This window comes from Cheilinus undulatus, linkage group 13 (assembly GCF_018320785.1).
Source record: "Cheilinus undulatus linkage group 13, ASM1832078v1, whole genome shotgun sequence".
NCBI classification, from domain to species: Eukaryota; Metazoa; Chordata; class Actinopteri; order Labriformes; family Labridae; genus Cheilinus; species Cheilinus undulatus.
In genome coordinates this window covers 33,596,783-33,718,319 of record NC_054877.1, presented here as the reverse complement: position 1 = coordinate 33,718,319, position 121,537 = coordinate 33,596,783, and the positions used below count along the sequence as shown (strand labels likewise).

The following is a 121,537-nucleotide window of genomic DNA, read 5'->3' as shown; positions in this document are numbered from 1 at the left end:
TTATGGTTGGCCCACCCTGACATTAAAGAACTTACAAATTCAAGGATAAATATTTTTTAACGATTTAACTAACTTTAGATTGACACATTTTTAAACATTTGTTCATTTCAAAGATTTTACTCCAAAAATCATGCCAAAGCATTCTAAATTGAAGTTTATCCCAATTAAAATGACATTTTTGATTATGTCAGTAATCTGTTTATTCACTCGGACAGTTGCGTCACCTGAAATTTTTAGGCTTTGAGATACCAAAATATGAAATTAATTATATTACCAAAAATGTACACAAAGAAGGTTCTGTAGAACCAACTGATATGAGCCATGAACTGATCAATTTATTTAAATGGAAATAATAGATTCAGACACAAAACATGCATGCATGTCATTGACCCAAGTTTTGTTATCACTGTTACTGACAAATGTGGATAGAGCAAAACAAAACATCTCTGTCCCATCGAGACAGATGTCTTAGGTTTCTTCAGATTGCTTAAAACAACTGTCTGTGACATGATGGAAACATTTTTAAAAAACAGCTTTCAAATATTTTGGTAATTCAAGGAGTTAGAAATGTCTTGTTCCATTATAAGCACTTGTAGACCACTTCTTTAAGTTTTCCCATTTGGTTGTATATAATGTAGCGTAATGATGCTTAGTTTCCCCAAAAAAGGTTTTGTGTGCTTGTAATTGTAAAAACACAGGCTTTATTTTAATAGAGTTAACAGATTAGACTTTTCTCACTCATCATTTATGAATTTAAACACAATTCTTGTTTCCTTTTGTCCTTTGTTGTCTTGTTCATTATGGTTTGTGTATATTTTGTCATAAAGAGTTCACCAGTCCTCAGATCACCATAATTTAACAATTGAAACACAGAGGGTTTTTTTTGTCTCATTTATTGTTTGTTTGTTTGTTTGTTTGTTTGTTTTTTTGTCTTAAAGTCTGTAGAATCCCCTGAAAAAATACCCAAAAAAGTCTTCAAGTATTCCCCAGATGTTTCAGAGAAACTTTTTCATACAGCATATACATTCCAATAAAAAACTACATGCAAATTCCTCAACATTTTCTAGAAAATCTTCCCTAAAATTTCTTATTATATCCCCAAAATGTAAAAATACATTCCCCAAATTCAATGAAAATGATGGAAAGTTTTTCTAAACATCCAAATTCCCCAAAATTCATAGAGAAAAAATCAAAGGAAATTTCTGTGAAAATAACAACAAAAAAGAACCAAACTCCCCCTATAAATTCAAATGAAATTCCCCTGAAATATAGTACATTTCCTTAATTTTTAAAGTGCCTGAAAATGTCCAAATAAATCCCCAAAAAATCAATTCAAATTTCCCTCAAAACTTTCAATGAAACTTTTTAGAATATGGAAACATATCCCCAGAATTTTTATGAAAATACCATAACATCCAAACATATTCACAAACATTTCTGAGGGACATTCCTGAAAATTTCACAGCAAATTCTCCTAACATTTCAAGCAAATCCTTTAAACTTTAGTTGACATTTTGAACAATTATCAAAAATACTTTACTAGCAAAAATTATTGCTGTGTTGCAGAAAGGCCAAAACATAATAAAGTCTTCATATGTACATGCAGGGTCTTATGAGGTTAGGATTGAGACATCAGTTTAACATTGCAGTCACCATGGATTGGCCTCAAAGCCCCCTTCAGTAACCAAATGTCCACTGTCCTTCATACTTTGCCCAGTTCTTTTAGAGTCTAAGGTTACAGATGAAATATGGACACACAGGTGTGAATTCTGCACAACAGCATAACAACAGAGCAAATGCAGCGTCCATGACACACTGAAGATGAGGGGCCTCTTCATATTTCATTGTTTTGTTTTGACTTTTTTGTCCGACTTTACCTGCCTTTATCCCTCAGGACCAGACATTCTTTGAGGAGCAGATGTATTGTTGTTTATAGCCACACCTTCTGTAGAAGCAGGGACAGAACAAAAGTAGCCAGAGCCTCAGATGAAGCACAGGAGGAATTTTCTGTCCACAGATTTCTTTTTTCCTTTATAAAATTTGGAATAAATCTTCAACATGCTGCTGCTGATCCTGTTTGCTGGATATCTGAGCCTATGTTCTACACAGTTAAGTAAGTAAACCCCTACAGAAGACCCTTTAGAATATGTTTTCTGTCATTTAGCTCTTATTTAAGTTTTTAAAACAAGATTTCCTTTATTTATAATGTTTCTGCAGCATCTTTTCTCTCTGACCCAGAGACGTCAGCCATGCCTCCTTTTGAGCATTCAGCCCAGGAAATATCATCCCTGTTCACACCTGATTCAGCAGACAATGGTAGGTGCTTTTACTGTGTAATAATTGTCAAATAAAATAAGAATTTTATCCTTACATAGCTGAGATGATTGTTTTAATTGTATTTTGTTTGTTTGACAGTTATAGTAATTCTAAGAACGACTGTCAGGTCCACTGTGGAGCTAAATAAAAGAACTATTGCTCTGCTCTTAAACCAGGTCAGTCACTAACTTAGTTCACACATTTACATTCATGTGCTCAGACAGTTTAATATCACATCTGTATAACTGATGACTCTATGAAAGTTGCACAGTGGACACTGGCATATGATGACCATTATTTTGTATCTTACAGCTAAAGGGAATTATCCAGAAGATACAACCAGGTCTTGACTTCCAGCTGACCTTTAAGAAAATTGGAAAGAAAATTGAAAAGAGGATCCTACCTTAGCTTTTACCTTAAGAAGCTCCTGAAAATGCTAAATGGGTTACTTCAGATTGTTTCATAATCTATGAAGCTGAATGGTCATTATTAACCATCATGAAGGGCTTATTGTGTGTCTGAATGGATGTTCAAAGTCAAATTCATCATTAAGAAGGCCTGATTTGATAACAATGATATAGATATAGAAAGTTCATCTCCCTTGGTGTAAAGATATGTTAATAAAAACCTTCTCAACTCCTGGTTCAGGACTCAAAAGTGGGCCATAAAGCCACTTTCAGTAGGCCATGGATGTATGCATGGAAAAAATATGGCAAAAGTCAATGACATGCTTTTATTTTGAAGGATGTGTCTCCATTTTTCTTTGAATACATTTGGTTATGACTGAACATTTTAAGAAATTTGGGTTGCTATTTGTCATTAAGGAGATGGTGCTGGGTCTTGATGCTTGACGAGTTGAGGGTCACTGCGTTATTTAAATATCAGAATTTAGGCCTCCTTTGGGAAACAAAAAACAATTGTTTCTGTTAATGAACACAGTATAGTCCAAATGAGGCAAAGGTGTTTCTTTATACACAATATTCCTATATTTCATATGGATTAATGTACTATACAGTGGTTCTCAAAGTGGGGCCCAAAATTTTGAGAGGTCTTGCCAAGTAGGGCTAACTTTCGCCTCATTTTACTAGTTGGGTTTTTCTGCTGTTTGCTAAATCAGGCAAATGAAAGATTAAAGTTCAATATATGTTTGTGTGTGCATCAGTGCACAACCACACATGCCAAGAGAGGTCTGCTTTTTGATGCCCTCCATGCATCAAAAAGCATGGTGGGCCATCCAAAAATATATGATAAAAAATTAAGAAAGAAACCATTAGCCCTTAAAATAGGTCTGAAAATACAACCCTTACTGTCCTATTTCTTTCATGAGTTAAATTCAGATTTGTGAAACCCCAACTGATAACAAGGACCTTGGCTTTGTAACTCAAAAATTTAGTTTATCCTTCAGTCAGAGCGGCTATTTGTGCAAAGCTGAAAGCATATCCCTCAAAGCAAATATGGAATATCTTGCTCACAAACAAGGGTCCATAATGAAGCAAACTGACCTCGAATTCTGACCTCCAAAATTTAACCAGTTCATTCTCCATTCGTTCATTGAGATATTACCTTCATAACCGTGGCCCAGATGGACATGAACATGGACAAACGATACAAAAGCATGATGCCCCAGCCTTAGAGTCTAAAAAACAAAATGAAATCAGTTTTATTCCAATCAAAAATATTCACCCAAAAAAGACTGAATAACATTTGTCATCAATTGTTAATCATGTGATAGTCACTTGAAGGGAATGGCCTACAGCCTTCGTAAAACACTGATCACAGGCTTCACAGCCAACTTATTTCACAGATTACACAGACAGACTGATCCTCACTCATCTTTGTTTCTGTTTTCACTTTAAGATTTTAACATTTCTACTTAAAGTAGCTATATATATAGTTATTGTAGATGAAGTAATACAGGTGGATGTTAAATAGTGTTCAACAGTAGTAGTGTTCACTGTAGTTCAACCTTTGATCAGTAGAGGGCAGCACAAGCCCACAAGGTAAATCCTCTCTTTCTGATTCAGCCTGCTGAAATGATTCCTTTTTTATCATCCTGTAACTAAAATAAAAAAATAGTGTTTATCACACTTTATTTTATGTTGATGCGCTCACAAAACTTGTCTATGCCTCAAGAACAAAGAAATCTTTTTGTTGACACAGTCACATCACCATTTCATGTGCCGTTACAAATTCAGCTTAGCCAATTTCAAGGTTTAGAAACATCAAATATTTTGTGGACAGTGAGAAGCAATCCTCTCTACAGTTTATTATTGATCTTCATTATCACCTCCCAAAGCTTTAGGAAGGATTCAGATTTACACGTCACACACTTCAGTTTTTGTTTGTTCTTAACAGTGGCAGAGGAAGTTTAAAAATGCTGTTGAACTGTTCCACTTAGTTTTGTTTACTCTCCTATTTGATTACACCAAACTTTGCTTGAAGCCATGAATATTTATTTCACCTAGGAAGGAGAAGTCCTGACATCAGTGAAAATTTGGCCATTGAGATCTAAATAAGGTTGAATGAATGGAAGAAAGATTAGAGGAATCACAGGATAAAAAGTTGGAGATAGTAAAAAATCAGAGTACCAGTAGCTGAGAGATTCCAACACTGAGTCCTACATTTCCCAAGATGCCTTTTTTCATAAGACCTTTATCACCAGGGTAATGACTGCTTCAGTTATTTACATGTTCACAGTTGACCCACTGATGTTGTGGCTTCAGTTCAGCACTTGTAGCTTCCACCAAGTTGGGTTTTCTCAGTCAGAAGTGACTGTCTTTGAGGAAGATGTGGAGAGAAGTGAGGAGAGTTGCAATGTTTATCAGCCTACACCTATGGCTTAATCTTTACCACAAAGTTTCTGGAATAAGATGATTCTAGCTGTGATGATTCCAGTTAGAGTTGTTTATCAGTCTTAAGAAAGCTCAGTTGCCATGAAAGAGCTGTTAATGTAACAAGAAAAATGTAACAAAAACTCCTAATGTAATGGACAGTTTTAAGCCTCATAATGTAACAAGAAACACAAAATATAACAGCAGCATTTTGTCACATTATTGACCTGTTATTACATTATGAGTTGTTATATTTTACTTGTTACATTACACAAAGTCATTACATCAGTTCTTTGATGTTTTTATCCTCAGAGAAAGAGAGACTAGTGGGTCACTCAAACCTAGAAAAACATGACTCACTAAGACCTGGAGGTTTCAGATTCCTCTGGTTCCCAGGCTCCACACACACACACGTAGGCTGTAGAAATTGACACACATGAACATTTTTATACACATTATTCATGCTTTCATTTTAGTTCATGGTTGAACTCTTCTTTTTTTTTTCTTAATACAAGCAACAGACATCCAACTTATCAACCCATAACAGTCAGTAAATCTGACAATGTTTAGGAAAGTTGATGAAGATGATGATTTTTGGGTTGTTATTCAAATTAACCTAATATAACTAAGTAAAAAAAAATTATTTTTGTCTTGGATAACTCTTAATGTTTGGAAATTAAAACAACATAATCACATTTTTGTTCTGAAAAAGCGCTTTTAACTCTAAATGTTACTATCAGTATTTGGTGTTACATCCTTTGAGCTCTACAGCAGCTACATTGTTCAGATCCTTGTTGTGATTTTATTCATATCACTTTACTGTTTTGGTTTAGCTGTTGACATCCAGCTGTTTCCAGAAAAAAGCCACTGTAGAGAACCAGATAAAAGACAAAGTAAGCAGCTAGCAAAAGAGCCATTTGGAGGTAGAGATCAAATCAGAAGAAACAGGGAACAGAGACTATGCTGCTCTTTATTTAAATGTATTCTTCATTATATTAGCTTAAATAGAAAGCAATTAAAGGTTCTTTGAGTCTTGTTTGATGCTTTAGCATAGTGTCCATTATACCACAAATGGACAACGTTCTGTATGAAATAAAGAATAAAAATAACAAAGATTTTCATGATGGGAAAGATGTTTTTGTTCTTCTGCCCATTTGCTTCAGTACGAGCTCATGAGAGTTACGGGGGAAAGGGTGAGTTGTTGTGTGTCTGGTTGTATACAATGGCTGCTAGTGGAGTGATTAGCTGGGACATAGCCACAGCATCAGTTTTGTCAGAACTGGACAACATGTCTTTATGAATAAAAGGGCAAAGAGCAACACCAAAAGTATTTCATGACGGAAAAGATGTGTTCGCTCTTCTCCTTGTCATCTTCGGCGTGGGTTTGCTATCATTACTGGTGGGGTTTGCCGGTGTACCCAATGGCTGCTGCCGCAGTAGCTGTTAGCTTGGATGTAGCCAAAAGCAGCAGTTTAATTAAAACTGGATCACATTTGCCTTTAAAACAAGAGCACAGAGCTACACTGAAAGCTTGTCTCTGCAGAGAAGATGTTTTTGCATGTCCCCCAACCGGCCTTGGCATCAGTTTTATTCAAAGAGCTCTGCCATTAACAATCTACGGGGCAGCGTAACCTGTCATTTCATAAGAAGCGCATGCATGACAAGTTTGAGTTAAAAAGAGCTGATGAAATAGCGTTGGCTATATGAGTGTTTATAATTCAGATGCAAGTATGTCCAAGTTCTCTGGCTTGTCTACCTGAATAAAGATGCTTCCTAAAAGTATATTCCCTTTCTATGGTTGCTTTTAGATGGGGAACAGGCCTCATATTAATCTTTGCCTGGAGCTCTATCCTGTACATTTTTAACCAACAAATCTCATACTGCCATCTCCTAACATTCAAGTTAATCACTCCTAAAGAGGCGCTGTAGTCAAGGGAATCATAGTCTGCAGGGTGGAGTTCATACATTTTTTTTTTTCTTTTAAGATTTATTTTTGTGCCTTTATTAGATAGAGAAGAGGAGGACAGTGTACAGACTCAGAAACAGGGATGAGAGACAAGTGGTGTAGGGCCACAGACCGGATTCAAACCCAGGCCGCCCGCGTATGTGGTCGACCATCTGCACGCCCCAGTTCATTACTTTGTTATGCCTGCAGAAGCGGCAGCTTTAAGGCCTAAAAATGTTTTAAAAAGATCTACTATGTCAGGGATTTTGTCTCACTTTTACAGCTCATAAAGAGGCCTCAATATTGATTTCAGTCTTCTTCATATCCACCTAAAATCCTCACAGGACCTTGAAGTGATAGAAGTGAATCGGCCAATCTTGGTTTAGTCTGACTTTAAAAATCTCTGTATGTAAGATGATCTATCTTTAGCTTTAGTCCCTCCGTCCTCCTGCCTTCATCCGTACAAATCAATGTTGCACCGTCCACATGATCACATGACGTTTGGATGTTTTAAGCCCTTGGGACAGATCAAGCTGCGTTCAGACGACGTCCACACACGGACCACATACAGAACACATGCAGGCCTGATCTGTTCTCCTTCATCATGGACCTGAGACTCCTGTTTGTAGTTTCTGCTGTTCTCCTGGGGGCCACGCTCACCATCTCACTGGCAGACCGAGGCTCACAATGCAAAGTCAAATGGTAATTGTTTTTTTCTTTACTCTTTTTTTATTCAAATAACTTCCTTAAGGAAAGTTGGAGCTTTAATTTATGTGATGTCTTCACCTTTGGGGATTTTTTCAATAAATTCTCTGTAGTTTTGAGCAATTAAAAAAGCTTTCTTTGATTAAAAAGTCCATGCAGCAGATGTTTCTAAATGTTCACAAAGCAGATGCTGCATCATGAGACCAGCTTGTAGACAGAGATAACTCTTTGTGTGTGTGTTTTAGTTGCATGAAATCCATTTCTGTCACAGCGTAAAAGGGTCAGATCCATGTTAGACAAGGAACTTATGCAGTCAAAGCTTTCATTTTTCACGCATGTTATCGAGGATATGTGAAGGCTAAAGGGCTCATAAGACTCACATAATTCATACCAGTGCAGAGAAATACAGACATTTGACTGTTGTTGACAGAATATACTGCTTGTGAGGTTTATGTTTTTATTAATTGTGATTTTGTTTTTTCTGTTCGTGGGGGCTGTACAGGTTGTTTGACATCTCATGTAGTCTGGTCCAGGGAAGGCTGGTGAACCAGATCAAGGCCTGGCAGATCAGGCAGAGCTGTCTGTTTGCAGCTTTAGGAGAGAGGTGCTCTTATGAGGTCAGAGACATCGTCTTTAACTAATATAATGTTGAAATATGATCATTTGAAAAATCTTAAGTTTATAAAAATGATTTCTAAGCACGAATGGGAAGCATGCAGACAGATGTAAACATCTTCTTTGTGAGATATCCCATTGATTTCCATCATATGACAATTAAATAATCAGCCTATATACTTGTTGTTAAAATGTCTGCAAGCAGTACCACATGGTAGGTGTCAAGCATGATGATGTTATTTTCTTTTGTTATTCAGATCTGTGATCTGATAAAATCGTCATGCTCTTAGACCGTGCACACCAAGTCTGATGCATTTATTTTTCTCTCCATTGCAGTCTCGTACTAAAAAATTAACTGTGTCCATTAATCCAATAGAGTCCTTCACATATTTTAGTTTGTTGAGAGAGGAAAACTCTCATCATACATTAAACCATTTTATTGCTAAATGGATATACGGTTTTACGTGGCTAAGAAGGCTCTGCTTTGACTTTCCAAAGACCACATTGCTAGATACCCCCATTTGGATAGATACATTTATGACAATGCATACTGAATACAACAGAATTAGTGTGAAGCAACAAATCCATAGTAGCATGAATCTGAATATGAGGGTGCAACAAGCTTAATGCTATAATGGAGGAAACGGGTGTATCCATCTGCTTTGCAAGAGTAATGCAGCACAGGGTTTCACAAAATCAGAGACAGGAATGGATGACAAAAGATAAGATTATAAAAGATTAAAAAAAGAAAAAAGGTGTTCAAATCATCTTAAAAATGAAAAAAGAAGCATCAAAATCTGCAGGACTGATAGTATCCTTTTTCCATTGATAACAAACTGAGCTTGAAATATGCAGTTGTCAAATGTTCCTGACTATTTCTGAACTGTTTTCCAGCTTGTGACGTCTGTTCCATACGTGATCACCGCCACGCACACGTCTCCTTCCACCAAGAAAGTGAGCGACCTTCAATTTCTCCTGGAGCAGTCTACCATCTGCAAAGTGACCGTAAGAGTGGATTTTTTTTTCTTGTACACACTTTCTTGAAATACACAGAACTTGAAATCTAACTACCAGCATCATGAATCCATTTTACCATTTTACTTAGTATAAGGGGGGTTTCCCATGAGGCACGATTGTTCCTGCTTTCACTTTAATGACATTGTTTGATGCCTTTCTAATTATATTTTATACAGTCTAACCAAGCAGGAGCATTTCAACCACTCCCATCAACATTGATTATTGCTCTGTACCCTACCCTTTTATTCTAAAGAGAATTGGGTCACCCTACCTCTAGACATGAACATGCAAAATGTTGTGGTATGGCTGAGTGGTGGGGGGAAAAGGGCTGTGGAACTGGTCCTCAGTGTGTCATTGTGAAGATGAACATTGATTTTTTTTCTAACTGTTGATGAAAAGTCAAAGATGAAGAGGGTTCTAAATGCTTATCAGATGCTGTTTCTGGTGTTGCCCATTCAACTAAATGTTTCTCTTCTCATTCTTCATTAACCCTGTTTTGTGAATGTTTGTGATCAGGGTGAGGCCGTGTCTGAGTTCTCCAAAGATCCGGCTGATAACAGCACAAATTACTGCAGCCTGCAAAACCTGATGGATGGTAAATATTTGATCTGTTTACTTGGCAACATTAGCATGAGAACATATTTTATAGCTTATTTTTATGGTTAATCATCCCTTCTTAATGAGGCTCTTCCTCCATGTTCAGGCAGTAACCTGATCAACGCTGAGGGATACAAGCAGTTCAGCAACAAGTGGATCTGTTCCGGCTATGAATATGCAAACTGCACTTTTTAACTGGAAACAAATGTCTTTATGAGTACTGCCCCTCTATTATTTTTACTATTGCCAATATTTACTGTCCCAGTTAAAAAAAACTGCATTGTAATTAAATCTGAACATTTATACCTGAAACAAATTCAATAATCTTAAAATAATATGACAGTTGATGTCTATTAGAAGAACAAAAGACCTATATTACATTTTTTACACAAAAAAGAAATAAATCAATGAAATAAAAAGCCTACAGCAGCTCTTTGTGAGATTCTTCATGATGATCATGGGGTACTTACATTTTCTTGTGTTTGTGTTGGTAAAACTTTTCTTTTTACATGTGGATTGTGCTTGTTTCATCTGTTTTTAATTATTGATTTCATTGGAGAGGCAGACAGAGGTGTGTAGCATTTGGAGCCAATGGACAATTCCCCTAATGGGGATAATTAGGTGTAGCTCATTGTATTATATAAAAATGTAGTTTAAATAATATAACCTAACACAACGTAATGTAACACAACATAACGTAACACGACATGATGCAGCACAGCGTGACATAGCACAGTATGACATAGCACAGTGTGACATAGCACAGCTTGACATAGCACAGCGTGACATAACACGGCGTGACGTAGCACGACGTGATGTAACCTAATGTTACTTAACACAACTTCCTGTAACACAACCTCACTTAACACAATATGATGTACCACAATATGACGTTACACAAAATGATGTCACACAACATGACGTAACCCACTGTGACTAAACACAATGTCAGTTAACACAGCATGACTTAACCAAACATGACTTAACCCCATGTGACTCAAGGAAACATGACTTAACAAATGTAACACAACGTAATGCAACACAACGTAACACAACACAACCTAACGTAACACAACCTAACAGAACACAACCTAACGTAACACAACCTAACGTAACACAACGCAATGTCACACAACGTAATGTAACACAACATAATGTAACACAACATAACGTAACACAATGTAACGTAACACAACGTAACGTAACACAACCTAACGTAACACAACCTAACGTAACACAACCTAACGTAACACAACGCAATGTCACACAACCTAACCCACACAACGTAACGTCACACAACGTAGCGTCACACAACGTAGCGTCACACAACGTAGCGTCACACAACGTAACGTCACACAACGTAGCGTCACACAACATAACGTCACACAACGAAATATAACAACATAACGTAACACAACGTAACACAACGTAACATAACACAATGCACCGTAACACAACGTAAGATAACGTGACACAGTGTGAATTATCCAAACATGAATTAACCAAGTGACTGAACACAACATGACTTCACAGAACATAATGTGTCACAACGTAAAAACATAAAGTAACATATGTTGTTATAGTATAGTGTGGTGCTGTATTATATCATACAATAGTGTATTGTATTGTACAATCTAGTTGTATTGTTGTGTTACATCTTAACACATCTTATCGTATTGAAACAATTGTATTATTGTCATATATCATTCTGTATTGTATCAGTTACATAGTATCATATCATATTGTATCATATTGTATCATATCAGATATAATATATCTTTTGATATATGATATAATGTTTATGTCATATGTCATAACACGATATGTGACATACAAATATCATATAAATTATAAAACAACATACAGTGCTTAACAAATTTATTAGACCATGACCCAAAGTAAGGTTTATGCCACAGCTGCATCATTAAGTGCTTTAATGCAGACTCTTTCATTTTCAGTGAGCTCTCCACATTTTACCATTTTGAACAGGAATGAGGAATTTCAAACAGAATTCACCTTTGAATTCAATGGAAAAAAAAAAAAAAAACAGAAAAAAAATCCCATTTGTAATCATTTTAATGACCAGGCTGCATCTCTGCAGTTTACATTTATTGGTCTGTATCCAGTAATGTGCAATAAACACATTTTAATTACTAAATGAGACTAAACCTGGCAAAACTTGAGAAAACCTTGAGAAACATTGTAATGCACACAAAATCCCTGGGGTTTTCTGCCCTCTACAGTCAAATTTGGGATATAACTGTCCTGTGTGCTGTCCATTTCAGACTTTATGTAAAAACGTATTTAGAACAAACAGTTAGTCTCAGTGTGCCTTGCTTCCTGTCTTAACAATTGTGGGCCGCCAGAAATGTTTCTGTGGGCCGCCATTGGCTCATGGGCTGCACTTTGAGAACCCATGATCTAAACAGTTAATGCATGATTTGCTGGTAGCTCACAGCGTAAACCAGGTTTATGTTAGCTAGCACACTAGCTTGCCAACAGTACCATATCCACCATGTCACTAATATGGCATTCATTGAGGATGTGAAGTGTCCATTGTTCCACGTTCAGTTCTCCAGTGTTTTTAAGTATTCCAGTAGTTTACTGCATTTGAGTATACTACTCAGTGTGAATGCACTTTGCGCACTTATGCAGTCAAAGTGTTTAGTATTTAAGTATGCAATTTAGGACAAACTTTAAGTATTGTTTACACAGACCTTAAAGAGAATAGAAAGGGTGTAAACATTTTTTTATTTTTCATGCAAACTCAAACAAACTGGTAAAAAGTATGAATCTATCCACCTTTGATTGAGAGAAAAATTTAACTTCTTTTTCAGATTATACCGTTCTATCTCACGATAAACATGAAACATCACCATCCTTCCTGCATGTCACAAATGATACCAAACATGTTGGTCCATCAATATTAGACTGTTAAATTTGACATTATTTGTGAAGCAGTACTGAACCTGCAGTTATAGTCAAACATGCTCCACCTTTAAGAAAGACAAGTAACAGCAGCAGCAGCTTTGTGACTATTGTGGAGGGGTTCATGCGACAGTCCGCTCGTCATAAGTGAGTCTGTGACTGAGTACAAACATACCATGACAGGGCCTGCAGGTTACTCTCACATCACTCAGAACAGTCACAAAAAGAGCTGTAGTGTGTTGAATGAAAAAGGTCAAAATAAATCTCCACCTAAGAGAAATACATTGAAGTTTTTTTTTTTTCATTATTTCAACACTTTTTCCATATCATGTATCTTAAAATGACATGATGTGTTATTTTATTGATTGATAGCATCAAAATGTACCAAAACTGTGAAAAACTTCTTGTATTTCCGAAGACAAGTGAGTAGGAGAGGAATGAACCCATCAAGAATGGGAGTCAAACTCCTACACACAGTCTGAATTGCACAAAATCACCAGCAATATTTTAGTAGTGCATTTGAAATCTTGCTACAATGACAATCCTATTGAAGATGATATGTGAACCCACAACAAACATTCAAAGTAAATAAAATACCTTAAAGAACTAAACTGGATCTATCTCACAATAGACTGTTAATAAACCTGATACATGTTTAACTTTTGAATCCTGACTCAAAACCACATAGAACAAACAAATAAGTACATTAAAGGGCTGTGACCAGAGGCCTTTTTTGTGCTGGAAGTGCTTATTTTCAATGCAAACCCAAGCAGTCCAGTGCTTTTCAGCGCTCATGATCCCCTTGACGTCAGATGTTTTTTGTTGCTGCACCTACAGCGATCATGGTTTAAAAAAAAAAAAGTTAAACTTTAGAAACAGGGCAGTGCCCACCAATGTTACTTCTCCCTCACCGACCAATCAGAATGAAGAAGGGGCGGGATTTATGATGTCAGCATTGTCAAACACTATTGTGGAAAGAAAATAATCTGACTCATCTTCTAAAGGGTGTAATTTAACAGGTCTGCAGCTGCTGATTATGTCAGGAAAGAACTCCTTTACTTTGTTGTCGTAATTTTGTGTTGATATTTCCTTGAATAAAAGAAGACATTAAGCTATGAGGCTATTAAAAATAACTTTATAGATAGTACAGTTGAAGACAGAAGTCAATTTTTGTAACCTAACTAATCTAAAACAGGTTGGGGTTGCAGCCAGCACAACAAAAGTAGCTGTGGTAACAGGCCTTGAACAATAATATTGATTATCACAGGATTATATTCCAGCCACATCATCATTATCTGTGGTCTTTATCAGAAAAAGAATAATCACAAAGATCAAAAAAGTGGCTCTGAGCTATTATAGTGTAGGTTGTTCATAAATCCTCATAGATGATATTCCATCATATTTGTACAAAAATGTCCCATTTTCAGATAAAGGTGACAGTTTCACAAATGTTCCTGCTCCTTTTCTGTGGAATCGTTTTGAACTCTGAGTCTAATTTACATACGCTCCTTCACCATGCTGTTTGTGAAAAGCTTGTTCTTCTGAGTCTGAGGAGCGTGAATGTCAGCACACGTGGCCTCCAGGAGGAAGCGGAGTACCGAGAATTGAGGTTCGTCTCTCCCTCACTGTGTTTTACCACCTGCTTGTGTCTCTGTGTCAGTGTCAAATTCAGTCAGGCAGCAGTAGAGGAGCTTCTGTGTGAATCTGGTGACATTGGCTGCAGGAGGAGGAGAGGAACAGGAGAAAGAGGAGAGGTTATAGGGATCAACAGGAAAAAGGGGTCATAATTTAAGAGGAAAAAACAATAGTGAAAAACTGCTATAATGAATGACTACATGCTGGGTTTGCTTAGCCAATCTTATGATTATGATAATGTGGAGAAAAATAACTTTGCACAAAAAATAATTGAAGGCTGCCCTGGGCTTCCATGGCCTCAAACCCAAAACTTACTGTTAAGCCTGCGCATGAATTTGGGCCTCCTCTCCTCTGGTAGGTAAATCGCCACATAATAGACCGGCAACCCTGAGAGCGCGATGCCTATTCCTATGAGGGAATTGATGGTGTCTGCGTACAGAGGGACGATGACTAAGAACAGGCTGCACAGACAGTAGATGAAGGGGAAGAACAACGTCAACTATGGAGAGAGAAAGAGACAGAAATCTGATAAGATTATTAAAAAACACACTCAACTGTGTTAACATCTTTTGTTATAATGTTGCTTCAGACAGTAACTGTCTGTGAAACCACTCACTGCTCACCATATGGTGGTCCATAAAGGGTTTTTTCCATTTTTTAATGATTACCAAATTACAAATGAGCATTGACAGGCGCTGTCAGCAAGCATGTATGTGCAGTTTTTGAGCAGAGCCTCCATCCCTGGGATAAACTTTATAACCATTTAGTTAAATGTATAACAAGTGTCTGACTAAATTAAAGGGTTTTGGATGGAGTGACAGTTTTTCATTATGATACTCAAAGGCAGCAGATGGCCTGCTGAATGTACAAATAAATGAATTGTGGCACAAAAATGTGTTTTGTCATTTTTTACAAAATCAGTGTTATATATTTATTAATTATTACACTGAATTGGTTTGTGACAGTATTATATAGAGAATGTGAAGTTTACATCACATTGGAGGCACCTTCTTTGAAGCAGAGGTTCCCAAACTTTTCAGCCCACGATCCCCAGAACAACAGTGTCAGTGACTGGGGTCACCACTGTCGCTGGAGCTGATTCAACCGTAGTCCCACATAGCTGTACACGTTCAAGAACAGTTGTGTGCAACTAACTTTTTAAGGATTTTTAAAACATATCTTTTTTCAGCATAAATCTCAGCTTATGACTATGGCTTTCTTACAAATTTATCTTAAATTGAATTTATTTCATGAATATACACAGCAAAATCGCCAGTGTTAGATTTAACACTGAGAGTGTTAAATCTAACACTAGAAAAGTGTTTATATGTGTCCACTCTTTTGAGTGTTAATTTAACACTTTTCATAGTGTTACATTTTTTTTTACACTGAACAAGTGTTACTCCAACACTGTATGGTGTTAAACATTTACACTGGTGAACACTGAGTAGTGTTGATAGTACTCTACACTGGTGTCAGTGTTAAACAACTCTAACTCTACCCGACTACACTTGACTGGTGTGTTAACACTAAGGAGTGTATTACAATTAATTTCACTGGGTGTAAAATGCTGTGGCTTTTCAATGCCCCTCTTCCACAAACCCAATAATTAATAGAAACAAGACTTGTAAGTTTGACAAATTGTGTGTAGAATATCAGATACATGTGCTCTCATTGATTGCCTCCTCACATTATGAGGTAGGTCATAGCAATCATGGAGAAATAAAACTGATTCAGAGTCAGCACTTGTCCTCAGTTGAAAGACACTCTTTCCACAGATGTATGTGAGCCGTCACCACAGCCAAGACTTGACCAACCTGGAAGACAACTACACTCATGGTGCAAAAGCATTTAACATCAAAAACTTAAGAACTAAAGATATTTCAAGAAACATGTGCAAGTGAATCCCAGCAGTGATTCTTGTACAACAAGCAACATCTAAACACAGCTAAACATCTAAATGCATCTAAAAAATCTGAAACACAGTTAAACACCCTGCACAAAGGCATGATGGGAAAACCCTGCCCCCCAGCTTTGAAATTGCAGTAGGTGGGGCTTGGATCAACTGACTCTCTCCAGTGTTGGACTAACACTGATTGATCAACACTGTCAAATAACTCCAACACTGAAGACCATTTACAGTAAATGGAGTTAAAATAACACTTTGAGTGTTAAAATAAACACTAAAATGTTTAACACTGAGAATTCAACACTCCAGTTTTTGCTGTGTATTTGTAAACGAATGGGTAAAATATACAATTTCAAATATTTAAAAATGTTTTTTGTTTTTTTAAATGCATTTTGCACCCCCCCAATCTCTAGTCTAAATTTAACGGAAGATGCCGCAGCAAAAAGTAGACTTTTGAAATTATAAAAGGAAAAATATCCCTTTATACTATAAAATATCATGCCATCCCCATAGAAACTGCAGTATTATGTATGCCTTTACTGAGCATTTAAGCAAGCAGCACCTTCACAGGCCTGTGTCTGTCAGGCTGGGTGAAGCGCAGGTAGATGAGACCGGCCACAGACAGACCCACATAGAGCCAATAACTGAAGCTGAAATAATTGATGAGCTGAAACACGTCCTCCACACACAGGAAGATCAGACCCATCAGCCCCTGCAACACAACAATGAAGCACTCATTATTCAGAAGCATTCATGAGACTATTTTTAGTTGCAGGAGGTGTATTACTTAAGGGAATATGATTCATATTAAGAGTTAAGTGAAATAGTGCTAACATTGAACAGCAGTGCAGGTATGGGTGTGAATCGCTCCAGGTGGATTAGACTCAGACTGTCTGGAAGGTGGCCCTCTCTGGCCCCAACAAAAAACAGCCTGCATGGTAAACAACAACAAAAAGTTAAAGACAACAGACTCATATGATTGCAGCTTATGTCAGCTATTTTTTCAGTTTTCCCTGATTACCTAGATGCAGCAATGATGGAAGCATTGAGCCCTCCATAGCAAGACATGGCCACTGAGATAGGGATGATCCACTTGAATGGTCCTAGGACTGCATTTCCAAAAGTCTGGGAAGTCAGATCAGTCAGCATTATTAACAACCCTCTGGTGTGTGTGAAGACATTTTTAGAAGAACCTTTCAGTAGCTCAGACCATGTATTTTTAACCTTTCAGTGACATAATGAAACCAAATTCTACTGATGTCAGAGAGCAAAACCTTCGAGGTCGTCTGTTTCTGAGCAGAGCAGGATTATAATTAGCAGCAGGATGAATTATCGTCTTAGGTGTGCCTTACCACAGCGACGGCATCACTGGCCAGCAGAGAAGGCATGTCCAAAACAACATAATACGCCACATTAGTCAGCAGGTAGATGATGGTCACTATGGGCATGGAGATAGCGATGGCCAGAGGAAGATTCCTGCAAAAACATGAGCAACACAAAATGGTTACTGATTCACCCGACATCTGCAGTAAACACTACAGGACATTTACAAATTTATTTACTGACTTTCCAACCTTTACAGCTTGTGTCTTTTCACTCATGCAATTCTTCCATTTCAAAACAAATACAATAAATACACTGGCCAAGGCTGTTGTTAAAATTACCCCTGTAAAACAACATGTCAAATAAATATTTGTAATATATTTCCAAAAACATTCATCTGACCACTTAGGGGCAGCAGAAAAAAAGTTTTAAACACAAGGAGCAAATCATCACCTCACAATATAGCTAGCATCCCTGCAAAGAGGCATGGAATATACAATTATGTAGCTAACAGGAAAGCAGATGGATACATAGCATAAAATGCATGCCAGTAAACTAATACGGAGCATATGTTTATGTAGATAGCAGGCTAGCAAACTGGTACATGTCAACAAATTAATGGCTAACATAACATAAATAGTTTTAAAGCACAATGCATATTTAAAGCAAACTGGTAGGGAGTGCTAACATGCTTGTAAAATGTAAGGCCTATGGAGCATAAACATTATACTGCTAACATACAAGCAAACTGATGAAGCACAAAATTATAAAGTAAAGATGCTAAAAAACTGGTATTGGGGATAGATTCATACTGCTAAAATGCAAGCGAACTGATGGAGCATAAACTGATACATTAACATGATAGCAAACAACATAACATACTAGCAAACTGGTAATGCGTAAATCTAAACAGTCATGCTAGCAAACTGATGAAGCTTAAATCTATATAGTAAACATGCTAGCAAACTTATGCAGCATATCCTGATAGACATGCGAGCAAACTGATGAAGCAAGAATTTATACGGAAAAAATGTTAGCAAACTGATGAAGTGTAAATTTATATAGTAAACATGCTTGGAATTTCCCCTTGTGGGACTAATAAAGGAATATCTCATATTATCTTAGCAAATTTATTTAAAAAATGTATTCAATAAACATGCTAGCAAACTGATGTAACATAAATTTCTACAGTAAACATGCTAGCAAATAACCTTGCAAAGCAGATGGATACGCCCCACTGTCATTTTCTACCAGCAACAACTAATCCCTGCCTGTAGCTATCATAAAATCATGCCGAAGCAAGTTAGGGGGAAGCATGAAAACATCTTTTCAGCAAAGGAAAAGCTTTCCGTGTGGTTCTTTGCTCTTTATATAATAAAGAAATGTGGTCCAGTTTTGACAAAACTGTCACTATTTTATCACTTCACTGGCAGCAGCCATTGCTACCATCTTCCAGTACAACTAAACCCATCCATAGCTATTGCCTTGTTCTCCTCAAATGACACTGATTGGTCAGGTCAGACCTGGCACAGTTGTCTCAGATTGGAGCTTTGAAAGATAGATCTGCCTTATGGCCGACATTGAATCTGGCCAATCCATCTGCTTTTCAAAGTTAGATGATTGCTATCCAAGCTCAAGTCCACTCACCATTTGCCAACTATAAATGGTTGAAGTTAGGTCTAAGGCATTTAGACCTGATTTTATCCAGCTTTAAACCATATTTCGGTACTGAAATCACTGTATTTGTTGTGTGTTTGTGTGTATTACCTTTCAGGATTCTGAATCTCCTCAGTCACAAAGTTGAGAGTATCCCAGCCAGAGTAGGAGAACAGAGCTGAGTAAAGAGCCAGAGCAATGGCTCCTGGATCCGTTGAGGAGCCTTCAAATGGACTCTCGAAGCTTTTTGATTCTCCTGCACACAGACAGTCAAAACTTTAATAACATGCAGCCTACATACATAAGTTTATGTTTCCTCTGATGCATTAATACTGTATGTTATTGTACCTGTCGATGCTTTCAGGATTCCTACAATAATGATGAGGACGAGGGCCATGAGCTTGGTGTAAGTGAAAATGTCAGTGACCAAGGTCCCCCACTTCACGTAGGCACAGTTGATGAAGATGAGCATGCCTGGACAAACCAGAGGAATCATAAAAAACACTTATCTGCGTGACGGAGATTGTGTTGTAGCTGAGTCGTATGAAGCTGGAGGTAAAGAAAGACCCTTAGTATGTCTGATCTCTAACCTAAATACCACGTCTGCTCACAACGTTCCTCACAGCACAAAGCCAGACTGCAAACCATGATGGTATTTATACAGCGCTGTCTAACTATAGCTGAATGCAGTCTCACACGCACAGGGTTACTGAGTTTAAAACTAGGATGGGACAAATGGATAGCTAAATATATGCTTGTACTATATCATCAGTCCACCACTTTATTGGAAGAAAAAAATACTCCTTTTTAAAGAGTTTTTAACTCTAAAAACAACATGTCAGCCTCTATGAAGGACACCTGCAGTGACATTATACTTTCCAATAATTTTAAATGTTATAAACTTAAAGAAGACTTTCAGTTTTGACACTGGGAGACAGTAAATTTAATACACATGGACTAGCTAACAGGACTTCCTGTTAGTTAGCCCCCCCCCCCCGACCTTCTAATCGGCCCCTTATGGTGGAGCATAAATAGAAGAGAGTTTTTCCTGTCTGTATCTTCCCACAAACAAACACTCGTCATGAAATAAACATTTATGTTATGTGAAGAATAGGGAGCATTTTGGGGTGCTTGTTTAGCTTAGCAATAAAAAGTTAAAAAAAAAAAAAAGACTCAATAAAAAAAGAATGTGCTTCTTTATGACATGAAGAACAGATGCATGTCTCAACAAATAGGATTTTTTTCTGGATTGTGAACAATGGTGGTTAGTGCATTATTCTTCAGCGGGTGCAATTTCTCAAACATAAACTGTTATCTAAATCTAAAGGCTCATTTATGCTCCTTTTACGTACAAAAATACATCAGGATTTTTTAAAAGACAGAACCACCACTGCATACAGTCTCATACACAACTATCTTGGGGTGGATGTTAAAAAATGAATCCACTAGAGTTTTCTCTCTCACACGGACCTAAACTACGTCGTTGTTGCTGCTACATCTGTCGCTCACCCAGATGTGCTCATGGAGCTCAGCAGAAGTTTAAAGCACTAAGACTTTTTCCTACTCATTCATTCATCACCATCCCTTCATATCATTCTTATTTCCATTCTTTCTTTTCGCTCTGGTGATCAGCTGATTATCAGCATTCAGTCTCTTACGTACTCAGCTAATCGGACTCTGCCACAGCCTGGTTTGACCAGTCATCATGGACATGTCATATTTTATATCTGTAGTCCTCTCTTTCAGTCCTCTGACACTCTAGTACTGCACTGTTGTTTTTTTGGGCAAGATTGTTGTTTTTGTATGACCAATTTGCTCTCTGAATATCTGTTCTATTCTGTTCACTGTGAAAGAAAACATGTAATCTTGACAGCCGTGCCAGTTGTTCCATCACTTTAGAAGAAAATTGATGGCAATTCGCTGCCAGTTTAAGTGGGAAAACCCACTGGAACAACCTAAAAAATGTGAGATGAGCCAATCTATAGTCCTTTGTTTACATGTGTTGCTTGATTCATATTATATTTTGACAACAGCCTGGTACAGACACGCCATTCAGACCTCAGGGTACTGTGTTTAAAGGGGGAAAAGGAGATGATACGTCATCTTTAATGGCTGGCAGGTGCTGACAGATTACCAAGCATTACATACATTATTTATTTATGTTTATCCTACTAGATCAATCTTTCACCTCTCAAAGTTTGGAGTTAGAATACCCCAGTACCCATTATTAATAAGACCACCACTTGCTGAACCTTCTCCTCACACATTCAGACACAGTAAATGTTTCTTACAGATGCAGGCTGCTGCAATAAGTCGTACAGCTTGAAACGGCTGCTGGCAGGTGGGATAGAAAGCCTCCACCAAGTTGTTGGCCAGTGTCAGAGAAACCACCGCCTGGCTGGCGGGCCTAATCAGCAGGATGGATGTCCAAAGACGCGTGAAGGCCAAGAGGCCTCCAAAAGACTCAAAGATGTAGGCGTAGCTGGCTCCAGACTTGGTGATTGTGGTCCCAAGCTCAGCGTAGCACAAAGCTCCAAACACAGAGAAGATCCCCCCAAAAACCCAAATCACCAGCGACAGTCCATAAGATCCACTGTGCATGAGGACACCCTTAGGTGTGACAAAGATCCCAGAGCCGATCACGTTTCCTACAATGAGGCAGACTCCATTCATCAGAGAGAGCTCTCTCTTCATCCGCACTTTCTCTTCTTTTTTTGGTGCTTTTATAGTATCAGTCGTTGCCTTCACACTCTGGCAGATCTTCAGAAGAACGACCTTTATGGTCTGCTTCAGATCCCTCATGGTCCAGTCCTTATGTGGAGATGACAGGACAAAGTTAAATGGGAAACTACTGATGTGACAATTTAAACACACTGTTGTCCTATCACTTATGATTTTATTTTCTTCTTTTCACATAGTGTCTAACTCTAGATTTTAAGGCTAAGCTAAAAGAAACAAAGAGCTAGAATGTCTTCTGTTGATGCATCTGGAAAGGAACAGAGCATACTTAAAGTATTAATGTCAAAAAAGACACGAGATTTAAAGTATAAAAGTAAACTTACTTTATATGCTCCTTAAAATAAAATCAACAGGTGTGTTTGTTCCTCTGAGCATGTAGAGTCGTCCTTAGGTCACTGTTACATTGGTGAGTCAGGAAAAGCGACGGCTAACAGTTTAGTAACTTCATTTATCTGCAGCTCCTAACTTCTTTAACTCATGTTCATGCTGTTCAGCCCTGCACACCTTCTTCTTCTGTCTCCTGCTTACCTAAGCTGCATCACTTGCTCTGCACAGTTTCTCTGACACTAGGTCTAACTGCTTTCAAAGTCATCACTTCACATGACATTCACAGCATCCTGCATTTGTCAACTCAACAAATACGCTCCACCCAGTGGTCGCTGGAGTATCATTATTCAGGGGGCATAAGTCCTCAAACAGGAACTGCAATGTAAACTTGGGCTTACTACAGTAGACTCTTTCAAATCCTAACCAGTTTCAAAACTTGGAGGACTGTATAAGGACAGTTTCAAATAATCTTTAACATTAAATTTTTTTGACCTTACACTCTACAGGACTCAGCCAGACCATGAGGCCTCACTCAAGCTGTTTGTATCAACAACTTCACAGTGGAAACTCCAGAGACACGAAATTGCATAGAAACTTGTGTGATCTATTGAGACTTTAGAAGAAAAGCAAACATTAAGAAAAGTCGATTTCATCAGCGGGCTTTCTTGGTTTGGGCTCTGTTTAGCAGCAAAAATAGAAAGCTTGGCAACATCTGGCTGGCTATGCAACCTGGTCTGCTGGCTCCCATTGGCTATTGTGGTTATTTGTTGTGCTTTAACACCACACTCAACTCTGCCCTAAAATTCACCTTAAATGTTAGCACCATGCTAACAGCTTTAGCTTGTTAGCATGTATATATATATATATTTTTTTTTCTTTTTTTTTTTTTTTTACCTGAATAATAATCACACAAAAATGGCAAAAATAGGCTAACAGGTGGTACATTGGGATTTAAAATAATGCACAAATGGGTTAAAAGTGGAAAATGTGTTTAAAGTTGCAAAATTTGATTGAGATGCAAAAAAAAAAAAAGGCTCAAAGTGGCAAAAATGAGCGTAACAAATATTGAAATGCAGTTAAAATTGGTTAAAATATAGATTAAATGGGCAAACTGGCAAAATCGCTTGGAAAAAAGTGATAAAAGTGGGTTAAAATGTAGCAAAAGTTTGTTCAATTTGGCAAAAAATAGGCATAAACGGCTGTAAAAGGGGTTTTACATACTGCACAAATGGGTTAGAAGTGGCAAAACTGTGTCTAAAGTTGCAAAAAATTATTTAATAGAAGCAAAAAATAGGTGCAAAGTGGCAAAAATGGGTGTAAAAAGTGGTTAAAATGGTTAAATGTGCCAAAATAGGTCAACAGAGGTAATGATATGCAGGAAGTGGCAAAAACTGGTTATTACAAAGCAAATGTAGGTTTAATTTAAAAAATGGGTAAAAATGGCAAAAACTGTATAGCTGATGAAAAGTGGAAAATGGTCATCTCAAAAATGGGTGGAAAAGGTGGTTGAAAGGGCTTCCACTGTGGCACAGTTAAATAATCAACATCAGGACCTAATAGTAGTAGCCAGGATGGTAGCACCAATGTTACTGATCCAACCGGCCTTGATGCTATCAATAAGTTACAACTGTTGAGGACCCATTCTCTGGGGTCATCGGGGGCCCTACCAAATCTGCTAACACATAATAATTTCCATTTATAGGATACAGGGTTCCATCACAGCTGCTGTAATTTTGACTTGGAAAAATGATCTGTTTCACTTAAGCAAAAATTTAAATGTATTGGAATAAAAAAGATATACAAACATGCCAGCCAGCATCAGTTTTCCAATCACATTAGAAGAAAAAAATCACAAGACCAATTCACTGCCAGTGAAAGTGGGCACGTCAGTGGAAAATTATACACCAAAAAATAAGTTAATACCTTCAGGTCACCTGATTGGAAAAAGTTACAGCTTCATTTACTTTCTGTGTGCTTTTTGGCACCTATAAACCAGTAAAATGTAAATTAAGCTGACTTAGCCCTTAGTCTGCATTTATAGCTTAACTCATATTTTGACCAAAGTGCTTCATTAAAGGTGGAAAAGAGAGATGGCATGTCAATTTTTAAAGTTTAAGTAATATTTCTCTTCTCCAAGGTTGGAGTGATGGCACTGCAGTACCCTTAGTCAACAAACCCACTACATGCTGAACCTTATCTCACACATTCATTCAAACACAGTAAATGTTTCTTACAGATGCAGGCTGCTGCAATAAGTCGAACAGCATTGTACGATGGATGGCAGGCTGGGTAGAAAGCCTCCACCAAACAGCTGGCGAATGTGAGGGAAATCACTGCCTGGCTGGCCAGCCCAAAAAGCAGGATGGATGTCCACACATAAAGGAAAGCCAAGAGGCTCCCAAAAGACTCGAAGATGTAGGCGTAGCTGGATCCAGACTTGGTGATTGTGGTGCCCAGCTCAGCGTAGCACAAAGCTCCAAACACAGAGAAGATTCCCCCAAAAACCCAAATCAGCAGCGACAGTCCATAAGATCCACTGTGCATGAGGACGCCCTTAGGTGTGACAAAGATCCCAGAGCCGATCACGTTTCCTACAATGAGGCAGACTCCATTCATCAGAGAGAGCTCTCTCTTCATTCGCACTTTCTCTTCTTTTTTTGGTGCTTTTAAATTATCAGACGCAGCCTTTGCACTCTGGCAGATCTTTTGGAAAATTGCCCCTATTTTCTGCCCCAGATCTCCCATGGTCCAGTCCTTATGTGGAGATGATAAAACAGGAATTAAAAGACAAACTAACTCCAGGTCTCACGGCTGAGCTTAGAAACAAAGAGCTAACAACACCCGGTAATGAAGGTCAGCATTATGTCTGCATAGATGAATGAACAGCAGTTACATTTGTCCCGCAAAGCTCCCTTGATGCGTCCAAACAGGAAGAGAAAATACTTACTGTCTATGCTTATTAATAGAAAATCAACAGGTGTGTTTGTCCCTCTGAGCATGTAGAGTTGTCCTCAGGTCACTGTTACCTTGGTGAGTCAGGCAAGGTGACAACTACCAGTTTAGCTGCAGCTTTTGCTCATGTACGTGCCTCTCTCAGTCCTGCACACCTGTTTACCTCTTTGTATCACTTTCCTGTACCCCGTAGTTGAAAGTAGGTGTAACTGTCAGGCATCAGTTAACACGACATTCACAGCGTCTTGCATTTGTAAATACTACAAACACACTCCACCCAGTGGTCGTGGGAGCATCAGTCGTCAGGTGGTGCAAATCCTCAAAGTAAATCCACACAAAGTGCATGATCTATTAAAATCTGATCCGAAGTTTAAATGTGTGTGCCTGTAAGCAAACTTCAACTCATGCGTACGAATGTTTTAGAGGCAGAGGGAATTTGACGACAAATACACTGAGGTACTGCCATGCCTGCCCTGTGACAGACTGGTCCCCCCCCCCCTCGCCTCGAGTTGCTGTTTCTTAGCAGAATGGGCATGATTGATCCCCATCCACCTGGCATTTTAGGTTCTCGGGTGATTGTAAGACATTAGCTATAGGTAGCCTCTAACAAGAATTTGACTTGATAATCCTCCACACTTCAGAGATCCATCAAAATAAGCTTCCTTTCCTCAACACTTTCCCTATTCACCCACTGTCCCTGTTCAGTACTTCCACCTGTCTATGTACCTGCTCCACAACCAGCTTCCTTCTTTCCTTTGTTTGCCTGAGCACAGCCCCAAGCCTATGCGCAAATAGGCCTGCCGCAGCTGGCAGAGTGTTTTCCTGAGAGATCAGCTGTTCTGTACATTTCGACTGCCGAGTAGCGGCTCTGTTTGAGAGCACAGACAAAGGCATTAAAGCCATCTTCTGTTGGTGGTGTAAAATTAATGGGAGGCCTGGGTCTCAGGTGAAATAGCACTGCTTTTATCATTTTTTCCACCAACCACTGAAGTGTAGAAACGGGCCCCAAGTGGGCTCTCAATTCTGGTATCAAATACCTGGTCCAGCTGTGTCTGGTGGGGAGTTTCACCAGTGACTTGCTGCCACTGATGTGTCCAAGGGGCAGCAGTTTAGGTGTGTTATATGGCATGATGTGGTGCTTTGGTGCTGGTTTGTTTTGGCTATAAAGCACTGTGTTAAAAATAAACATTAGTTTGGGGACTTGGGTCTAAAGGGACGGATGATGTCAGATGGTACCAGTGGACCAGCTCTTTACCCTTGCAGTACTCCTTGAGAGTATGGGAGTTTGTTCATCCAGTCTGCATGTGTTTGTTGGACTTGCAGAAGGCTTACGATCATAGCCACGATCTCAAGGGGCAGCCAGGAGAAGGAAGGTTTCCTGTTTCGGGGACCTCAGAATTTGCTCTCTGTTTTTTACAGATGACATGGTTCTGTTGGCTTCCTCAGCGGGGGATCTCCAGTAAACACTTGGATGGTTAGCAGCTGAGTGCAAACGGTCAGGATGAGAGTCAGCTCCTCCAAGTCCTAGGCCATGGTTTTCTGCCTGAAAATGGTACATTGTGCTCTCCGGGTGGGTGGGTCTCTGCCTCAGGTGAAGGAGTTCAAGTATCTCAGGTTTTTGTTCAGGAGTGAGGGTAAAGTGAGTGTGAGGTTGACAGTTCAGTGTCAGCAGTACTGCAGGTGTTGTGATGGTCCATTGTGGTGAAGAGGGAGCTGAGCCAAAGGCAAAACTTTGGATTTACCAGTCAGTCAACCTCTCAGCACTCACCTATGGTCATGAATTCTGGTTAATGACTGAAAGAATGAGATCGCAGATACAAGTAGCCTGAAATTAGTTTTTCTCTAATCAGGATGCCGTCCGGACGTCTCCATTCGGAGGTCTTCCATTCTTGTCTGGCTGGGAGGAGACCTCAGGGAAGGCTCAGATTATGCTGGAGGGTTTGGTTACTCATTGGAATAATAACATGCAAACATGACAACGAGCAACAGCTGTCAAATCACATTAAAGGAAAAACTTAAGACCAATATCAATCAACTGCCAATCAAAGTGGGCGTGTTTAAACTGAAAATTTGAGAGAAAACAAAATTAGGTTAAGTAACTGGAAAAAACTGCACGGCCTCTTTCACTCGCAACTGGCATACTTCAACCAGAGAGTATTAAACGTTCACAGAAATGAGCTATGATTGTTAAACTTGAAGGGGGCACACTGCGTGGGTGTAGCAGACCTGCCCCTTTTGTCCCCTGCATTTTTCTGGCCTGTAATTCCAAGTTGGATAACGTTAAATTCATTTTAACAAGTTGGCGCTCATATTTCCGAGTTGCGTTGAACACACCATGGTATATAGGCTACAGTGCTGCATGTCTTTCCGTGAGCAGAGAGCACAGACAGTGAGACAAGTGCTCTGACTCTGGATGCCATGGGGAGGATGCAAGGTAGGTGAACTGTAAGCAGCGCTTAATTTGGGCCGGATCCCGACAGAACAAGACCCGGCACCTCTCAGATCGTGACCGGAACACCGGCACTTATTTGATTAGACCCAGCGCCGGGAGGCGGGTGCATAATACATTTCTGCCGGCGAGAGTGTAAACATAACATTGCGTGTTAGTTTTCTGGTGTGAAGAGGAGTACTGACTGTGTGTGACTGTATGTTGCAGCCTATGGGTAGGCAGGCTAAACAAAAAAAGCATGATATCAGCCTATCACATCCTGACTTGTGCGCAAAAGCATCATATCGGTAAACAACCGACCAATCACAGACAATCAAGCGCTATTTTCAAAGTTAACGTTAGCAGCAAGAGTTAATTTCAGCTAACAAAATGGACAAACAGACATTTTTGAAGGTAAAAGATAAAAACAGCAGTGGCCCAGAAGTCATCAGCAGCAGTCGCTGGAACAACATTTGATGTACCTGCAGACACTGAGTTACCGGTCACCTGTAGACAGCTGAGAGAGAGAGATGAGATGAAGAGTTAGCAACACCCGTTAGCAGGCTGCTATCACTGGGTACCTGAATCACAGTAAGACAAACGGGACAGCCCTGAGAGAAAAAGGCAGCGGTTCATCCATGTCACAGTGTCACATACTGCTATATTAAGGTAAGACCAAGTTTAATTATAAATTTGGCCACTGTGCCTAAACATGAGCTCTTTATTTTCGCTGACACTCATTATTTTTGGAATGCATTCATAGCTTTATTACGAGATAAAAACAAGCTGTCAGCAGATCATTCAGTGATGCCTGAAGTGTGTGAATTCTGACATGTGAGCAGTGCACGGCTGTAGTTTCAGCCTTTCTACTGTCTGTTTTGGCATATGATTAACGTTAGTCCCACACAGCTACTAACGTGGGCATGTGTGCTGTGAACTATGGAAGCAGTCCACAGATCTTTTAATGAAAAGGCATTAAGATGAGAGACAGAGGGTCATCCATGACCAGCTGATAGAAAAGTTTAGTTTTAGCAGACAAGCTCTGATTGGATAACAGAGTAATATCTGCTAAATACTAAATGAAGTGACAGGTACAATTTCATAAATAATTATTTCAACTGAATAAGCAGATTTTTGTGTTGTGAAAGTTTAGTCATGTTTATGCTGAGAGTGGCTAGATGAGCTGGTGGTGATTTGCGCCGTCCTTGGGATTTGACTGACAGCTGCCACGCAGAGAAAGTGTGAGGGACAGAGACGTTCTCTGTCGATGTGCAATTTTACCTGCTTCTCTGCAGCAGATTCTTTCTTTGAATCATTTAGGTCAATAGGTTGTTTGCAGTCACATGATCTTCTTGGCCCATTTTCCACAAGGCACTGATTTTTTCGTGTTTTGATGTATTCCGTGACTTTTTTGTTTCCCCCTTACCACCAGAACAACACCCAGTCTGCTTTCCGGGACCTGAACATTTACAAATGAAGCACTGACTGTATGGTTTGAACGAAAGCAACGTTAAAGATCCACTGAAGTGAAAGTAGCTGTTTTTGGCTAGCTTCATGTTTGGAATAGAAACACTCTCCACAAGTTGTGCTCTAAATTTCACTATTGCTTTGCACATAGCCTATTTATTTATTTTTAATCTGTATTATTGCAATAGAACGAGAAGGGAGATGGCAGTTCACAGTAAATTTGACATTAATTTCCACAGTTATTTCATCACTAATCTTCTTAATCTCTACTCTAAATTTAGATTTTCTTTGCATATATTTTTGTCTGTATTGCTATTGAACGAGCAGACAGAAGGCAGTTGTGAGGGATCAGGACAGGGACCAAGCAGTAGCAAAGACTGTCATGGAGAGGCTTCACAGGTGAGGAGAGATTATAAGGAAATGGTTGTTTGGTGCAACTGAATGGGAGAGGATCTTTCAACAAGTCATTTAATAAAAATCATCTTGCCCCTGAACAATCTGTCCCCCTCACTTCTGAAATGAAGGCTACACTCCTGGCACACTGTATCATAAAAACTCACTATTTAGTTTTTTCGAGCAAATATTTGGGCATTCAGACCAACACACACTATCAAAGTTTAGCCAACCTTTTCCTTTGTTTGCATTTGTCCTTTACCCTTGTGCTATTTGGACTAAAGCCTAGTACAGCCGTTTCATTTAGGTGAATAATAGGGTAAAATTTGTCTACTTTTAAGAAAAGGTACTCTTTTTCCTCTTGAAGCTAGGATTGACAGCACCCACCTTTCAATATTATGAACCCACATGATGCTGAACCGTATCTCACACACTCATTCAGACACACTCAGTGATTCTTACTGAGGCAGGCTGCTGCAAGAAGTCGAACAACTCCATACGGCGGATGACAGTTGGGGTAGAAAGCTTCCACCAAGTAGTTTGCCAATGTCAGGGAAATTACCGCCTTGCTGGCCGGCACAAAAAGCAGGATTGACGTCCACAAACGGATGAAGGCCAAGAGGCCTCCGAAGGACTCGAGGATGTAGGCGTAGCTGGCTCCAGACTTGGTGATTGTGGTCCCAAGCTCAGCGTAGCACAAAGCTCCAAACACGGAGAAGATGCCCCCAAAAGCCCAAATCAGCAGTGACAGTCCATAAGATCCACTGTGCATGAGGACACCCTTAGGTGAGACAAAGATCCCAGAGCAGATCATGTTTCCTACAATGAGGCAGATTCCATTCATCAGGGAGAGCTCTCTCTTCATCTGTATTTTACCCCCTTTATTTGGTATGATTAAGTCCTTTTCAGATGCAGCTGGTGCACCCCGACAGAGCTTCCCTGACATGACCCCCTTCTTCTGCCTCAGATCCCCCATGGTCCAGTCCTTACGCAGAGATAATAGAGCAGGAATTAACATTTAAAACACGCTTTAATCCATTTACCAAGAAGAGATTTTCTGACCAACTTTTATTTAAACTCCAAAGAGTTAAAAGCACCCGGGAATAAAGGTCAGCAAAAGCTGAACACGTGGATCATAGTTGAGTCATTCTATAATTAGGGGTACATTTCATGTCCACAGGTTGTATAGACAAATTTTATAAAAATATTCACCTCAAGCAATGAAGCAATTAAATATCTATTAGTGCAGTTTTTTTTTTCGTTATTTAATACAGGAAAAGCAACAGGCTCCAGAATTTATTTGGCTAAAAATTGAATGTTAGACTGGAATTACCTTTTTTTTTCTGTCCAGTTTGCTAAGGTTCAGGTTTTGTTCTTCAAAAAACACAAAGATACACATTTTAATAAACTATTTTCTTCATTTTTTTGTTCAAGAAGAGTCATTAAAACATAAGAAAGGTATTCTATTAACTTTATGACTCATTAATTTTAATTAATGAATTCACTTTTTGTGTCCAAGAAATCTATGTCAACTGTGTTACCAATAAACAAATATTACATAAGCATGTTGAAAGACTCCTAATTCAGTATACTGTGGATTTATGTTGAAAAAAATATTGATCCCTGATAATAGCAGCTGACAGAAAATCCATTGTCAAGCTTAAATCTTGTGTTTTTAAGTCAGTTAGAAAGAAAACTTCAAAATCCCTGGTGAATAGACACAAGACCTTTTGAACATATGTTTTATCAGATGTGTAGTATTTTGTTTGTTTTCTGTGAAACAACTTTTGTTCATAACACAGTTGACAAAATAACGTATTCTATGTATTTTTTTATTTAAATATTTAATAAATAGTTAGAGAATAAGCTTGGTAATTAATACATTTAGAACCTTATGGGGGTGTATTGTGGAAACAACAATAATATTTATCAAAAAAGTACACTGATTTCTTCACTTTTTCATTGATATGGAATGTACCCCTAATTATAGAATGACTCAGTTACATTTGTCCTACAGAGCTTTGATGATGCATTTAGGCATGAAAATAATGCACTTTATCTGTACTAATCACAACAAAATTTCACGAGTTTTAAAGTACAAAAGTGAACTTACTTTATATTTTCTCTATTAGAAAATCAACATGTGTGCTTGTTCCTCTGAGTATGTAGAGTTGTCTCTAGGTCGCTGTTCTTATGGCGGTGAGTCATGTACAGGAACCAGTTATGTAGATTTAATTATCCACCGCTCTCAGCTCATGTACATGTCACTATCAGTCCTAAATACCTCCCTTTTCTGTCTGGTGTCACCTTAGTTGTCACTTGCTCTGCACAGTTTCTCTGCACCATGTGGTGGACAGCAGGTGTAACTGCATTCAAAGTTATCACTTCACATGACATTCAGAGCATCATGCATTTGTAAATGTGTCTCCTCTCTCACCTAAGGAAAGATTTACTCAGTCAAACTAACATTAGAAAGTACTGTACAGGTAACAGAAACTTCTCCCCATAGAATTTACTCTTTAGCAGGTAACCAGTGTTTCAAAATAAGAACTTAATTTTACCAGCATCTGTGTAGCTTAATGCAACAGGTATAGCTATAGTTAGATGACTAAAGCAATAACCTTGATGTTCACCTTACTCTTAGGGTGTTTTCACATTTGGGGCCTGGTCCCGGATCTGAATGCACTTGAGCCTATATGTAAGGCAAAAATGTACATAAAACACTGTTGCCATGGCATGAAATATTTGTTTTCAATATTTCATCACCATGAAACAGGAACTTCTGCTGGCAGGAAAAATTTCTACAGCTACAAAACATGGCAGAAAAAAAATCCCAGAGTGTTAAAACAGCATATTAAACATAGAAACTTGAAGTTTGTTGTCCATGTACTTCATGCCAGGACCTACTAAAAAGCCTCTTGGAACTGTTTCATGAAATCAACAAGAAGTCTGCCATTTTGATATTTTGATAAAAAATGTAGGTCAAAGTGACCATTTCCAGAGGTCCTTCTTGGATTAACTCCTCCAAGGGGTTAATCAGAGCTGCTTGAAATTTGCTTTACTCCTAAAAGTGACCTTTGTGTGAAAAAGTTGTTTGGCTCCTGTATAAAACTCAAAGGGCGTGGCCGTGGCAGCTAGTCAAACTTTGATGTCACAAAATGGCACAGAAATTAACTTTATTCCAAGATAGCAGAAAGCAAAAATAACCTTATCCACATCAAAATTGGTTTGCAACATCCTAAAATTGTCCACATGCTCTCTTAACAAACTCACGTCTGCACCTACAGCTGTTTCCATGGTGACCAATTATTCGCCATGAAACAGGGAGTACTCCTTTCATGCACTGAATATTGGGGGACTAAGGCCATTGAAAATTCATTTTGTTACGGGACTTGTCAGTGGTTGTGGATAAACGGCTCAGTGGTGCCCCATACATTTTATTTTAGAAATCCAGTCCTTGCAGCAGGTTTGATTATGAAGGAGATTATGATATTTGGCATGCATATGCATGATGCCAAGGCTTACAAAAAGCCTCTTGGACTCATATTGCCAAATTTAAAAAATGTCTTTCATTTTTAATTTTTATGAAACAACACTGGTAGAAGTGGACATGCCCTGGCTTCATTCTACAATGTAAAAGTTAGCATGGAGCTAAAAAGACTTTGTGGGAAAAATGTGTTTAGCTCGTATACAAAACTTAAGAGGCGTGGCTCTGGAGGCGTGTCAAACTTTGATGTCTCGCCATATAACAGGAAGTTACAGTTATTAAAACATACAAGGTGAAAACTACTACAAGTTACCATTTGTCATTTGTCATGGCACCACATATTGATAAGAACTATTAAAACCTGCATGACATGACTCAGTAGGATACTGTGGTGGAGAAAGGGATATGATGTGCCACGCTTAATCAAAGCTGCATAACATGCATTATTTATTTATGTTTATCATGGTTAAGTAGTCTTTATTCTCTCTATGTCTGAAGGAGCTGCACCCCAGCACCCCTTATTAACAAAACTGCCACCAAATTTATCTCACACACTCATGCATACACACACAGTGTTTCTTACAGAGGCAGGCTGCTGCAAGCAGTCGTACAGCATCATATGGCGGCTGGCAGGTGGGGTAGAAAGCCTCCACCAAGTAGTTGGCGAATGTCAGGGAAATCACCGCCTGGCTCGCTGGCTCAATCAGTAAGATGGATGTCCACAAACGGATGAAAGCAAGGAGGCCTCCGAAGGACTCAAGGATGTAGGCGTAGCTGGCTCCAGACTTGGTGATTGTGGTCCCAAGCTCAGCGTAGCACAAAGCTCCAAACACAGAGAAGATCCCCCCAAAAGCCCAAATGAGCAGGGACAGTCCGTAAGAGCTGCTGTACATGAGGACACCCTTAGGTGAGACAAAGATCCCAGAGCCAATCATGTTTCCTACAATGAGGCAGATTCCATTCATCAGAGAAATTTCTCTCTTCATCTGCATTTTCTCTTCCTTTTTCTGTGCTTTAAAGTCCTCATCGGATGCAGCCAACGCACTTGGGCAGATCCGATGAGACACAACCCCCAACTTCTGCCTCAGATCCCCCATGGTCTGGTCCTAATGTGGAAATGAACAAGAATTAAAAGGGAAATTACTGACGGAACATTTGAAGCACAGTACTATTTTATCACTTGGGCATGATTTCCCGAAATTCTTTACTTTTTAAAGTCTAGCTAGGTCTCAAGGCTAGGCTATAGTTGACAAAGAGCTAACAATACCCAGGCCAGCAAATGGCCAAACACATGGATGATACAGCAGTTTCTTTTGTCCCACAGAGCTGTTTGTCGATTCAGACAGGAACTAAACATAGCTTCTGAAGTGTAATATTAATTCCAAAAAAACAGATAAATGTTAAAGTATAAAAGAAAACTTACTTTTTTATGCTCACTTGTAGAAAGTCAACAGGTTTGTTTGTTCCTCTGAGCATGTAGAGTCGTCCTCAGGTCACTGTGCTCCTCTGAACCAGGTACTTACACAGGCAGCTACAGGATGGTCGGTGTTGCAATCCCTGCAGCCCAGCATGACCACAACGAGTGTTTTTCCACCACCATTCACACCGCACTCTCATGTTCACCCCTTGTGCTATTTTCAGAGACTAGAAGACCTCGCTGGTGCCCCAAGGGAGCTCTTAGCAGTGAAGACAGAGGGAGTCAGGCTGCTTCTGGGTCAACATACAGTTTACACTCAGTTTATTGTATAATATATAACAGATTACTGTTTTAAACAATGCATGACACGATCCCTCAATGAAACGTATTTGGCCCAACAGATGCCACAACATCTGTCATTCAGAGAAGTTGATATCCCATTGGAGAGTTATGAGACATTGATACAAAGGAAGGCAGACCAACCCTCCAATATTAAGATGGCATATTTTTGAAGATGTTTTGCATCTCATCTGGCCTTTTAATCTAATATTGTTGGTGAAGCTGTGTCTCTGTGAGTTTTGTGGTTCAAATTGTGTGTCTTGATGTCTCAATTATTTTTGCTATTGTGTTATGTTTCTCTTTGTCTCTTCAAGCTTGCAGTTGTTCTTTGTATCTTTGTAGCTGTCCCGTTCCTCTTTGGAAAGCTTTTTCATCATTCTGTGGTTGTTTAGTATCATTTGAGTTTCTGCTATTTGATCTTTTATCTTTTAAGCTCCTTTAATGATTAGTTTATGTTCTTTCTGGCATGTCTTTGCATATCTTTGGTTGTTTTGTGTATCTTTCTTGAGTCAATTTATTTTATTGTGTCTTTAAAAGATTTTGAAGAGAATCTTCAAAAGATTGGAATTTTGAATTGCAATTAATTTCAGAATCTCTGTAGTTCATGTCAATAAATCACATCATTTTGTATGCTGTTTTAAAAATTCCTCTATTTTGCATTCAAAACTAGGTTTGTATCATTTTGGATTTTTCTACTGCCATAAACTATGAGTAATTGATTTTGTTGTTTTTATATTTAGACTGAAGATTTTACAACTTGACCATGGTAAAAGGAACTTGTTAAGGATTAAAAAGGAAGTACAGTGCCTTTTCAAGGTATTCATCCCCTTGGATAGTATACCCTTTGACTGATTTTATAAATCAGTCATGTTTAATATAATAAGGTTTTATGACAAATACACACACACACACAAAATGAGTGCTTTATTTTGAGATGATAACAGATTTCTACAAAGTACTGTCAATTAAATAAAAAATATGTAATGTAAAACAAGTGACTGTATAAATATTCACTCCATCAGGTCAATATTTAGAAGATGCACTACAAATTCTTGTCACTAGTTTTCATTATTAAAAAATATCATTGGGTCCCAAGGTCAGACAAGTTGAGAACCACTGATCTGGAGTACATAATTTTACCAAAGCATTCAGAGGATCTGGAAAGCCCGAAGGTCAACATTGGATGCTCATGATCTCAGGGTCCTCAGGTGGAAAGGCGTGAAAAACCGGCATGATTCTGCACTGAAAATCTGCATGGACTCAGGAACAGTTCCAGGAATCATTGTCTGGCAACACAGTTGGCCGTGCCATCCACAAATGCAAGTCAAAGCTGAACCATACAAAGAGGAAGCCAAATGTAAACAGGATCCAACAACGCCACTGTCTTCTCTGCTCATTTAAAGGGGACATATTTTGCCCTTCTAAGACAAGTTTATATTGTCCTCAAAATATGCCTGTGTAGTTTGTTGCTGAAAAAACTCCAGTATTGGATTTTTGCATGTCTAAAAAGCCCTTTTATTTCAGCCCTTCTCAGAACGAGCCATTTCTGTCTATGGCTTTAAATGTTAATGAGCTGTTTAACTCCACCCCTGACCACGCCCCTCTCAGGAAATGGATCTGGCATTCCTGATTTTACAGACATCAATCCAAATCAAAGTCAGCAGAGTAACCCACTGAGCTATCCAGCATCTCAACTAGCAACTGAGAGGAAGATCAGGAGAGGAGGGTGGAACTTTCTTCCAAGCGGGGAGGGCCAACCAGAACTGGGGGCAGGGCTAACTCCCCATGTGAGGTCATGAGCATAAAATCTGAGAACAGCTTGTTTCAGCACACATTTTCTGAAAGGTGGAGAATGAGAGGGTGGAAGGGAATGGATTTTTCTGGTACTTGGGGGGATTGTGGACAGGCCAGGAACACATTTTTATTAGAAAAAAGCCTAAAAAAGGGATTTTTGCATCATAATATCTCCTTTAAAATGGACTGACGCTAAATGGAAAACTGTTCTGTGGTCACATGAATCAAAATTTGAATTTATATTTGGAAACCATAGATACTGTGTCAAGCTAGGCAGATTTACACATGACTGACTGACTAACTTATAATTTTCAATAACCTTTTCTCTCAGTGGCTTGAAATGTGTTCTTTGTCTTCATGGTGTAATGGTAGCCAGGAATACAGATAAACTAGTGACTGGATCTGTCTTTATACTACACTTGGTAGTTGTCTTTTTCTTGTTTTTCTGTAAGATGTTTGGTCATTGCTAGATGTGTGGTCTTTCATATTACTTTATGTTCCTTTGCTTTTTTTTGTCTCTATTGCTTTTAGTCTCACTGATTCCTTTTTGTTGCCATTTGCCACCCTTTTGCAATCATTTTGTGTCTCGTTGAGGTATTTCTTGCACTGTTAGTCCCTGATAATTTCATTTAAATATCATGAATGACAGTTTGGGTTGTTATGCCATGTACAAATCAGGAGGAAAAAAGACAGAAGCAGTCAGGAGTAAAAACAAGGTACCTTTTTAATGAAGAGCTTGACATAGTATAAGAAAATCTTAGTTTCTATTGAAACCACTATAATACATCAAATGAACTTAATGTAACGAATAACATGGCTGTTTGATCAACAGACACTGATAAGAACATGGGCACTAAACCAGGCCAGTACTTTGCACAAGGCATTTCTATGAATATCAAATAATTACATAACAATGTTTAAGTTTTTGACAACAGATCACGGATGCAAATATACATAAAAAAGATGGAACTACAATATACTATAAAAATGTGTCAAAATGTCAAATTTGTCTCATTTCACTCAACACTCTCTGATATGCTTATAAAAAAGTTTGCACTTGACTGGTTGAGACTTCATGCTGAATATGAGGCACAGTTATCAGAGACAAGGCAATACAACATGATGGAAGCATAGACCTTGATTGGCCTTTCTGGATTTTTAAAATTCCCTCATAAGAGACTGTATGGTTTTGTTTACAAAGGTGTCTCACTAAGAACTCGTTTCTCCATGTTTAGTTCAGCCTTATTTAACTACGTGGATGAATGATGGGGAACCTGTGGATCCACATCATGAAAACATGAAGTGGACCTTTTCAGAGAAGCTGAAGCAAATGTAGGTCACCATGTGACAAATGAAGTGGTTACAGACTGTAACACACAGCTACATTTCTATTTTAAGCACCTATCATATGCAGTGAAGGCAGTGATGAAGGCAACAAAGCCATAATGGGGGAAATCTGTACAGGTCTGTACAAAAATGACATGAATCGAAGTAACTTAAATCAGAATCTAGCTTCTCAAATATGACTGAGCATCTTTGGATTTTAGATACCTGTTTGGGAGATGTCAGCTTGGGTTCTTAGACACAGTGAAGTGGTTTATATATATAATAGGTGACGCTTAAAGGAATATTTCACTTACATAAAAAACAAAAATGATTGTTAACATGGAGTAAAAGGTTTGTGTGTCTGCTAGAACTAAAATCAATTGTAGGCAAATAGCAAAAATCCTGCATACGTATGACTGAAAATAACTGTTACTTATACACTTAAACTTTCTGCTGCTGCACAGAGGTGTGTGTGGGTGCGGGGGGGTGTGTGTGTGTGTGTGTGTGTGTTTGAGCTGATCAGGAAGCACAGTTAAAGTAGAAAAGTATGTAAGACTACAGAGAGATAAAGTGTTTACACTGTTCTCAGAGCAGTTTTCATCAGTAGGGTTTACATTCAAACGTAATGTACAAATGTGTTTCTATCCACAGCTGTAATAGGAGTATTAGGAGTCAAAAGGTTGAGCTGTAGGTGGCGCTACTCATTTAAACAAAATTAAAACACTGCAGAAAAGGGGGCTCAGTTGCTCAATTTCTTTTTTCATCGATATGCCAACTTTTCCACCTGCTTGCAATAATGCTGGGTTTTTTATTCATGAATTTCAAACACTTTTGCTCCATTTCTAATGTGCATAAAAATATGAATAACATAAAAAGCTGGAGGACGGAAACCCCAATATTTACACTCAGCTGGAGAATAAATTAAACTTTTAATCTTACTCTGGAGTCTGAGGATAATCTTTAACTTTGGAGTATCCATGAGTCTGTAGTTTCTAAAGAGAATGTGACATGGATTACAGACAGGTGAGGTTTCTGCAGAGAGGACCGAAAGAAATCACAACACTTTGGTCCATTTTTAATCCAGACACAGATGTGTATAGAGACATGCATCCCTCTCACTCTGGGTGTAACATTACAGTCTATACTTCCTCTTTACGCCGTGTCCCAGTGCCTCTCTTAGCTCAGCAGCTTAGAAAAAACAGAAAGAGGTAGAGTCAGGGACAAAAACTTTCCATTCAGCAGCAGTCATCCACATGGTTCTATCGCTAACAGTAGCAACACTGTGACTGTGCAGTCTCTCGCTGATTCAATGTACGTCATACAGTTCAACACAAAGATGCCGATACTCTCACATCCTGTCTCAGGTGATGCATCTCAGGATATAAAACCATGATTACGTGATGTTAAATGGTTACTATGAGGGGAATAAACCTTTATAAAGCTGCAGGTTTACCAGCATGTTAACAGTCCTTCTGTCAGTTTTAGAGCAACTGAGCTTATCAAAGATGTTTGTATTCTAACGGACTGTATACTAAAATGGACAGAGCAACAGCCACCCAGAAGTGAAGCTATAATAGTTAAAGGATAACTAAATTCCAAATAAACCACTTTTGTGCCATATATGGTATTCAGTTGTGTTGTTGATCAGATAGAACAGTCTCGTTTGCGGCAGAAATATGTACAATGACTGCCCTCTACAGGTTGAAACAAAGCCGCTGCAACAGAATTTTTCTATTGGCTGATCTGGTGGCAGCTTTTGTCACCACAGAGTTCAACAGTTATAGCCCTCTTTTCCACAACTGTTACCTTCAGTAGTGGCAGCTGATTGACAAAATTAGGGGTAACGCCTACAGAGACACCATTTTGACACTCTAGGATTGTGGGTAGTGTAGTTCTTTTCCAAGAGACTGCAGATATACCATGCTATTCTTAAAACAAGGTTGATAATATACAGGCATGCGTCTTCTACGGGAGCATATGCCATTGGTTCACACTTGGGTAGCTCATGGCAAGTCTACCTTGGATGGTTATGACATTACGGCTAAAAATCAAATCTACAAAGCAGCGTGGACCGTATGATGTTAAGGCTGATGGGGTCAGGACTGAGTGGGTGTGTCTTATCCCTTCCCTCTCCCAGCACTGTCCATTTTAAGGCTTTTTTTTTTTTTAATTCCAGGGCAGGTGCACCATGGCCGAAACTCTGGGTTTTGGAAACTTTTGAGTAACTCTTGCTGAACCTTGCCTCCTCCATGTAAACAGATGGCACATGAGTCATCTAGAAAGTAAAATAAATGCAAAATGAATTTTTAAAAACCCACAGTCTGTTGTGATGATAATTAAAATGATTATTTAGGTCTAGGTGTAAATTTTTCTGGGTATTTTTGTTTGAAGTTGTTGTTTGACACAAAAAAAAGCACATCTGACATCATGATCGGCATGTCTGTTGACAAATGTGGCTCCTTGCAGTGCCATTAACCAGATTAGCAGAGTAGAGGATTAAAGCCAAGAGAAAATGAAACAAAAATCTGTTCTCCTGTTTACCTACGCAATCGTTGACATGTCATCAGTAACTATACTGTATGTCATCAGACAGCCAGCTCCTTTCTTCACATTTCTTGTCTCCAAATGACATCCCCATCTCAATATGTCAGTGCCTAATTTTGTCCTGAGGGTATTTTGGCTTCGCTTTTGTACAACAGAAGGAGAATGAGAGGCGTTGTACGTATCAATATACGATCAATGCTCTATAAATTAGCACACCGCACAAAAAACAACTGTGCTACATCATAATGCTTATACATAATAGTGACTGTTGGAAACGAACACACTAAGTACCTAAACAAACCTCTAACACATCAACTCAAAAAATAAAGACCTAAAATAAAATCTCCTCATCAGTCCACAAAACTGTTAAATAAAATCACTGATTCAGTCAAAATGGTTGATTCTGTTCATACAGAATTAGTACTTTTGTCTCTTGTTAATGAGCAGATATCACACTTCAGAGCCCGCTGCTTCTTTTTCTACCCGTGTCTTTCTTTAATCAGCCAGCTGTTCCTCAGGTCGTTTATTTAAGGAGGGGGAAAACTGGTGAAAAACATGTGGACTTTCTTGATGAACATTAAGAGCTCAGTGTAGTGTATATTCGGCACAGTCTTTCACTTTCTTGTCTGTGACTGCTGCTACATGTTCCTCGGTATATTATACGACATGGAGAGTTGAGGTGCCGTGGGATGGACGACAGTGGGAGAAGGGGAACCGATTTCAGGCGGGTAAGGCTGCAGACCCATCTGTTTGTTGTCACGCAGCTTTTGTACAACAATGCGGCAGAAGTCTTCGTTGTGTTTGGGACAGATGTCCAGCAGCTGGCGGACTTTCGCGGTGCGTGTGGTCTGATTCTTTACAAGTTCATAATCCTCTTGCATCAACAAAGTGCGAGCCAGCAGGGCATCCAGGGTCTGGTTCAGGCATGCCTCCGTCATCTGAGAGACAATCTTCTCACGGTGCGACGAGATCCAAGTAGCAAATTGGCCTTGAAAGGTAGGGAGAGGAGAGTGTTGCAGGGGAGGAGAGTAAGCTGCTGCAAGAGAGGAAGGAGAGGAGGGATACAGATTGAACGGCAAATTTTAGTGTCAGTTAAACAATTATAATGCTCTATAAGAGGGTATATACACGGTGCTTAACAAATTTATTAGACCACCCTAACCTAACCAAAGTAAGGTTTATGCCACAGCTGCCCTAAATTAACAGCATTGGTAATTACCAAAATCATTTTTTATGTTTCCGCAATGGTTAACACACCAATATGCAGAAGCTCTTTAACCCAAATGATATTTTTAATGCTAAAATATCATTATTATTGTTATCCATGAATTTTCAAATTTACTGCTTTACAAAAAACTGAAAAAAAAAGAGTTAAAGCACATTATTATTTCTTGATTAATATGTCAAATTATAGTTATTTACTTGCATTCCTGAACAGAAAAATTAGTTTTAGTAGTTGAATGTTATGCTTGATAAATTTCTGACTTCTTAGAAAAGCCCAGTGAGCCGGCTCAAATTTGGATGAATTCAGTTTGAAATTCCTCATTCCTGTTCAAAATGGTAAATCGTGGAGGGCTCACTGAAAATGAAAGAGTCTGCATTAAAGCACTTCATGATGCTGGATGGTCTTTGAGACAAATATGACAGGTGGTCTAATAAATTTGTTAAGCACTGTATATCAACATTAAAGCTTATGTGAGGAACTTTTTATTTGTGTTGATTTTGGTGCCTTCTGTGGACTAAATTATTTTTTTAAGATCTTGTCAAGTATTTGTGCAAGTAGTGTTTCTTGAACCTCACTTTGGAAAATGTGAAAAAAAGCCGTTTTGGAAGCATTTAATTCATCAGTCCGTCTGGCAAGGACTCTGGATCAGCTTCATACAGTATAGACACTAGAGAAATAATGAGTCTTCAAGCTAACGGTTTAGTTTGCTTTTATAGGTCTTATAGAGGCATTAGTATTAATTTCAGTCTGTTTCAGAGCCAACTTATAAATCTTCACAAGAGTTTTGTAGCATGTGTAAAAGCAACATACTGTATTGTCAATTTACTAGTCACTTTAATCATAAATGAAACAACACTCATACTTCTACAGTGGTGAAAGTATGAAGGTGTTAATTCCTGCCCATGCTGCATTTGCTTTTACCTTTGTAACCATAAATCTGTCTTACTTGTTCTCACTGCTGAGATATAAGGTTGTAGTGCCACAATGCTGATGCAAGCAGATACAGTTTGTAATTCAAGTAAAATAACTCTCTGTATAACAGTCAATGAGAATTAATAAGGGTTATATTAATGGGTCAAATTTAGTAAATTGCTTGTTAAAAGTAGAAAGTGGTAACGCAGAACAAGTCATTTATACTGACTTGAAAAGCATCAATAGGCTACTTCGAGACATTTTTATTACATGTAGTCAAATGTCAACATGTGTACTTCACTATAAACTATTACCAAGCAAACCATTTTATTTTAAGATGAAATTTCCAGAGCTTTATAGTAATCATATTATCAGTACAGTTATATCTGTTAGTACCTTGTTGCTGAGGCTTTAGGGTAAGATTATCCAGGTGTGTCTCTAATTCAGAGACTGGCAGGCCGGGCTTGACGGGGATGTTCATTTCTGTCATGGGCCGGGCACTCTGGAAGCCGTTCAGATCGTTGACTGCGCAGTGATCCTTCAAAGACCCGGGAGGGTCCAGATTGTGAGCTAGGAACGATGATGGAAGCCCCTCTACATCAGACAGAAGAAGTGTGACATTTAAATGTAGATGATATTTTAACTACGGCATAATAAACTCTCGGGGATGAGTAACAGTTTCAGCCATTTCATTTGTGATCTAACTTGTACAGATACAATGTAGTCAGTGTGATGTCTTTAGATGTTTATATCAAGCAGCACAGTCACCCTCTGAATGACAAGGAAACATGACTCAGCATTTTTACCTTTAGAGGGAGGAGCATTACTGCTAGTGAGAGCCCCTGGTAGAGAAATGTCTGTGTCCTGAGAGGAACAAGAGCCTGAGCCAGAGGTGGAGCTTTCCTGTGGCGGAGCACACAATAAAACTTTATTGACAGATCCTCAAAAAAAAAAACCCCAATAACATCACAACAATGCTCATGTTCTTCATCACTCTCACTGTTAATGTGATTAATGTTTGAGACTTTTTCAGCTACTGACCTGCCATGGACTGTGTCTGTCCTTCAGCATGTTCAGAGATCCCTCCTCGCTCCTCTTCTCACATTCTGACCGAGCTGAACAACAGCCTGATTGACCAATCAGCTATGAGGAACAAGGACAGAGGGGAACATGAGCCATACTGATGGGGTAGATTAGTAACTATAAAAAATTTGATATCGTGTTCAAACAAACAAATCATTTCATGTCTTTAATGCAATTACAAGAAACCTCTGCCAACAAGGAAACATTTTAAGGATGTACAGAAAGAGTGGAAATAATAAAAGAATATGCCAAACAGCTTGTTTGTAGAGCAGTATATTTGTTTCACTGTTTCTGAAATTTTCCCCTTTTACTGCCTTTTAAGTGTTTAAAAAGCTTCCTCTTAAAATCTAATGGTAAAAACTGTAGACTTAACATTACTTGTGTATCTCAGTCTATACATTTTAAAAGTCATATATGGTGACCTCTTTTATGTACTCTGTGGTGACATTATACAACCTTTTAATCACTAATTATGGTCAAGGTGTATTTAGGGGGCCTTAAAGCAACACACAGTAACAGAACAGGATTAATCTATTTACTACTCTACAAATGGGCCAAGTCAGCTTAAGAGTTCTCACAAACAGAGAGACCTGTGAAAACAGACTGATGAAGGTGTTTGACTTTACATAGGAAGTGAGCTGAAAGCAGAAAAAAGCCTTGATGCCTGCATAGCTGTCAATGTGAATATCTTTGTTTAGTTCTGTTTTTCATTAAAATGTCCAAATATATAAGTGACAAAAATTGCATGTTTTAAATTATAGTAAGTGGTTGTTTAATCTCTAAATCAGTGTTTTCAAAAGTGTGGGCCCCTACAATACACAGATGGGTCATGAGAGGTCATTTACATTATCTAAAAATCATTAAAATTAAAAAAATATATACTGTTTTAAATGATCATAAAAAACCTAATGACATGTTTGATTTTAAGGCTCAGAAGTAACGAAACACAACCAAAAATGTTTCAAGACATGTCACCTTTTATTTGTCTGATGTATACAACCGGAGTCACGGTTTAACTGGTGCTGGATTAACTGGAGACATTTCTTAAACACTAAACTATACCACTTGCTTCCCGATTTTAAGAATTCATCAGTGTCTTTGTAGACAATAATGCTATTTGGAAAGATTTACTGAGCAATACAATACATTTACTGAGATCAGTATTAGAAAAGAAAACTTAAGTGACTTTGCAGATGCCTGATTTAAACAAAATTAAAGTTAGTGTCTCATTAATTGCACTTTGTAATACACAAACACTTTTTAAGTAACGTTAATGTATCTGAAAGCCATGTCTGCTTTTCAGACATGTGTTTAATGGACAGCTACACTCTTTCTATATTGACATCTCCTACCGCTGAAAGTCACCAGTAAACAGGGTTACATTTTAAACTGTAACACCGGTGTTTGTTAGCATTAGCATTAGACCATCCAGTGCTTCTATTGCAAGCTAGACATAAAATGGTTTGCAAGTATCCAATACTGACATTTAAAGCTTTCCAAGCTTTGCTGTAGGGAATTTGCTGACAGCCATATTCATTTGGCGCTGGCGTCCACTAAGCAACATGCCTTTTTTTTCTGTCCACAGACAGGCTATGTGCCGTCACATGCAAAAGGTCTATAGTTGCGTTTTTTTCCCTTTATGCCATTCAAGGATAGTGTACACAATGTTTTAAATTAGGATAAAAAAAATACTGTCAATTATATCAAGCTAATTTGGCAAGTATGATGTACTTGTCACTTACAGTAAAAAGTGAAAAACCATGAGTGTTTTTTCTTTCTGCCTCCATTTACATCAGTGTTTAGCTGACATCATACAACATATTCTATTTTAAGCTAAAATATTTCTTCAAATTAAAAAAGATGTCAGGTATCTACAAGAATTGAAAAATACTATGGAGGGTAGTTTTTGTTAGTTCATTGTTAACTGTGTTTCTCTCTCAAACTGAGACTGGAAAGAGGAAGGATATGCTTAGGGGAAATTATGAAGTAAAGATTCTGACCTTCCACTCCGTCTTAGTCACAGCACAAGTCAAACATCACACAAACACAGTTATTTGTGTGAAACTTGTAGCTCCAGTTTGTTTTCTGAGCATAGGGGATTCCTTTCAACGTCCACTCTGTCAGACCAGTGTGACATAAAACCACTGAGACAAACAGGGCTGTTAATGATGACTCAGACATTAGCTTTTAAGTTTAGGTTTCAATTTTAGTGGTCAACTGTGTGAGTGTTTTCTTTCAGGTTTAAAGCTCTGACCTTCACTGTACAGTTACACCTACACGTGGTCAACTGTGTTTAGTTAAGGAAAACAACTTCTACAGAGAAAGTTCAGATTCAAACTAATTAAACAGTGAACAGAGCTCAGTCTGAGGATCTATTTTCACATGTAGGAACCTAACTCTCTCACCATCTTTATTTCACATCATCTCTCTACTATACATCTTAATGACCTTAACTTCACCGTTTCATTTCAGAAAAAAAAGAGAAAGATTCTAGACCCTCTCTAGACTGACCTTTGCCCTCTTGATCTCCAACACGGCCTCCAGAAAGTCTATTTCATCAAAGCTCCTCACCATGGGCTCCAGCTCAATTAGACACTCTGCAATTTAAATAAAAATATCTTAGTATGAACACACGAATAATTTGAAAACCAGGAACAATGCATGGTAAAATACTTAAACTGGTAAACCCCAGCTCTCTCTGCCAGAGGCATGTTCAGAAACTCCCTGATGTTCACTGGTGATTCTTCCTCTGTTGTTTATTCCTTTAAACTGAAGCATTAAAAAATTTGTAAGCTTAAATTCAGTCTATGCACATTTCATGAAGTGTATTTACAACAAGTTCATGGTGAATTAAATTACAACACATACAGTGCTTGACAAATTTATTAGACCACCTGTCATATTTGTCTCAGAGACCATCCAGCATCATGAAGTGCCTAAATGTGGACTCTTTCAATTTCAGTGAGCTCTCCACGATTTACCATTTTGAACAGGAATGAGGGATTTCAAACTGAATTCACCCAAATTTGAGCCAGCTCACTGGGCTTCTCTAAGAAGTCAGAAATTTATCAAGCATAACATTCAACCACTAAAACAAATTTTTCTGTTCAGGAATGCAAGTAAATAACTACAATTTGACATATTAATCACAGAATATTAATGTGCTTTACTATTTTTTCAGTTTTTTTTGTAAAGTAGTAAATTTGAAAATTCATGGATAACAATAAAAATGATATTTTAGCATTAAAAATATCATTTGGGTTAAAGAGCTTCTACATATTGGTGTATTAACCATTGTGGAAACATAAAAAATGATTTTGGTAATTACCAATGCTGTTAATTTAGGGCAGCTGTGGCATAAACCTTACTTTGGTTAGGTTAGGGTGGTCTAATAAATTTGTTAAGCACTGTATGCTTTTTACTATTTGCTGTGTATTGTGTTGTTGCACTTTATAAATACACTGTATTGCCAAAAGTTTTCACTCACCTACCTTGACTCACATATGAACTTAAGTGACATCCCATTCTTAATCCATAAGGTTTAATATGCCGTTGGTCCAACCTTTGCAGTTATAACAGCTTCAGCTCATCTGGTAAGGCTTTCCACAAGGTTTAGGAGTGTGTTTATGGGAATTTTTGACCATTCTTCCAGAAGCGCATTTGTGAGGTCCCATGCTGATGTTGGACGAGAAGGCCTGGCTCTCAGCCTCTGCTCTAATTCACCCCAAAGGTGGGGTGTTCTATCGGGTTGAGGTCAGGACTCTTTGCAGGCCAGTCAAGTTCATCCACACCAAACTCTCTCATCCATGTCTTTATGGACCTTGCTTTGTGCACTGGTGCACAGTCATGTTGGAACAGGAAGGGGCTATCCCCAAACTGTTCTCACAAAGCTGGGAGCATGCAATTGTCCAAAATCTCTTGGTATGCTGAAGCATTCAGAGTTAATTTCACTGGAACTAACGGGGCAAGCCCAGCTCCTGAAAAACAACCCCATACCATATCCCGGTCGGTAACGACTGACTCTGCAGAAAGTTGGCAACTTCTGTGCACTATGCGCATCAGCATCTGCTGACCCCACTCCGTCATTTTACGTGGCCTACTACTTCGTGGCTGAGTTGCTGTTGTTCCCAATCGCTTCCACTTTGTTATGATACTGCTGACAGTTGACTGTGGAATATGTAGGAGTGAGGAAATTTCACGACTGGACTTGTTGCACACGTGGCATCCTATCGCAGTACCACACTGGAATTCACTGAGCTCCTGAGAGTGACTCATTCTTTCACAAATGTTTATAGAAACAGTCTTCACGCCTAGGTGCTTGATTTTATACATCTGTGGCCATGGAAGTGATTGGAACACCTGATTTCAATTATTTGGATGGGTGACTGAATACTTTTGGCAATACAGTGTATGTCAAGCAGGAGAAATTCAGTCACACAGCACAGTTTATAGTTTTTACAAAATCATTACATTATTACTATCAAGATAATTATAGTTCACTAAAACTAAAACTAAAAAAAAACAATTAAAATGCACATTTTTTTCACCAAAAAAATATAACATTTCCTTGTAGATGGCACTGTTGTAGCTCTGTAACCTACTGATCTCCCAATGCCCTTTTGCTTGTGCTGCATGATGAGACATAATGTTGATATAGTGATGATTAACGATTGGGAGTTGTGTTGTATTTTGAAGTTGACTGGATAATTAGCAGAATTTTCCAGCTGTCTGGATTGATCTGCTCTATGGGGACTGATGTGGTTTAGCAGCAGCAAAAGCTGAAAATAGACCTGCAGCTTATCTCTAATGAGGTGGAGGAGAGTGGTGCCTTTAGGATGCACCAAAGCCAAACTGGAGCGCCCGCTAAACCCAAGCATTTAGGTGCACAGGTGGACTAGCAGTTTATGGTGCACCCCATGTACACGGTTGGCCCGGGTTTGAATCCAGCCGGTGGCACTTTCCCGCATGTCTCTCCCCAGCTCTCTCACTCCTGTTTACAATTTTATCCACTGTCCTCTGCTGTCAATAATGGCATAAATAGCCCAAAAATAAATCTTAAAAAAAAAAAAAAAGAAAAGAAAAGAAAAAAAATCAAGCATTTTCACGAAATAAAACTAAACTAAGCTAACAGCATTTAGAGCTAATTAAAACTGAAATTGAAAACAAAAAGTAAAAATAAATTAATTAATTAATAATCTAATGAAAAATGTAAAGAATTATTTGCATAGTATAAACCTTGGTCAGAATAAAATAGAATAAAATAAACAAGCTAAATTCATGAATCCTCTTACTTTTGTTATTAAAAAATATATATATTTCAGTGTAACTTCTAAAGATTTATTACTTTTACATTAATGTTGCATTAATCTTAATATGTAAAAGGGTGGTGACCAGTCACTCAAAACATTACAGCGTGAGTTTTACCACGTTGCAATAGTGAATGATCTACAGACTTGATCTGCATACATGCCCTGTGGGCTTTGGCTTCTTCCTCTTTCCAAAAATAAATGAGTTTCAGTAAAGAAAGGGGAGAAAATTTTCACATGTGACAGGAAGCTGATACTGAGTCACTGCTCTGTCAGGATAAAATTCAACTCTGAGCAGGAGAAATTTGAAGTTACTCAACACGATAAGAGGCGTCATCTTAAACAGTCCAAACAGCCCCAACAGTGTGGTGTAGCTATCTAAAGAGAGGAGTTTGTATTCTTGAGTCCCTACAATTCAGTGAGAGCTTACTGAGGAAAGAAGGTCGCTCGTCAGGGTTGGCGGTCCAGCCGCACGTCATTAAATTGATGAGGGTTTCTCTGCTGGGGATGTCAGCAGACAGACTGTCCAGACCGGTGTCAGGACGAGTCCCACGCAGCACGCTAAACATGATCTGCATGGGGTTGGTCACATCTGATAACACAAGCAAACATATCAGAGATTAGTCTAGTAGCACCACGAAGAAATTAAGACATACACAAAAAAATATTTACCTTCAAAAGGAATATGCCTGGACAGGACCTCCCACATGATGATGGCATAGCTAAAGAGTTGGCATTAAAGAGAGAAACAGTTAAGGAAATGAGAGTTGCATCAGTCTTTTCCAACGGTACTTTCCCTCAAAGCTCAGGGACTTCACAGCAAGCTGACTTTTGCAGCAATCCAAACTTATGTGACAAAATCCTGACGAGATTTTTTATTTCCTAACTTTCTTAAAACTCCATTTGTAACAACTCTTCCTCTCTGACAGATTCCTGTCAAAATATTCACCACTAATGATTAACAGAATAAGCCCTTGGCAAAAATCCCTGCAGGGTTAGGTTGTGGCATGCTAACAATTGTGACTTTATCTCACCTTATCAGACAGGAAAACTTCCCGTAAAGGTTCACCGAGCTCTTATTGTGCTCAACAAACAGTTTGAGAGTATGAAGTATCAGAAGCATATATCCATTTACATGCTCAATCACTAACCAGTGAACAATTTAACATCTTAAATATTAAAGATTATTGAGATTAAAGTTTTTCTCTGGACACAAAACAACACAAAATGTTTCACCTCTCCTCTCTAACCTCCTTGTAAGTTCTGTGTCAGGAATTTGGTGTGTCACCTGTACATATCGTGCTTTACATCAGCCCGGCGGCTCTTGGAGGGTTCGTACTTCTCAGGGGGCATGTAGATCACTGTGCCCCCCATTTCTGTGGGCTTAGACCCGGAGCCTTTACTGACGGAGAGCTGCCTCCATTTTGAGAGGCCAAAGTCTGCAATCTGGGGACAAAGACACAAAATTTCACCAATGTTCAAAATGCCCAATATGTAATCAGCTTTTAGTTTCATGAATGAGAAACATCTGAGCTGTTTCATTGGAAAGTTGTCCTTCTGTTTTTAGTGGTGGCTACTGAGAATGAAAACCCGACAAGTTAACTTCTCTTTTAGTTGTTTTTAAAATAAGCTTGGTTTTGCTACTTTGACAACAGCCCACTCCTTATTTTGTTAAGAGTACAGGCAAGGCCACCTGTAACAGAAAATCACGGAAAATCATGATCAATTGTAAAGTTAAGCTGTGATAAATGTATTTTATTTGTAACCTGTATAATGACTACTTTAATTAAAGCAACAAAAAATAATTTTATTGATTCAGTACAACATAGTAATTTCAAAAATGTAAACCCCTTTTCTCAAATCAGAATTACCTTTTAATTGGTTATTTTAACAATATGGAAGGGGCCACTGAACTAAACAATTTGAAAAATAATGTTAGACTTCATAAGTATGCCATAATGTGTACATATGTCAGGATGCCAGAAAATAAGGTAAAGAAACAGTAACGACTGGAAAATAATTAAATAATTATGAAAGGTGATTTAAAAATGGGTTACAGTGGCAAAAAAGGGAGAAAATTAGTTACAAGTGGTAAAAAGAGGCAAAAGTCGTTAGGCCTAAATGGCTGTTTCCAAAGCCAGAAAAGAAAGAAAAGAAACTGAGTCAACTTTAATCGAAAGGAATTAAATAATTCAGAAAAGTGACAAAAAATAGTGAAAAGTGGCAAAATGGGTTACAGTGAGGAAAAAATGGGCAAAAGTAGTGAAATAAGTTGCAAGTGGTAAAAAGAAGAGGCAAAGATTAGCAAAAAAATGTCCAAAAAAGGCAAAAATGTGGCCGAAATGGGTAAAGAGTTGTTACGAGCAAAAATTGGTCATAAGTTGCACAATAGTTCTAATAGTTCTAAAAGTTCTGCAATAATGAGTCAAAATTGGCAATATAGGGCAAAAGGTAAAGCTTTCAAAGTTCCAAAATGAAGTAACTGTTAGCCATGATGCTAGCAAAATGCTACTGATCCGACACACTTGCAGTGACATCATCATCAAATCACAACTGGCGAGGGTCCATTCTCTGGGTATTTCAGCGGCCCAGCCAATTCTGTCTGAGGGTGTGACTACAGGTAAGATATTTGTCATTTGTTTGATTATTTCAACTCTGTTAGGAAATATTAGGGATTGATCATGTATTTTTTGTTTGTTATTTTGGCCATTTCCTCTCTTCTTAAGCTTATCACACTGTTGTCTTAACTCGGATTTGAACGGTGCAGGCTTACTGGGAATGAGAAGACGGGGGGGGGGGGGTCACTCATCATGTTGCATCTAGGTTTTACATAACCGTTATATACAGGGGAAAATAATCTAAGATGAAAGAACAGAACCTAAAACTAAAATCTGCTTTTACTGAAGGTTAATCACTAAGACTGAGACAAAAATTCAGATGTTCACCATATTGGCTAAACAATTCAAACCTCTATGATTATCAGGTAATTATTATACATTAAAGCAAAGCAGGCAATCTTTATTATTAAAAACATGAATCCAGACATTTTGTTCTATATTATAATTATGAGTTTCAAAATAGCTATTTATTACAGGCCATTTATTTTCTGTCATCTAACTTTTATTTATTGTACTAACTGTGTCGGCTCTAATAATAATATTTAAGTAGGTTTGTGGGTCAACACATGCACACCAGAGCACTCATTGGGAAACTGTACACATAAGTATGTGCAGCTACTCTCAGGGAACTTGTCAAATGTTTTTATTGCTTTGTCTCTCATACAGTTCCCACTGAACCACATTCCCACCTACACACGTACCTTCACGTGAAATTCTCCGTCCAACAGGATGTTCTGCGTCTTCAGATCATGATGTAAGAGAGGAGGGTTCATGTTGTGGAGAAAGTTTACCCCCAGGGCAATCTCATACAGGATCCTCAGCCGTAAAGGCCAGGCCAGTACAGGGTACACGTCCTTCTGCGGGTACACACAGCAGACAAGCAAGCTGATTAATAAATTAGCAAGAAAAATGCCATCAGTTATACATGTAGAGGGGAAACTTGTGTTAAATTGCTTTCAAACTTCAGTCTGAAGCAGTCAGTTGTGATGCAAGAGAAAATCTACACAACCAAGACAAGTGGGAATTTCCCCCACTCTAAATTAATTTGCTTTTTCCTCGGGGCTCAACTTGTTTCAAAGTTTCATCACAGACTCTGAAAATGTCCAAGTTTCACTTTTGCTCACAGCCACACCAGCAGAAATGCGGTGGCGTGTTAATGAAGCATCAAAGACACAGGGGTGGATTTGGAGCAGCTCACCAAATAAACAGAGACTCTTTCACTACAGTCTTTCTGGCAACAAAAGTGGCAAATCGTGATCTGCAGAACATTCATTACGCTCTCTCTTGAGCTTTTTATTTTCTGGTAGGATAAATGTTGTCTTTTCCTTCTCTGGGGGAAAGAAGTAACTTACACAATAGGAATGCCTTCAATCCAAAGACATCTGGTCTCTTTTTAACTCTCTATCCATATTAATTCTCCAACAAGTACTAGATTAAGCTGTTGTGTTGTTGGATTATTTTCTTAATACTCTTTGGGTTATGAAGTGACGAGATGACAGATAGCTACCTCATGGAGTAAGAGGTCCAGAGAACCATTGCTCATAAACTCTGTGACGATGCAGAAGAACTCAGGCTCGTTGCAAATGCCAAATATCTGGATAATGTAGTTGAACCTGGCTTTGTGCAGCACCTCGGCTTCCTTCAGCAGACAGTTCCTCTCCCTGAAAAACAGCCGGGAAAGCAGACTAAGTGTTTTTTTTTTTAGGCAGGGAGACAGACATACTAAAACAGGGACGACATTTGCACTGTTGTCACTGAACACAGAAAGCAAGACAGTGCCATGTTGGAAGTTGACTAATACTGTAACAATAGTCTCTTGAATGATCAACAATCACCTTGATGATTTAAATGATTATACTGTTGTTTAAAGTAATGACATCCAGGCTTCCTTTTGTTATCTTATATAATTATACATTAAAAATGTATTCTATTTGTTTCCCTGTCAAACACAGGGAGTGCATGGTTTCTGTTTTTAAATACTGATGCACCACACAGCTTTGTAGCTAAGATCATGAGTGGAAATTTGGAGTTGTGCAAGTTTCTCTTGAATCTAAACCACAGAAAAGCAGACTGATGAAGTCATAGGGACAGACCCAGGACAAAGAAACAACTCACAACACACAACAAGCATCTCTATTAGAGCCAGAGAGAGAAATCTGGCACGCAAATATGTCAGCAACTGGCCACTATATCAGTATCAATATAAATGTTATAAAAGTAACAAGAAATAACAGTTAGAATGAAAAAGTGTTGTGCAGTGGGAATGACAGGGTAACTCAAAAATACAATTCACAATACATGGCCCACAATAACAATAAATATCCCAATATAGTGACTCTGTGATATAACTATACATCACAATATCCGATTACCTGAAGGCTACAAAATGCCCCCCCAGAAGGCAAAGGATTATTGTATTTATTCGCTCAAATTTGGCATCAGTTTCATTTTTATCATGCTTTACTTCTTAATTTCTCTTGGCGTCTATCTGACATGATCCTGAAGTCGCCTTCTTATTATAGCTATTTCTTTGGCCGATAAACTCATGTTTACTTTCCCTCATCCATATGGTAAACATGTGAGCACAGAAGTGACTTTGTGAATCAAAGTGGCAGGGAAATCTGGTGACAGCTCTGAATTTATTTTTTTCAATTAAAATACATTACATAGAGAAGTCACGGCACTTTCAATTTTATAAAGTACCCTGGATGAATAAATATCCTTTTATTTTTAATCTGTGCAGATTTGATCATGTGGGTTTAGGCTAGTCTCTTTTCCAACCAAACAGCTGGAGGGCAGAGTGATTTTATCATCCAAAGAAAAACCCCACAGCTATTCCCAGAATGATGAAACAACATCCCAGAATATAATAATACATCTGATTTAAGTGTACCTGCAAGATTTTGATTGGATTGTGACTGACAGATAAAAATCTTGAATTGGGATTTCCACCATTGACAGGTGCTGCATCTGAGGTGACTGAGGCTGACTTGCTTTTTAAATACAACTTGTTTTATAATAATAATAATAATAATAATAACTTTATTTATATAGCACCTTTAAAAACAAATGTTTACGAAGTGCTGTAACAGACATAGCAAAAGCAAGAACTCAGTTTCAAATGATTCCCTCCAATTATTAATGATCAATAATATATGAAAGCACCAAAGCTTAAAAAAATACATTTTTTCAGACAAGTGATTATTACAAGTGGGATTAATCCATCAAAATTGCAGCCACACTCCTAAATGTTGTGGAAAATATACAAATACAGTATTCTTGTGCAGCCTAGGTTCAACACCAAAACATTATCAACATATTTATGCAATTCAGTGCGCAGGAATTTGCATGCAATTTCAGAAACAAAAACAAGAGAGGTCCCAATATTGAATGCGTATGACTTGTATTTTTGTTGCTCACATGTAATATTCTCCCATCATGACAGCTCTAGAAGAGGCTGTAAAAATTGAATTAACCTGAATACTACAGTTAAGATTGCACCAATAATCAAAATCTAACGCCACTGAAATCCTTTTAAACTCTAAATACTGGCGAAATCGTTTAATGAATCGTCACTGTGTTACCTTTCTCCAACAGGAGCGTCCAGTTTGAGGCACTTAATGGCCACAGTAGTCCTCCAGTCTGAGTGCTGAGCCTTGAACACGGTGCCGAAGCCTCCCCTGCTCAGGTAGTACAGGTCGGTCAGTTTCTGGTAGGGGATCACCGGTAAGGTGCTGGTGAGACTGCCGATATTCACACAGCCCATGGCCGCGGACGGCTCCATAGCAAGAACTAAGCCCTTGTCGGGAAGTCAGAGGATTTATCAGCCACTAAAAGCAGAACCTCCCCTCTTGGTTAATGCAATGAGGAAGAGCTTGCTTTTTTAAACGCATGCCATAATGTCGCTGACAGCTAGCGGGCTAAGCTAACGTTCATAAGTGTAGGATGAGAGAGGTGAAAAACGGTCCGCAGGTAGCCACAGGATAAACTACTAAAATCGAATGTTAGCGTCTTCACATGCCTGTTCATTCATGTACGCTGCCAGAATGTCTCCATCCAGCTCCCAACGGCTGAGAAACAGAGTTATTAAACCGAAAGCCGCTGCAGAGTAGCGCTATCATTTAAAAGGCAGGTGGGTTTGTTGTTGCTAATGACGACAGACTTCCGGGGGTTTTTTTTTTGGAGACGCGTTCATGTCCGTAGGTTTTGAGGATATCTGTCTGGTCCCCAAGAGTGTATACAGCATTCAGTTTCAGTATAATTAAATTACAGATTACCTTAATTAAAAACACAGATAACTAAGAAAGGGTGTTCTAATGGGATGTTTTAATCCACATCTTGCCAATGCTTCAAATTGAAACTGTTTCATGGAGTCAAAATTCTCCCCAGGGCACAAACTCAACAGTTAATGAAAGGGGTTTTAACATGCTGGAATTCCCCGAACTCGTGAGTCTCCAACCATCATGACGATTTCATGTGAACATGTGTATACGAAAAGAAATTACAAGGAATAAACTTTTTTATATTAAACACTAGATATCTACTTTGAGCGCTATTAAACGATAGATAGATAGATAGATAGATAGATAGATACCTAACCTATAATTACCAATAAACTGTTCACTGTTTTTAAGTTATGTCAGTGGTTTTCAAATTGTGTGTTAAGGCACGATGTGGGAATTTTTACAACCATATGTTTTTAAATACAACTATACTACAATTTACACTACCTTCACATGATTAAAAGGCTATTTGCATGGATACAAATATGGCGTGCCTTGAGATTTTGACTTGATTTTTGCTGTGCGTTGGGAAAAAAACAGGTTCAAATAATATTTGATCCAAACAAATTATGTCAATTACTTCAGATGGATAGCTAAATAGAATTAAGATAGTTAGCCGAATAGAAAGATAGTTAATCAGCTAAATAGAAAGACAGCTAAATAGAAAGACAGCAAAATAGAAAAATAGTTAACTAAGTAAAGATAGTTAAATAGACAGATAAAACGATTGTAAGTTAGCGGAATAGAAAGACTGTTAGTTAAATAGAAGTTAGCTAAATAGAAAGCTGTCATCATAGTAAGCTAGTTAGAAAGACTGACTACGATAGTTACCCAGAAATGTTAATAGTTAGCTACATAGTTTGTGAACTAGATGGATAGATCTGGCTAACAAGCCAACCATCTATCTAGATAGCCATCTTCCTTGTTTTTTTTTGTTTGTTTGTTTGTTTGTTTTTTTTTCAGTTGGTCTGGTTCCTCTTAAGGTTTCTGACAGTTAAAAGCAAAGGTGGAAAAAGTCCAAGACTGTATTACTCAAGTAAAAGTATGGTTTCTTTGGTTAAAATTTACTGAAGTAAGAGTCGAAGTACTAGTCTATCGATCCTCAAGAAAAATTGAAAGCAGCTCATTTGAAGTTTACTCAAAGCACTGAGTAGCTAGTTTTGGCTAAGGGGCTTGTACAGTGAAAAAATGATCATTCTTTAATGCACAATAACAACAGGAGAATGTGGATCTCTTACCAGGTTGTTTATGATAAGGTGTGACTGAACCTGAAGTAAAATGCAACCGCTGTTTGGGGTGAAATGTGCAATCATTCTTTCATTCAAAGCCAAACTACTGACCAGTCTCTTGTCTTGGACAAATTGGTAGTTTGGCTTTGGCATTCAGTGCTTAATTTTTGTCCTCAGAGCTCTATACTTTTTAAAATGAGTAAATGTAATAAACTATTACCTCTGATTAAAAGTCAGAGTTATGCTTATGGTGATTGGGTCTTTGTAAAAATATAACAGAGTATGATCTAAGCATGCTCTTTTGTAAAGTGTCTTCAGGTAACATTTGATGTGAGCTGTGACTGTACAAACACGTTAACTGATATTATAATGTTGTTAGCTTTCTCTCCCATTGGACATTTTTGGTATTGTTTTATTGTTTGATATTTTGTCATGTGTTGTTTAGCATCTTTCATTCTTCACAGAGGTTTTTGTGGGTTTTTTTTTTTCATCTTGTGTGTGTTTCATAGAAAGAGGAAGTACTCTGTTTCTCTGAAGGGACAGGACACAAACTGAAGCACATGATTCAGTCTTTGTACTCTGATGCATGCTGTGTGACACAAAGGGTGTCAACAGTTCAGCCAACACGTTTTAAATGCTGCTTACATTGGCCCCACAAACGTGTCTATGTCTTTATGATGATCCAGCACAACTGTCAGTGAGACACTCCCTGCACAGCTCATGCAAGACGCAAACCTGCAGCACCCACAAAATGTTGGATTATCTGCTGTGAGCTGGTGCAACTTGGCAACTCAACTCTTTTTCCTGTGGTCACATGGAGTAAATTTCTAGTCTAAATCCCTTCAGATGGCCACCCCTTTTGTTCCAGTCCCGTTTGCTGTGGACTGGACTGGAGCATGCAGATCATGGGCAAAGAAGGAATCTGAGCCCCCTCCTCTAGAAAGTGTTCCCTGTGTAAGAGCAGTCAGACCCTGGGCTCAAACCCTAGCTTACTTCTGGAGGAGAACCACAGGAGATATGCTGGATGGACCATCAACACTGCAGGAGGGTGAAGAGAGAGTTAGAGAGAGCTGGGTGGAGAGACCCATCACCCCGACTCTGCTGGGCTATGAGATCCTGGAGGAGAGGGCAAAATTTACAGTAAGTTTTTTACTTCCTCATTAAAATCCTCCAGAGTTTGTTTTTGAATGAATGTACAAGGATTTAAAAGCACATGGACTTTGGCAATGCATGTGATGTCACACTGGCATCACATGACTCCTACTGAGTAAAAAGATTATATAACAAGGGTGGTTGTGTGCTGACTGCTCAATACTGCCAAATCACTCACAAGTTCAAGTGTGAGAAGTTCTCACTGAGAATGCCACAAAAAAGTAAAATTTTAACATCTTCAGAGGTGTTTTGCTTTACTATTACTTACTATTTGTGTGTTTATGTGATTGTTAGGTTTATAAGATCCATGTTACGACATCTGAAGGAGACAGCTGGGTGATCTTCAGAAGATATACTGACTTCTGCCGGCTTAATGACAAGGTGAGACGGTGCACGTCCTTTATTGTTTGAGCAGCAGGAAATGTCATTGCACATCAACAGTAACATGCAGTTTATTTTACATTTAAATCCTGTTAGGATTTCATCAGATCAAATTTTTAATCTTATTTATAAAGCCTTTTTAAAAACAACAGTTTAAGACAGTGCTGCACAGTAAGTCCAAAAGAAGCAGACTTATAGAAATAGAAAGTAACTAGGGCTGTTAGCATTAATACATTAATTGTGATTAATTAAAGGTCCATACTTAGTGCCTTATTGTTCAAATTGTGATTAATACCATCCTTTATTGTCCCTCTTAGCACACTCTGGTTAAGCCACTGCAATGTCCCCCTGTAGTCACAGTGGTGTAAGATAAGTACACCACTGCGCCTTTAAGGTGCACTATGCAATACTTAGTCTAGTAGATTTAGCTGAACAAATTTGGTAAAAAAAAAAAAAAGTATTCATAAGTAGGCCTATCTAAATACGTGTTTAATCACCTTACTATATAAATGTTACTTTTACAAACTTAGAATAAGCCTTTTATTTATATATGGGGGGGGGGGGGCTCCATGGATTCTGCCGTCTTGGATTTTTGCATCTTGCACATTTCTACAGTACCACACAAGGGACAGTATAAGGTATTGGCAATATTGATTTATCCCCTAGTGATTTCATTGTGCATTGCCCCTTCAAATAGACACGCTTGGAGACGCTAGACTGTACAGCATAGCTAAAGGGTATAGTTTCTAATTAATTATTAATTTAATTTAGCAAATTTGAGGTAAAAACAGGTAAGAAAACAGTGCTGGCTCAGTTGTATGCTATATCCATATTTTTTTTATGTGTTTTTATTTTCATTTTCAAAGGCCTTTGTGCTTGGCACTATTTTGCAATGCAAGCTTCTGCTACTGGCTACTGGCTACATGCTCACCAGACCATACCGACTGTAGCTTGTCATTATCAGCCATTAGAGGAATAAAGATTTTGAAATAAAGACCTCAATATGTGTCCACAACACTGACATGTTGCATTAAAGGACGCTTCACTGCTGATGGTGAGCATCATATCTTGCCATTTCAGACAGACAGGAAGTTAGCCTAACTCAGATTTGACAGAGTCTGCCCCCTTGCACTTTAAAATATTAATTTCATGGTTTTGATGTAGCACTACCTACTGTAAGAATCTGATAGCTCCTCTTACATAAAATGTCAAATCTCCTTTAAATTCTACAGTATGAACATATCTGCCCTGACCTGATCAGTTTTATATATCAGCATCTTCCTTTTTCATACTGCCACCTAGTGTTGACAGCCTGCACTACCTCATATACAAAATGCAATAAGCTAATTATTTTTATTCACTGGCAGTCCTGGGAGGATCTGCATGGTCTCTCTGCTGTGCAGCAGCACACTGCACAGTGTACCAACATCCAGTGGTGGCATCACAGCCCCACATGTGGTGGGTTGGAGGGCCCCTCAGTGCTGCTTGCAGCCCTAGTTATTCTTATTACTACAAACAAAAATATAAAACAAAATGTGTAAATTCAGTGTTCACATAAAGGACAGCTGTTGTCTAATGCTCATTGGCACATTCATTGCATTTTTGTCTTTTATATTGTTTAATTTTTAAATTGTTAGGTGCAGCTTCTTTTATTTCCTTCCCTTTTGTGAATCTTTTGTTCAAAGCTTAAGGAGCTGTACCCTGGCTGTTCTCTGGCCTTGCCTCCTAAGCGCTGGTTCAGAGACAACTATGATGAGGAGTTTCTGGAGGAGCGGCTTGGAGGCCTGCAGAGCTTCCTGCATAGCTTAACATTGCACAAAGAAGCTGTCAAGAGGTGAGCTTTATAATATTTATTTATTAAAATATAAATGTTGATATATTTCTCTCTCTGCCTTGTTTTATTTGAAGTTTGTTATCTGTTTTTCCCCTCAGCGATGCAGTCAGGCGCTTCCTGTGTTTGGCTGACCCACCGGGTCCATTCGACAGTCTGGTGGAGAGCAGGGTGAGGGCATGGCTGTACAATAATATTCACATAAGGGCTAAAAGTCAAGGTAATTGTCTGGTTTCTTAACAGCTTTTCATTTGGTTTCAGGCTTTTTGTGAGACTCTGGAGGAGACAAACCATCGTCTCCAGAGGGAGCTCCTTGATAATCAGAGAGAAGTTGATGCTTTGAAGAAGATCCTAGAAGAGAAAGACAATCACCTCAGTGTCCTGGTAAAGAAAGCCAGGTAAGGAGCTTTGATTTACAGCAAAATAAAACAAAAATGGACTTCCCACCATAGTGAAATGATTTCCTCTTACACAGATCCCTGACTCTTTCTTCTATGAGACTGGAAGATCAACTGACAGAAACGATAACCACAGACACAAACACTCACAAAGACGGAGAAACAGATGCTAATGGATCAGAGAAAACAAACACAAATAGAAGTGGAGATTCTGCTGATGGCAGAGGAATGTCTATTACTGAAGCTGACCAAGAATTCAGCCATGAAACAGCCTCCTATATTTACCCATTATGTTACTGGTACTAATTTTCTATTATTAAAGCAGTGGTTTCCATTTGGTCTATCCTCAGGACCCTGTACCGCTTTTGTGAGTAACTGCCACCTAAATATCGGAGTTTCGACCACTTTTATTTATTTAATGAAAATGTTGCAGTTTGATTGATTGATTGATTGATTGATTGATAATACTTTATTGTCAGATGCAAGATCTGAAAATTGTTTTGCATTAAAACAGCAGCTCCGTCATACACAATTCAAGGGGCAATATACACAAATATACATATAACTTTCAACAAGGACAATTAACAAAACAATATAAAAAAAAGGTTGAACCTTACATGGAACAAAATACATGATTAAACAAAGAAAAATGACAGAACAAATCATAATTAAAAAGTGTATCACTACAGGTACCATGATGATGTGCATATATTTTATAATTAAATTATTCCTCTCTTAATAATATCTAGAGATCTCAAGAAACAGGCACATCATCATGGGAAAACCGTTTTTTTTTTTGTTTGTTTTTTTTATCCAGGATGAAAAAATGAGTCAAGACCTCCACAACACATTTAACAAATATGAATGTACCGAATGTCCTCATAGGGCTTCCATACATCAGAGTTTATTTGCCCACTGAAAACAGCTCCCTGACCTATTTTTGGGTACCCATCCACCAGTTGAGAGCCACTGCTGATGATTTCCTTTGAATAAAGCTAAAACCAAAAACAATATAAAAATTTCTCATGGCGACAAAATAAAAGTCATGAAATAATTTGGAGTATAGTGCCATCACTCATCCTGCTGCTTTACATTTAAATTAAAAAAAAAAGTGATTAAATGATTTTTTAGCCTTTGCAAATTTTTAGAAATGTCAGTTTAAGTGCAAAATCCTGATGTTTGTAATGTAAAATAATAAATAAATAAATTAATTAATTAATTAATTAATTAATTAATTAATTAAAAAATGAAATATTTCTTTTACTACATGCAAATTGAATTTCCTTGAAGGGGATTGTTATAGCCTTGGTAATGTTAAAAATGAATAAAAACTGTCATTTTTATTCATTATTCATTTTTTTTCTTCAAGATTTTAATAAATTGTTGCACTCAGGCTGTTTGTGTCCAAAAATGGACCCCAGTTTAACAATAATTTATTTTACAAACTTAATGAAAGAGAAATGTGCAAGTCTTTGGTGATTAGACCCCATTGTGATGACTTCATGTATGCTTGAAGGGGTAGTGAGGCAAACAGCAGGAACAGCATAACCTCTATGGAGTCTAGACACTGGTCCAGAAGCTGGACCAGGAACCAATGAGGTGGCGTGGAGGAGGAGACTGAAGTATGCAGGATGAGATTAACAGGAAACCTGTGAGGATCTGAACTGGATACTGAAATAAAAAATAATAATAATAATAATGACTGTAAAAGCACTTGGAAACATGCTGAGGTAAAGTATTGGCTTTGCTATGGGTGGACTGTCATGGCAAAAGCATTGCCTGCCGGTGCAAACAGATGCACTGGAAGTCTCACCCATGGTCTCACTGGACAACTGGAAGTCATGGCAGAGGGTGAATAATCCTCTATTCCTCCCAGCATTGTGAGTATTCTCACTACAATTCGCTTTCTCTCTGTTACGCTCCAACTCGTCTCCTCGACTACGCGTGCGTCTTTCAAACTCTATAAACTCCAAAACTTTTAATAGAAACACACGTAAAATGCTGCTGGGATTCAAGTTACTCATGTCCGCCATCTCCTGGTGTAAAGTGGTAACAGTGCAGACCTCAGCCATTAGCCCTATCTCCCAATAGTAAAGAATCCTTAAAAAAAAATTCCTAAATCCAGACGGTGATCTGGATCACTCCCAAAATCTGATCAGTTCTTCGTTATGCTATTTCTGACATTTCCTGAAAATTTCATCAAGATCTGTCCATAACTTTTTGAGTTATGTTCCTTGGCAAGGGTAATAATAATGAAAATAATTAAAAAAAAAAAAATAAATAAATAAATAATAATAATAATAATAATAAAAATAATATTAATTTTGCAATGTGAAACCCCCCACAAAAGCTGTATTTTTTTCTACCACATGCAAATTGAATGTCTTTTAAGGGATTATCATAGCCTTGAATATGTTAATAATGAACAATTTTGATTATCATGCATTTATAAAATTTTAATATTTTAATATATTTTGACAATAGTACCCCTGTAGAAAAACAGCAAAAAAGCATGCAATTTCCCTCTGTGCCAAATATAGGAAAATGGCATTTGGTGAAGAACAGGAAAAACTGCTAATTTTAAGCAATAACTCAGAAATGAAAGCTGAGTATCATAAAATGCATGTATGTTCTTTTTTAAGTGCAATAGCTGGGGGATCAAAATTTGATTTTAATGGGTTTCATTGGGGATTTTTTTTGGTCACAAATACCATAAAGTGTATTTTAAAAAGTTTACAGAACTTATTACTGACCCGTAACAAGTTCTGATATCAAGATTTTAAACTCTACTGGGGGAAAAAAAAAGAAAAAAAAAAACACCAAAATGTATGTTTTTAACATCAACACAGTCAAAATAATCAAAAACACAACAAAAAATGACCAGAAAAGTTACAAAATGGCCTCAACACCATCTCAGGGTAACCTGACACGCCAGATGGATTTGTTTCACACATCCTTACGCTTACGTCACGACTCTGTCGCGCCTGAAAGTACTGCCCCTTGTCACCGATTGGTCCTGTCACTTTCTAACCGGGCCCAAATGGCTCAGACGGGAGCTTTGCAAGATGGATTCACCAGTGAGAAACAAGGAAACGGGTGTATCCATCTGTTTTGCAAGGTTAATCTCAGGGTTAAACTGTGAAAAGGTGTTGTGTTCTCCAGACTTTTGGTGCATTGACAAACTTTGACCAGCAGGTGGTAGTGTTTCCACTGTTTAGGGCTGAAAGCAGCTGTACCTGAATCAGGCAGGAATTGAAAACTGAATGTTCTGTTCTCCCCAAACTCCCATTTGTGTCTATATCTCTAAACTATGAACTTAGACCTTCTTTCCTTGAAAATACAGTTGAACAGACCATTGATTGAAGCCGGTATACTCTTAATTTATCCCCCACACATTTTAGTGGCCCATCCAGCAAAAGATAACCATCCTGTGCTATAACCAAAGACAGGATTGTCCTGCATGTTTAGTTCACCTAAGATGTGAATTAATTATTCACACATTGCCATTAATTGATTTTTCTGTGTCCCTCAGGGTATTTATTTACCTTTTTTGGCTTTCTTTGTGGATAACTTTGGTTGTGTTGATGCATATGGCATACATTTTGCTTAGGGTGTGTATTTTGGGATAAATTTTGGTATTTAAGAAAAAAAAAATTTTTTTAAGTCTTTAATTCACTGTGTAAAAAAACAGTCACACCTGTGTCCCTGAAGGTATTTTAACCCCATTGACTCCCATTTAAAAATATTTTTTTAATACACTTCCATTGCATTTTGATCTATTTCTATTTTTTCAGTTCTTGGTGTTGAAATCCCTTAAAAAATATTTTTTATTGTTTTTTACTAGGTGGTGATATTTTCTCATATACTATATATGCACCATTGAGAGGCCATGTCAACATTTTTATATTATCATATTATATCAAGCACTGAAGGCCAATTTAATCCATATTTAGGGCAAACATTATTTGGGTGTGTTCTAGGGATGTCACAGTGTGGTGTGAATGTGTGTGTTGAGGAGTTGGTGTGTAGGTGTGTGTGTAGTCAAAATGCAGCCACTAAAATCATGGTCAGTGCAATGTGAAAAGATAAACACTATTTTACAATGTTTGCAAGATTTTTCTGATGAATGAAAAATCTAAGGTGGGTCAAGCACCCTCTCATCGTTTGTACATTTGGCTAGGGTCTCCAATCCTCCCTGATTCCGATAGTCAATTCCTGTTATTTTGCACATTTAGGGATGTTAATCTTTACAATAAAGCCTGTGCAAAAGTTCTTTTCATCTTGTGTGGTGTCCTCGTTCTGAGCCATGGTATACATAATTAGAGGCTTAACACATTGCAAATCCAGATAATGTTCCCTTTATGATGTCAGATGTGCTGAAAATTCCTACAGATGTAAAGATAGAGGTGTGGATGCCAAAAAACGTCATACACACACATACACTCAATCAATCAACCAGCCAACACTGCAATCAGTGGACGACTGACTCTGATCCACATCTGCAAATTGAAAGCTTATGTTACAGAAAGTTTGGACTGAATCCTTTTCTCTGCAGCGGACAATAACCTAGAGCAACCTCGCATCAGGGGACAAAAGGTACACAGCAACAAAACAGACAAAATAGACTTACCAAGGGCTTAAACATAAAACGGGATATGAGAGGGGCTTACACTGTGTTACCTCTTGAACAAAAATATTGAATGACTGACCATATTCACATAGCTGCTATTTCTTCTAACTTCATGCTCAAGACTGTAAGCTCAGACTCTGTTAGGTCACTGATATGTTCCAGTCAGTTGTTAATAATGTAAACAGAAGGCTTGTCAAAGTGCTACCCCGTACCCTCTAAACTGAGAAAACCTGCATGTATTAATGTCACACAGCCTTTCTTTTAAAACATCAAGCCGGCTGAGCAAACAGCTACTTAGTGTAGCTAAACCCCAGCCAGACAATGATGAAGCGTACTGATGTTTCACGAAGCCTTTAATTATGTTCAGCCTTTGACCTTGGTATTTGAATACAATTCCTTTCAGTTTGAATCCTCAGAGACACAGCTCGAGCTAAAAGACAAATAAAATACAGCTCTTGTAATAAAGGACAAAAATATACAAAAAATAGGTAAACAAAGATCCTTAAGCTGCAAGGGGTGTCCCTTGATAAAATACTGAACATGGATATTCCAAAGCTGTCAAAATAATGTTAGAGTTCAGATTTCTATATTCCTTAAACTAAAAGAAAACTACATTTTTATGAGCTCTGTTAAATTAAATAACTTGAACATGCCACAGAATAAACACAAGAAATAAATGATTTGAAAAAAAATTAAAATGATACTTTTTATGTTTTTACTTTGCCTCCCTTCTCACAAACATACATAAACACTTAAAGATCATACTAATGACAGCAACCTGGGGATATGATTTAAATGAAATACTTTTATAGTGGGATTCTGCTTCTTATTATGTCCTCTTGAAATTATTTTATCCCAGAGAAGTCACAGGTAAGCCTCAGCTCCTTAGCATTATTGATATTATGATAACTTATAAACATTTGTCACTCACTCATTCAACAAGCTAATGTTAGTTAGTTAGTTAATGATTAATGCCAGACCGACCCACATTCAGGGACACATAAACTATCTCTCCTCTCTGTCACACACACACACACACACACACACACACACACACAGCCCAACTGCTCCTCTCGCCCTGTGACTGCAGCTCGCGTTTTTCCTTCCTCTCTTCTGTTAAAATTTTAGCGGACATTTAGTACAAAGTGATGCAATTATCATTGATTACATGGATGCCTGACAGTCCATCACTATTGTTTTTATCCAGTTTTGTGTCGTAACAGAAACAGAACTAAAGTTCTGCTGGAGTTTTTACCACCAGCTATTTTTAGATCGCTAGCATCTCCTCTCCATCATGAGACACAGTTGATGATGAATATATATCTACTCACTTTTTCCATTAATCATCAGGTTGTAGTGAGAGAAGTACAAAACTAAGTGAATGTAAGGTTTATCAGCCATCTGTGGGTGACGGAAACAGCACCATGCCATGCCAAGTGACGCCATAATCGCGCAACCATGCGCCATGTGTGCGGTATGGAGCTCTGTTGAATCCAAATATCCCTAATTCAAGCAGATATTAGTCTGTTTTTCTTAGTTTTTCTTCCGTTTCTAATAGAGCAGCTAGCAGTGTTTCAGACCGTTTTGCCACTCAGCCCATCTGAGCAGCTGTGTTGCGCGCTGAAGGTGACATCACTGCAAAATTTTTACCATGTGCAATTAGGGTTTTTTACACATGCGCAAGTGGATGCTGTGAGGATGGAAGGCTCTTAATGCATGCATGTTTGGTTCATTGCATAACCACACCACCAACTACTGGCCTGGCATGTAATCCACAGTGTTTTTGGTGTTTCCTGTGATCTTGTTTGCGTGGTTGTTTAAAAACACTGCCATCTGCACGTGGAACTATTTGAAAATGAAGATGGAAAACAAAACAGAGCGTTGTGTAAACAGGGCCTCAGTGGCTTTCCCCCATCAAAATATAAAATATAAACTATCAATATAAATAACAATTTCAGTCACCAGTGTGAGAAAAGAAGGGGATGCAGCCAATTATTGATGCATTTAAATGTATTTCTGAACCATAATTTCCCAGTGTATGAGCAATATTTTTACTATGGCTAAATTAAATTTACTTGCATTATTTTGCAGCGCTGGACTATACTATTTTAACATTTTTAGGGAGGAGCAGGGGCCCCCCAGTAATTTATTCCACTCTATTTGATACAAATTTCAGTCTGTTAACCAACTCAGTTGCTTTTTATTCAATAATGACACTAATTAGTAAGAAAAAATAAATAACACTCTTCATTGCAGACTTCCCAAGGTTCCACACTCTACTGTGGACCCGGGTAATCAGTACCCTTTCCCCCCTCTGTGCTACGCCCATGGTTCCGTCACACTAGGAATGCTGACCACCACTGTTAAAGAGTTGGATGCATTCAGCCCAAGCAGAAGCAAGGATAAAATACATCCAGCCCAGAGAAAAAAAATTATCATCGAAGAGGAGGATATCAGAAGCAAAAGGGGGGAATTTCCACCATCGGCTCCGACAGATGGCACCCTGTGCTATACTACAACAGCTGAGCTACCTGCTGCACCGATTGCTAGTCTACCGGCTTGCAGTACATTAAATCCCCCTGCAGCCCCTGCCTTGTGTTACTCAAATGATGATTCTTCCCTCTGTTCTCAGACAAGGCACAGCTGTTTACGAAAGGGGCTTGGCAGGATGGATCTACCTGATGATATACATGGAATCTGGCCAATCCATTGGCTTTACAGGGTAACAAAAAAACTGAAACACTCTGATGTGGTTCTCCGTTTTTCCCTCCTCTCTACTGCAGCAATTTGACACACTTGAAGAGAAAACAAAAGTCAGGACAAGGAAAATGAATGAATACAGAGCCAAAGGTCTGCAAGGGCATGACCCTTCACTTTCCCCATCAATATGCCAAAATGTGTCAGAACACAAAGATTTACAAACAACTTCGCAGACAATTTGGATCTGTCTCCTCACAAATGACTCCACAAGGAGCCATTGTTTGAGAGTGAGTGCATATTTTGCTGAACATACCATCCAAAATCAGGACTCTTTATCAATCCTAAACAGGAGGTAAAGCCTGGGACATTTGTTTTGTTCTCAGGCTACATGCTTCAGCCTGTGGAAGATTAATGTTGCTCGGGCATAATTGTAGTGCAGCACAAGTTGTTGGTGTATGAGTACTTTGTTCACATTTAAGTCAACCCAGACCACAGCTCCCAGCTGCACAAATGCACAGAGACCATTCCATCATTGAAGGCTTCACTGCCAATGGTGATAAGTGTTTTGCCCATGATGAAGGTCCTCATGTTGGGTCCATTTATAACAGGTGGGAGATTTTCAGGCAAATTGTTGAGCCTCCATTAACCTTCAACCTACACGTTTAGAATTTTAGGTGTATCATGCTGCCTTTGTATTGTTGTCGTGTGCACATACAGTGAACACTACATGATACACTGGCTGGATATAATTTATTTTCCTTGTTTCTCAGAAATGAAATAAAAATCAGAACTTAAAAGTCTGTTTTAAGAAACTTCCAGATGGTAACCGATCCTGCCTTCTTTCTGAGCCAAAAGTTATAAACATGACCATGTTCTGTTCGTGTTTTTTGATATCATACTGAATTTCAAATTGGATCTACTCACAGGAACCTTTTTGCTGAAATATCCCTTATTATGCTAAACACCGTACTCTATGCGGCCCATGTGGCTTTCATTGAATAGATTTTATCAGCAGTGGCTTTGCAGAAAGGCAGACATCTTTACTGGAGGTGAAGCTTATTGTGAGAAAGAGCTTTTTTGATTTACACCACACTGGGAATATTTGTCAAAAATGAATAGCATTTGTATGAAATTAACATAACAAAACAGCCCCCCAAAAAATTAAAGGACAAATAAAAGTATATATGAGATGCAGCTGTCAAAGGGCTGACTACTTTTTTGTATGAATGAGACTGATAGCAGTATTGCAGGTGGTTTGCCAGACTGTCGTGGTGAAGACGGAGTCAGGCTGGAAGACAGGGAATCTTTTATCCTACCCTCACCTACGGTCATGGGCTTTGGGTAATGACTGAAAGAATGAAACCAGCAGTTGAAATGAGTTTTCTCCAGTGGGTGGCTGGGCTCAGCTGTAGAGATAGAGTGAGGAGTTCAGACAACAAGAAGCATAGAGGCACTGGTCCTGTGCATCAGAGTCATTTAAGATGGTTCTGGCATCTGATCAGAAGGTCTCCAAGGCATTTTTCTTTGGAGGTGTTTGGGCACATCCTACTGAGGGTAGACTTAAAGGATATCACTTTTAGGGATTTTTTTTTTCAAGGGCAACTTTTTTTTATGATTCAATATGTGATTCAATATGATTCAAAGTCTTTGTTATCAATTATTCAGACTGGCCACAGTGGCAAGGCATCTCTTTTTAGCTGGGAATAGCTTTGCTATGAGCACTCTCGCATTATCCATAGACTGTAACACTAATATCAACAGCAGTGGTGTAAGAAATTACTATTTCGTCATAACAGAGATAATATCAAACTTCCAGCAGTCATTCTTTTTGAAACATCTCTGTTACACTAATGTTGTCAATAAAGACAAAAATTCATGCTTTTAATCCATAGTGTAGTGGTGCCAGGAGAGGCAGGAATAATGTACATTCATTCCCCTTATTGGAAGGGCTAGTTATTCCAATGCAGCCCATCCAGCAAAGGAAAAATGTCCTGTATTATAAGACATGAAAGATCATCTCTCATACAGTTCACCTTAAAATGGGCCTTTAGAATTCCTCACTTCTGCTGCCTCAGGGAATGGGGTTCACCACGAAACTGACAGCATGAGACAAGAAGAAGAGCAGATTTTACTAACACTACTAGCCACAGACAGCTGTTTTATCAGGCATTTTCAGTGAATTATTCCATGTTCCTTGAGAGGGTGTTTGGGGTAATGCATTACAGAGTATTTCCATCCATGGTATATTCTCTGGAGGCTGAATACAGTGTTCTAAAGTGTTATCCACATACTGTTTTTGTTCATTTTTTCCTTAATAGTCTATAGAATTGGCAGTTAATTGAATTTTTCATTCCTCAACAATTATATTGCAATCTGGATTTTATTTGACAAAATTACCAATAATGACAATGAATTTTTTTGCAACTTAAAATGCAATATTCCAAAAAACAGAGTTTTAAAACACTCAGTAGTTTCTAGAGGATGAAAAACAGAAATCTTTTGTAATTTTTTTGCATTAGGAGATATTTCTTTTTTTCAATCAAAGCTATTTCAATCAAAAACATCTTTACGAAATAAGTTCCATTTTAACATAGGAGCCCTTCTTTGATATCACTTTTACAACTCTCTCCTCCATTGAACTTGTAAGTCCATGTATAGCTCCTGCCTGTACTTCCTTAGAGGATGTCAGAATTGCCTCCCAGAGCTGCTGTTGTGAGGTAAACTGCTGTCCACCCTCACAGAGCTTCCTTTTAAGCATGCTCCACAGATTCTCAATAGGGTTAAGGCCAGGTGATGATGGTGGCCACACCATGACATTTCCTCCTTATGCCCATAGCAGCCAAGGCCTGAGTGTTTTTTGTAGCATGGAATGGTGCGTTGTCTTGCATGAAAAGGATTTTACTCTGAAAGGCACGGTTCTCCTTTTTATACCATTGCAGGATATGGGCAGCAAGGAGCTCCACATATTTTGCTGAGGTTATTTTGACACTTTCAGGGCACCTCCTAACCCACTTCCTATGATTTCAGCCTAAAACGTCACTCCACCACCTTCTTGCTGACGTTGCAACTTTGTTGGGACATGGTGGCCACCCACCAACCATCTAAAACCCCATCCATCAGGACCATCCAACGCAGTACGGCATTCATCAGTGAATAAAATTGTTTAAAAAACAGTCTTCATATATTTCTGAGCCCACTGCAAGCGTTTCTTCATTGGGCATTGGTTAGGAGTGGCTAATATACAGCTTTACCCACATCAGCAAGCTTTTGAAGGATCCTGCATCGAAAGGCTACTGGGACTCCAGAGGAACCAGCAGCTTCAAATACCTGTTTGCTGTTCAGTCACTGATTACTAATTGTGGAGCAAGTAAGTGAATAAAACTAAAGCTACAGCCGGTCAGGAGAAGAACAAAAACATCTTTTTCACAGAGAAAAGCTTTCAGTGTGGTTCTCTGCTCTTCATTTAATAAGAAAATGTTGTGCAGTTCTGATAAGAACTGCTACTTTAGCTAAATTTGAGCCAATCACTTCATTGGCAGTAGCCATTGTTTATCAGCTTGCAGTATAACTAGATCATACCAGTAATACCATGTGGGTTGGCAGAACAGACATCTTCTCTGCCTAGAAAAGAGTTCAGTACAGATCTTGGAACTAAAGAAATGTTCATTTCTGTAGCTATATCAAAGCTAATCGCTTCACTGGCAGCAGCCATTGTTTACCAGCTTTCAGTCTGACTAGCCCATGCTGTTAGCTACCACCTTGATCTCCTTAAATGACCCTTATTGGTCCAGTTAGTTTACAGAGCAAGCACAAACATTTCAGATTGGAGCTTTTCAAGATTGGTCTGACTGATAACAGACATGAAATTTGGCCAATCCACGGGCTTTGCTAGGTTAAGGATAACGAACATGTCACTGAAGTACAGTCACCTGCCACTGCTCCATAACTTGCCTGCTAGATGCCACTTTTGATCTTGTAGTCACTCCCAAGTTCATAACCTATTTTTCCTGAATGTTGAATTTCTGGTGTCTGCAAACATAAGCTCTAACACACTTTGCATGTTGAGACGTGTTGCAAAAGCAGGGTTTGCTTCGCCTGTTGTTGACAAGCCACACTGATCACACACAGATGTAATCAAACGTGAGGAAATTGAATCATATTTGGATCAGTACACTTGAAGCTTGGACCCTCAATAAGCCCCATGTGTGCGGCATTAAGTGGTTACAATTTAATTTCCTTATTACAAGAATGTAGACCAAATATAAATGACCTTGAGTCCACATACATTCAAAAAGTAATATATTTAATTAAATATTCTCTAAAACAGAGCATTTTTCTATAGGTTTCAATGAACATGTTTATCATGATCATGTGGGTCTTTATTATATCAAATATTTTTTATAGAAAATATAAAGGGAAACATTTCAGCCTTAGATAATAGCCAATGTCTGAATTATATTAGATATTTGGTGGTGTAATCATAAAAAGTCACACATATTTTTCTAATTTTCAAGTAAAACTACAGAATGAAAGCACCTGATGTGTAAGTTATATGCTAAGGTCGACATAAAACCAGCTGGGTATGCCACCTATGTCTCCAAGTGTGGAGGGTGGGGTAGTCAGTCATAAAAGAGAAAATGATTCATGCATCATAGTGAATTATTATATCTTCATTGTTCAAAGGCCCAGACAGCATAAAATCACCAGTTGTATTAGACTCACCAGGAAGATCAGGATAAGTTATTTCAAGGGATAGTGAATGTTCAGACTATAAACGTGAATCACGGTTTCTTTTTGCACATCTAGACTCCCTCTAGACCTTTCATTAAGGTTTTCAAACACTTTCCAAATATGTTTTAGGCCTGGCTGTCATTAAGTACGTGTAAAAGTAACAGACATTCACTGACTTTCCAGCAGGTTGTTAGGGTGTAAACCTGTACCTGACCTCCCTTTACATCAATATGTGGGAATAATAAAAGAGAAGCACATTTAAAAGGAACATAGTGTACAAGCCAACAAAAATGCCACAGGGGTCCGTGTCTGCCGCACAATTTTTCCCTACTGTGACTTTTATTGTTCTTATGTAAGTAGCTGTCACAAAAACATTTGAAAGCCTAACTATATATTAAAGATACAAGCTGGACATAAGTACCTACCGTAATACACCACGTACTGTGCTTGTTTTCCATTGCTACAGCAGAGAGAACATGCTTTCCCACCCAGGCTGGCCAAAGACAATCTTCCTTTTATCTCAGACTGTTGTCCAACATGCACCACAGCATGGACCCTGAAACTGAAGAAGAAATTTGAAGTTGTCACTATTTACCATGCTTTATGTTAAACTGTACTTCACCTTTCATACTGAACAGCAATTGAGGCCCAACTTATCCATAGTCCATAAACAAACGTCTTCACTTAATTTATCAGAGCAGACCTTGTTAGAGGGCAAGTAAAAACCAAGGGGTGATAAAAGTAGGATTATTCCAGCCATGGTAACTGCAGGTAACCATGGCAACATTAACACTTGACCAGCATGGAAAGGATCAGTGAGTTTGGAAAATAGAAGTAATATTGTTGCCCTTTAAAGGTGTTTTTTTTATAGTTTCTTCATTTAAGACTCTTCTATCTGCTTTACATTTAAAGTCCTAGTTTCTGTATTGAAACTTATATTTTCTTTATTCAGACTTTTATTGTATATATTCAAACTTTCATTCTCTACATTCCACCTTTTATTCTCTAAATTTAAACTTTTTAAAACTTAAAAAAAAAAAAGGTTCAGGCACCGTTTAGGTAGGTTCAGGATAAAGAAAACTGTCGATGCATGGCCTTAACATAGTCTATGACAGGGGTCATCAAATCCATTTGCCAAGGGCCAGATTTTTTTGAACAGGCGCTGTGGGGGCCGAACATTGCAGATAACTGCAATAAAATCAATATTTTGGTCTGATTAACATATCCCTCTAAAAATATTATGTCCTTTAATGAAACGTTTTGCCTTTTGAGATCAGCCCCTAACACCTATACTGCAGCAAGCTGTAGCCATTTCTGAGTTTGATACTATTATGTGTCATGATTGGCCAAAAACACGGATGAAACAAATCTTCAGTGTAGAATCTCAGAAAAAGGGAAACTGCACCCTCGAAGAGACTTGTGTGGAAGATTAATGTTAAAAAAAAAAAAAAAAAAAAAAAAAAAAAAACAGTTTTAATCAAGATAAGACTGTTAACTATACGTTTACTTTACTCGCATGCTACTTGTTAGAGAAATTGCTGGGCTGAAGGTTTTATTTAGTTTGTAAGGAAAACAGTTCAACAGTGGCATGCTGGGGTGCAAATGGCCTGGTGGTTAGTTCAAGCCCCGTTTATGTGAGTGGCCCAGGTTCAAGTCAGCAGCTCCTTTCCTGCATGCACCCTCTCATTGAGTAGGTCTACATTTGAGCTAGTCTTTATTCGCCTTTGTTCTGACCTCATGCCAACTAGGCCTACTTCATTTTTCTTTTTCATCCATGCTGTGTCAGAAAACATTCAAAGGTCTTAAATACCACTGCCTACCAACATATCCGAGTCCTACCGTACTTTATTTCAGGGGCCAAACTGTCTTTCCGGTAACCTATCCATGTCACAGAAGAAAAGGAAACAAGCAGGCAGCTCACGTCGTTCATGGATATCAGAGCCTGCATTCTTTTCAGTCCTTGAGGGACAGAGAATTAAGCTGGAGGGAGTGTTTACCCCGGACTCTTGAATGTATCAAAGCCACAGTGACTTCATTATGTTTGCTAGCACGAGGCATTTTCCTTCCCTTGTCGTTTCTGGAGCAACTGCTGTTTACGCGCGCGAGCATCATCTCCTGCAGTGTGTCGAGCCTGTCACGTGAGGGCGGTGTTTGTAGTTCATCACAGGCTGCAGGAGGCAGAGATTTTCCCCCTCACTGCCAGAGAGCAACAACACAGGAATAGAGAGTGAGTCACAGATAACATCTGTTTCCATAGCAGCTAAGAATCTGGGATTTATTTAATGACATATTTTTTTTACCGTGTCTTCAACAGAGAGCATTATCGTCACCATGAAAATCACCGGCAAACACTTGTTGTGCTTCCTTCTGCTTGCCATCCCCCTGTCCTGGGCAGAAACCACGAAGAAGGATGTGAGAAGCCCCGGGAATGACACAGGTGAGGAATGAGCATTTAAGGAGATTTTTGAACATATTTAGGATTTTTTGTCTCCCATGCTCCAAGAGGTTGGTTTCAGGGCAACATGAACCAAGAGAAAATAGTGCAGCTGAAAGGCTAAAAAGAAAAAATAAGTGTCAAAATTTTCGATTAATTAAGCACAGAGATGAAAAATATGATTCAAATGTAGCCTGTGCTTGCTCTGATGCCATCACACAACTGTCTAAAGTAGCTTTGTAACTTTGACTCTGAAATCTCTGAGCTCTTAATTTTTGTATTATTTTCTAATATATAAAATCAATTTTCCTCGGACTAACAGCATCCTAGATTGACTAGGGAGTTGTCAGTGTACCCTTGGTCTCTCCTGTTTCAAAAGCTTGTAGAAAGTTTTGATACCTTTCAGAGGCAGTTCCTGATTGTTTTGTTACTATCATCTTGAAATCTACCCGTTATACCATCTATAACATATTCAGTTAATTGCAATAAATTAATTATAAAGCCTTTAATTTATTGAATCATTTTCATTGACTGACACCACTAATAAAACTGTGTTTGTAAAATTGATGTTGAATATATTTTAATGTGAAAATGTTAAAAGTACAGGAAGCCTACCCTATAGCCATACAATTCTGTTATTATTTTGTTTCTGTAACGATTTTCAAAAAGTGCAAAAACAAAAGGAGGACCCAAATGCAGAACCAGGCTTAAATTTATTCTGATTCAATTTTTTTTTATTGATTTTTATTTTTACAAACATGGGGTTGGGATGACAGCAGAATATACAGAATACTTACAGAAAATCTATCCCTCCCCCTCCTTCCCTCAGGTCCGAACCAAAGTCATTACAGCATGAGTGCCTGGTCAAAAAAAAAACAAAAAGAAAGAATCCTATAGTTCAGCAGTATAAGTATACTAGCAAGCATAAATGAATGTGTATAAAACAGAGTGAAGTTAACAGAATTAGGAATGAGGGTACAGCTGGCATTGCACAGGCAAAAAAATAAGCTTGACTTACATTGGTGTGTGATCAGTATTTATGAGTGACAGATAGGTATTACGTTACAGAATCTGTCTCCGAAATCTTCAGGAAGTCTCCCCATATCACGATAAACTCTTATGTCCCTTAAATTATACATCATCTTTTCATTTGGTATACATGATACAAATTCATTTATCCATCTCTTAAAAGTAGGTGGTTTATCCTCTTTCCAACACATTGCTATACATTTGTTGGCTGTTATGAGACCTATTCTTTTGAATTTGAGTTTGCTTTTACTGGTTTTTATATTAGATGTGTCACCCAGGAGAGTTACTCTTGCTTCTGTGCGAATCACTGTACCAGTGGTATTAAGCACAGTGAGAACAGCGGACCAGAGTGTATCCAGGGCTTGTATCCAAGCCCAGAACATATAAATCAGCATACCAATTCCTGTTTTTCATCTTGGGCAAAACTGGGAATTGCCAGGGTTAATTTTACTTAGTATTTCGGAAGTACAGTATATTCTGTAAATAAATTTATATTATGTCAATTTGTGTTTGGTATTAAAGGAAAAGCTCTGGTCACTGATACAAAGAAAAAAAATACTTAAAACTCACTCCAAAGGTAAAAAAAAAAAAAACATGACAATCTGACAAAGGACAGGGAGAAACACAGAGCCTAAATATACAAGGATTGATTACAGGCAGGGGAACAGGTGTGACAAACGAGACACAGGTGAATAAAACAGGAAACTCAACAACAAGGAAACACATACAAACACAAGGAGGGACAAGGATTACAAAATAACACACTAGATACTAGAAACTAAGATCTGAGAAAAAAACTGTGTCACACAAGCAGAACAGAAACAAACAGATAACACTGGGAGCTAAAACTAGGGAATGGTATACAAAGTAGGAATGGGCAATTATGGCAAAAAAAAAAACAAAATTATGAGTAATAGAACTTTTTACCTCGATTATAACTGATGTGCGATTATTCCACTCCTGACTCCGTTTGTGCTGAAAATATCTGTATAATTTAAAACAAATAACTGAGAGGAACAGGCACAGAGTAATAATGTATGGTTATTTATTGAGATAAAAACATACATCAGCTGAAATGTTTCTTTTTTTGAAAGTCACATTTTGCTAGAAAATAAGCCTGAGTGATGTATCGGTTTCATGGATGAATTCAATTTTTTGTTTTGGATGATTTAAAACCTAAAAATCTAGATTTTCAAAAATCCCTCTGTGCTACTCTTTCTGTCCCCCATGGGGCTCTTGTAGTTTACACCGTCCCCCTCCCTTACCACAGAGATGCACACACAACAGCACGGCAGCCGGTGCAAATCCTGAGTTTTGTCCCATAAGAACTGTATATTTTGGTCTGCTGTTTGGAACCGGCTCAGGTTTGTAGCTTTGTACCGTGAACAAACCACAGCACGCTGCAATATTTGTTTAAAAGCTGTGGCAACTAAAGGAGGCAGCACGGCAGACTTGTGTCAACATCTCAATCAAAGACATGCAGCCGAGTGGCAAAAGTGTGTTTCACTATGGTAATCAACAAGACTGCTACATCCAACAAACACACACTTAAATCAGCCAATAGCACTTGAAATCTAGTGGTGGGCACTGGGCAGTTAACGAGTATAAGTACTGTCAACAGTAAAATTTCTGCCACAGAATGGATTTCTTCATCACTGTCATTACCAGTTTTTAAATGGGTGCATTCAGCTGTAGAGCCCACATGAGACATAACTGATGTTTACACTAGCTAGCAAAGTGATGAAAAATGGCTTATTCTGAGTCCAGTCAGCATTAAGTAGTTTTGCTCTAGCAGTAAAAGCAGCCACGTAACTAACTCACTTGATAAAACTGACTCACTCAATAAATCCATATTCAGTCATAGAAGAGAGCTGTGGCATTAAATGAGTCAAAGATGTATGTATAGATGCAGCTGTAAACGCTGCAGAAAATCGCCAGTACCGCTGCAGAAGCTTAGTTGAACAATGATAAATACAGTACTTCTGACAATTCCTTCACAATCAAAGTCTGTAGCTGTTAATATTTTTGAGGGTTTTTCTTGTGAATGCTCCTGATAGGAAATGTGGTGTAATCAGTCAAGGCTTGGACTCACCTCAGCATGACACAAGTGAAACTTTAAGCTACAGGAGCAGTTAAAAAGAAGTAAACACAAAGACTAAAAAAAAACATTTTTTCTGTGATTTTATGGTCAGATAAGAGTTCTGTATGCTATCACAGGTTTCTGTAGATAATTGCAGCCTTTTGTGCTGATATAAACAACTTTTTTTAGTAAAAAAAGTGCATTTTTTGAGACAAAATTACAGCTTGGTCTTAACCAAGAGGAAAATTCAGTTGGTATTTGTTACATTTAATTCATGAAAGAAAAGAAAAATATGCTTTGATTAATATATTTGTCATTTGTGTGATTTTAAACAAGGATATGAAAAATTGTTTAAAATCTGATTTTTTTTTTTTTTTTTTTTTTTAAGAAAATCGGAGATTTGATTTTAAGGTCATATTGCCCAGGCCAAGTAGAAAAGTAGAAAATATTTCTTGCTAACGAAATAAATTATTTTTATACTATTGTATAAAAGTAGAAAATAACTTTGCTGCTCACCCTGCGCAGTCAGCTCTGTGTTTGAGTTGTAGCGGACTGGATGGGACGGTGTCCCATGCATAGACTGAAGAAAAAATTGGACACACCCTGTGTGACGTCAGCCGTCTGTTTTCTGTAGGCGGACTCAAACAGCTTTTGAAGCCAATCTACGGTGGGCTCCATATTAAAATCGTGGTCTCAACCTAACGGCTCGCCCATTAAGCTTGACTTCCTGTCAGCTCGCTAGCTAGCATTCTGGTTGACAGAAACGTAGTCTCTGCCCGTCGAGCTATTTGTCAATCAAATGAGACGCGGCAATCAGGCCGCAGTGAGGTTTTTCCCAAATATATTCAAAACCATTGTGGTACAAAAAAAATTCACGCCCTGTACTGCGAGAGCACATGAAGACATTAGCTAATGAGACACGTTTGGTTTTTTTAACCTGACTTTAAACCAGTTTATTTCTAGTGTAAAAACTGGCTGTTTAACAGGTGTTCAGATGGGACTTACGGTGTTCCTGCAGCCAGCCTCAAGAGGAAACTCGCTGTATTGCAATTTTTGCACTTCCGCATTGGCTTCACTTTTCATGACCAGAGGTTGCTGCTTGGTCATGTGACTTCTACTTCTCCTTTGGGTTTCTGCAGGCTACACGCGTTGTGACACCTGGCTGCCTATCACATGACTACACAGCCAGTAGCGTGTTTTTAAGGGGGTTATGCATTAGTGGAGAGACAATTACAAGGAAAAAATAATGAAATAATTGACAGGGCAGGTTTACGTTGGTAAGAGGCTCCAAATGTCGGTTTTGATTATTTTTAGATTAATTACCCAGCACTAATACAAAGGAAGTCAAAACCTGAAACATAAGAGACTACAAAGTGAAACTCCAAAAGGCTGACTATAAAAACACTAGAAACTATATAAGAAATAATAAACCACAAAAAGGTATCCTACAAAACCTTACAAATATGACACTTAGAATTAACAAAGACAACACAGAGGTTACAGGAAACACCAAAGAAATTAAACAAATCAAGATAAGGATCATGTTAATTTATCCTCCATTATTAGTAGAATTATATTTTTTTCTTGCTATCTCCACTTATGTCACTTTCAGAGATTAGGGTACAATATCCTGTTAGTTTCTTGAGATCTCATTATTAATCCCTCATAATCAAGGGAACGTGTTATCAGGAGACTAGGAGATCCCATTTTTACTTGTAATGACAGTAAAACGGAGTTAAATTAAAGCATTACCTCATGGGGCTCCCATAGAAAATAAAATGAAAAGCAAAACGATTTGTATTTTGCAAGTGAAGATGGTTTGGTTATGTTATTTACAGGATTGTTCATAGGGCTGGGAATTGTTAAGAACCTCACAATTCAATTCGATTTAGATTCTTTAGGTTAAAAATTTGCACAATAATAACTTATTTGTGCATAAGGAGTACAAAGTAAAAAACATGACAGTTCTGTATAAACACTGAAAAAGTAAAGTGCATGTAAACTTAAATAATATTTCTGTCCTCTTGGAAATTGTGATAAACCTCACATAACATGGTTATGGTTAGTTGTTGTTTGGTCGAGTGCGGTCTCCGTCCACACAATGCGAATCACACGCACAGTGACCCCCACTGGCCAGGAGGTGAATCAATTCAGAGGATTTGCTGAATCAATATTGAATTGGGGGAGGAAATATTGCGATGCATCGATTAATTGATATTTTTACCCACCCCTAATTGTTCATGTTTACTTTGTAATCATTTCATATCTTTTATTTAATTTAAGAGGACTAAAAAGACGAGGATTGTATTTCACTTTCCCAAAGGAGGACTTTAGAAATAATCCTTTCTTAACTGCTCCTTACATTTTTATGAACTCCATTCCTCATGGCAAAATCCAAGTTACCAACACCTTTGTGAATATATTGGTTCCCAGCTGTTACTGAAGCCATCATCAGAAATGGTTATAAGAACCTCATGGGTTTTTTTGGCCGAACGTAACCTCTCGCCTCAAATGTCCTCTAAAGGGCTGCTGATGTATAAGCCTTCTTCACACAAATCTTTCATCACCCCATGGTGATTTTAGAGAAGCGCTGTTGGAGTTAGACCCTCATAAACAAAGGAATTTCTCTCTGTTTACACTCTTTATTTGGACAAAGAGTCTAGTTTGATCAGAGGATTTCAGTGTCAGCGACATCCTGGTATATCTAGTATTTGTCATATATCAAACAGTCCATGAGGAGCTGGAACATGTACTCTGAAGCATTATGGGAATTCAGCAGTCATCTCGCAAGGATTTAATTAGCTTGAGCTTTAAAGCTATAGGGTGTACCATTATTTTACCAAAGAGTTTATGAGTATTGCAAATCACAACAGTAAGTATTTGAAATAATCCTTTGTTGAATGTGTGTCTGATCTGTGCCTTTCAGCGCTTTACTGTGAGCTTCATTTGAAAAAATAGAAGTAGGGCTGGGCAATATAGGACAAAAGTCACATCCTGATGTTTCCGCTGAAAAGCAAAATACAACAAATGTCTTGATTAGTCAGAATTAGTTGCTCACAGATTTAATTGTTGATGAGTCTTTGGTTATGTTAAGCTTTATGCGCACATGCCAATCAGATTGTTAGAAAATCAAAACATCAATTCTTCAGTCAGTGCTTTTATTCTGAAATCCCCCTGCACGCCTGTTGATAGTTCCAGCCCAGAGACAGCAATGGCAGCAGACATCCATTAAGCTACATCCTTTTCCTGCAAGGGGATTGGTTAGGAGTGGGGTCAGACAGCTCATTAACATTTAAAGCCAGACACAAAAACAGCTCGTTCTGAGCGGGGCTGAAAGAGGGGTTTTTTAGATATGCAAAAATCCAATACTGGAGGGTTTTTCAGCAACTAACTTCACAGGCATGTTTTGGGGACCTCTGAGACCAATATAGACTTGTCTTAAAGGAGTAAAATATGTGACCGTTAAATATGAGGAGCTGACAGGGCAGAAATATTTATAAAGGTCACATTTGTTTAAGTACGTTCAAGAAAAAAATAATCCAAAATGGGAAAACAGGACAAAATTTTGATCATGATTGTAAAGGGTTGCAGAAAAAGTCCATATTGGTGGAGTGATCAAGAAACTTTAAAAAGATCAAATCAACTCTGTCTTTCACAGATCTACAAAATCTCATTCACGCCTTTTTTTTTTTCACGGCTTGGCTATTGCAATTCTTTATTTACCTGCATTAGTCAGTCCGCAACGGTTCGACTCCAACAAGGTCATAATGCTGCTGCTCGGATTTTAACAAACACAAACCGTAGGTCCCAATTCATCCCAATCCTTTCTTCTCTCCATTGTTTGCCCATAAAATATACCAAAGGTGTCCAGGCATTTGCCACTTGAGCTCCTAAACTCAGGAACTCCCTACCAGAGGATATAAGGCTGACAGGCTCATTCCCCATTTTCAAATCTAAGCCTAAAACTTACTTGTATAGGAAAGCTTTTAATTTAAAATCCTTGTTAATTTTTGGATCTATTTAAACTGTATCTATCTCACCCTCCTCCCTATAATGTTTTTTTGTATTTTATCATGTGTATTCATCCTGTCTTTTTACTGTTGTTTGTTCTTTTTAATTTGTCCCTGTTAATTTTGCTTTATTCTATGCATTTTGTAAAGCACTTTGAAACTATGTTTTGATAAGCGCTATATAAATAAAGATATAATTATTATCAGAGGACATCGGGGAAAAATTTTCTGTAATGAAAATGTAATAAAATCAACTTGGTTTAACACAAATTTCCATATTATGTTCCTAATTTAAAGGCAAATAGGAGTCCTCAATTTTAAGTAATCAGACATTAAAAATGTTACTGTATAGTGAAATGCAGGTCTTTGTTGTTTTTGTTAAAAGATTTTTGAAAATTAAATGCAAACACGTGTCAGTAATTTAATAGCAGAAACTGCTTTTTTATGTGTGAATTTTGTGCAAAAAATATCACCTGATATCGATCGTAGACCCCTTTATCGAATCAAATCAAAATGGCAGATTTTGTGATATCTGAAAATATCATCATCATCCAAAATATTGATATCATATTGTGATGAAACACACCCCTATTATTTTTTTATGAACAAACCCACACCAGAAGCACTTCACACTAAGGATGTTCCTAAGTGTCTATTTTCGTGTTCGGCTAAATGCTCATTTGAATTTTGTTTAACTGACTAGTCTAAAGAGGAGAAAATTCTTAGAAAACAAACGAATTCCTCACAGGGTCATAGTGTCAGCTGTGGCGTTAGCCTGATATACTCTCTACAGCAAAGCTAACATAACATGCTAGTGCTGCCAGCCTTCGTTCTTCTTTGCAGATTAATATCTTTCTTTGCTATGTGGCCTCTTTTCTCTTCGGGCCGAAGTTATACGTGAGTTTAACCCTTGACTGCCTACATACCACTTTATTTCCATTTACTACTTTAGAGAACTGTGATATCGCGCTGTTCCTACTACGCGCTAACCGCTAAGCCACTGCTAAGCCTCTCATGCTTTCATTGTGTTCACTGACATGAAATCAGAATGTTTGCACAGGAATCCTGGGGTTTTTGTCCCTTATAGATAGACTCAAAGTCTATTTTTGAATAGCCCCCCCCCCAGTCTCAGTTTCATAATGGAAAATGTTATTCTAACTGAACCAGATCAGACCAGATCATTCTGTATTTTAATAAACTGTCAGTAATTTGAAGCATTGCCTGTGAATCCAGATTCAAGTTGATTGTTTCAGAAGAAGAGATTCAACCCATCAACCCATACTCATTACTGTTCATGGTTCTTACTGTTAAATACATTTTTTACGGAGCATCAACTATAACTACTCTCTGTCTTCCTAAGTTCTTATCAGGCTATAAACAGTGGACTGTGTGGGAAAAATGCCTTGGCTGAAAGTCCCTCTAGTTGGCTACACTTGAAACTCCTGAAAGATGCCCAGAGTTTTTATCACCATCAGATGATAGCTGAGGAAATGCGAGGCTGCTTTTAATAAAAACTTGTAAGGTACAGACATAAACAATAAAACTCAGAATTAATTTTCCCACACATTTACTAGTTAACATTAGTAGATTGGTCAACAAGTAAAAACAAAAAATTGTTGTGCATTGCAGGTATTTTGCAGAAGGTAATGTAGTTTTTGGGCAATGAAGACATGGAGGGCTTAGAGTTTCCCACCATAACAGAGAAAGGAAAACAAAGAATTATTATTGTAACTGAATGTCCTAAGCTCACACAAAGTAAGTGAGCACCAGCGACAGCATGTGCAGCACGACACGATGTTTTTGCCCCGTCGCCCTGTTACCGTTTCTTTCTGTCCCTCACATTGAGATGTGTGAGGAACAAGGGAAGGGGAGATGACAAGGAGGGTCTGACAGGAATATTTCAATGGTTTTCTTTCACTTTCTTCACTCAGCAGAGCTTGATGCAGGATGGGATGCAACACCTGATTCTCACACAGTATAAGGCAAAGGTACAATTAATAAACATTGAATTGCAATCTCAATTTTCTTCCCATTATCAAAGAATCATGTTTGAAGAAATTATTCACTTTTTAAATGTGTGCTCCACTTGTAGACAACATGACGAATCTAGTAAAGGTTATAAAAGAAAAGAATACACATGTCCCTGCCTGGATATTTTGGTAAGACAACATGTTCTCTGTGTTTTTCTCCCCTTTTTACGTTTGTTTTAATAAGCTCAGCATCACTGCCTTCAGTTCTCTGCTCCACACATACAGAGCATTCACTCTTTTCATGATGCTACAATAAAAAACACTAATTTTAATTCCTCTACACTCAGTACCCTATAATAACAAAGTGAAAACAGAATTTCAGATTTTTCTGCAAATTTATTGAAAATAAAAAACTAGAATATATTGACATGCACTTAAAAGTCAGCTCAGTGGCCTCCCATGTCTCTTGATCTTTGCTAAGACATCATTCTTGTGGCATCATACATTTCACTTTTTTATTTCTTTGTTTGCACTGAGGTTATTGATTAATCTTTCGATCAGCCCCTAAAAAGCATTTTTATATCCAGGCAGGAATTAATCCAAGCCTGGCATCAGACAATAAAATGAAACTATTAAAGCACTGTTGAGAACAGTGTCCTAAGATTTTTGTTACTATCAATTATTTTTTATGGCTTAGTCATAAAAATGTCATTATAAGATAAAATACGAATCACTTCTTAAATTCTTCAGATATTACTGCAAGAGTGGGTGTATTCAGGGGGCTGCTGCATCATAACTGGTAGAGTGTTAGGAGACAATGAGGGCCGCAACTACCAGGGCAGATTCTTTAATCCTGTCCACTCCTGCCAGTACGAGTAGCATGATCAAGGCAGACATACAGTTGCAAGAAAAAGTATGTAAACCCTTTGGGATTTCTTGGATTTCTGCATGAATTGGTCATAAAATGTGTTCTGATCTTCGTCTAAGTCACAACAATAGACAAACACAGTCTGCTTAAACTAATACCGCACAAAAAATGATATGTTTTTCATGTTTTTATTGAGCAAAATGTAAATATTCACAGTGCAGGATGGAAAAAGTATGTGAACCTTTGGATTTAATAACTGGTTGACCCTCCTTTGGCAGCAATAACCTCAACCAAACATTTCCTGTAGTTGCAGATCAGACCTGCACAACGGTCAGGAGGAATTTTGGACCATTCCTCTTTACAAAACTGTTTTAGTTCAGCAGTATTCTTGGGATGTCTGGGGTGAATCACTCTCTTGAGGTCATGCCACAGCATCTCAATCGGGTTAAGGTCAGGACTCTGACTGGGCCACTCCAGAAGGCGTATTTTCTTCTGTTGAAGCCGTTCTGTTGTTGATTTACTTCTATGCTTTGGGTCGTTTTCCTGTTGCATCACCCATCCTCTGTTTAGCTTCAGTTGGTGGACAAATGGTCTTAAATTTTCCTGCAAAATGTCTTGATAAACTTGGGAATTCATTTTTCTGTCAATGACAGCAATTCGTCCAGACCCTGAGGCACCAAAGCAGCCCCAAACCATGATGGCCCCACCATCATATTTCACAGTTGGGATGAGGTTTTGATGTTGGTGTGCTGTGCCTTTTTTTCTCCACACATAGCGTTGTGTGTTCCTTCCGCATAACTCAATTTTGGTTTCATCTGTCCACAGGATATTTTGCTGGTAGTGCTGTGGAACATCCAGGTGCTCTTTTGCAAACTTCAAACGTGCAGCAATGGGTTTTTTTTGGACAGCAGTGGCTTCCTCTGTGGTGTCCTCCGATGAACTCTATTCTTGTTTTATGTTTTGCTTATTGTAGATTTGTCAACACAAATGTTAGCATGTGCCAGAGATTTCTGTAAGTCTTTAGCTGACACTCTAGGATTCTTCTTCACCTCACTGAGAATTCTGCGCTGTGCTCTTGCAATCATCTTTACTGGACGACCACGCCTAGGGAGAGCAGTAACAGTGCTGAACTTTCTCCATTTGTAGAAAGTCTGTCTTACCGTAGAACATGAACATCAGGACTTTTAAAGATACTTTTGCAACCCTTTCCAGCTTCATGCAAGTCAACAATTCTTGATCGTAGGTCTTCTGAGAGCTCTTTTGTGCCAGGCATGGTTCACATCAGGCAATGCTTCTTGAGAACAGCAAAATCAAAACTGGTGTGTGTTTTTTTATAGGGCAGGGCAGCTTTAACCAACACATCCAATCTCATCACATTGATCGGACTCCAGGTTGGCTGACTCCTGGCTCCAATTAGCTCTTGGAGAAGTTATTAGCCTAGGAGCTCAGATACTTTTTCCACCCTGCACTGTGAATGTTTACATGTTTGGCTCAATAAAAACATGAAAACATAAATTTTTTATGTGGTATTAGTTTAGGCTGACTGTGTTTGTCTATTGTTGTGACTTAGATGAAGATCAGAACACATTTTATGACCAATTTATGCAGAAATCTAAGAAATCCCAACGGGTTCACATACTTTTTTCTTGCGACTGTATTTTTAAAATAAAACATAAAATTTTGAATTAATGTGATTAATAATTGTGATCTCAGTAGTGATCTAAATAGTTGTAGTCCTTGGTGGGCACATTTTGATAAAACACTGATAGTGCTTGCATGCATTTGTACTGTTATCACCAGAAAACTGTCCACTTGTTTAGCAGAAACAATGACCTGGTAGAATCTGATGCTTCTCAACATTGTTCGAGCAAACACAGCAGAACAAACATGGACCAACACCATGTGGTATCTGCCTCCTTAGAAATCTAGGCTGTCATAAATAGAATGGTTTCCTTCATTGTCATCTGCTCTTGAAACTTAAAGCAGACACAGGCTTAATTCAAAACAGTGTTATTTTTCTGGAGCTGATGACAGCAGTAGGGAAGGACTGAGCCACGGCTCGTTTCACAGCTCTATTCACAGTTTACATCGTCATGATCAGGTAGTGCCATAGCGATCAATGGCAGTGTTTCAAATGAGGTCTCTTAAAAACTGTGAATCAGTGCAACCACCAGAGGCCATTGAACATCCAGACATGAATGTAGCTGTACTGTTTGGTTCTGCCTCGTAGTTTATAAGATTAACTGCAGACAGAATGAAATCAATACAGTTCAAACTGAGTTTAGACCAAAAAAAAAGCTAGAAGTAAAGGAGAAAATATGATGGTCTAAATCAATGCTGCATCAAGCTCCATGGTATTGTTTGGGGGATTACACAGAACAAAAAGTATGAGAAAAGAAAACTCAGGAAAAGTGAACTACCAGGGTTAAAAAAGAAATCTGTGTTTTAATGAAAAATAGATGTCAGCGCTAACAAATCAAACACAAAGAAGCGAATCCAAATTTACTGGAGATCTTATGAAGACAAAAAAATCAAAGCCTATAACTTATTTTTGATTTGAAAGTTCAAGTGAGTTATGATGATTACGCACACAGCGCATTATCAACCAGGGTGCCATCTGGCACTGTCAGGGTGACTTTAAAATGCTTCAGATCGACCAATGATTACCGTGGATGTGCAGATTACTAAATATCCCAGCGTCATTAATTTTATTGTCTCACATGCCCTTTTCCTGAAATCACATCAGGCTAGCCAACTGTAGACGTACGGTTGTTTCAGCAGGTGTGCCAAAATGTGCCAAAGTGGGTATCTAAGGTCTACACCGCTTTTCTGTAAAAAACAATCGTTTTGGGAGATTGTTGATCCCTCTACAGTCACGTATATAAACATGTCAAAAGTTTTAATTAATATTTAAATAATGTGTGCATCTGCTGAGGTTTTATTATTTAGGCTGATCTCAACAAACAATATAAAGAGATTATTAATCAAACAATATTTAGCCACCCTGGCTCACACAAGTGACAGAGACACACAGCTGGAGTGTGCACTCACACACACGGTGTTGACGCGTTGATCCTCCATGGACAGACAGAAGCTTCAAAGCAGAAGGAGAAAGTTCAGATCTGAGTTTATCTGCCAACATTGTAAAACATTTTCCCTAACAGAAAAAGCCTTCAGTCTACATTACCAACACGTTAGCATGCATGTGTGTCAGAAAATGTGTGTGAGTGTCACGTTTATGTGCGCCATTGTTACACAGCATGAAAGCCCTTGATGCTGCATAAAAACGCAGAGACGGATGATGGGACCAGACACTTTTCAGTTCTTTGGGGGGGAATTTTAGCCTTGTATGAGCCGAATGGCTTCACTGCAACAAGCATCTAAATCATAAACACTGGCGCTAACAGACAAGCATGGTCAGAGTGAGGCATAAGTTGTGACACTGATAAATTTAACCTGCATTTGTGGCTAGTTAGAGTCCCTCTGTTAACCGTCATGGCTGAAATCTACCTGCATTTGGCTAGCTGGCGGGTGTAAATGTCAAGCCCTGATCATAGGAATGTAGACTGTTAGTATTTGTCAGTACATTTTGTTTGGGGTGACTTGAGATCTTTCAAAATCTTTAAAAGGTGCCCTGTAGAGCTGTGCATCTTGACTGGTGTCACAGTGCATCACATTTCATCCAATGCATCCTCCATTTTCTGTATTACTGCACATGCCTACTTTGAATCAAACTTTACACAGTAAATCTATTTTTTATACAATGTGACTGATTATTTTTCTCTGTGTCATCATAAGTTATGTCTGCTCCACAGCTGTGTGTTTTTTCTCATATTTATTTTTGACATTACTGCATTTAGCGATTGCAATGGTATTAAGAAATACGAGACTCAGTGGTTTTAAACTGTCAGTGGGGAAATTGAACATACAGAGTTTGTCCATCCTTGATAAAAATGTCTATTTTTTTGTAATTCTCCCAGACTCACTCTGTGTCTCTGCACTCTGCTGAGTGCATGCAGGCTCTGCAAAGCATGAAGAGTCTATCCGTGGTGACACTCCTGCAAAGGAGTTGATTGCTTTAAGAAAAGCAGACTAGCATTGAAATACATTGAGAAAAGACCTTTTTAAGGGAAACAAGTCATTATTTGAGTATTTACAGTAGGTCCAGCTGATTGTTTTCAACACCATTAGTGCCGCAACAGAAAAAGGCTAAAAATGCTGATCTAGACACAGCATCAAAATCTAGCATTATTTGTTGGTTTTCAGCCATACAAAGTGAGATACGATATGATAGGTATATGTAGCAATGTAAGGGTACACAAAAAGGTTGGTTCAGTACCGTATTAATATTGTTGACTAATTATTTTTGTTATAGTTTTTGTTAATAGCCTTTTTCCCCCTGACTAAAATGAGATAGTAACTAATAAAAACAAGTGCACGTTGACAAAAACTGAAATGAAATTAATTGACACTTTAGTCAACAAATAAAAACGTGATGAAAATGTTTGACAGAGACTTTATTCAATCAGACTTAATTTCGTCATGTAGAAAATAGGGGCAAGTTAGGCATATATCCAATAACAGCTACTTTGGCTGTGTGAAAAGATGAGATGAGATACCGGGTAGATCCAATCACAACTGCTTTTGCTGCGTGGAAGCGGGGTCAGTTGGGGAGAGATCCAATCAGTCAACTAAATTTACTGTAAAGTTCATCAACTGAAGTGTTGGGATGTTTCGTCAACTAAAACTAAAACAAGTTAGATGACTAAATTATGACTAAAACTAAAAGATAACTTTGGCAGAAGACTTTAAAACTCTAAAACTAAATTAAAAAGTGCAGTCAAAATTAACACTGGTTCAGTATGGACCTCGGTTTTGAAGTCACGGTTTGGTGTGTTTTCTATACAGTAAAAAAACAAACCAAAGCAACCAGCAAACCCAACACAGAATTTATTTTTCTTAATAAGGAACTTAAAAACTTCCCTGGTACATTTTGTCTAAATTGTAGCATCTATAGTTCAGGCTTTCAGGCCTACTTTTTTACGTTTGTCAAAAGAAAAATAAACACATTAAAAAGAAATTACATTAAAATTCAAATGAAGGCTGCTACTTCCAACGTAAAAGTTAATCAATAAATAAAGATAAAGGATAAAAAATACTAGGAATGAAGTTATTTGTTTTGAAAAGGTTCTCAGCAGATAACGTCACACTGCAGCAGAGAACACTACTTGGGGGGCAGGTAGTGATTTCTACATAGAGAAATGCTACCAAAAAGTCCATGTTTTAAACTTTTTACAAATTGCCAAACATTCAAAGTGTGAAAATAAAAACATTCTTATTTCTCAAGGCACTTTTGTGTCCTGAAAGCAGTGAAATATTCAGGCCGAAATAAAGGAAACAAGTTTTTTTAAAAAGTCACGTAGAAATGGTAACTGACAGGAATTTTTTAAAAAGCCAGCTTCTAAAGCCTGCATGAGCCACTTGTATACAGTCCATTTCCATGAAGCAGTCTGGTTTTCTTCTGTACAGTTTTGTCATGTTCACATTAAACTCTGATCTTATCCGTATTTCCTCAGCTGATGTCCGTCTCACCAACATCCAGCCTCACTCGTGACAGGAAATCCATCTCGTTCAAGAGATCCAGCTCAATTGGCTCAGCTCAGCTCAGCTGGCAGCTGAGAACAAGATCAGGAGAGGAGGGCGGAACTTTCTTCCAAGCGGGGAGGGCTGTTGAACCTGGGGGCAGTGCTAACTCCCCACATGAGGTCATGAGGGGAAAACCTGAGAATGGCTTGTTTTAGCACACATTTTCTGAAAGGTGGGGGCGTGGGGGGGTTGCTCTGGTACTTTACGGGATTATAGACAGGCCAGGGGCACATTTTTTGTTAGAAAAGCCTGAAAACGTTAATCTTGCAAAGTAGATGGATATGCCTGTTTCCTTGTTTTTCACTGGCGAATCCATCTTGCAAAGCTTCCATCTGAACCATTTGGGCCCGGTTAGAAAGTGACAGGACCAATTAGTGAAGAGGGGCAGTACTTTCAGGCGGAGCAGCAGAGTCGTGACATAAACAAGCAGCAGCAAGTGCCGGTGCAGTTATGGAGGAAGAGATTAGCATGGATGCTGCTCAAGCGTCAGTTTTGTCAGAACTTGATGACATTTCTTCGTTAAAAGAAGAACAAAGTACAGCAGTGAGTTGTTTTCTTTTCAAAAATGACAAAAGTCGAGTACTTACATGTCCATAGTCGCCATGTTTCGTGTTATTCGTTGGTAGCTGCGCATGCGCAGCTTGCTAGCAGCTACGTCACGTGTTTTGTTGCTCTGATTGGCCTGTAAGGATGTGACAGACAGAAAGTTCACCCAATCACCCTCTGAGTTTTTTTCAAAGCCTCTGCCTTTTCTCAAACGTTTCCTGTTGAAGCTTTCCCAGATGGATGTATGAAACACATCCATCTGGCATGTCAGGTTATGAAAACGTGATTTTTGCATAAAATTTCGCCTTTAAAGTCTGTGCATTACATTTGATGTCAATGTGACTGCAGACTCCAGCTTCAGTTCGAAAGACTTTCCTCTTGGGAAAGCATTTGTTTGAAGTTGGATTCAGAGTATGTAGACAATCTTGTTTGGACTCCAGAAACTTGGCTTGTCAAATCAACACATCTCTGTACAGTATCAAGTAGAAGGAAGGAAGTGTTGGCAAGCAGACTAGCATCTGTTAATGATGGTGTTTCTGCTGTGTGAGTGTTAACCCCAGTAATAACTGTCCTTAAGGATCCATTTTCCATCATCACCAACAGTTTTGGAAAAAAGCTAAATGCTGCAAGATGCTTTATCTTGTCATGATAACTGATTCACCGAGAAAAATTAGTGATTTTTCCCATGTATCATAACAGGTCCCACAACTCTGAATGGGAGAAGTTACGTGGTTATGTGGATAATGGATGGATCACGGCAGGTCATAGCTTACCCGAGATTTACTCTGGGTTTGTGTCAGTCATTCAGTCCATACAATGGTCCACACGGTCAGATCCTAAAGTAACACTGCACAGATGAACTATGTGGAAATTGCCAGTCAGTTCTTTGCATGAAACTCATTTCCCTACTGTACACCGCTTTCCACATTATTAAGCAAATGACATTTTTCTCTTTTTTTCCTAAATATTAATGCAAATCACCGTCAGACTACTTCTCAAGTCATCAGCCGTTAGAGCGTAATTCAAATGTTTTTGAACAAACTTCATAATGATAACCATTATTTTTTAAAAAATAAGAACCTCAAAATGCACTCTTCCACATTATTATGCAAAACAGGGTTTTAAAATGGTCATTCATTGAATTTGCAGCATTAGGAGGTCATATTTACTGAAATCAAAAGCTATTTCAATCAAAAACATCTTAACAGGCAACGTTCCATGTTAACACAGGAGCCCTTCTTTGATACCACCTTCACTATTCTTGCATCCTTTGAACTTGTGAGTTTTTGACGAGTTTCTGCTTGAATTTCTTTGCAGGATGTCAGAATATCCTCCCAGAGCTGCTGTTTTGATGTGAACTGCCTCCCACCTTCATAGATCTTTAGCTTGAGGATGCTCCAAAGGTTATCAACAGGGTTGAGGTCAGGGGAGGATAGTGGCCACACCATGAGTTTCTCTCCTTTTATGCCCATAGCAGCCAATGACACAGAGGTACTCTTTGCAGCATGAGATAGTGCATTGTCATGCATGGAGAAAATTTTGCTACAGAAGGCACTGCTCTTCTTTTTGTACCATGGCAGAAAGTGGTCAGTGAGAAACTATATATACTTTGCCAAGGTCATTTTCACACCTTCAGGGACCCTATGACTCCACCACCTCCTTGCTGACGTCAGCCTTATTGGGACATGGTGGCCATCCACCAACCATCCACTACTCCTCCATCTGGACCATCCAGGGTTGCATGGCACTTATCAATAAACAAGACTGTTTGAAAATGAGTCTTCATGTATTTCTGGGCCCTCTGCAACCGTTTCTGCTTGTGAGCATTGGTTAGGGGTGGCTGAATAGTAGGTTTATACACGACTGCAAGCCTCTGGAGGATCCTACGCTTTGAGGATGGTGGGACTCCAGATGCACCATCAGCTTCAAATACTTGTTTTCTGCTTTGTAATGACATTTTAGCATCTGCTCTCTTAGTCTGATGTATTTCTCTGTCAGAAACCTTCCTCATTATGCCTTTATCTGCATGAACCCATTTTTTCTCTGAATCAGCCACAAATGTCTTCTATGTTAACATGCAACTTTGCCTGTTACGATGTTTTTGATTGAAAGAGCTTTTGAAGTCAGTAAATATGACCTCCTAATGCTGCAAATTCAATGAATGACCATTTTCAGTTCTTTACAACCTATAAAATCTTTTAAAACTCTGTTTTACATAATAATGTGGAACAGTGCATTTTGAGTTTTTTATTTTTAAAAAAATAATGGTTATCATTATGAAGTTTGTTTAAATTTTTTTTTTTAATTGTGAGGTATTAACCTTTCATTTATGCAGTTTTCCTTATTTTTGTGGTGTTTGCATAACAATTAAACCTCTAAGTGCCTTTATATTTCTAATTGTTCCCATCTGTTTTCATGAAATGGATCAGATGGTCAAACACCAGCCATGGAGTGTTGGCATTTAAATCTGAAGTGATGAATGATAGCGGTCAGGACAGGCCTCATTTTTTGGCTCTCTAAAGAACACATGAGCTAGAACAGTGATGGCAGGAACCAAAAAAAAAGAGCAAAACTATCTCAAAACACAGCAGTTAACATTTAAGCTTCACTGAAAGCGGTAGGAAAAATGATTTACAATACAAATTAAAGCTGCAAGTGGCTCTTAAAGGCCCTTGTACCATCGGGTTGTGTGTGTGTGGAACCACTGATATGTTGGCAAGCTGCCCAGTGTGCTGCAGCACAGTAGAAATGCCAGATAGATTCTCATAGGACTGTCATTTAATGTAAAATATAAGCACATTACATTTTGTATATGATGTAGCACTGGCCGTTAACAGTAGGTGGCAGTATGCCTAAGAAGGATACTGACATGTAGCAGGCCAGGACTGAACTTTGTCACGTAAGAAGATAAAACATTTTATGTAAGAAGTGTTACAGGTTTGTCAGAGTAGGTAGTGCTACAGCAAATCCAGGAAATTAAAGTTTATGCAGATTAGACATGAATGTAGCATCCTCTGTGCATCAGCTTTTTATAATGTTGAGATGAAAAGTTGTTAGACACTGGAAATGCTGACTCACCTTAGCATTTTTGTGGAAAGTTATTCCACAAAGTTCTAGCAGTTTACTTCTGCCATTCTCTCCAGTTAGACAGACATAAAGTCTTAATAACCATGTGTGTGCTGATACCTTGAGTGTGTATGTGAGTGTTTGCTCTATCTGATTGGCCACCAAAGTCATGTGACATGGAAAGCAGCAGACTTTTGGCGCAACAGAGAGACAAGAATGACTGCAAACAAACAGATGAGGTGCATAGTTAGACATTTTATTAAAGTACTAATTTAATATCAATACTTTTTAAAAGTACTCGATACCAAATGAGTAATTTGTAAATATCAATATATCGATACTTCAGGATCAATACGCCCACCACTACTGCTGACCTGCTTCAACATGAGTGTGTGGTATGGGGTGTTTCTTGTTGTGTGAATGCAATGTCCGCTAGTGGAGCTACAGCTGCACTTTTGTCAAAACTGGACATTTCTCTATTAAAATACATGCAGAGATCAACTCTGAAAGCTTTCTGTGACAGAAAGTCAATGAGAGAACAAAGTAAAGTTGACTGCATCATCAGGCTGCAAAATAACAGATTTGAAAAGAATGAAGGGGAGGCTGAATATTTTCTGAATGCACTGTGTGTATCTATTCTGTAATTTTGTCTCACCAATATTTCATATATTCAAGTTAAGATATCTGCAGTGCAGTGTAAATGTGACTGATGTTCTGACTGGACCCAATTACATCAATTATTTTCAACAGTTCAGTGTTTGAAGTCCAAACATCTGGCCACAGATTGGCGCAGAGGTGTTAATCTTGACTGTAAGGAAAAACATAACACACATCAGTCACAAGGCAGAGGTCAAAGCTGAGAAAAAGGGCTTTTTGATTTATTGCTCTTGTGAACTTGTGTTGTACCCGGGCGGTCAAAACCAGACTGTTTTTATTTGAGGCCAACAGAGTGCAGAAGTGAGCCAGATCATTTTGATTTTCACTGACACTGACAGTCTTCGCTGCTCTCTGTAAGGAAAACACATTCAAATGTTTGAATAATAAACAGGCTCCATATGTTCATGGAATCATGCCCACTTGCCTCAAAGAAAACATTAGAGTAAATTATGAGTGTGTGGGTAGATTTAGATTTGACGTAGTGGATTAATTTAGAGTTAAATGACACATAACTTTCTGTCTTATCAATACCCTGCTACTGCACCATAGAGCCAGGTAAACTGATATACAGATTCCTCAAAAACATATCAGAGACATAGCGACTAAAGTAATCAACATGGATGATAGAATACCACAGGGATGTGTCCTCAGCACCTACACCTCGTCCTCTAATGACAGTAATAGACAAAGACTGTGGAATGCTTTTAATTATTCTATTTATCAATTTGTGACACTGCACAGACTCGGAGCTCTGTTTGTTTCCCCCTAGAGTTTACTCTGAGTGAGAGTGTGATTTAGTCCATAAAATCCTACTCCTGTTTTCCCACAGAGCTTTGTGTCCAATAAAAACAAGTAATCATATATTTCACACACTCCCTCCAGCTGAACATGAATCAGTCGCGCGGTTTGATAAATGACTCCAACGTGGAGGAAAAACCAGGATCCCAAACATAACATAAACAAAGCTATTACAAACATCTCTCCCTTATCTTCATGATGGAAACTCTCACAGTAGTTACATAAGGATCCCTTTCCTTCTGAAGCCAAGAGAGCACAGGTTTAGATGGTCCTACTTAGAAAGGGCCAGACTAGGTCAACCTGCCTGATAAGATGATCAAAGTTTCTTTATGGGGGGATAACCATCAGTGAGGCTGCTCTGTCTGTCTTACAGAGCTATAAAATTTACAGTCTAAATCCCTGTACCTCTCACGGGGCTTTAGAGTATCAAGTTTTCTGAGGTATCATACTTGCATTGACGCACCAGTATGATGAACTTTAGCCCCTATCTCTTATTTTTTGACAGGCTGTTTAAAAAGAAGGACTCAGCTGTTTAAAAGATTTATTCTGGATGGTAATGATCACGGTGTGGTAATCCATTTTTTTTTTTTTTTTTTTTTTTTTTTCAAAGGATTGTATAATCCAGCTCACTTTTTTCCCAGTTTTCCAAGAAAACCTAGAAAGGATATCCAAAGCCACATCCAAAAGAGCCTGGATAACTGAGAACTTGAACTGACTACTGGCTATACATACAGGCTCTTTAGGCCAGAGATATACTTGTTAACTAACAACACATTAAAGTTTTAAAGACAAACTAAGTCCACAATTTATCATATCTTTAAAATGTATTACTGTCATTTGACGGAGACAAACATGTCTGTCAATCCAAGGAGAGTGGCCTCTGCGATCTCTCAAGTCACTCTTGCAGACCGTTCGTTTGAGCAATGTCTGTGTAAGAACAGAAATACACACTACAACTTTTAAAATAAAAATGGATTAAACTCTCGTTTAGGGTTAAGGGAGGGGTTAAGGTAAAGGTTAGGATTCTCAGTTAAAAACCTGACCAGCAAAACCTTACCAAAAAAAAAAGTTAAATAAAGCCGAGTAAGCAGCCTTCAGAGCTCGTTGTCCTTTAAAACATTCCAACCCAGCAAACGTGGCTTATGTAGGTCCATTACCTGTGTAAACTACTTAGGTAACAGAGCCAACTTAGCTAAGTAGCCAACCTCGCTAAAGCTAAGCTCACATAAGCTAGCCTAGTATATAGATAACATAGCTATGTTAGCTTACATGAGCTTAGCCTTAGCCAGGTAGGCTATGTAGCTACATTAGCTTTAGCTTCATTTGCCAAAGCCCACATTGCTAAAGCTAACTTAGCTACTTTGGCTTATGTAATCAAATGAATTATGTAGCTAAGTTAGCTTTAGCTAAAGCTAACAAAACTAAAGCAAGCCACCTTTCATGTATGTACGTACATATAATACTGTATATGATATAAATTTCTATCCAATTAGGTGAATAGCTGATTATGCAGGGTTCCTCTTAAGGACTGTTGGATTGTGTTGTGGGGAGGGCATGACAAAACAGGCTACAGTTTTGTTTTTTTTTTTAACATGTTATGGAAGCCGTCATTCTTAACAACACTAAGATGGTGCAGGTCCTTACAAATAAAACAAATATTAACTGTGTACTGTTGGCTGCATGAGCAGAGGCTACTGTTAGCTTCAACATATTGACTCGTTCCTAATTGGTTGAGAGGCATCCACTTGTTTCACAATAGCTGTTAGCTGTGCTGTCGCTATGATGTCTAGCAGTGAGCTTGCAGATTTGTCATGTTGTACGAGTATTTCAGTCTGGCAGGACATAGCTTGCAAACAGCTTGCCTCTTGTCAAAGTCTGTATCACTTTATTGTTGTTGTAAGCCAAAATAATTTCACACATCCGCTCTGAATGCAGCAAAAACCGGCATGACTGGTCTTGTAGGTTGACATGAGCTAATGGCTCACTAAGGCCGGAAAGCTCTGTGATCTCATCTAAACAGAGAAGAAGAGGGAAGAGTCAAATGACTGAATGTCTACTGTCAACTAGCAGTCGGAGGTTGAAATTACATCACAAAACTACAGCACCAACAAAGTAAATGATTAATTAATAAAAAATAGAGACAAGATTGAAATATCACAATATTTTTGTGTACTGATATTTTCTATCACCTTCCTAACAGTCTGTGTTGATCCACTAAACCACCAAAGACTACATCGACTGTATACAGTAATGCTTTTAATGCTTGAAAATAATGGTGAATAATCCTGTTATGTGCAGGATGAACTTTTGTTCAAAAAAAAACATGTACAAGACTAACTGCAAGAGATTAGAGGTACCACTGGCACTAAACATGAGCTTTAAAGACTAAATAAGAAATAAAATTCTTACCAATAAAATCAAACTAATTCTGGTCTTGATGGATGAACTTATTCTAAGTCAGACTAGCAAAGGAACCTGTTTTAAAGCAGAGTATTTTACATTGCGATCAGGACTAAAACATCCCATTGGAAGACCACCAGAGGAAGGCCTACACAATCATCCATGATATAAAGTCTGACATGAATTCCTATCTAATCCTTAATCCTGTTTCAAATCAACTGTTCACCTGGCATAAAAAAGAAAACAAAGTCTTCCCTTTATTTGTGTGAAGATTACATGTCTCAGAAAGTGTGGATATGTTTGTCTTAAATGAGAAAGTGGAGCAAAACTTCACTGAAAATAGTTTAAAGGTTATAAAATAAGGGATGTTTGTGAATGCATTTCTCTGTTGTGTGAAAGTAAACAATTAATTTTTTTTATCCAATCCTAGTTTGGAGCCAGGGGAAGAACAGACGGCTGTTTGCAAGGCGGAAGATTTCTCCACCACAAGAAAGTCACATCCCTGTAAGCTTTCCAGGTTCTTTTGAAATTACTTTTGCATGATACACTGACACAATATGTTGATAATAAAGGGAGATTATGAATGCTTGGAAATGTGCAGTGATTGAACCAAGGCTGTTTGTAATTATTATAGAATGTTTACAAGTGAGGAACTTCTCCTGCTGTACAAAGATGAGGCAAAAATGATTGAATGTTGAGAGATGTAAATTAGTTCAAAGTCGAAAAATTTCTGCATGAAATGTATGGCTAAAAAATTAAGAGAAGCTGTAGGAGGAAGATTAGAAGACCTGTACGTATCAAGAGAGCACACAAACATTCAAAATGTAGAGTTTCAATGAATAAATCAAGCACTCTAAGTTCTTTGTGAACATAAACTAAAAGAAAAATACCTTATGTTTCAATAGCATACGAATCTACTGAAGCTTTAAAATGTACTAACCGATGTGCATTCAGTTCATCTGCTTAGCTTAAGTACTGGACAATCACATAAGGTATCAGTAATACTTGACACTTGCTAGCTTTGTTTAAACAAGAAACGAAGAGGAGGAAGAGGCAGACTCGACGAAACAGGCTAACAGATTGAATGCATACATCACAGACATTCATTGTGGTATAGAATAATTTACTGCTAAAACACGCCTCATGAGATGGTCATGGAACAGAAAATGAAAGCTTTTGTTGAATAAAGAATAAAAGTTTAATTCAGTAACTAAGGTTATAATAGATTGTGATATTTATGAGTTTTTCTTTTCTTTTCTTTTTTTTTCTTCTTTTTTTTGTTTTGTTTTGTTTTCAACTTAAGTTTTGCTGTTCTGAATGTTTCCAGCTGGTTTGTTAATTTAGTTCAGTTCTTTTTTTGTAAAAATGCTTTATTTTAGTTTTGTTTTTTTTTAGTTTTAGTGATTGTTTTACTGTTTTTCAGTAATATGGGATGCACCAAAAGGACAAATGTTTATGGCCACACTTGTGAATTATTGAATTCAGGTGTTACAATCAAATCCATCCTCACGGGTGTATAAAATCAAGAGCTCAGTGACTTTAAGCGTGGTACTGTTATGGATGCAACCTTTGCAAGAAGACGGTTCTTGAAATTTCATCCCAGCTAGTCATTCCTAGATCATCTCTAAGTTATATTATTAGAAATTGGTAGAGTTTAGGAACAACAGAAACCCCATGAAGCAGAAGACCACTTAAAATCAAGCTGTGCAAAAGCTGCCAGTGCTCTACTGATGCCATAGCTTAAGAGTTCTGATTTTCCACTGGCTTAATTGAATGGGTTTCTGAGGCCAAGTGACCAATCAGTCTGGATTTGGTGGATGCCGGGGGAATGTTCCCTGCCTGACTGCATTGTGCCAACTGTGAAGTTTGGTGGAGGAGGGATAATGGTATGGGGCTGTTTTTCAGGGTTTGGCCCCTCATCTACAGTAAAGGGCAATTTTAGTGCTTCGGCATACCAAAACATTTAGGACAATGCTATGCTCTGAAGATTGTGAGCCAGGCTTTCTCACCCAACATCAGTGCCTGACCCCATACCCACTCTACAGAATGAATGGGCACAAATTCTCACAACCTTCCAAGAAGAGCGGAGGCTGTTATAGCTACAAGGGGGGGACCAACTCCATGTTAAAGTACATGTATTTGAAGACGGTGTCATTACAGTTCCTATTGGTGTAATGGTCAGTTGGCCAAATACTTTTGTCCATAGAGTATACTTGTCAGGGTGAGACCTAAAGGGGCCAGAAAAGCAAACATCATACCAATTTTTTTAACAAATAAATATTCAAATAGGCTGCTCTTTTTTCCTCAAATCAATATGCCCACTATAGAGAAGTCTCAAACAACCTCAATACAATAGAAAAGATCTAAAACTTTAATGATTCCTGAGATTTCTTGTGTTCATTTCATTAGAAAACCTGGCATTTAAAAATTGGATTCAAGCATTCCACAATAATATTAAAGACCCATACATTGCCAGTAATGTGAGTATTTAAATGGATATGTTAAGAAGAATTCTGCTTTCAGTCCTGAATTGATGATTTCCCTTCTAGATCATAGCAACATTAGCACTTGTTTTTAGTTTGGTTTCTGGATAGATTCCTTGCACGTCCTTCTTAGAGTCTTGAGGGAGTCACTATTAATCCATTAAGGTTTGACTGCTGATAACTGGCTTTGTCTTTGAGCTGTTAAGATCTGGAGGGATGGCATCATCTATTAGACATTTCAGGGTACTTTTTCTCAGACAGCATGATGACATAAATTAGAGTAAATTAAAACAGAAAAATATGTGGCCAGAACAGCAGCCTGAAAGTGATTAAAGCGCTCTTGTGAGACAGATCCCAGGGTTGTATAAAAAGAGTGAGTGGGTATATGACGTGATGAATAACCAGGCCTGATGTGAATAATAATGTCAGTGCAGCTGTTTGTGTTTGGTGCTATTCTACATGTAAGTTATCGGAGCCATGGGATTTAAACTTTTTTTTCTTCTGCTGTGGGATGTTTCATGTGAATAAATAAATCTCTTGTAAATCTGTTTTTGCAGAAACACAAGTCAAACCCCGTTGCCCCCGCCCGTCGCTGTGGCCGCCTGATGGAGAGCTGCTCCTCTCACATGCCGTGCTGCGACCCCTGTGCCTCCTGCCGCTGTCGACTCTTCAACACAATCTGCCACTGCTGGAGGATGAACCCACTGTGCTTGAAGAAGACATAGACACAACACAAAAACATAAATCCTCCTGCACACAATTTCAGACATAAAGAAATATAGACACACACACACTTTCCTCTGGCCTAACCCTTGTGCAGGTCAGAGAATGTTATTATTTTCAGAGAGCATTGCAGCATTTTGAAAACCTTGACATAAAAAAATGACAACCTTTAACTCTGAAATGTTTACTGAATAACCAAATAGTCTACATCACATGATATATTACTGTGGTACAAAGAGGAGTGGTGTTTGCTTTTTTCTGTATGTAGAAAAACACATGTAAACAGTGTTGCACTGTGCCTTGGGAATTTCCCCACATATATGATTAATATCTTTATTTTTTCTTTGCAGTTTTAAAATGTGGATATAGAGATTATAATTTACATACACGTTCCTAATTTTTGAAGCTCGCAGCCCTCAAAACTCTTAAGTGAAAAAAATTCAATCTTAATCATGTGTTTACAAGTCATAACAGCGGCCCAGACCTCAGTAAACATAAAAGTTCAGTTATTATTTGTGTGACAGTTAACAGAGTTAAAGCTGTTTTTTATTTTCTGTCTTACCTCAAGCCTATTCTGTTCTGTTAACCAATACAATGATGACATCACAGCGGCTGACTGTGCTTTATAGTGGCAGAAGAACAGTGAAAACAAGCGAAACGCCCATGACCAGCACATACTAAAACGTATTCACCCCCTTGGATGTTTGACCCTTTTATTGACATTATAAATCAATCATGGTCAATATAATTGAGCTTTTTGACACAAAAATGTTACAAAAAAGTCTCTTTCGTGTCAAAATGAAAGCAGATTTCTACAAAGTAAAGTCAATTAAATGAAAATATTTAAGGTAAAATTAGTGACTGTGTAAATATTAATCCCCCTAATTAAGCTGAGGTCCAGCCAACTAGTGCTAGTAGTCCCACAATTAATGAAATGAGGATCATCTGAGTGCAGTAAATGTGTCTCAAGTAGTATTAAGACACCTGTGTCTGTTAATCAGTATTCCTGACTACCATTGTACCATGAAGACAAAAGGACACTACAAGAAACTCAGAGAAAGGTTCTTGAAAAGTATAAGTCAGTATATGGATACAAAAACATTTCCAAGGCACTAAAAATCCCCCAGAGTTCATTTAAATTTATTATCAAGAACTGGAAGGAATATGGCACATGTGTAAAACTGTCTGTATCAGTCCGACCTCATAAACTGAGTGACCATGTAAGAAAGACAAGTGAGAGAGGCCACCAAGACAAAGCTTTATGGGAGCTTTATGGGAGTGGGAGTGACAAAGAGAAAGCAACTGCTGAAGAAAACTGAGATTAAAGATTTTTGACCATCAGAGGTTCTTTATATTTTTCATTTTTGTCAAAATAAGCCAAATTATCTTAACCATGATTGACTTATAAAATCATTTAAAGGGTAAAACATCAAAGGGGGTGAAAACTTTTTATAGGCACTGTATAGTAATTTACATCATTCTAACATACATTAAACAACTAAATAGAGTTAACCAATGCACATTTTGTCCAAAGCTACTTCTCTTCCATGTCTAGTGGGAGCTAGAAAAGCTTTTTAGTATAATATAGACTTTTTATTTACTGCACTGTGTAAATTTGGAATAATCATAAGATATGGATTAGGACATTTTATCATAAACCAACTGCATTTGTTCAAACTTAGGCCTGTTTAAGACTAGTTGCATGTTTTGCCGCATGCAGCTGCATGTCCACTCTTGCATGCACCTTTGTGGATTTTAAACAGGTGCATGTGTGCTGCTTGTTTGCTCTGTCCTCCTTACTGTCACAGCCCTGACTTTCTTCATAAGTTTGACCTCTGTAAATCTTCCTACAAGTGACTTTAATCTTTATATAACTGAACAGAGCTAGAAAAATCTCAAAGCATTCTGTAAAAACAAAGAGAGCGTCTCCAAGGAAATGTTTAACTGGGTTTTTGCTGCAAATCAAAAGCGTACTTACAGTGTTTATCTTGTCTGCGGCAAAACAGAAAGCTGTAATAACAATACAAGTTTAGAGAAAACAGACATTTCAGCATAGGTCCTTCATCAGGGGCATCAAGAAACAGATTGCAAAATATAGTCTGACAACTAGGACATAAAACAAGGTAAATATGACTATAATTTTCTTGTCCATTTAGGCTGCCAGATTTTGGCTGCTAGTGATGGGTCATTCATAAACGAGCTGTTTCAAAGAGTCAGCTCTTTTATGGGAACAAGAAGAGCAAGATCCTGTTGGAGAGCCATTTTATATCATTATAAATATTACTTTTATTATTTTTATGTGTGTTGTTTGTGTGTTATGTGATTGATTTGCAGGAATGATCTTTTGTACATCTCACATAAGAGGGACAAGCTAGCCCAGCCAGAGAATAGATTTCATTTGACCCAAAGGTGTTTTGAGGGGCGTTATATTTTAGAAAACAATAGCATGATATTTTCATCAATTTGAAAAAATTGAACACAGTTGGACTAAAATACCAGCACAAATATCAATCATATGTCATGGCTTTGCTAAATCTGACAGGTCAAATGAACCAAACTAGTACCCGAATGTTTTGGAGCCAAAAGAGCCGACTCTTCTTGCTGAGGCGAACCAATTAATCCAGATCACTGAAAAGAGCCAAAATTCCCATCACTACATTCCCCACACTCTGTGCCTCTCAGTGACCAGCTCTATCCCATTTGCTTACTGAGTAAAGGCATTAGCCCCAAAATGAATCTGAAAAAAAGAAATAAATCCTTGTTTCTGCAGAATGAATACACGTGACTGTATGTGTGACACATACAACATATGTGATGGTAACTTTGGGCAATATGACCCACTGAGCCAGCAGTGAGTCAGGCTCAGGAGACCTCTGCCCACAGCTAATGCTTAGCTAGCTACTGAGAAACAACTTGTCCTCTTCTGACTATCAAGACAATTGGAGGAGTCCAGATAATCCATAACTTTATGACATGAACTCAGCACAATAGCTAACTTTCTGCCACCACATAAAACCCCATCACATTTTTTTTTCCCTCTCTTTTATACTTTCATTTAAAAATGTTAAATGTAGAGTTAAAAAAGTGTGACAAGTTGAAAACCACGGTTCACATTGTTAATATGAGACACAGAACCAAAGCAAAGCCATTATAAGTAGTCATTTCACTTTTAATTTCTGGCAGCTATCGTGGATGAACATGGATTTAACCTGCTTTGTATTTCTCTCTGTGACAGCTTTGTGGAAAGCAGAAAGATTCTGAGCAAAGAAAATGTGAATTAAAAAAAATAAAGCATGAATCCTGTCCTGGTAATGTCTGGTACAAGACATGAACCTTAATTATTTATTCACCCCTGTTATTAGAAGTGTTATCGTTGTTTTTTTTTTTTTTAAGTTTTTTACATTTTTAACGTAAGAATGAGGACAAAGAGGCTAAGTTTGTCACGGATAGAACCATTTATTGAGCAAATATTGCAAGAACCATAATACGGATTAAAGGTATACATAAGAGAAGTAAAAGGAAATACATGTTTCCAACCCTTAGCTTTGACAATTTTCCTGCAGCAGTGTTTGATGCAAATGTAAAACAATGTTGAGGAAACTTGCCAAAATGGTTTTATTACATGCAATGGTAGGTTTATTTCCATCTGAAACTGCTGGATATGCAGAACTTTTGTTTATACTTTTACCTTTTGGGTTTTGTAATTTTGCTTAGTTTCAGAATTATCATTACTTCCTGTTGTTGAGTGTTTATAAGCCATTTTGCTCGATGTTAGTCAGAAAATATTTATATGAACAGTTAATATAAACAATAAAACAAAAAACAAACAGCAAGAAAAATTACAAGCTTAGAAAACGTGCAGTTAGTTGGTTAAACACTTAAATTCACCTACTGAATTCACTGGCAAAAGATCTACAAGTTGGTTACAATGTTACAATGTTACAATGTCATTTAGCAGACGCTTTTCTCCAAAGCGACGTACATTTGAGAGCAAGAACAACACAAGCAATGATCTAGACAAGAGGAAACAACATCAGTAAGTGCCATCAAGTGCTTCAGGTTCAATTGGACGCAAGTGCTGCCGTGTAGAGTTTAAGGCAGAGTACCAAAATATACGTTGGTTATGTGGGTTTTTTGTTTTGTTTTTTTTTTGTTTGTTAGTTTTTAGACAGCAACAATGAATCAAGGAAAATGTGGGATCACTAATTGCCATTCATTAGGCTTCACAACAACTATTTACCAAGTACCAAGTGCTGGATCATTCCCAAAGAGCTGGGCAAAGAAATCCCAGAAGTAGAGCAGGACAGTGCGAGCTAACTATAGTTGGGAAACTCATTCAACCACTGGGGACAGCAGTGGAGAATAGTCTGGCTGAGACTCAATCTACTACTGGGGACAACAGTAGAGAATTGCCTAGCTAAGTGCAAAGTGTTCTCTGAAGAGCTGGGTCTTTAGCCTTCTCTTGAAAGTAGACAGGGAGTCTGTAGATCGAATGTAGTTGGGTAATTCATTCCACCATTTAGGGACAACAGAGGAGAAGAGTCGAGCTAGTGACTTAGGAGCATGATGTGCTGGAAGTACCAGGCGCCTTCGCTGGCTGAGCGTAGTGGGCGAGAAGGGTGTAGACCTGGATGAGGGACTCCAGGTAAACAGGAGCAGTTTTAGTTACTGCTTTGTAAGCAATGATTAGAGTTTTGAATTTAATGAGCTGCAACTGGAAGCCAGTGTAGAGAGATTAAAGAGGCGTGACATGAGCTCTCTTGGGTTGGTTGAAGACCAGACGTGCTGCTGCGTTCTGGATCAACTGCAGAGGTATAACTGTGCATGCAGGTAGGCCTGCCAGTAATGAGTTACAGTAGTCAATACGTGATATTATAAGAGCCTGTACTAGGAGTTGTGTAGCATGCTCTGTCAAGTAGGGTCTGATCCTCTTGATGTTGTAGAGGGCGAAACGGCAGGACCGAGCAATCGAGGCCACATGGAGCTTGAAGGTTAGCTGGTCATCAATCATGACACCCAGATTCCGGGCTGACTTAGTGGGCAAGAGATTATTTGATCCAAGCTGGATACTGATCTGCGGTTCAATAGTGGGACTGGCTGGGATGATAATGAGCTCAGTTTTGGGCAGGTTGAGCTGAAGGTGACGTTCCTCATCCATTTAGAAATATCAGCAAGGCAGGATGAGATCCGAGCTGAGACAGTTGTGTCATCTGGTGGAAAGGACAGGAATAGCTGTGTGTCGTCTGCATAGCAGTGATAAGAAAAGCCATGGGAGCGGATGATTGCACCAAGTGAGGTGGTGTATATTGAGAAAAGTAGGGGACCAAGCACAGACCCTTGAGGCACCCCTGTTGATAAGCCATGCAGTTTAGACACTCCTCCCTTCCATGATACTCTAAAAGATCTCCTGTGAGGTAGGACTTAAACCACTGTAGGGCAGATCCTGAGATACCAAGTGAAGAGAGTGTGGAGAGGAGGATTTGGTGGTTTACTGTGTCAAAGGCAGCAGACAGATCCAGCAGTAAGAGAACTGAGGACTGACCAGCTGCTCTGGCCAAGCGAAGTGATTCCGTTACCGACACAAGTGCAGTTTCAGTAGAGTGGCCCGCCTAAAGCCAGACTGATTCTGATCAAGTAGATCATTGTTCTGCAAGTGTTCTGAGAGCTGGTTGAAGACTGTGCGCTCCAGTATTTTTGATAGGAATGGGAGAAGTGAGACCGGCCTGTAATTTTCAACCAGGGCTGGGTTGAGAGTGGGTTTTTGAGCAGTGGTGTAACCGCGCTTGCTTGAAAGCAGCTGGGAAAACACCTGTGGACAGAGAGGAGTTAATGATACAACTCACAGCAGGGCTGATTGTGGGCTCAATCGCCTGCAAGAGATGTGATGGTATCGGATCGAGGGACAGGTTGTGGGCTTAGAGTCAAGCAGAAGCCTGGTGACCTCGCTCTCACTTAGTGGAGAGAATGAGCTAAGTGATGCATCACTAGCTGGTGGCAGAAAACTGAGTTGGACAGGCTCAGAGAATTGGTTGCTGATGGCAGAAACCTTGTCAGTGAAGTAGGAGGCGAACATGTCTGGAGTCAACATACTGGAGGGTTGTGGGTTTGAAGGAGAGAGGAGCGAGTTAAAAGCAGAGAAGAGTTTGCGTGCATCAGTGGCAGCACAGATCTTTGATTGATAGAACGCCTTCTTAGCAGATTTTAGAGCAGAGGTAAAACAGGACAGTTTTTGCTGATAAGCACTCAAGTCAGTGGTTTGTTTGGATTTACGCCATTTTCTCTCTGCCGCTCTGAGCCCTGCCCTTTGGGTTCTGATGACCTCAGTGAGCCAGGGACAAGGTGGAGTATTACGAATAGGCTTAGACACCAGAGGGCAGAGTTTGTCCAGAGAGGAGGTCAGTGAGGAGCAGAATGTGTCTGTGGCCTCGTTAACAGTGAGTGTGAAGGACTCGTTACATGAGGCTAGTGCAGCTGAGACCTCGTCAGACAGCTGTGTTGGGTCAAGTGACTGAAGGTTTCTGCGGTATGATCTTAACTGAGTAGTAGATTGTTGAAGTTCAGGTAAGCCAAGTGAGAACTGAATGAAGTAGTGGTCAGAGAGGTGAAGTGGTGTTACACTCAAATTAGCCGTGGAGCAATTGCGAGTTGCGAGGGTTAAACAAATTATCTATCATTTTTTTATGAACATGGCCCTGAAATCCTTGTCAAATTCTCTTTCAAAACTGTAATAAAACCTCCCGCAACTAGTAGCTGCTGTAGCTTCAGTGAATGGCCTCTTAAAGAATAACACTTGCATGATTTCATGATGTGTAGGTCAAAACATCTCTGCTCATTTAATGTTTCAAACGGCTATTTTGACACATTTCAGGTTAAAAACACATTGTACCTCCTGCGATTTGAATATTGTGCTCAGTCTCTCTATATTGTACTAAAATCTCACTTTTAACACTATTACTTGCCAGCCTTTTGCACTGATATCAAGCAAGGAACATAAAAGGAAAAGGCCACAATTTGCACTCACAGCCACAAGACAAACATTTGCAGCACATCTCTCCAGCTTGGCACAGTGCTTTGATGCACAAGCTTGTCCCACATGAAGATCTTTGTCAGATTTGTCGGATTTTTCTCTTTGATTGAGGCCAGACACCTGCACCCACCTGTACCCACTCCAATTCAAATTCCACCCAGAATATTTGAGATTATTCTAATTTCTGCATCATTAGAATAAGCAGAGGGTGCCACATTTACTTAATATTTTTGGATTCATAACTGTCAAGTGACAATTTGCTCTTTTTTTGATCTTGTCAAACTCAGACATGTTTGGTTATACATGAAATGTAGAGGTACTTATCCAATCTCGACTGATTGATAACCCAAATGTCAACCTTCCTGGTTAACTGTGTGGGGGGAACTGTGTGAAGAGGCTTCAAATATGTAAGAAGAAACAACTTTGGCTCTAAGTTCAAATAGTGTATCTTATCTAACACCACCTGCCATCGCAGTGAATTTAGGAGTATCAGCTCAGGAAAGGAGTAGAGTCTATTCCTGACCTCTCTATTAACCTGGGGCCTTGAAGTAATTTAAGCTTGCTATCCACTTCTCAAGATATCTGGGAACACAGAAATATCAGTGAAAAAAGGACTGTTGTCATGGAAACACAGTATGTTACATCAAAGACTTCAGAAAAAGGTAACAACTAGCTGGAAGCTGCTGTTTTTATGCTGTTTCTCATTCATTTTATGCAGACCATAGTTATTCTTTTCCACTGAATGTGTGCTGTCGACCAAGCTCCCCCATGTTGCGTAAACCTGACCCTTTGATAATGTGTTGAGTAAGACTTGCTGCTCAGCTCCAGCTTCCTTCTCAGCTTACTAATCAGTGAAAACTTTACTCCAGAAGGTCTGTTTACTAAACAATAAACCTTCATTTTTGGTTGCATGGATGATTTTTGCATAATGAGGGAGAAAAGCTGTTAAAAGGGGCCTTCCTGATTCGTGCTGTGAGTGATCCTAGTATGCTCTGGCTCATGGCACCAACCATTTAAAGATTTGACACCCAAACGAACAAGATAGACATTTCCAAAACTTGTGAAGGATCCATATTGGGATAAAATTTGCTTTATTCAGGAGTCACTGAATATAATCCTTAATTGTCAACTGGGGGGTCAAACCTTAAAGTGGGTAACAATTCCATTTACAGTGGGTCGCGAATGTGTGACAAAAAGATTATAATGTTTAAAATCATTTTTAAGGTATGTTTCTATCTCTTTGTTCTGTCACAAAAAGAAAATTGAGAAATTAAAGTGATTTGTCGTTAAGGATATGGAGGTGGGTCCACGCTGTTCCTGTTGAGAACCACTGATTTAAATGAGTCGAGTTATAATGGAACATTATGTTATACGACCAATGAGACTTAATAGCAGTACTGATGAATTTAAACTTTTATGATTGCCCATTTTGAAAAAGTGGATCACTAAAGGAGCGCTAGACCTGGGAGGAACCGTAATACTGGTGCCCTCAGAAGCCATTGACAGAAAAGAAGGCAAGAGGTGCGTGTAACTTAAGGTAGAAGAGGTAAAATACGTGGAAGAGCAGCTCATGTAAAGTCAGACAACCATGTGCTGAGTGTGATTATTTGGCTTACCGTCAAATCCAAAACAGTCATCTTCAAAAGAAGATGACCTGAGGGGAATTTACAGGCCAGCTTTCACATAAATATGTCAGGGAGATAACGGATAAATTGAAGATATATCTTTTACTTCCTCCGTGAATCACCTTATCCGGCTTCTGCTCTATGATTTAGCCCACACTCTGCACACACGTAAAAATGAATGAATTAGGAATGTGTTACATGAAAGACTGGGTGAGGCTAGATAGTTTGAGATTAAAGTTGTAAATTAACAAGGTTAAAACTGTGACAAAAAAACGTATTTATTCTAAAGATATTTTGTGTCCTAAAAGTTGTGAAATATTCAGGAAAAAAAAATAACGGAGAAACAGAAAGAGACAGGACTGGACCTTTTACCCTCCATCTAAATCCTGGAAAAGAGGTGTCACAACGCTCGTGTACAGTCCGTTTCCACGAAGCCATCTCGTTCTGTTCGTAACAGTTTTGCCATGTGTGTTTTTGGGATCAATTTTTACCTCCACCAAGGAGGTTATGTGATGGGCAGGGTTTGTTAGTTTGTTAGCAACATAACTCAAAAAGTTGTGGACGGATTTTAATGAAATTTTCAGGAAATGTCAGAAATGGCATAAGGAAGATCTGATTAGATTTTGGGAGTGATCTGGCTCACTGTCTGGATCCAGGAATTTTTTAAAGGATTCTTCACTATTGGGAGATAGGGCTAATGGCAGAGCGCTGCGCTGTTACCACTTTACATGAGGAGATGGCGGACATGAGTAATTTCAATCCCAGCATCATTTTGGCTGTGTTTCCATCATAGACTGTAGAAAGAATTGGACAAGCCCATGTGACGTCAGTTGTCTGCTTACAATAGGCAGAGTAAAACGGCTTCTGAAGCCAATCCGTGGAGGCTTCCATATTGAAATCACGGTCTCAACTGAACTTTGGATCAACCTAACGGCCAGCCCACTAAGCGCGACTTCCTGTCAGCCTGCTAGCTAGCATTCTGGGTGACAGGAACGGAGACTCTGCCTGCCGAGCTATCTGTCAATCAAATGAGACGCGCCAATCACCGTGAAGTGAGGTTTATCCTAAATATAATCCAAACAATCGTGGTACAAAAAAATTCATCCCCCGTACAGTGAGAGCACAATAAGACACTAGCTAATGAGACACATTTGGTGTTCTGAACCAGGCTGTAAACCAGTTTATTTTGTGTCAAAACCAGCTGTTTAACGTGTGTGCAGACGGAACTTCCGGTTTTCCTGCAGCCAGCCTCAAGTGGACAGTTGCGGTATAGCAATTTTTTGCACTTCCGCATTGGCTTCATTTTTTTGGACCAGAGGTTGCCACTTGGTTTCCATTCAAAGTTTTGGAGTTTATAGAGTTTGAAAGACGCACGCCCGGCTGAGGAGGTGAGTCTGAGCATAACAGAGAGAAAGACAGCGAATTGTAGCGAGAATACTCACAAAGCTGGGAGGAATAGAGGAATATTCACCATCTGCCATGACTACCAGTCGTCTAGTGAGACCATGGGTGAGACTGTCAGTGCATCTGTTGGCACCGGCAGGCAATGCTTCCACCATAACAGTCCACCTGTAGTGAAGCCAATGCTTTGCCTCACTGTGTTTCCACCCCACCGGGAAGGGGGTAATTGGTGAATGCCATGGTGGGGGGGCCCATGGGGATGGGTCCAGAAATATTTTAAAGGATTCTTCACTATCGGGAGATAGGGCTAATAGCGGAGGTCTGTGCTCTCTGACTGCTTTTCTAGTTAGAACAAGCCTGTGTATTTTTAGATAGCATTAAAAGCATTGATCTAATTATCTTTAAGGATTATTGAGACTGACAGCACCACCTCACCCCAAATAACTACAGTGAACTGTGTGTACCTTCCCTAAAACACCACTGAATAAGAAACAGGAAACCATCTGGTGAAATAATAGTTTGGTATTGTTCTCTTTCTCAAAACATCTCACCTCTTCAATCACTATCTGGTATGCTGCAGCCGCAGCGAGGAGCAAGAATTCGCTCTGCAGAGAGAGTGATTGCCTACAGTCTTCCATCTCTCCATGACCTGTACACCTTCAGGACTCTGAGGCATACAGTTTATATTTCGGTTGACCTCTCTCACACTAGAAATGGAATTTTTGAGACCCTGCCCTCAGGCATCAGTACCAAAACACCACAGGAACAGTTTCTTCCCCTCTGCTGTGAACCTCATAAACAATACTCCACATGACAGACTCTTTAGCGCCAAAGCCAGCAGACAAAAAAAATGTACATCTGTGGTGGCACGTTGACATACACTGTGCATGCCAAGGTCAAGCTTAATGTCATTGTCAAGAGACGACTGGTGGTGGTTTTCAGAACTCTTGGCAACCCTACTACCTGCACAGACGGTACCCTAGACTGTTCTCACTCTCTGTGTCCACCCTTTACTGATACCTCAAGGTGTGGACTTTGTGTTAATCCCCCATTCTGCTCGATTGCACCCTCAGGGGTGCTGACTCGCAATGACAGGCCTTATTTCAGCCTCAGTTTCTGGCCCAAACAAGCCTAAAAGTTCATCACAGCACTTGTGGCAATAAATCAGTAAGATTTAAATCATAAGTGAAAGTCAACTGGCCATACAAACAGCAAACATTCAGTAAGTGAGTTTAGGTGACAAAAACATTGATATGTTAGTTATTTGTGAAAGAGTGACTTTTTATCAGTTTGGCCTATACTCTGCTTTACTGTCTGGACATTTGTTTGAGACTTAAACAAATGTACTCAAAGAGAAGTCAAATTTTATTGTATTCAGAGACAAAATGCCCTCAGGAGCTGGAACTAATCCACAAACACTTTAAGAGCAGCTGTGGAAATTCTTGTTGTTAAAGAGGAAGGGAAAATAAGAGCATGGATGTTAGTCAGAGAGGAAGTAATGCAGAAGTTAGGGTAGAAATCCTAAGAGAGACACATAGATGCATCATATTAATTGCAGACAGACTTGTTCAGAACTCATTCTCGTCATGGCAGAGCTCAGTTTTAATGTTGATCACGGTTATTTGGAAGGTCTGGTTCGGGGAATGAAGGCCGGGATTCTGACTTCCAGGGACTACCAGAATCTGGCCCAGTGTGACACACTTGAGGGTAAGGAAACATTTTTGTTATTTTTTGGATACACTTAGAATTTGTAGGGAAAATGGAAGAGATGTTTGTTATAAAATGGACACTTATGTGAGGGTGTCTTAAAAGTGGCTGCGGAGGAGTGCTGACAGGGATCATCGTATCTGCACCTTTCTTCATCTGGACCCAATTTAAAAGAGAGAAGCAGGAAACATTTCAGGGAATTTTACACCTCTCAAGATGTGTTTTAGTTTGCCAAATTTTATATCCACGATGGGTTTTCGTATGTCATATGTGGTTTGTTTCTAACTAAGGATCATAAACTGAAATTGTGAGTGGTAATGAGTCACATACAGCTGATTTATGCTTACAATGATTCATTTTTTCCCTTTTACACCTTCTTCTTTGACTAACGGGGATGGGCAGTGAAGAAGATTTGATTCTAGCACAGTGATGCCTATGATGCTCATTAAAAACACGGAAAAATGAAGCCAAGACAGTTTGGCTGCAGACTGCAGTGCTCAGACATCCCCTCTCTACTGTGAGACACTGCCTCTTTCAGGCTGGAAATACACACTCAAACTTTCAAAATAAAATCAGATAGAACTTTGGTTAGGGTTAGCATCAAGGTAAGGGTTAAAGCTGAGTATACAGTCTGCTAAAGGCTCATTCATGCTCTTTGTTTGATCTGCATATGGATAAGGATGGAGCTTTCTGTCCGTACTCTGCATTCATTGTTTTTTGTCCGTTCTTTTGAAGCTTATGGATATGGCTCAAATGCTGCAATACCACCAGTCATGGGGCAGTGTTTAGCAATGTGACCAAAAATTCGAGTAGACAAGGCCGAAATAGCTGTATCTGATTTTTAAGTTGACACAACTTAGTTTTCTTGGCCTTTTAGTTTACTTTACGCCACTTCAGAAAACAAATAGGTGGCCTCATTGAGCCCATACCAATGTTATACAAAGATAAAGAAAAATCCTGACGATACTTATTCCTATTCTCTCCTCAGATATGAAGCTGCACCTGCAGTGTACTGATTATGGTAAGCTGCTGTCCTCGTCTGAAGAAGATCTGACCGTGTCTTTTGTGGACACCAAGCTGCGGGAGAACCTGGTGACTGAATTCAGCTGCCTCCGTTCCCACGCCCTTCCTCCACTCTCCACCTTCCTTGACTATATCACGTATGCAACCACTCCAAAACTGCTCAATCATGATTCATTCAAAAGATTTTCACTCACCATTTTATGATAATTCAAACTAATTTTATCTCAAAGTGCTCTAAGTTTGCTAAAAATTAGGGATGTTCCGATACCGTTTTATTCTTCATGATACAATTCCGATAACAAGGTGTTGGATATCGGCCGATAATGAGTAGGGGTGTATATCACCAGTTTCGTCCTGATACGAACCACGTTAAGTTTGGACAGCTTATATTTTCATTATAAATCTACTGTGAGACGGCGATGTAAAATAAGTGTATCAAAGGAGACATGCAGCTGCAGACCTTTCCCTCTCTGTATACCTGCAGTCTGCTGCAGACAGCACTCGCGCTACCTCTGCCGTAACGAGTGGCGTTTTTATCCGTGAACATCTCATACAGCGATGATGATGTGGTCGGCCAACTAAGGGGAGAGACCCGTCCTGCAGTAGCGTCTGTCTGAAACACATCCACACAGGCGAGAGAGGAGAAGATATCCTCTTTCCCTCAGTGCAAAACTTTAAGCTACTGCTGCTACTTAGTTAGCTTGCAGCTAGCTTGTTGAGGACACTGCCTGGGGTGGAAACTGTCAACAGGCATGAGGGGGGAATTTCAAAATAAAAGCGTAGCTGGAAGCATCAATTTAGATCGATGTTTTGACTTTCCATCAATCTGATTGGATCATCAATTAACCAATTTATATATCAATATACATCAATGAATCGTTACACCTCTAATAATGAGTACTGACCCAATACCAGCATGAACTTTCTGAACTGACGGTGCATTTTAGACCTATTTTAGACTTATAATTGACTCAGAACATGGCTCAACAAATAGAATTAAATGTAAATAACCTAAAGTTATTTTTCTTCTGACTATTGAGTTTTACTGCTAAGTATTAAAATAAGAATAATACAGGGGGCTGCAACACAGGCTCTCGCATTCTCACTCCATCATGCTCTATTCGGGCAGCATCATGTGACTACAGCACAGCCTACTATTGGCTGACAGGCCCTCAAAAAAGGAAAACTAGCTTTTGTGTTAGCATTTGAGCTAGCTGTGATAAATGATCATGATTCAATTAAAATGGATAAATAGACGTTCAATATCGTGTTAACTGTGTTGATTTAATCTCTGAAGTCCCCAAAAGTCACACAAGTTCCAGGCTTGCTGAAAACACTGCTAAAAGGGATTCAAAGGCATCAAGAGATTCAGTGGGGAGGCACAACGGCTTAACCTTGCAAAGCAGATGGATACGCCCGTTTCCCTGTTTCTCACTAGTGAATCCGTCTTGCAAAGCTCCAATCTGAACCGTATGGGCCCGGTTAGAAAGTGACAGGACCAATCAGCGACCAGGGGCAGTACTTTCGGGCGTGGTGGAGTCGTGACATAAGCAAGCAGCAACAAGAGGCTGGTGCAATCATGGCAAAAGAGATTAGTGTGGATGCTGCAAAAGCGCCAGCTTTATCAGAGCTTGACGACATTTCTTTGTTAAAGAAGAACAAAGAACAGCAGTGAGTTGTTTTCTTTTCAAAAACGACAAAAGTCACGTACTGACATGTCAGCAGTCGCCATGGTTCGTTATGCAGTTCTCTATGGAGTTTACTTCTCGGTAGGGGCGCATCTCATTAGTGGCTACGTCATGTGTTTTGTTGCTCTGATTGGCTCATGAAGATGTGACAGATTGTACATCCAATCACACTCCAAGTTTTTTTTCCAAAGGCTCTGCCCTTTCCCCAACTCTGTCTATGAGATGTTTACCAGATGGATGTGCGAAACACATCCATCTGGTGTGCCAGGTTAACAATGGCTAGCTTCAAGAGGAAAAACAAGTAAGAGGCAATGATATATGGCTCAAAAGTTATTTATCTTTTGATAAACTGTGTCACTTCTTGCTGTGTGCAACTGCGCTGGTCTGGAAGGCATTTTAACGATCACATTCACAGAAAAACTGTCTCACAGCCGCCATTCTTCCCCGGGTCATTTGGTTCCTCTTTGCTGCTCTTAAATGGTAGCCCATGCACACAAAGAAGAATTGATTTCTGGTAACATTTAGCATAGCTAAACCAAGCGAAATAGAAAGCTAAACTGAAGGTTAATATCAGACATATTTCTGATACTGGTATTGGAATCAGAACAGCCCTACTAAAAATAAGGCATAGCTGTGGAAAAATGTCCTTCTTAAGAAGAATGTACACAGACTATTATGCAGACATATTAAAGGGAATCCAGTAACTTGATATTCTGTTTCCACAGATATAATTACATGATCGACAACGTTGTCCTGCTGATCACCGGGGCTCTCAAACAGAGAGATGTGGAGGAGCTCCTCCCGAGGTGTCACCCACTGGGAGCTTTTGACCAAATGGCAGTAGTCGGCATCGCCCGGACCCCAACTGAGCTCTACTCCACCATCCTTGTGGACACACCGCTGGGTAAATATCTAACATTCTGGTCATAGATGACACACTATAATCAAAAGAAGAGATAACCCTTCCATGCTCCAGTCATGGTTTTCATTGGGTGAAACATTTTTTCTGTGTGAAATTTATTCAAAGAGCTTGTATGTATAAAATGCTGACTTTCCAGGCATTTTTGATTTGTTTATCCTTTTAACATCCATATTTAAGTGTTGCTATGTTATAAAGAACAATGATCGGACTTTGATTTTTCGTCACAGCTGAGTTTTTCCAGGATGCAGTGTCTGAGACCAGCCTGGATGAAATGGAAGTTGAGATTCTCAGAAACAAACTGTACAAGGTGGCTTTTAAATATCGTGTTTCAACTCATGTTTTTATGTCTCGTTTGATTTGAGATGACTTCAGACTTATACTGAAAGGTTAAGTTATATCAAACACTTCTTATCTCGATCATTTTTAATTTTTAAGGCATATTTGGAGTCTTTCCACGCTTTCTGCGAGAACATTGGTGGAGCCACTAAAGATATAATGTGTCCCATTTTGGAGGTACTGTGACGATTTTCAGTGCGTGTGCTGGGTTTTTAGTGTTTAAGACTTGTTGATGATAATAAATCTGTGTGTATATGCTGCAGTTTGAGGCGGACAGGAGAGCCTTCATCATCACAGTGAACTCCTTCGGGACAGATCTGAGCTGTGCAGACAGAAGCGCGTTGTATCCATCTTGTGGCAAACTTCACCCTGAGGGGCTGCTGCTGCTGGCCAAAGCAGAGGAACATGAGCAGGTCAAAGCTGTGGCTGACTGCTACCCAGTAAGATCCCTAAGGACCCCTTAATGACAGCTGCCTTATTGTTACTGCAGTAAACTAATCAGACATATGGTTAACGTCAACCTTAATGTCCCTGCAGGAGTATAAAATCATTTTTGAAGACCCCGAGCCAGGATCAAATTTTAAGACTCTGGAGGATCGATTCTTTGAGCAGGAGGTAGAAAAAAAGTGCAATGTCCTCTCAACTCATTGTGTGAAAATCATCTTTGTTGAATTGTTTTACCACTTGAACCAACTTAAACATTTTAAAACATTTGCTTTTACTTTTTAGGTATGTTTTTAAATAAAAATATGTAGGTTTATATATATCATGTAAAGATTTTTGGTGACTTATAAACTCATTCTTCGGCCAGGATGCTCTCAATCAAAAGAATAACAAAAGATGACAAGCTGGCAAGTTTCAATGACCCTGCTGCTTACTTCTTTAAATTTAGGCCTTTTTTGTTGTTGTTGTGGATGAATGTCTCATAATGAGGGAGAAAAGCTGTTATAAGTTTCAAGTAGCCTTTTTGGTTAATGCTGTGAGCTTCTCACAAACCATTCATCTCACAGGTAGGCCACTCTTAACAGCTTTTCTCCTTTATTACGTAAAATTCATCATAGAAAGAAAAGCTTAACCCTCACAGGAACAGCACAGAAAACTAAATATCAATTTTAAGGCTACAAAACATTGGATTTTTGCACAGAAATGTCTTAATTACTCTTTTAGTCGACTTCATTCCTCAGATATTTCCATCAGTTTTTTTAAAACCAGAGATACTCTTGGTTTTCATAATTGTAACAGGGTGTGTCTTTTTATAGTGGCTGCCATTGGCTGCTAGTTCAATGGCCCAACTTCACCCATGTAACCCCCCCAGCTAATATGCCCCACTAGACATTTCCAAGTTGTATAGATGCCAGGCCTACTGGTAAGTGTACCAAGCTACGTGCGACCTTTCCTATCTTGCTCTGCTGCTGCTATGATTTAGTGGACAGGAGGCAGGATGAGTGGAGCACCTGGACTGGTTTATTCTGGAAAACATGGGACAGCACACACAAAACCACAGTTGTGCAGAACAACAAGTCAGATGTCTGTTCCCATCCAGACCACGGCATAAGATCGTTTGCAACTGAGAGATAGCTAAAGTGCACCGCATTTAGCGCAAGCATAGACTGTAGAAAGAATTGGACAAACCCATGTGACGTCAATCATCTGCTTACAATAGACAGACTCATACGGCTGTAAACAGCTCCCATCAGATCTTTGGCCTTGGCATCAGAGTGACAGTTTCCTATTGTAGCCTTTGATGTAACATCCAACGTTTCCAAAAATTTTGTGACACACAGTTCCAGCATGGCGTTGGTCATGTCACTGTTACACCTATAAAAATAAGTAATTTCTTCAGTTATAACAGCTTTTGGAAATGTTTGAGGTAAAGAGTCCATCTTTAAAAATGACATGTAACAGGAATAATGTCAGTTCTACATATTGTACCTGTAGGTCTGTTATGTTGCTTCGCCATCTCTGCAGAGCCTAAAAAAATACTGATGGCATACGCAGACAAAAAAAAGTCTCATATTTATTGTCTGCCTGTTTTCTTTATGTACTATCTTCTCTCATGTTTCATCTTTCCTCAGGTGAAGCTGAACACCCTGGCTTTCCTGCAGCAGTTCCACTTTGGAGTATTTTACTCCTACGTCAAACTGAAGGAGCAGGAGAGCCGCAACATCGTCTGGATCGCTGAGTGTGTCACACAGAGGCAGAAGTCCAAGATACACAGTTATATTCCAATCATCCAGTAAACAGATCAGACAAGTAATAAAGAGACACACTCCAGTGTGATTAAAGCTAGTGTGAGGAACCTCTGGTTTTTGTCAGTTTTAGTAGCCCCTGAGGATAAATGATTTTCTCCTGTTCATGTGAAATCTTTTCCATTTTAAGACAAAAAAAACCCCGAACAAATCTTGTTGACTAAAAACAGACAAAGGAATAACTCACTGACAATCTTTCCTGTGAAAAATATAAAGTTTTTTAATCATTCATTTGGTCACATTAGACACCTACCCTGCCAAAGCTGTTTCAGACTTTATAAAAACAGCGAATAAATCCTAATGTTCATGCTCTTGTTGTTTTGATTTGTCATAAAGAAGGAGCAATATTAATTTCAGTCTGTTTCAGAAATAACTCCTCAGATTTAAAGGTTAACACCCAAAATTTTTAAACATAATTATGACAAATCAAATTTGTTATGGTCTAATTTACTTATGAAGAAACATGGGTTTGAATCCTGATAAAACTAAAGTCATGATGTTCTCAAACTAAAAAAAAGCAGCTGGACTTGCCTTCTGTTCTGCATCTCAGTAATGTGATTGGATCTGTATCGTCTAATAAATACCTTAGATTCTTCATTAATGATTTCCTATCTATTAAGCTTCACATCAGGCAGGTTGTAAAGAAGTTAAAGTTGTAATTTGGTATTTCAGAAAGTCTTGTTTTTTTACTCTTGCTGCTAAGAAAAGACTTGTTTCTGTCACGTTTATGCCTCTGATCGATCATGGAGATGCATGCATTTTTTCAATGCCTTAAATCTTTGGATACTGTATACCATGGGTCACTGAGGTTCATCACCATTCTTAAGTCAGGTTAGGTCAGGTATGGGAGCGTATGCCATACTGGCACTTTGTCGTGCCAGCCTTAGTCCTGTACTGCTCCGGCCTCCTGATGGCAATCCACCAGGCCCATGTCCCACTGCTCCAAGTATCCTCCTGTCCCTCCCATGATGCACACAGTTGCCCCCATCGTCTGGACCAGCCCACTGGGATAGCGTGCCAGGTGCCCGTAAAAGCATAGCTGCTATTCCAGTATCAAGAAGCAGACCATTCTCATCCCTGCTTTCCTGAGCACGTCAGTATTAGACACACAGTTTTGCCAATGGTACCCAAAGATGTGCCGAAGAGAAGTTCAGTCGGTGCCTCTGGCCATCAGTCAACGTCCAGGCCTCACAAAAATATAGTAAGACTGGAAAGACCGAGGACCAAAAGATTCTGACTTCCATCCTCATGCTCAGATACACAGAATGCCACACTGTCTCACTCAGTGAACCCATAGCCCCAATCTTAAGTCCTTAACTCATAATTGTCTTCTCTGTAATCAAGCCCTCAGTAGTCAAAATCAGTCCTTATTTATAAGGCTATTCTGAACCTGCTTCCCTCATACTTGTGTGAGTCTACACATGTGAAAAGTGCTGGAAGCAACAGTCTTCACTCTGTGACTCACTCAGAAGACTTATTTTGCCCTCTGTTCCCAAAGCACATGTGGAAATAGGCAAAAGGAGTTTCAGGTGTGCTGCTCCTATAGACTGTTTTTCTTTGGTTTTCTTTGAGTTGTTCTATTTAAACCTTTTTAGATTGAAAGCACTAGAGGATGAAGTGTCCTCTAGTGTCACAGTGCTCTGTGACAAGGATTTGATTGATCTGTGTCAGTAACTGTTT

General features: G+C 38.6%; 5 protein-coding genes across 6 annotated transcripts; 3 read left to right on the top strand and 2 right to left on the bottom strand.

Annotated features, from left to right (window-relative positions):
• Window positions 1-12,758: 12,758 nt before the first annotated feature.
• Window positions 12,759-34,805, bottom strand: LOC121520758 (Y+L amino acid transporter 2-like). The gene is made up of 10 exons (XM_041804365.1): window positions 34,694-34,805; window positions 33,854-34,376; window positions 19,826-19,951; window positions 19,589-19,733; window positions 17,851-17,974; window positions 17,520-17,623; window positions 17,333-17,429; window positions 17,061-17,210; window positions 14,905-15,088; window positions 12,759-14,671 (listed from the first exon to the last, which is right to left on the bottom strand). Exons 2-10 carry the CDS (start codon window positions 34,365-34,367, stop codon window positions 14,577-14,579), a joined length of 1,539 nt encoding a protein of 512 aa, XP_041660299.1. The 5' UTR covers window positions 34,368-34,376; window positions 34,694-34,805; the 3' UTR covers window positions 12,759-14,576.
• A 2,721-nt stretch (window positions 34,806-37,526) lies between these two features.
• On the bottom strand, window positions 37,527-55,960 carry LOC121520054 (receptor-interacting serine/threonine-protein kinase 2-like). Of its 2 annotated transcripts, none has more exons than XM_041803286.1 (11): window positions 55,419-55,960; window positions 53,342-53,495; window positions 52,536-52,691; window positions 50,505-50,662; window positions 49,889-49,938; window positions 49,647-49,808; window positions 46,422-46,507; window positions 43,869-43,970; window positions 43,634-43,730; window positions 43,224-43,421; window positions 37,527-41,726 (listed from the first exon to the last, which is right to left on the bottom strand). In XM_041803286.1, the coding sequence occupies exons 1-11, from the start codon at window positions 55,616-55,618 to the stop codon at window positions 41,329-41,331; spliced, it is 1,761 nt and encodes a 586-aa protein (XP_041659220.1). In that variant the 5' UTR covers window positions 55,619-55,960; the 3' UTR covers window positions 37,527-41,328. The 2 variants fall into 2 exon arrangements, with proteins under 2 accessions (XP_041659220.1, XP_041659221.1); XM_041803287.1 differs by having other exon boundaries at window positions 37,527-41,723.
• A 2,013-nt stretch (window positions 55,961-57,973) lies between these two features.
• LOC121520504 (sorting nexin-16-like) lies at window positions 57,974-62,932 on the top strand. Its single transcript, XM_041803979.1, has 6 exons — window positions 57,974-58,486; window positions 58,793-58,879; window positions 60,565-60,713; window positions 60,812-60,881; window positions 60,972-61,108; window positions 61,186-62,932. The coding sequence occupies exons 1-6, from the start codon at window positions 58,193-58,195 to the stop codon at window positions 61,412-61,414; spliced, it is 966 nt and encodes a 321-aa protein (XP_041659913.1). The 5' UTR covers window positions 57,974-58,192; the 3' UTR covers window positions 61,415-62,932.
• Window positions 62,933-75,500: 12,568 nt separating this feature from the next.
• asip2b (agouti signaling protein, nonagouti homolog (mouse) 2b) lies at window positions 75,501-102,352 on the top strand. Its single transcript, XM_041804235.1, has 3 exons — window positions 75,501-75,606; window positions 99,104-99,177; window positions 101,714-102,352. The coding sequence occupies exons 1-3, from the start codon at window positions 75,501-75,503 to the stop codon at window positions 101,879-101,881; spliced, it is 348 nt and encodes a 115-aa protein (XP_041660169.1). The 3' UTR covers window positions 101,882-102,352.
• An 11,166-nt stretch (window positions 102,353-113,518) lies between these two features.
• LOC121520217 (V-type proton ATPase subunit d 1-like) lies at window positions 113,519-119,848 on the top strand. Its single transcript, XM_041803592.1, has 8 exons — window positions 113,519-113,639; window positions 114,628-114,799; window positions 117,076-117,254; window positions 117,500-117,579; window positions 117,708-117,785; window positions 117,872-118,048; window positions 118,146-118,223; window positions 119,684-119,848. Exons 1-8 carry the CDS (start codon window positions 113,519-113,521, stop codon window positions 119,846-119,848), a joined length of 1,050 nt encoding a protein of 349 aa, XP_041659526.1.
• Window positions 119,849-121,537: the final 1,689 nt, after the last annotated feature.

What these genes read in the sequence shown, in the direction of transcription:
- LOC121520504 (XM_041803979.1), top strand. Translation starts at nt 58,193, where the DNA reads ATGGCCACCCCTTTTGTTCCAGTCCCGTTTGCTGTGGACTGGACTGGA. An exon ending in AGGAGAGGGCAAAATTTACA is followed by an intron (nt 58,487 to 58,792) that starts GTAAGTTTTTTA and finishes TGTGATTGTTAG; the next exon opens with GTTTATAAGATCCATGTTAC. An exon ending in CACAAAGAAGCTGTCAAGAG is followed by an intron (nt 60,714 to 60,811) that starts GTGAGCTTTATA and finishes TTTTCCCCTCAG; the next exon opens with CGATGCAGTCAGGCGCTTCC.
- asip2b (XM_041804235.1), top strand. Translation starts at nt 75,501, where the DNA reads ATGAAAATCACCGGCAAACACTTGTTGTGCTTCCTTCTGCTTGCCATC. An exon ending in AAGCCCCGGGAATGACACAG is followed by an intron (nt 75,607 to 99,103) that starts GTGAGGAATGAG and finishes ATCCAATCCTAG; the next exon opens with TTTGGAGCCAGGGGAAGAAC. An exon ending in CACAAGAAAGTCACATCCCT is followed by an intron (nt 99,178 to 101,713) that starts GTAAGCTTTCCA and finishes CTGTTTTTGCAG; the next exon opens with AAACACAAGTCAAACCCCGT.
- LOC121520054 (XM_041803286.1), bottom strand. Translation starts at nt 55,618, where the DNA reads ATGGAGCCGTCCGCGGCCATGGGCTGTGTGAATATCGGCAGTCTCACC. An exon ending in ACGGAGAATTTCACGTGAAG is followed by an intron (nt 50,663 to 52,535) that starts GTACGTGTGTAG and finishes CTTTGTCCCCAG; the next exon opens with ATTGCAGACTTTGGCCTCTC. An exon ending in TGGAGATCAAGAGGGCAAAG is followed by an intron (nt 43,971 to 46,421) that starts GTCAGTCTAGAG and finishes TGTTCCTCATAG; the next exon opens with CTGATTGGTCAATCAGGCTG.
- LOC121520758 (XM_041804365.1), bottom strand. Translation starts at nt 34,367, where the DNA reads ATGGGGGATCTGAGGCAGAAGTTGGGGGTTGTGTCTCATCGGATCTGC. An exon ending in AATCCTGAAAGCATCGACAG is followed by an intron (nt 19,734 to 19,825) that starts GTACAATAACAT and finishes GTCTGTGTGCAG; the next exon opens with GAGAATCAAAAAGCTTCGAG. An exon ending in GAGATTCAGAATCCTGAAAG is followed by an intron (nt 17,975 to 19,588) that starts GTAATACACACA and finishes ATGTTTTTGCAG; the next exon opens with GAATCTTCCTCTGGCCATCG.
- LOC121520217 (XM_041803592.1), top strand. Translation starts at nt 113,519, where the DNA reads ATGGCAGAGCTCAGTTTTAATGTTGATCACGGTTATTTGGAAGGTCTG. An exon ending in TAATGTGTCCCATTTTGGAG is followed by an intron (nt 117,786 to 117,871) that starts GTACTGTGACGA and finishes TATATGCTGCAG; the next exon opens with TTTGAGGCGGACAGGAGAGC. An exon ending in ATCGATTCTTTGAGCAGGAG is followed by an intron (nt 118,224 to 119,683) that starts GTAGAAAAAAAG and finishes ATCTTTCCTCAG; the next exon opens with GTGAAGCTGAACACCCTGGC.